This window comes from Mytilus californianus, unplaced genomic scaffold, assembly GCF_021869535.1.
Source record: "Mytilus californianus isolate M0D057914Y unplaced genomic scaffold, xbMytCali1.0.p SCAF_13, whole genome shotgun sequence".
Classification (NCBI taxonomy): Eukaryota; Metazoa; Mollusca; class Bivalvia; order Mytilida; family Mytilidae; genus Mytilus; species Mytilus californianus.
Genome location: NW_026262615.1, coordinates 25,769,078 through 25,890,973, shown reverse-complemented (window position 1 = coordinate 25,890,973; position 121,896 = coordinate 25,769,078). Strand labels below are relative to the sequence as shown.

General features: G+C 32.1%; 2 protein-coding genes across 3 annotated transcripts; both read right to left on the bottom strand.

Moving 5' to 3' along the window:
• Positions 1–2,648: 2,648 nt before the first annotated feature.
• LOC127723435 (zinc transporter 2-like) lies at positions 2,649–57,668 on the bottom strand. The gene is made up of 9 exons (XM_052230061.1): positions 57,526–57,668; positions 19,276–19,301; positions 17,118–17,225; positions 15,338–15,484; positions 12,843–12,996; positions 9,624–9,867; positions 8,167–8,272; positions 6,123–6,257; positions 2,649–4,660 (listed from the first exon to the last, which is right to left on the bottom strand). The coding sequence occupies exons 1-9, from the start codon at positions 57,639–57,641 to the stop codon at positions 4,515–4,517; spliced, it is 1,182 nt and encodes a 393-aa protein (XP_052086021.1). The 5' UTR covers positions 57,642–57,668; the 3' UTR covers positions 2,649–4,514.
• Positions 57,669–94,046: 36,378 nt separating this feature from the next.
• LOC127723426 (probable G-protein coupled receptor No9) lies at positions 94,047–102,038 on the bottom strand. Of its 2 annotated transcripts, none has more exons than XM_052230048.1 (2): positions 101,890–102,038; positions 94,047–95,605 (listed from the first exon to the last, which is right to left on the bottom strand). In XM_052230048.1, the coding sequence occupies exon 2, from the start codon at positions 95,577–95,579 to the stop codon at positions 94,140–94,142; it is 1,440 nt and encodes a 479-aa protein (XP_052086008.1). In that variant the 5' UTR covers positions 95,580–95,605; positions 101,890–102,038; the 3' UTR covers positions 94,047–94,139. The 2 variants fall into 2 exon arrangements, with proteins under 2 accessions (XP_052086008.1, XP_052086007.1); XM_052230047.1 differs by having other exon boundaries at positions 101,877–102,037.
• Between the last annotated feature and the right edge of the window lie 19,858 nt (positions 102,039–121,896).

The following is a 121,896-nucleotide window of genomic DNA, read 5'->3' as shown; positions in this document are numbered from 1 at the left end:
GAAAAAAAAAAGGAAAAAAAATATGGAACCTTGTAGTACAATTTCAGAAAGATCCATACACTTACACACATGTTATGGTCCTGAAACTAGAAAAATGCTTGTTTTTTGCCCCTTTTTTGGCCCCTAATACCTAAAATTTTGAGGCAATTACCCCCAAAATCAATCCCAGCATTCCTTTTGTGATATGGAACCTTGTGGTACAATGTCAGAGAGATCCATACACTAACACACAAGTTATGTCTGGAAGTTACAAAAATGCTTATTTTTGGCCCCTAATTCCTTTACTGTTGGTACCATAACCCCCAAAATCAATCCCAACCTTCCTTTTGTGGTATTGAACCTTGTGGTAAATTTCATAGAGATCCATTCACTTAAACTAAAGTTAGAGTGCGAAAACAAATGTGTCTTCGGACGACGCCGGACGACGCCAGACGACGACGACGACGCCAACGTCATACCAATATACGACCACAAAAATGTTTTTGCGGTCGTATAAAAACTGCAAAATTTCCTTACAACTACCAATTTAGTGGCAGCACCCAAACAATGAGTTGTTCGATTCGTCTGAAAATTTCAGGGCTGATAGATCTTGACCAATTGAACCATTTTACCCCATGTCAGATTTGTTCTAAAAGCTTAAGTTTTTGAGATATAAGCAAAAAAACTGCATTTGACCCCTATGTTCTATTTTTAGCCATGCATGGCAGCCATGTTTGTCGATGGATCAAAACTTCGGATACAATTTATAAACTAGATACCCTAAGGAACATTTAGTTAAAGTTTGAAGGTATTTGGCCCAGTAGTTTCAGAGGAGAAGATTTTTTAAATAGTTTACGACGATGGACGACGACGGACGCCAAGTGATGGCATAAGCTCACATGGGGCCCTTCGGGCCCCCGTGAGCTAACTAGATAGTGGTTGTCATTTGTTGCTGATTTTCATATTTATTTTTTGTTTATTATTTTGTACATAAATCAGGCCGTTAGTTTACTCGTTGAATTGTTTAAAATTTGTCATTTGGGGGCCTTTTATAGTTTGCCATTGTTGAAAACTGTACGCTGACCTATAGTTGTTAACTTCTACCATGTGTCTACGACATTTGGTCTCTGGTGGAGAGTTGTCTCATTGACAATCATACCACATATTCTTATTTTTGTATGAAGTCAATAAAACTAGAGATTCAAGTTCTACTTTTCAATCATATGGACTGGTGAACATTCACCGTAGGTCTATTTATTTCTATGGTCCAAACATGTATCACAATAGGTCTATTTATTTCTATGGTCCAAACATGAATCACAATAGGTCTATTTATTTCTATGGTTCCAACATGATTTGTAGTTGTAAAGAAAAAACACTCACAAGCCAAGTTGGGTAGTTAGTACAATTAACAAATATAATTTTAAAACAGCACAACTCAGAAAAGATTTTGGAAAAGTTTGGTCTAGCCTGACTCTTGGTTTATAGACACAGATGTTAAGTACGGGTAGGAGATTTTTGTCTGAAATTTTTTTTCTTGCTTATATCCCATGCATAAATTAATGGATAATAAAACCTTGTCAAAAGGTTTTATCAAAGAACCTGTGAAATTTAAACTCAGTGAAAATGAACCACTATACAGTAGACTTTTGAAACTAAGAAAAACATGAAATGTAAATACAAATGTATACACAAGGCAGTTTACCTTTGGCCATCTCAAAATGGAATGACTGTTTATGAAACAATAAATGATAATATATAAAAAAAACTAATAAAATGCTTCGCTGAGCGCAGCTGGATACGACCGCAGAGGTCCAACCCTGAACAGTTGGGGCAAAAATGGACACAATATTCGCGCGTGATACAGGTCTGAATTTGGATTGTAATTAAATATTTGACACATACTAGGTTTCTGACACAGAATAAGTGTAGTCAAAAACTTAAAATTGGTTATATGATTTGAATTTATATTCAATTTTTTGCTTTTGTGCAATACACTATGCTGTTGAATATCAACCTCCCCCCCCCAAAAAAAAAAAATGTTTTGAAGAAATTTCTGAAATCTGAAATGAGAAAAATTGTAACCCCCCCACAAATTCTTATTTACCCCCCCCCCCCCCCCCCCAAAAAAAAAAAAAAACTTTTTTCAACTCCCCCTTTCCCTTATTCCAAAAATAATCTCAATTCAAATTTTTAATGGAGTTTGCAACCATAACTACTCATTTAAATACATCATAAAATATTAAAATATAAAATGACATACAGTCATGGTTAAAATTAATATTAATTAATAGTAACTTCTAAAAATAAATTTACAGCTAATCACCTCAAGACAATCATCATTTCTTAATACATAATTAACAAGCAGTGTAAGGGAGGTAATCAAACATATATACAACAATATTCTTTAAATGGATTGGATTACCTCCCTTACACTGCTTTTAAATTGTCTAAATTGTCCTTTAACCATAAAAACCCTTGTTTTTCCCTCTTTTTGGCCCCTAATTGCTAAATGGTTTGAGCCATAACCCCCCATAACCATCCCTTTGTTGTATGGAAACTTGTGGTATAATTTCAGAGAGATTCATACACTTAAACACAAGTTATTGTCTGGAAACTGCAAAAATGCTTATTTGGGCCCCTTTTTTGGCCCCTAAACCTTTGAGACAATAACCCCCAAAATCAATCCCAACCTTCCTTTTGTGGTTATAAACCTTGTGTTATAATTTTATTGATTTCTATTTACTTATACTAAAGTTATTATCCGGAAACCATCTGTCTTCGGACGACGCTGACGACGACGACGACGACAACGTGATACCAATATACGACCAAAAAATTTTTAATTTTTGCGGTCGTATAAAAAGTCATATTTTTTACAGTTAAAAAAATATATATCTAACAAATAGGTATTCACAAGGCCAAACAAAAGTCAAATAAGAATAAAAATTTGTTTGATTATTAAAGATACTTTCGATATCTGATAACAATATAATCATCTACATATGATTTGGTTCCGTAGATAACCTTATGACCTTTGAACTCTAGAAAATTTTTTACATGAAATCTTTGATATTTTATCATTTATTTATTGAATTTTATCCCACATTCACTTTTGATTATTTGGAAAACACTACATAATTTATAGAAACTTAACAATGGCATTATTAACAAATAATAATTATAGAATAACTAATCAAAGAATTCAAATAGAGAAAAATATTCAACGAGTGACCGAACAACACATTAATTCATGAATGCGCGTAGCACATGAGTTAATTATCAGTGTTGTTCGGTCACGAGTTGAATATTTTTCGATATTTTAATTCTTTGATTAGTTATTCTTTTTATTACATTGGCAAATGGCTTTTTTTAATGAAATTAATGTAGAAAATGTAAGGAACTATATCTTTTTTCTACGCATTCACAATTTGTTTTGATCCGATGTTATCGACGTCTTGACAACGCCTATTGTTGCATGACGTCAGAGAGTGAAATAACCACGTTTATTTCACATGTGAAATTATCGGTTTTTATTTGACTGGGAAATCAATGTAATTCAATGCTACCAATGTAATAAAATAAAATAAATCACAGCTTATTTTTAAAGAGAAAGACTCCCATAATGCATATTAATAGAGTACTGTAAATTCACAAATAATTGCAAGGTTTTTATTTATGGGAATAATGCGACTGGGTGATTATCACAATAATAACTCAAATTCTGATATCTGATACATATAGCTGCATGCACATTTTCCTAAAATTGCAATAATTAATCTCTCATTTTTTCCCATCCTTCAAAAATCACAATGAATTTAGAGTATCATTATCATTGGTACATTTGAGCACTGTTACATACAGCTGTAATTTAGCATGTCATCTAACATGGGCTGACATCTTATTTCAAGCTTTGTCTCCCTTGCAGCACAGGTAAATATATGTAAATAATTCTTATATGATTTGCATAATTAGGAAGATTTGCATAATTAAGTACCCTTTAGTATTATTGGTTACACACACTTCTGTTTGAGGCAGTATATTTTTCTATAGACTGTGTTCATTGGACTACTTTTGTTACCAATATAAACAACATGGCAGCTTGAATTGAGGTAACACATATAAGACATGTTAACATTATTTACATTTGATGGTTGATGAAAAAAGTACAAATTTAAAGAATTACATGATTGAACCCATTTATTCTAGGGTTTAGCCATGTAAAAACTTGACCACTTCAATTCTAAACTTGACCTTCCTTTTATCAAAAACAAGATATAAAATTTGAATAAAATTGGTACAAATGTTCTCAAGTTATACACTTAAAAATGGGAAATAACTAATTTCAAAACTTTAGAATAATGGGAGACAATTAATTTTACAACTCTTGAAAATGGGAGATAACTCATTTCACAACTCTTGACAATGGAAGACAACCCATTTAACAACTCTTGAAAATGGGAGATAACCTATGTTAAATGACATGCCAGAATCTCCCAGAAGAACATTATATAATGCTGTATACAAAATGTATCTTAATCTGGCAAGTCTTTACAATGTGTACAGTTCTCCATCTCATTAATGTATTCTTCAACTTGAATTGTTGTCTCTGCTATACCATACTTTTTTTGTACCATGGCTGATGCTAATTTTAATACTTTTAATGGGTCAGCATCTTCATCTATAAAATACAAATCATTCTTAGAGCATTACTCAAAAAAAATCGTAAGGGTTCCGCGGAACCCAGTGTCTCGCCTACTTTTGCTGTTAATCGCAGGCTCAATAAAAATGAGATGAGGAAAAAATTTAATAAAAATATTCCTCTCGATACAATTTTTTTATTGTAAGAAGCTTCTGTCCAAGTTTGGTAAAAATCCAGGATAGTTTATGAATCTAATAAATGTTTTAAAAAATTTAACTGCAGACTTTATCTAATGTTAACTGGAAGAAAAATTAAGTCCATTTATAAGTAAAATATGGATAAACAAGTACAAAATTTTAATAAAAATTTCCTTCTAGATACTAGCTTTTGATCATAAACAAACTTCTGTCCATGTTTGGTACAAATCTAGGATAGTTTAAGAAAGTTATTAAAATTTTAAAAACTTTAACCACAGAGTGAATGTAATGTTTCCTGGCAGAAAAACTAAGTCCATTTATAAGTAAAATACGGAAAAACAGGAATTTTTTTTTTTACAAAATTTATTTCTGGATACTATCTTATGATCATAAACAAGCTTCTGTCCAAGTTTGGTAGAAATCCAGGATAGTTTGAGAAAGTTATTAAAATTTTAAAAACTTTAACCACAGAGTGAATGTAATGTTTCCTGGCAGAAAAACTAAGTCCATTTATAAGTAAAATACGGAAAAACAGGAATTTTTTTTTTTTACAAAATTTATTTCTGGATACTATCTTATGATCATAAACAAGCTTCTGTCCAAGTTTGGTAGAAATCCAGGATAGTTTAAGAAAGTTATTAAAATTTCAAAAACTTTAACCACAGAGTGAATATTTGTGGACGCCGCCGCCGACGACGACGGAATGTAGGATCGCTATGGCTCGCTTTTTCGACAAAAGTCGAAGGCTCGACAATGTTAATTACGATTAGTTCTCAGTTCTGCTAGCCCCTAAAAAAAATGTGGCTCACACTTTCTTAACAAGAACAATACATCTTATTACATGTATTTAAAATTAGTATCATATACCCGTAAAGGAGTAGGTTCAGGAAGGGGTAATATTGACCCTTAGATTTTAATGGTTTTTTTTAAATCAGGCAAAATATTACTAATTTGTCATAGAAATATTTGTGCTAAAAAATAACTTCTTTTTGGCAACTCATATTGTAAATTATGAAGTTACGACCATTTGATTATGCATTATTTATGTTGACAAGTCAATATGGATCCATTTTTCCATTTTTTTTTAGGCCGCCATCCCTGATCTAGAAAACCTTTGTGTCTAGGGATTCAATATTAGCCTTAGAACCTTTTTCTTAAAGGAGGTTTTGGATTGTGGGTTGCAGCCATAGTTTTCCTAAAGCATTAATATACATTCTCACAGCTATATAAACAGATTACCATATCTTATTGAGTGACAGGGACCACATCCATAAATTTGATATCCTCAACATTAACATACATACCAACAGCTATATGAACAGATAATGCTATTTTATTGAGTGACAGGGACCACATCCTTAAATCATGTAGATCCTTTACACCTGGAATGCTATAAAAACTTGTCTGAACTTCAGCAAAGTCTAAACCTCTTGGTGTACCTAAAACAAAAATGTGTATTATCGTGACTTTTAAAATGAGACTGTTGCAAGGCAAAATTTCTGTCCCCATCCAATATACCCTCATTTTCCAGTGGCAGTTCATATTTCTTCAACCTTAACCTGCAATCCTCTATTACAGGACCTACCTATTGCATTTATTGTTAATTTGTTCACGTCCTGAACATACATGAAACATTTGCCACTGGATGTTAATCAACTTACAATCCATCAATTTGAATTGAGGCTCTAAATTCATGGCTATGACTACAGTGAGACAAGAACAGGAAGACCTGGCATGACAAATTTTCGCTTCAGGATGTTCCCTACTCATAGTTTTGAATTTTTGCTAGATATTCGGAATCCTCTAGTTTTAACCATGTAGTGCAATTAAAAATTTTGCCTGCTAACTTCTACTTTTTTTTTCATAATTAAACTCTGTCTGGTGAACTTACACCTGTGAAATCCTTTTGGTAGAGTTCCTGAAGGGGATACCTTCATATGCCGGGTTGTCAAATCATGCAAACGAATGCAACACTTGAGAATAATAATCAAAATTGACAACAACACTTCAAATGGTCTGCAATTTTATTTACTTTGGTCTACATGTTTTGCATGCAAGGCAGGCGTCATCGGGACAATTTATATAAGAATTAATGCGCATGAAGTATGCAAAGTGGTCAATCTAAAGTGACGTAACAGTTAATAATGGTAGGTATAAGTAACGTACACATGTAAATATAGAATGATTAAAAATAGAATTGAAAACGAAAGTGTTTTAGTTATAAATAGATTAGTATAGAGTTCTATGTAATTAGCACATGGTGGTACCCTTACTGTTAATTGTTGGGTTGTGATTTTGAGAGTTCAAGTCTCAAAATCACGGCCTAACAATTGATTGGAATAAATACAGAATTAACAGTTATGGATATTAACAGAACAGAACAACCACAACAGGGATACATACCATCACTACGAAAGCTGGGAGCAATATATCACGAATAACTATAGCTGTCTACAGAAGACTACCAATAATACTTTAATAATAGACTTTACAAAGGAAGAAAGTATCATTGACTTGAGCAACAGTAATACCACCATGTGCTAATTACATATAACTCTATGAAAGGATGGAGAGCTATGCTCGATATGTCACAAATATATGTCTCTAGTTAAATTCATTAAAATATTTTGCCTCATATATTGTTTTAATTCTTTCAATAAAGATTATAAACAACAGTCGTTCTGTTTTTATGTATAGTTTACCGGCACTTCCTTTTGTCTCCACGTTCTGTTTTTATGTGTTGTTTACCGGCACTTCCTTTTGTCTCCATGACAAAAGAAATTATAAAAATAGAATGCTATCGATCTACAAATAAATTTTTCAATGACTCGTATGTAAAATATTTGTAGCTGTTTCTGTATATGCAAAGTAGTAAAGGGGCCATTTACAGGTTTTTTGTTGACACGAGTGTTGTACGTGAGAAAATGTAAGGATTTGAATTAATTATTTTTTCACCAATAACAACAAAAAAAAGTTGATGTAAAATATAACCAACCAAATACAATGCATACACGAAAAATGTCTCGTGACCAAAATCTTGAACTAAGAAGCCATTAAATCATTTGTCGTCCAACTATAACAACTTCATTTGACAAGGCCAGTTATGTAATAAAACGGAATAATATAACAGAAAGGAACGAAAGCGTTTAAAAAGTGATCAAAGCATGACTGCCAAAAGACTGCGACATGACTGCTATGTTTAAACGACATTGTAATAGATATGATTCATGTAAACAAAGTTGCAATATAGTATTCACAGCTAAATGTTTGTAATAAATCCATGATATCTACGTTTCATGAAAGAGTGATTTTTTCATAAATGTTTGCCTATATTTGTTGTTAACCTACCTTCCATTAGTACTACTAAAATGTCTCTGACAACAGTGATTGTAGTTACCATGACAATTACTGAGAAAAGGAATGTACATATTGGATCAGCCATCTTCCATTCAGGCTAAAAATAGAAAATAAGCAAATCATTATAAGAGCAGCCAATTAGAAAGCATTTACATATTGGATTTATTTAATTCTTTATTTATTTAACGAAGATTACCAACAGCCAGAGGCTATGCAAGGGTTTCCTCGTATATTGGATTAGCCATCTTCAATTGAAAAAAAAAAAAGGAGAATGTGTCCGATGCCCCCACTTGCATATAATGTTATAAAAGGACATAACTAGAGAACTGTAAAAGTGACGCCACCCAAATATGACTTGATCTGTGTTTTATGGTAAAAATCATTGTGTATAAGTATCATAACATTTGGTTGAAGTACACTAAAGTTTGAGAACAGAAACGAAAATTTCAACAACTTTTTCATTTATACAAGGGAATAACCAGCATTTAAGAGGGCAATACTGTGTTGAGTATTAATATGGTCATTTTATTAACTTTCTGGTTAAAATCGAAAATAAAAATTTAGACCATATACTACCACAATCATCCACCCTAAAGATTTCAGAATCACGCACAATTTAACAGAAGTGGAAGTTAAACAACCCTTCATAACAAGAATGTGTCCATAGTACACGGATGTCCCACTCACACTATCATTTTTTATGTTCAGTGGACTGTGAAATTGGGGTCAAAACTCTAATTTGGCATTAAAATTAGAAAGATCATATCATAGGGAACATGTGTACTAAGTTTAAAGTTGATTGGACTTCAACTTCATCAAAAACTACCTTGACCAAAAAATTTAACCTGACACGAGACAGACGGAGGAACGAACGAACTAACGGACAAACGGACGCACAGACCAGAAAACATAATGCCCCTACTACTATCGTAGACGGGGCATAAAAATAAGGAGATGAGGTATGGTTGCCAATGGGACAACTATCCACCAAAGTTCAAATAAATTGGATGTAAGCAATTATAGGCAACCGTACGCCCTCAACAAAAAGAAAAACCCATATCTTATAGTCGGCTTTAAAAGGCTCTGACATGAAAAATATGAAACAATTCAATTGAAAAAAATAACAGCTTAATTTATAACAAAACAATTAACGAAAAACAAATATGACAGACATGAGCCAACAACAACCACTGAACCACAGGCTCCTGACTTGGGGTAGGCACATAATGAATGTGGCGGGTCTAAACATGTTTGTGAGCTCTCAAATATATATTACAAATCTGAGCATCTTTACATTATTTTCACCTTAGTACAATATCCTATTTAAAAGATGGTATATTTATCAAGGGACTTCATTTGTTGGTACTGGACTTGTATTCTGGGATCCTATTCCAACTGGTGTGGCCTAAAATGTGACAGACAATAAAAGGATCACAATGAACCCTTACCTTAAAAAATATCATAATGGCGGCTATCAGTACACCAACACTTTGTATAAGATCTCCCATTACATGGATGAATGCTGCTCGTACATTTATATTACTTTTGTGAGAATGGTCACTGTGGTTGCTATGATCATCTTCTTCTTCATCTCGGTTATTTATAGTTTTGTAGTTCTGTTTTGTAGGGGAATCATGGGAATGGGAACTACCTCCATGACTATGGCTGTGCTGATGTAGGGTTAACCCCATGCTAAAAATACATAAAATCATCAATAATAGAGGATTTGTTTTTTATTCCTGAGGTAAATAATTTTGTGGTTATAAGGAACGACCAGTGATTTTGTTGGCTTTTTTCAAAACTACCTCCACCCTTTCTTTTTTTTGGGGTGGAGAATATGACTCATTTTTTGAAAATTGGGAAATTTCAAATAACCAATTAATTGTACTAAAACTTTTTAAATTGTTCAACATTTTTCAATCGTTTTGGGAATAATTTTAAGCCTTTTTTTGTTGTTGACAAATTAGGAAACTTTCTCTAAGGGAACCATCTTGTGTGTGTGTGTATGTGGGGAAAGGGGGTTAAGCATGTAAGCATGTCAACAAGGTAATGTGGACTAAAGTATATCAAAAGTCAGTGTGGTCTAAAGTATATCATAAGTTGGTGTAGACACAGTGCTTTGTTTGACTTGGAAATATGCTGTTTTTTTTTGTAAGTTTAATTCAACAAGTTCTTTCCACTACTGATTTCTGATTACTTCAAATGGATCAGTAACAATCTGTTAACAAGCTATAGAAAGTCTCTGATAAATTTAGAGCCAGATATATTCATATGGTTGAAGACTGTACTGACCTCTTCTGGTTTTACCTTCATGATGGGTTACTGTCTCATCATTATAAACCCCATATTTATATATATATCAATGTTCCAGCTTGGTCGTTTTCACAGGGAGGTCTGCCCACCCTTTCCCTAGTGCCGCCCTGTGCCCTTTGGTATATAGTTTTGCCATGACAAGTTATAGATCAAGTTTGAATTTTGTTCCGGTCTGAAGATTTAGTCCAGAGTTATGAACCATAACTCTGGACCATATCTAATGTTAGAGTACTATGTTAAACCATATTTCTGTACAAAGGGAGATAACTCATTTTTTAAAAGATATTCTTTGGTAAATTATTAGAAGAATTTTTTGGCAGGTTTGTTTGTTATTTTGTATAAACTAATTTTCTGAATGCTATATATAAATAAAAAAAATTATGAAGTGAAATCCTTTAATTAGATAATAATCTATTTTTATTAATGTATATATTACATTACATTGTGTAGATAAAAAATGTTGACATTTTATAGATAAGTTACAAATCTATATTAGTTTGTGACAAATAAAAGAAAAAATATTTGGAACTATTAATCATATTTGATTATAATATGAAAATAGATATACACTGTATTACATCATATCTAATTTTAGATAACTATTAATCATATCTAATGTTAAAGTGTTTTCCACACTTTTTTTGATCATGCTTGAAGTTATTGATTGATAATTGGTATATAGTTTTATCATGACAAGTTATACAGATCAAGTTCGAAATTTTGTTTCGGTCTGATAATTTTGTGCAGAGTTATGGTCCTTGGACTTGAAAAATTCACTCATTTAATCAGTTTTCCACACTGTTTTTAGTCATGCTTGAAGATATTTACTTGATATTTTCTTTTTTATTTACACCATGACAAGTTAGCTTTTTGTTCCAGTATAATGAATTTTTACCTGGTAGGGGACTATGTATTGCCATGCAATACTCTCAGAATGCTTGTTGTTGTAATATTTTGATGAAAATACTATCATTCTACCTGTCTTCATATTTATGACAAGTTTATGACCCTCAGCTAATCAACATTTACAACAGGTGTAATAAGTTGTGATTACAGATAATCCGCTTATCCCCATCTTGGTCATTAATCCATTAATTAAACCTCATAATTGACCATTGTAATTATTTTTCCCATCAAATTCGGTCAGTCAGCATTTCAATTTCAATATTTCTCAAAAGTCCACAATTTGCAGTTCGTTTATTAACCATAGACATTTTTGTAGTTTTGTCTGGACTGTTCATTTAATTTCAAAATTTCTCAAACGATTTATACTTATTCCAGCTCGGTTGGCGTAGTTTTGCCATTTGAACATATTTTCGTCACATTTTTATAAAACTTTCCATTGAAATCTTTTGACAATTTCGATTATAAAGATAAAACTTTTTTTCAAAACGATCAAAAATATTTTCATGATTCAAAAATGTGCTTTCTTAATCATGAACCGTGCATGCGTGAACGTTTCTGTATACATTTAATGGACACTTAAATGTAAAATAAGTATCAAATTAACTGGAGAGACAAATATATTTATTATTGAGCAACTGAATTTAAAAAAATGATTATTTCTTGCCTTTACATTAAACACAAACCAATCCGTAGATGAATCCGGATTCATTCTAAATTTATTAAACTCTAGTCACTTCCTGTTTTCAGTTCATTTGAAAATCAAAAGTAAACATGATCTTCTCTTTGATAAAAGACAGTCTTTTTAATCATTCCAAGCTCATACAAATGGATTCCAAATATCTATTTTAAATTTTTTTTTAAAGGGATATTGATTATGCAGTGAAATAGTCGTTACAATTTCATTTATGCTGTGATTCCAAGCTTTGGAAAAAAGGAACCTGACTTTGGTTGATCAGGATGTCCCCTCAAAATAACTGAAATTGTGAACTTAATTTCCAGATCCTTATAAGTTAAGCATCACACCAGTAAAATCATACCATGACTGCCTACATTTGTAGCATGCCTAAGGCCTTCAAAGATCATTGTCCTGGAAGGCCTTAGGCATATGTTTAGCTAGTAATATAAGTCCCTGGTCCCTTACTGTTACCCAAAATAAGGTTGTATTTGCCAATAGTCAGTTGATAGTAGATCAAATATGATGAAGTGATTTTCATCTAGCGTAAAAGTGACTAAACCCCCTCAAAACTCCTAGCTGAAATCCCTGCAGTTTACATCATGTACATATGATAATGTTTGACATGCCCTTTTTGAAATATCAATGATTGTGCTGAAGTGCCCTTTTCATGATTAGCTCCCTGCCCTTTTGAAATCCTAGCTGGAACACTGTATATATATTAAAATTTTTATTGAAACTAGTGACAAAACAGGTTTTTTTATAGAATACTTACAACAAATTAAATGCCACCCCACAGGCAGCTATAATTAACATCACTGTAGCATTAATATCATAAGAATTAGATATCAATCTTTTGATGGCCATATAAACTACAATACCAGTTAAAACCCACAATAGTAATATAGATGATAATGCACCTAAAATTTCTGAAAAAAATAAAATAAAATTTCAGAAAAATAATTAAACAAGAGTGCACATGCTGAAATGTATGTCTGTTTTAGTAACCATTGAATTTATGTTGAAAGTCTGTAACATGAAGGTATACTACAAGTAGCACATAAACTTTCCATTAACAATGTTCTATGATAATGAGGTCATGGTCAGATGAACCAGGCCAGACAAACATTTACACTTTACAATCATTCCATATACCAAATATAGTTGACCTGTTGCTTATAGTATCTGATAAACTGATAAAATTACAAAAACTTATCACTGACCAATGAACCATGAAAATGAGGTCAAGGTTAGATAATACCTGCCAGACAGACATGTTCAACTTACTATTGTTCCAAACACCAAACATAGCTGACCTAACAAAACATTGACCAATGCACCATGAAAATACAACAAGAGTGCACATCCTAAAATGTATCGCCTGCTTTACTGACCACTGATTTTATGTTGATAGTCCTAAATATAAAGCTTAACTACAAGTTTCACAAAAACTTTAACATGACCCAAGAAAATGAGGTCAAGGTCAGATAAAAACCAAACCAGAAATACATGTACACCTTACAATCATTCAATACACCAACTATAGTCAACCTATTGCTTATCAATTCTAAGAAACATACTTAACCAGGAAAAATTAACATTGACCAATGAAACATGAAAATCAAGGTCAGATTAACCATACCCAACAGACATGAACACCTTACAATCAATCTATGCATTAAGTATAGTTGACTTATTGCTTATAGTATCTAAGAAACCAACTTAACCATGAAAACTTAACATTGACCAATGAACCATGAAAATGAGGTCAAGGTCAGTTGATACCTGCCAGACAAACAAATACACCTTACAATCATTCCATACACCAAATATTGTTGACCTATTGTAGTTTAAGAAAAACAGACCAATACACAAAAACTAAAAAGTGAGCAATGAACCATGAAAATGAGGTCAAGGTCAAATATGAAAACAGTCTGACAGGCACGAGGAACTTGCAAGGTACGCACATACTAGATATAGTTATCCTATTACTCATAATAAGAGAGAAATTAACCTCTTAACTTTTTGTTCAAGTAGTCACTGAACCATGAAAATGAGGTCAAGGACAATGGACATATGACAGACAGAAACTTCATAATATAAGGCATCAATATACAAAGTATGAAGCATCCAGGTCTTCCACCTTCTAAAATATAAAGCTTTCAAGTAGTTAGTTAACGCTGCCGCTGCCAGATCACTATCCCTATGTAGAGCTTTCTGAGACAAAAGTTGCAGGCTTAGCAAAACATAACATTGACCAATGAACCATGAAAATGAGGTCAAGTTCAGATGAAACCTGCCAGACTGACATATACCCCTTACAACCATTCCATACACCACATATAGTTGACCCACTGCTTATAGTATCTGAGAAATGGACCTAATCATGTAACTTTTTAACCTTGATCACTGATCCATGTAATGAGGTAGAGGTCAGGTGATCTCTGTCTGAAGAACATGTAGACTTTGCAAGGAACCCATATACCAATTATAATTATCCTATTACTCATAATAAGTGAGAAATTCACAAGACAAATAAACTATATTTTTTTTTCAAGCAGTCACTGAACCATGAAAATGAGGTCAAGGACAATGGACAAATTACTGCCAGAAACTTCGTAACACAAGGTATCTGCATACAAGGTATGAAGCATCCAGGTCTTCTACCTTCTGAAATATAAAGCTTTAAACAAATAGTTTACTTCACTGTCATTGGATAGTAATCCCTAAGGCTCTTATACTGCAACTTTCTTCCTAGGAGAGACAAAAAAATGGCAATAAAACCTCTGAAAACAACAACAAAACAGAAAACAGAAATTTCTAATTCAAATTTAAAATGAAAACTTCTGAAAAAGATCAATAATATAGGCTTCAAACAGGTAACAAAGAGCCTTTATAACTCACCTGTTATCCCAATATCAACAATGACTTTTCTTCAACCTAATGGATATGAATACAGTAAGATGTGGGACAATGAGACAGTCGGCAAACAACAACAAAATCAATTATCATAAAAAATTTCAGGAATTTTTATTTTAAAGAACCTAGCTTTCATTCATCATTCCTGCCAAATTTTGTAGAGATAATCTCTGCAGGTTCAAAGGTTAACAGTGGATGATGGGTGCCAATAAATACCATGAGGTCCCTACTGCTCTTTGGCAAGTGTAATAAGTTGAATACTTTGCTTGTAGCATAAAATATAATACAATATCTATTGATAAGGATGTTAAAAATGTTTGAAGACACAAAATTTCTACAAAATTGAATTACCTGCTCTATACCAACCAAAGCTAAGTTTCTTAGTTGGTTGTCTTGAGGCAAGCAGCAAAGCTAATAAGCTGACCATAAAACTGGCAAAGTCTGTCAACAGGTGAGCTGCATCTGATACTATTGCTAAACTTCCAGCTATTATTCCACCTTATAAAACATGAAAAATTTAATCAGTGAAAAAAATATCAACCAATGGACAGTAGAGTAATCATTCATGTCTTTATACTACCGGTAGTCATGAGCAATAGGTGTGTATTTTCTTGAGCACCAATTTTCCGTGGATAAAGGTTAATTTTTGTGGATATTTGATTTTGTGGTTTTACAAAAGTCTGCAAATTATAGAATATTTGTATTTCACTGAACATTTAAATTTGTGGTACATCTGAACCAATGTAATTCCACGTAAATGGGTATCCCACAAATAATTACAAATCCACAGTACAATACACCTTATTGCTATTTGTCTTATCCCTTTTAAAAAATTGTATAATGTATAATCACGAAGAATGAAATGCTTATCCCTTTTGAAAAATTGTATGATGTGTAAACACCTGGTATATCTCATCAGTAGGAATAAATTGCTTCGCCGAGCGCAGCTGGATACGACCGCAGAAGTCCAACCCTGAACAGTTGGGACAAAAATGGACACAATTACTGTCAATGTTCGTGCTCGATACAGGTCTGAATTTGGATTGTAATTAAATATTTGACACACAAAAGGTTTCTGACACAGAATAACTGTAGTCAAATAACTTAGAATTGGTTATATGATTTGAATTTATATTCAATTTTTTGCTTTTGTGCAATACACTTTGCTGTTGCGAATTGACCATCCCCCCTCTCACCCACAAAAAAAAATAATTACCCCCCTTTTTTTTTTGGCTTTTGTGCAATACACTATGCTGTTGCTTATTAACCCCCCTCCCTTTCCCCACCCCACCCCACTTTTTTTTTGCAAAATAAATAATATTTGAAGAATTTTTCTTTTTAATTTCTGTCTGAAATCTGAAATGAGAAAAAATTGACTCCCCACAATTTCTTTTTACCCCCCCCCCCCCCCCTCTTTTTCCCCCCAAAAAAAATCTTTCCCTCAAGATATGGTCATAATCTCAATTCAAATTTCCAATGGAGTTTGCAACCATAATTACCCATTTAAATTTACCATAGTGCTAACTTAATCTATTTTATAATAGAATTTAAAATATGGTGTCAAAACTTACATATGGATTTTTTTGTTAAAAAAAAAAGATGCAACATTTGCAGATATTTTTACTGGTCTTGCTTTATAAATATGCATTTCTTTAAACATAATTTAAAAGCAGTGTAAGGGAGGTAATCAAAACGTTATGTTCGGATTACCTCCCTTACACTGGTTTTAAATTGTCTTTAGTTTAGTACAAATCCAGGATAGTTTAAGAAAGTTATTAAAATTTTTAAAACTTTAACTACAGAGTGAATGTAATGTTAACTGGCAGAAAAAACTAAGTCCATTTATAAGTAAAATACGGATAAACAGGATTTTTTTTTTTTACAAAATTTATTTCTAGTTACTATCTTATGATCATAAACAAGCTTCTGTCCAAGTTTGGTAGAAATCCAGGATAGTTTAAGAAAGTTATTAAAATTTCAAAAAACTTTAACCACAGAGTGAATATCTGTGGATGCCGCCGTTGACAACGGAATGTAGGATTTTTATGTCTCGCTTTTGCGACAAAAGTCTCAGGCTCGACAAAAATGATTTGTTTCTTGAATGCATCCGATACTTAAAACTATTTCTTACCTATTATTTCTGCCACCATAAATATGAGGCACAGCACACTGGCAAGGATCAATCTGTTTCTGGCTTTTTTGTCTACACCAGCTGTGCTTCTAAATGCATGACAATGTTCTGTAATAAAATTCAGAAACTTCAGAAAATTCAGAAATTCTTAAAATATAAAAATTCTGACATTCTGAAAATTTAATAATTCTAAAAATTCAGAACTTGTACATGTGTGTTTTTATCATTGTGATTGTCGATCAGTGTACCAAAACATTCATTTCAAATAAGCTGCTTACAAATAATGCTGTCAATATTCAAAATGTGACTTAATCTATGCTGTAATTATCCCTCAAGCTTAACCATTATACATGCAATTAACAGTTATTAAACAATGACTTAAAATACATTATAAATTGTCCAGTTTATACAACTCCGTGTGTCTGAGAACTGGTTGTCAATCCAGGTCTAATACAGAAAAACTGATTAATACCGAATTTTTATTGGTCTTAAAACAGGATTTTAACTTCTGGTTTTTGGTTCAAAAAGGTGTCAGAAAAATTAAGGATGTGTGTATTACGTGAAATATTAGATTTCGACAATTTTTATGTTAGAGTTGTTATTTTTCCTACGTGATAATATTTTTTTTTATTTGAGTATAGAGAACTATGATGAATATCCAGAATTGTCAATCCTAAAAGATTATTTTCTGAGAGAAACTTGTAGGGTTGACAATCTTTGATATGCACCACTTCGAATGGGCCACAGAGTATTTTACTAAATAAGAATATCATCAGGATTGATCTGATTGTCTGATTATGACATTACCAAGTGAGACTTTACAACCAAATTTGTATGTGCGGTGACTATAAAACGACAGGTGACACATGTGGAGCAGGATCTGCTTACACTTCTGAAGAATCTGAGATCCACCTATCCCAATTTTGGTGGGGTTTGTGTTGCTAGATTTTTGTCTCGCTGTTTCTGGCGGCGGTGTCAACAATGTATTAGTTTGTGATTTAGGTCTAGTTTATGGTGAACCACTAGTGGTAGGTCAATGATATTTGGTATGCAGTTGTATTAGCATTGGCACATCTCATTTCCATGGAGATTATTTGGCCCTGCCCCCTCAGTCATGGTATATTGACTTTGAAACGTTTGCTTAGTTTACATGTATTAGTTTGTGATTAGGTCAGTTTATGGGGAACCACTAATGGTAGGTCAATGATATTTGGTATGCAATTGTATAAGCATTGGCATATCTCATTTCCATGATGATTATTTGGCTCCGCCCCCTCAGTCATGGTCTATTGATTTTGAAACTTATGCTTAGTTTCCATGTATTAATAGTTTGTGATAAGTCAATTCAAGGGGAACCATTAGCAGTAGGCCAATGTTAATTTGTATGCAGTTGTATAAGCATTAGCACATCTCATTACCATAGAGAATATTTGGCCCCGCTCCCTCAGTCATGGTCTATTGACTTTGAACTTTTTGCTTAGTTTACATGTATTAGTTTGTGATTAGATCAGTTTAAGATGAACTGCTAATGATAAGTCAATGATATTTGGTATGCAAATTAATTGGCATTTGCAAGTCTCATTTCCATGGAGATTATATAGCCCCACCCCCTTATCATGGTTCGTTGACTTTTGAAACTTTTACATAGTTTACAAGTTAATGTTTGTGTTTAGGTTTGTCTAAAGGGAACTATGTATGATAAGTCAATGGTATTTGGTATGCAGTTGTATTAGCTTTGGCGCATCTCATTTCAATGGAGATTGTTTAGCCATGTACCTTCAGTCATGGTTCATTGACTTTGAATATTTGCATAACTTACATGTTACAGTATTGCTTATTTTAATTTCAACATTTGCATTATCAAAATTACAAAAAGGCGAGACATATCTCTGTGTTAACAGTGTTTGTAATTTCATTTCTTTCCATTTTTTTTTATTTGAATTTTGAAGAATGGACAAAATTGTGAGATTTATTATTTCTATTTCAGGAAAAGCTGCATATAAATATTTTAATCAGATATCAGAATGTTATTTTCATTATTGAGAAACTCACACAGTCCCATTATTCGCATTAATAAAGACCTCACAATAATTTCTAAATTTGCAGTATTAAAATATTTTTCTTGCACAAAATGAATAAGTATAAAGTTTATACTGACCTCCACTCTGTGATGGCGATGACAAACTGTGAATATGATAAAAAAAAAGTATTTATTAAAATCATACATATATAATAAACAAGTTGAACAGAAGTCGTAGGCTAGACAAAAAATCAATGTACACAGGAATATTAAAGGAGTACATGTAGATCAATTAATGGGAGATAACTTTTACAAATCGTTTACCATTTGTGCCAAAAAATTTATAACCTGAATAATTCGGTCATTTCCCATAATTATTCACACCTTGTGTATCTGCAAAATTATACTTTTTATTATCAGTTCTAATCACCTATTCTTGTTCATATCCATTGGTTGTAATAGATGATTTTTTGTTTTTGGATCCCTACGGGTTATACAAAAATTTAGATAAAATCTGTTTAATTCACATATATAACATTTGTATAATGTAAGCTATGAGTCAAGTATAAACAGTCTAACAAAATATGTTACAATATTTCTATATTAGCTGGATAACTGGTTATATACATATGTATTTATCCTTTTTCTGTCCAAAGGGAGATAATTATCAAATTCAATTGCGATATAGAAAACCATTATAGTGTTGATTATACAAGAATTTATCACACTTCTATCAGCATATATATATATATCTAGTTTTGAGAGTAGTTTTAGGACAATCAAGTCTTTAATGTTGACCCTTAGAAACATTATCCTCCTACAATGTAGTTACCATACACACCATGTTAAATTCCTTTAGATAAATTATGATTCAAGTATATATCAACCTCTTACAACAGACAAATTTTTGGGGCCCTTTATAGCTTGCTGTTCGGTGTGAGCCAAGGCTCCGTGTTGAAGACTGTACTTTGACCTATAATGGTTTACTTTTATAAATTTTGACTTGGATGGAGAGTTGTCTCATTGGCACTCATACCACATCTTCTTATATCTATATATCAATATTTCACTAGTCACTGGATAAATAGAGATATATTTGTCTATTATTCTAGTCTCAGGGCAACTATCGAAATTTCTAAACCTTTGGCACAGACAACTATTATCATTTTTAATTCCGGACCAATCAAATGGTGTAAGAGGAGTTCAAGGACAAATTATTTTTTTTTGCTTTTTGACCAACTTAGAATAATTCTCCAACATGTCCAAGGGGTCAATAACATTGTGGTCAAGACTTCATTCATAATGTGACTTACTGATTTAAATTCTAACTTATAATCCTTAGTTATTCAAAATTTTCACAAGTTACTACAATAACAGGTACAACACCTTTAGTGTTGATAATATATAGAGTCTACCATTGCATCTAGTCTGATATGATATTTCTCCACTGGAAACAGTTTTAAAAGGGGCATTAGTTACGAAATTTACAAACTAGAGGCTCTAAAGAGCCTGTGTCGCTCACCTTGGTATATGTGCATATTAAACAAAGGACAAAGATGGATTCATGACAAAATTGTGTTTTGGTGATGGTGATGTGTTTGTAGATCTTACTTTACTCAACATTCTTGCTGCTTACAATTATCTCTATCTATAATGAACTTGGCCCAGTAGTTACAGTGGAAAATATTTTGTAAAAATTTACAAAAATTTACAAAATTTATGAAAAAATTGTAAAAAATTGACTATAAAGGGCAATAACTCCTTAAGGGGTCAATTAACAATTTTGGTCATGTTGACTTATTTGTAGATCTTACTTTGCTGTACATTATTGCTGTTACAGTTTATCTCTATCTATAATAATATTCAAGATAATAACCAAAAGCTGCAAAATTTTCTTAAAATTACCAATTCAGGGGCAGCAACCCAACAACGTGTTGCCTGATTGGTCTGAAAATTTCAGGGCAGATAGATCTTGACCTGATAATCAGTTTTACCCTTTGTCAGATTTACTCTAAATGCTTTGGTTTCAGAGATATAAGCCAAAATCTACATTTTACCCCTATGTTCTAATTTTAGCCATGTTGGCCATCTTGGTTCGCGGGCAGGGTCATCGGACACATTTTTTAAACTATATACCCTAATGATGATTGTGTAAAAGTTTGGTTAAATTTGTCTTAGTAGTTTCAGAGGGGAAGATTTTTGTAAAAGATTACAAAAATTTACGAAAAATGGTTAAAAATTGGCTATAAAGGGCAATAACTCCTTAAGGGGTCAACTGACCATTTTGGTCAAGTTGACTTAATTGTAGATCTTACTTTGCTGAACATTATTGCTGTTTACAGTTTATCTCTATCTATAATAATATTCAAGATAATAACAAAAAACGACAAAATTTCATTAAAATTACCAATTCAGGGGCAGCAACCAAACAACGATTTGCCTGATTGGTCTGAAAATTTCAGGGCAGATAGATCTTGACCTGATAAACAATTTTACCCCATGTCAGATTTGCTCTAAATGCTTTGGTTTCAGAGATATGAGCCAAAAACTGCATTTTACCCTATGTACTATTTTTTAGCCATGTCGGCCATCTTGGTTCGCGGGCAGGGTCATCTGACACATTTTTTAAACTATATACCCTAATGATGTTTGTGGACAAGTTTGGTTAAATTTGTCTTGGTAGTTTCAGAGGAGAAAATTTTTGTAAAAGATTACAAAAATTTACGAAAAATGGTTAAAAATTGATTATAAAGGGCAATAACTCCTTAAGGGGTCAACTGACCATTTTGGTCAAGTTGACTTAATTGTAGATCTTACTCTGCTGAACATTATTGCTGTTTACAATTTATCTCTATCTATAATAATATTCAAGATAATAACCAACTAGAGGCTCTAAAGAGCCTGTGTCGCTCACCTTGGTCTATGTGCATATTAAACAAAGGACACAGATGGATTCATGACAAAATTGTGTTTTGGTGATGGTGATGTGTTTGTAGATCTTACTTTACTGAACATTCTTGCTCCTTACTATTATCTCTACCTATAATGAACTTGGCCCGGTAGTTACAGTGGAAAATATTTTGTAAAAATTTACAAAAACTTACAAAATTTATGAAAATTGTAAAAAATTGACTATAAAGGGCAATAACTCCTTAAGGGGTCAATTGACAATTTTGGTCATGTTGACTTATTTGTAGATCTAACTTTGCTGTACATTATTGCTGTTTACAGTTTATCTCTATCTATAATAATATTCAAGATAATAACCAAAAGCTGCAAAATTTTCTTAAAATTACCAGTTCAGGGGCAGCAACCCAACAACAGGTTGCCTGATTGGTCTGAAAATTTCAGGGCAGATAGATCTTGACCTAATGAACAATTTTATCCCATGTCAGATTTGCTCTAAATGCTTTGGTTTCAGAGATATAAGCCAAAAACTGCATTTTACCCTATGCACTATTTTTTAGCCATGTCGGCCATCTTGGTTCGCGGGCGGGGTCATCGGACAAATTTTTTTAACTAGATACCCTAATGATGATTGTGGACAAGTTTGGTTAAATTTGTCTTAGTAGTTTCAGAGGAGAAGATTTTTGTAAAAGATTACAAAAATTTACGAAAAATGGTTAAAAATTGACTATAAAGGGCAATAACTCTTTAAGGGGTCAACTGACCATTTTGGTCAAGTTGACTTATTTGTAGATCTTACTTTGCTGAACATTATTGCTGTTTACAGTTTATCTCTATCTATAATAATATTCAAGATAATAACCAAAAACGGCAAAATTTCTTTAAAATTACCAATTCAGGGGGAGCAACCCAACAATGGGTTGTCTGATTCATCTGAAAATTTCAGGGCAGATAGATCTTGACCTGATAAATTATTTTATCCCATGTCAGATTTGCTCTAAATGCTTTGGTTTCAGAGATATAAGCCAAAATCTACATTTTACCCCTATGTTCTATTTTTAGCCATGGCGGCCATCTTGGTTGGTTGGCCGGGTCACCGGACAAATTTTTTAAACTAGATACTTGAATGATGATTGTGTTTAAGTTTGGGTGCATTTGGCCCAGTAGTTTCAGAGGAGAAGATTTTTGTAAAAGTTTACGGACGACGGACGACGGACGCAGGACGACGGACGCAAAGTGATGAGAAAAGCTCACTTGACCTTTCAGGTCAGGTGAGCTAAAAACGGCAAAATTTCCTTAAAATTACCAATTCAGGGGCAGCAACCCAACAACAGGTTGTCAGATTCATCTGAAAATTTCAGGGCAGATAGATCTTGACCTGATAAACAATTTCACCTATTGTCAGATTTGCTCTAAATGCTTTGGTTTCAGAGATATAAGCCAAAATCTACATTTTACCCCTATGTTTTATTTTTAGCCATGGTGGCCATCTTGGTTGGTTGACCGGATCACCGGACACATTTTTTAAACTAGATACCCCAATGATGATTGTGACCAAGTTTGGTTAAATTTGACCCAGTAGTTTCAGAGGAGAAGATTTTTGTAAAAGTTAACAGACGATGCCGGACGACGACGACGGACGACGGACGCAAAGTGATGAGAAAAGCTCACCAGGTGAGCTAAAAAATGAAATATGATTTTTTTTTTGTTCAATCATTAATAAAAGTGATATATAGTGAAATACTAATTTGCTTTTTGTCAAAATAAGATAAATAACATCACTGATGAAATATTCACTTGCAAGTGAATAATTCGACCTCTTTGAATCCGTATTCATGCGACCTTTAATCTAACCCTTAGCTGGAAATGGGTTACACATGAACTAGGCGTGTTCTTATATTATAAGGAAAAGAATGTCAACATTGAAAGCGAAACAAGGATGAATCCTTTAGTTGACTGATTCGATCTACAAAAAAATAATTCTAACACAGGTAAAAACAATGATAAACATACTTTTAACCTATAATATAAAATCAAACAGACCTAGAACAATTCAATTGCACGTGGTCGCTATCAGTTTATGTTTATATTTATTTTTATATCGGGTTATATGACCGTTGGCAGTCTTCGGAGGTCATCTTGATGGTTAATTAGATGATGTCTAGACAAAAATACACACGAAACGTTGATACATTTTATCGAGTCCATGCATTGCTAATTGTTTATTTTAGACTTTTTGTAATTTTTATATACGTTTTAGTATGTTATAAATGAAATATGAGAATTTAAGTCAAATCGGTGAACATGAATTTGACAGCTAGTGCCTCTTTAATTTTTTTAATATAAATTGTGAGGCTCACAGATCAATTTAAATATTTAAAATTAAACTGTAGAGAGTGGAAAATTATCTTATTGAACAAGATTTGGTAGTAGAATCTTGTTTCTCTAATGATTAATAGACGATATGCAGACAAACTTAATTCTTCTTTTCCAATGATCTGCAAAAAGATGTGTTCTTTTTTATTATGTAACGTCATCAGGCATGGTGGCCTTTTTTCGTGATGTCACAATAGGAAATTCAGAGGAAATCAAGAAAATCTCACATCATAATTGAATTTCCACCAATGAAGAATCAAGATCGAAACAAACCACATAATGAGTAAAACAAGTTGCTTTCTTCAAAAAAGAAAAGCAATACGTGAACCAGAGACCGCTGACTGGTAACCAAAATAAATGTTGCTGAATTTTGGTTTGCTTTTGATTTGAAATAATTGACTGTGAATAGAATAAGATAGTGATGAGGATAAAAACTTTATTCTGTTTATTTTTCTACTTTATCTTTTTTTTTTTGGGGGGGGGGGGGATATAGTTTTGGAAAAAGTTATTCTGAAAAAGCCTAGATGGGAAGATTTTATTCTGTGATTTCAGAATTCAGGGGCCGTTGAAAAGCGAAAAATTCACATTCGCGAGTGAAATTAATATTTATGCATGCACTTGGTTTCTTTTGTGCCAGAAATAATAAATAGAAAGCATTATATGCACTGATACCCTAGATAAGATACGCATTTGCATCATCACATATACCAATCTTGGCTCAAATCTAATGTTTAATAGTTAAATTCGGATGTCAAACTTACCTACCTCAAGTGGTTCGACTCCAGATTCATTGCCATTTAATCCGGAATTTGTGTGAACACAAACCGATAGTGTGTCGTGTGAACAGGGTGATATATAATGTAAATGAACCAAGACGTGTAGGATACATGTGTAGCTGGTCAACACAATAAATACAATTTTCAAGATCGTACCATATTGCGAAGATTAAGATGCTATGAGGCTGAACTATTAAAGACAAAAACAAAAACAGAATCGAAATTTAATTATTAAGATACATTCCTGTTAATGAATCTTTTTTGAAAATTTAGAATATAATATCAATAAACACAAACGTCAAGTATTTACTAATGGATGTTTTATCTATCAAATCAATCTCTTCTTAAACTCTAACTTTCCACTATATGAATATATTGCTATGCAAAATATAAGCAGAGATTTATAAATCCATACTAAAACAGTATAAAATAAATAACGTAGTAATTTAATTTTTTATGATTGTTGTAAAATATTAATTACATTTTTGTGAGATGCAAGGATTTAAAATCCTTGTGAATTGAAACCATGAAAGTATTTTTTTATTCAGCATCCTTTAAAATTTAGATACTAACTTATGTATACACATCCCTGCTCATTGGTGCTCATATTTTGCATATAATTTTCATAAATGTATTCACTGTTCAAACCTGTGGGACATAATACACCCATATATAATATTTTCTATTATTTTCTATCAAGGATAAATTTAGTGTCAGTTTGAATTTAAGGTGGCTGGGGTGTCTTCCTCCATCTTGGATTTTGAAGTAGCAGATGACAATTGGTCTAGATCTTTAATGAAATGTGCAAATTTTGAGAGTAGTATGTAATTCATGTGTAAGACTTTTCGTGTTGATATAGAAAATAATGTGTTTTGTCATATTTACGGCTGTATTTTCTAAAATACACAATATTTTTGTTTGATTCATTTTTTTTCAACTTTGCCACACAAGGGGAGATAACTCAGATAAAGCAATTTTTATAATAGAAAATGTTGTGAATTTACCTATTTTAATATATATGGAGCAAGAAAACAAGTCCGGTGACCCCATGTTTTCTTTTTCTTATCTGAAAGCATGTTATAAGAGCTATCTTCTCACATCTTAAAATTCTATGGTGTAGTTTTTTTTATCACACAAAATTGTATTTTCCATGCATAATCTATACAAAATCTGACAATTTTGCACAACCTGTAGCATGAAAAAAAGTCAGGTGACCCATACTTTTTATTATATTTTGGAAAAAAGCATGATAAAAACTACATTTTCACAAATTATTAAAAAATTCTATGGATTTAAATTAAGACCCCTATCCACCTTAATAATTTTAATGAATATTCTCTTGGTCTGGTAGTATCTATCAGTCTATATTGAGTTAAATACTTATGACAGAGAAATACTTTTGTTAAATTTTCTTTCTGCTTTCTGACAACTGTGTTTCCAACCTAAGATAAATATTGATAACAGAAATATCGTTTTGTTAAATTTCTTCATGCTTTCTGACATCTTTCCAGGCTATGATTGAAATACAAAATATCACGTGATAAACGTCCAAAAATAATCAGTTTATTCTGGGACATTATATAGTAATAAACGATTCCAAAGTTTATTGTCACAATGCACAACCGTAAGCACGCTGTATTAAAACTACCCACACAACATGTACAGGGACCGTCTCAAAGCATGAATTATATAATTGCATTTGTCATATACTTGATATTTAATAAACATTTGCATCATTAAAAACACATATGTTTTGTCAAAAGGCAAATAGGTTCTAACATATAAATGATTTTTTGACTGCAACCTAGTCTTTATTTCTTTACTATCCAATCTTCAAATGAACTTTGATTGTTGAAATATCAAATGTCACATAGTAGAGGGACCAATTTATCAAAGACATAGATAACTACCTGTATAAATGAGCGAACATTTTCGAGAAGTTCCAAGAATCTTGTTTCCGGAAATATCCGAATGGCCCATAGAAGCCTCCAAAACTCACCAATATGTAGGCGTGAACCCCTTAGGGGGTTCACGCCAAACTTAGGGGTTTACGCCAAAAAATAATTAACAGGTCAGAAAAAGGATAAATCTGTGAAGAATTAGAGAACTATATATATGCACACACAAATTTTCATGATCCTAGATATATGGTTTACCAGAGGAAAAACGAATTTTTGATCCCTATAATTATACTTCCAGGTGTTGCATTAGAATTTCAACACTATATTAACTTATCAGTTGGGGGTAATTATACCTATAGGAGTGTTATTTGTATACTTCTATACGGTAGATTATTTATCTTGAAGGTTCAGTCATTCATATTTTTAACTTAATTATACAAGTAAACAAGTCATCATTTTTTTCTTTTCTTGAACTTCTCTTGACTACATTGCTTTAATTGAGTGTTTCCTATTCATGAAAGTACAAGTTCATGGACAATGAAATTCTGATTTGTTTGTTAGCTTCAAAATATACTGCTCATTTACAAACCCCCAGGGGGAGGGTTGTTACTTAACATCTGTGTGCAGTAGATTTCTTTGTTTAGTTTTTGAGATATAGGTTGCACTGTATTTATAAAAAAAAAAATATTACTATATACCTGAGCGTCATACCAAATCTTGAGAAATTAAAGTCTATATATTATTATTCTTCTGATGCAAAAACTGTCAACTTAAAACTATAGAAACTATTATGTAATATAAGCATACTTGTATTCAAATTATAATTCAATATAGATCTAGAAATTGTAATGTTCACATGGATCTTTATTATATCTATTGGTCCTGTTTAATTATCCCCAATTTGTTTTGGTCTCCAGAGGATATAAGTTTGACATATGGCTGTAAAGACACTTGCTATGAGGGTCCTTCACTTCAGTATTCTTTAATTTTTAATCCCATTTATAAATTTTCTCTATTCTTTTTGGGACCATTATTCCCTATTCTTTATATTTAAGCACCACATTATTTTCTATATTTTATATTTTTACCTAAATTTTTTCTATCATTAATTTTTTTTGCCCTATATTCTGCATTTTTTGCCCATTATTCTCTATTATGTTAAACCCCATCCACATCATCTGATATTATTGAAGACTGTAAAATAACCTCTTAATTACTTTTGGTTGGAAGTATTGTTGGATGACTATCTCATAGAGACATCTGTTTCCTCCACCAGTAAAAACTGGCAGCCACAATATAGCCAATTGTGCTGAAAGTAGCTTTAAACACTAAAAATCAATCAATCATAGAGACACCTTTATTCAGGTTTACAAATGTCATAAGTGATGGAAAGCAATATGGCAGGAATTTTTTTAAACAGTAACATTGAAAACTGTGTTTTAGAAGGTGAAGCATTATCATGTAAGGGATATTGATCATGTACATAATGGTAAGGGATATTGTGTCATGTACATAATGGTAAGGGATATTGTGTCATGTACATAATGGTAAGGGATATTGTGTCATGTGCATAATGGTAAGGGATATTGTGTCATGTACATAATGGTAAGGGATATTGTGTCATGTACATAATGGTAACGGATATTGTATCATGTATAAAATGGTAAGGGATATTGTGTCATGTACATAATGGTAAGAGATATTGTGTCATGTACATAATGGTAAGGGATATTGTATCATGTATAAAATGGTAAAGGATATTGTGTCATGTATAAAATGGTAAGGGATATTGTATCATGTATAAAATAGTAAGGGATATTTTGTCATGTACATAATGGTAAGGGATATTGTGTCATGTATATAATGGTAAGGGATACTGTGTCATGTTCAAAATGGTAACGGATATTGTGTCATGTACATAATGGTAAGGGAAATTGTGTCATGTATATAGTGGTAAGGGATATTGTGTCATGTACACAATGGTAAGGGATATTGTGTCATGTACATAATGGTAAGGGATATTGTGTCATGTATATAATGGTAAGGGATATTGTGTCATGCACATAATGGTAAGTGCTATTGTGTCATGTACATAATGTAAAAATTACTGTGTCATGTACAAAATGGTAAGGGATATTGTGTCATGTACAAAATGGTAAAAAATACTGTGTGTCATGTACAAAATGGTAAGGGATAATGTGTGTCATGTATATAATGTTAAGGGATACTGTGTGTCATGTACAAAATGGTAAGGGATACTGTGTATTATTTCAATAATAAGCAATCTGAAGATAGTATAGTGTCTGAGTATAGTTTAGTATAGTGACTTACTCATGTCACTAATTCCACATACATTTTTCAGGAAACAGGATATTTTTTTTAGTGTATTTACATCATAGAAATTAGGATTAATCACTTCAACTGAAGTACATATATATATATATACACTTCAGTTTACAGAATTGAGGGTCTGGATGGGTCCTTCATTTCTTTGTCCTTTATTTTTTAGACCATTTTTCTCTATTTCTAATTCATTTTGTCCATTATTTCCTATTCTTATTATATTTTAGCACCCCATTTATAATTCTTTTTTTTATTGAAATCTTTTCTGCTTTTTTTGCCATTATTCTCTATTCTGTAAATCCCATCCAGACCCTCATAATGAATTAATTATTTATAGAAAAAGGTTAATTGAGTTAACTGACTATTTTTATATCCTAGATTAAGTGCTTCCTGTGTATTTTACCATCTGATACCTGATACAATATACCATCTTATCAATGTAAAACAATCATGGTATACTAGTTAACATGGTTAAATTTACATTTGTCATTTTGGGGCCTTAGTATAGCTGACTATGCGGTATGGGCTTTGCTCATTGTTGTAGGCAGTACGGTGACCTATAGTTGTTGATTTCTGTGTCATTTGGTCTCTTGTGGAGAATTGTCTCATTGGCAATCATACCACATCTTTTTTATATTAAAAAGAATTAGCAGCAAACATTTTTATTTTTCAAAAATAAACTATACTTCTTTACAAAACAACCAATAAATTATTGTATCAGAGAAAATATAACACAAGTTGCAATTTTACTAGATATTATCTTGATTCTAACATGTCTATTTAAAAAAAAATATCAACAGTTTTCTAATTCAAATATATGTTCCTGCACTTTATTTACTCAGTAAAGTTATCCAGTAACATGACTTTTCCAATTTTCTATGTGATTAAAAAAAGCCTTTGGGAGCAGTTCTTTATTGGTGTGAAGAAGCTTAAGTACATTGTACCTGTACAGAACCTTTGAACTTTGACAGGAAAACTGACAATCTCAGTCAATAAAGATTAGAGTTGAACTTGCCACCAGACAATGCCAGAGGGGTTCAAACTGACAATCTCAGTCAATAAAGATTAGAGTTGAAATTGCCAACAGAGGGGTTCAAACTGACAATCTCAGTCAATAAAGATTAGAGTTGAACTTGCCACCAGAGGGGTTCAAACTGACAACCTCAGTCAATAAAGATTAGAGTTGAACTTGCCACCAGAGGGGTTCAAACTGACAACCTCAGTCAATAAAGATTAGAGTTTAACTTGGCACCAGAGGGGTTCAAACTGACAACTTCCGTCAATAAAGATTGGAGTTGAACTTGCCACCAGAGGGGTTCAAACTGACAACCTCAGTCAATAAAGATTGGAGTTGAACTTGCCAACAGAGAGGTTCAAACTGACAATCTCAGTCAATAAAGATTAGAGTTGAACTTGCCACCAGAGGGGTTCAAACTGACAACCTCAGCCATGACAGACTACTACAATGTAATTACTGTAGATAAACTAATTAGATAGACCACTCTGATGTCAAGACACACTTTTTTCCTTTTTAAACCCCCTACATGTGACCGAAATAGACATACATATGCATGAAAGAGGGAGTAGGGTGGGTTCAAAAGGAAGTATTGTCCTCTACATAAAATACTTATTTTTAAGACAGATTGATAGAATTAGAAACAGTAAATACAGTAGGAGAAATCATTTTCTAATTTTTAGAGGGTTAATACTGTCCTTGATCAGTTACTTATGTTTCTATAATCAGAGGGTTTATACTGTCCTTGATCAGTTATTCATGTTTCTATAATCAGAGGGTTTATACTTTCCTTGATCAGTTATTCATGTTTCTATAATCAGAGGGTTTATACTTTCCTTGATCAGTTATTTATGTTTCTATAATCAGAGGGTTTATACTGTCCTTGGTCAGTTATTTATGTTTCTATAATCAGAAGGTTTATACTTTCCTTGATCAGTTATTTATGTTTCTATAATCAGAGGGTTTATACTTTCCTTGATCAGTTATTTATGTTTCTATAATCAGAGGGTTTATACTTTCCTTGATCAGTTATTTATGTTTCTATAATCAGAGGGTTTATACTGTCCTTGATCAGTTATTTATGTTTCTATAATCAGAGGGTTTATACTTTCCTTGATCAGTTATTCATGTTTCTATAATCAGAAGGTTTATACTGTCCTTGATCAGTTACTTATGTTTCTATAATCAGAGGGGTTATACTGTCCTTGGTCAGTTATTTATGTTTCTATAATCAGAGGGTTTATACTGTCCTTGATCAGTTATTTATGTTTCTATAATCAGAGGGTTTATACTGTCCTTGATCAGTTATTTATGTTTCTATAATCAGAGGGTTTATACTTTCCTTGATCAGTTATTTATGTTTCTATAATCAGAGGGTTAATACTGTCCTTGATCTGTTATTTATGTTTCTATAATCAGAGGGTTTATACTGTCCTTGGTCAGTTATTTATGTTTCTATAATCAGAGGGTTTATACTTTCCTTGATCAGTTCTTCATGTTTCTATAATCAGAGGGTTTATACTGTCCTTGATCAGTTATTTATGTTTCTATAATCAGAGGATTTATACTGTCCTTGATCAGTTATTTATGTTTCTATAATCAGAAGGTTTATACTTTCCTTGATCAGTTATTTATGTTTCTATAATCAGAAGGTTATTACTGTCCTTGATCAGTTACTTATGTTTCTATAATCAGAGGGTTTATACTGTCCTTGATCAGTTATTTATGTTTCTATAATCAGAGGGTTATTACTGTCCTTGATCAGTTACTTATGTTTCTATAATCAGAGGGTTTATACTGTCCTTGATCAGTTATTTATGTTTCTATAATCAGAGGGTTTATACTTTCCTTGATAAGTTACTTATGTTTCTATAATCAGAGGGTTTATACTTTCCTTGATCAGTTATTCATGTTTCTATAATCAGAGGGTTTATACTTTCCTTGATCAGTTATTTATGTTTCTATAATCAGAAGGTTAATACTGTCCTTGATCAGTTATTTATGTTTCTATAATCAGAGGGTTTATACTTTCCTTGATCAGTTATTCATGTTTCTATAATCAGAGGGTTTATACTCTCCTTGATCAGTTATTTATGTTTCTATAATCAGAGGGTTTATACCATGTATACTGTCCTTGGTCAGTCATTTATGTTTCTATAATAAGAAGGTTTATACTGTCCTTGATCAGTTATTTATGTTTCAATAATCAGAGGGTTTATACTTTCCTTGATCAGTTATTAATGTTTCTATAATCAGAGGATTTATACTGTCCTTGATCAGTTATTCATGTTTCTATAATCAGAGGGTTTATACTGTCCTTGATCAGTTATTTATGTTTCTATAATCAGAGGATTTATACTGTCCTTGATCAGTTATTTATGTTTCTATAATCAGAAGGTTTATACTGTCCTTGATCAGTTACTTATGTTTCTATAATCAGAAGGTTTATACTGTCCTTGATCAGTTATTTATGTTTCTATAATCAGAGGGTTTATACTGTCCTTGATCAGTTACTTATGTTTCTATAATCAGAGGGTTTATACTGTCCTTGATCAGTTACTTATGTTTCTATAATCAGAGGGTTTATACTGTCCTTGATCAGTTACTTATTATTCTATAATCAGAGGGTTTATACTTTCCTTGATCAGTTATTCATGTTTCTATAATCAGAGGGTTTATACTTTCCTTGATCAGTTATTTATGTTTCTATAATCAGAAGGTTAATACTGTCCTTGATCAGTTATTTATGTTTCTATAATCAGAGGGTTTATACTTTCCTTGATCAGTTATTCATGTTTCTATAATCAGAGGGTTTATATTCTCCTTGATCAGTTATTTATGTTTCTATAATCAGAGGGTTTATACTTTCCTTGATCAGTTATTCATGTTTCTATAATCAGAGGGTTTATACTCTCCTTGATCAGTTATTTATGTTTCTATAATCAGATGGTTTATACCATGTATACTGTCCTTGGTCAGTCATTTATGTTTCTATAATAAGAAGGTTTATACTGTCCTTGATCAGTTATTTATGTTTCAATAATCAGAGGGTTTATACTTTCCTTGATCAGTTATTAATGTTTCTATAATCAGAGGATTTATACTGTCCTTGATCAGTTATTCATGTTTCTATAATCAGAGGGTTTATACTGTCCTTGATCAGTTATTTATGTTTCTATAATCAGAAGGTTTATACTGTCCTTGGTCAGTTATTTATGTTTCTATAATCAGAGGGTTTATACTGTCCTTGATCAGTTATTCATGTTTCTATAATCAGAAATTTATACTGTCCTTGATCAGTTATTCATGTTTCTATAATCAGAGGGTTAATACTGTCCTTGATCAGTTATTTATGTTTCTATAATCAGAGGGTTAATACTGTCCTTGATCAGTTATTTATGTTTCTATAATCAGAGGGTTTATACTGTCATTGGTCAGTTATTTATATTTCTATAATCAGAAGGTTAATACTGTCCTTGATCAGTTATTTATGTTTCTATAATCAGAGGGTTTATACTTTCCTTGATCAGTTATTTATGTTTCTATAATCAGAGGGTTTATACTGTCCTTGATCAGGTATTTATGTTTCTATAATCAGAGGGTTTATACTGTCCTTGATCAGTTATTTATGTTTCTATAATCAGAGGGTTTATACTGTCCTTGATCAGTTATTTATGTTTCTATAATCAGAGGGTTTATACTGTCCTTGATCAGTTATTTATGTTTCTATAATCAGAGGGTTTATACTGTCCTTGATAAGTTATTTATGTTTCTATAATCAGAGGGTTTATACTGTCCTAGATCAGTTATTTATGTTTCTATAATCAGAGGGTTTATACTATCCTTGATCAGTTATAAAATTTATGTTTCTATAATAAGAAGGTCTATACTGTCCTTCATCAGTTATTTATGTTTCTATAATCAGAGGGTTTATACTGTCCTTGATCAGTTATTTATGTTTCTATAATCAGAGGGTTTATACTTTCCTTGATCAGTTATTTATGTTTCTATAATCAGAGGGTTTATACTGTCCTAGATCAGTTATTTATGTTTCTATAATCAGAAGGTTTATACTTTCCTTGATCATTTATTCCTGTTTCTATAATCAGAGGGTTTATACTTTCCTTGATCAGTTATTTATGTTTCTATAATCAGAGGGTTTATACTGTCCTTGATCAGTTATTTATGTTTCTATAATCAGAGGGTTTATACTGTCCTTGATCAGTTATTTATGTTTCTATAATCAGAGGGTTTATACTGTCCTTGATCAGTTATTTATGTTTCTATAATCAGAGGGTTTATACTTTCCTTGATCAGTTATTCATGTTTCTATAATCAGAGGGTTTATACTGTCCTTGATCAGTTATTTATGTTTCTATAATCAGAGGGTTTATGCTGTCCTTGATCAGTTATTTATGTTTCTATAATCAGAAGGTTTATACTGTCCTTGATCTGTTATTTATGTTTCTATAATCAGAGGGTTTATACTTTCCTTCATCAGTTATTCATGTTTCTATAATCAGAGGGTTTATACTGTCCTTGATCAGTTACTTATGTTTCTATAATCAGAGGGTTTATACTTTCTTTGATCAGTTATTTATGTTTCTATAATCAGAAGGTTTATACTGTCCTTGATCTGTTATTTATGTTTCTATAATCAGAGGGTTTATACTGTCCTTGGTTAGTTATTCATGTTTCTATAATCAGAAGGTTTATACTGTCCTTGATCAGTTATTTATGTTTCTATAATCAGAGGGTTTATACTGTCCTAGATCAGTTATTTATGTTTCTATAATCAGAAGGTTTATACTTTCCTTGATCATTTATTCCTGTTTCTATAATCAGAGGGTTTATACTTTCCTTGATCAGTTGTTTATGTTTCTATAATCAGAGGGTTTATACTGTCCTTGATCAGTTATTTATGTTTCTATAATCAGAGGGTTTATACTGTCCTTGATCAGTTATTTATGTTTCTATAATCAGAGGGTTTATACTGTCCTTGATCAGTTATTTATGTTTCTATAATCAGAGGGTTTATACTGTCCTTGATCAGTTCTTTATGTTTCTATAATCAGAGGGTTTATACTTTCCTTGATCAGTTATTCATGTTTCTATAATCAGAGGGTTTATACTGTCCTTGATCAGTTATTTATGTTTCTATAATCAGAGGGTTTATGCTGTCCTTGATCAGTTATTTATGTTTCTATAATCAGAAGGTTTATACTGTCCTTGATCTGTTATTTATGTTTCTATAATCAGAGGGTTTATACTTTCCTTGATCAGTTATTCATGTTTCTATAATCAGAGGGTTTATACTGTCCTTGATCAGTTACTTATGTTTCTATAATCAGAGGGTTTATACTTTCTTTGATCAGTTATTTATGTTTCTATAATCAGAAGGTTTATACTGTCCTTGATCTGTTATTTATGTTTCTATAATCAGAGGGTTTATACTGTCCTTGGTCAGTTATTCATGTTTCTATAATCAGAAGGTTTATACTGTCTTTGATCTGTTATTTATGTTTCTATAATCAGAAGGTTTATACTTTCCTTGATCAGTTATTTATGTTTCTATAATCAGAAGGTTTATACTGTCCTTGATCTGTTATTTATGTTTCTATAATCAGAGGGTTTATACTTTCCTTGGTCAGTTACTTATGTTTCTATAATCAGAGGGTTTATACTGTCCTTGATCAGTTATTTATGTTTCTATAATCAGAGGGTTTATACTGTCCTTGATCAGTTACTTATGTTTCTATAATCAGAGGGTTTATACTTTCCTTGATCAGTTATTTATGTTTCTATAATCAGAGGGTTTATACTTTCCTTGATCAGTTATTCATGTTTCTATAATCAGAGGGTTTATACTTTCCTTGATCAGTTATTTATGTTTCTATAATCAGAGGGTTTATACTGTCCTTGATCAGTTATTCATGTTTCTATAATCAGAGGGTTTATACTGTCCTTGATCAGTTATTAATGTTTCTATAATCAGAGGGTTTATACTGTCCTTGATCAGTTATTTATGTTTCTATAATCAGAGGGGTTATACTTTCCTTGGTCAGTTATTTATGTTTCTATAATCAGAGGGTTTATAATGTCCTTGATCAGTTATTTATGTTTCTATAATCAGAGGGGTTATACTTTCCTTGATCAGTTATTCATGTTTCTATAATCAGAGGGTTTATACTGTCCTTGGTCAGTTATTTATGTTTCTATAATCAGAGGTTTTATACTTTCCTTGATCAGTTATTCATGTTTCTATAATCAGAGGGTTTATACTGTCCTTGGTCAGTTATTCATGTTTCTATAATCAGAGGGTTAATACTGTCCTTGATCAGTTATTTATGTTTCTATAATCAGAAGGTTTATACTGTCCTTGGTCAGTTACTTATGTTTCTATAATCAGAGGGTTTATACTGTCCTTGATCAGTTATTTATGTTTCTATAATCAGAAGGTTTATACTGTCCTTGGTCAGTTATTTATGTTTCTATAATCAGAGGGTTTATACTTTCCTTGATCAGTTATTTATATTTCTATAATCAGAGGGTTAATACTGTCCTTGATCAGTTATTTATGTTTCTATAATCAGAGGGTTTATACTTTCCTTGATCAGTTATTTATGTTTCTATAATCAGAAGGTTTATACTGTCCTTGGTCAGTTATTTATGTTTCTATAATCAGAGGGTTTATACCATGTATACTGTCCTTGGTCAGTCATTTATGTTTCTATAATAAGAAGGTTTATACTTTCCTTGATCAGTTATTTATATTTCTATAATCAGAGGGTTAATACTGTCCTTGATCAGTTATTTATGTTTCTATAATCAGAGGGTTTATACTTTCCTTGATCAGTTATTTATGTTTCTATAATCAGTGGGTTTATACTGTCCTTGATCAGTTATTTATGTTTCAATAATCAGAGGGTTTATACTTTCCTTGATCAGTTATTTATGTTTCAATAATCAGAGGGTTGATACTTTCCTTGATCAGTTATTAATGTTTCTATAATCAGAGGATTTATACTGTCCTTGATCAGTTATTCATGTTTCTATAATCAGAGGGTTTATACTGTCCTTGATCAGTTATTTATGTTTCTATAATCAGAGGGTTTATACTGTCCTTGATCAGTTATTTATGTTTCTATAATCAGAGGGTTTATACTGTCCTTGATCAGTTATTTATGTTTCAATAATCAGAGGGTTTATACTTTCCTTGATCAGTTATTAATGTTTCTATAATCAGAGGATTTATACTGTCCTTGATCAGTTATTCATGTTTCTATAATCAGAGGGTTTATACTGTCCTTGATCAGTTATTTATGTTTCTATAATCAGAAGGTTTATACTGTCCTTGGTCAGTTATTTATGTTTCTATAATCAGAGGGTTTATACTGTCCTTGATCAGTTATTTATGTTTCTATAATCAGAGGGTTTATACTGTCCTTGATCAGTTATTTATGTTTCTATAATCAGAGGGTTTATATTGTCCTTGATCAGTTATTTATGTTTCTATAATCAGAGGGTTTATACTGTCCTAGATCAGTTATTTATGTTTCTATAATCAGAGGGTTTATACTGTCCTTGATCAGTTATAAAATTTATGTTTCTATAATAAGAAGGTCTATACTGTCCTTCATCAGTTATTTATGTTTCTATAATCAGATGGTTTATACTGTCCTTGATCAGTTATTTATGTTTCTATAATCAGAGGGTTTGTACTTTCCTTGATCAGTTATTTATGTTTCTATAATCAGAGGGTTTATACTGTCCTAGATCAGTTATTTATGTTTCTATAATCAGAAGGTTTATACTTTCCTTGATCATTTATTTCTGTTTCTATAATCAGAGGGTTTATACTTTCCTTGATCAGTTATTTATGTTTCTATAATCAGAGGGTTTATACTGTCCTTGATCAGTTATTTATGTTTCTATAATCAGAGGGTTTATACTGTCCTTGATCAGTTATTTATGTTTCTATAATCAGAGGTTTATACTGTCCTTGATCAGTTATTTATGTTTCTATAATCAGAGGGTTTATACTGTCCTTGATCAGTTATTTATGTTTCTATAATCAGAGGGTTTATACTTTCCTTGATCAGTTATTCATGTTTCTATAATCAGAGGGTTTATACTGTCCTTGATCAGTTATTTATGTTTCTATAATCAGAGGGTTTATACTGTCCTTGATCAGTTATTTATGTTTCTATAATCAGAAGGTTTATACTGTCCTTGATCTGTTATTTATGTTTCTATAATCAGAGGGTTTATACTTTCCTTGATCAGTTATTCATGTTTCTATAATCAGAGGGTTTATACTGTCCTTGATCAGTTACTTATGTTTCTATAATCAGAGGGTTTATACTGTCCTTGATCAGTTATTTATGTTTCTATAATCAGAGGGTTTATACTTTCCTTGGTCAGTTACTTATGTTTCTATAATCAGAGGGTTTATACTGTCCTTGATCAGTTATTTATGTTTCTATAATCAGAGGGTTTATACTGTCCTTGGTCAGTTACTTATGTTTCTATAATCAGAGGGTTTATACTGTCCTTGATCAGTTATTTATGTTTCTATAATCAGAGGGTTTATACTTTCCTTGATCAGTTATTTATGTTTCTATAATCAGAGGGTTTATACTGTCCTTGGTCAGTTATTTATGTTTCTATAATCAGAGGGTTTATACTTTCCTTGATCAGTTATTTATGTTTCTATAATCAGAGGGTTTATACTTTCCTTGATCAGTTATTCATGTTTCTATAATCAGAGGGTTTATACTGTCCTTGATCAGTTATTAATGTTTCTATAATCAGAGGGTTTATACTGTCCTTGATCAGTTATTTATGTTTCTATAATCAGAGGGGTTATACTTTCCTTGGTCAGTTATTTATGTTTCTATAATCAGAGGGTTTATACTGTCCTTGATCAGTTATTTATGTTTCTATAATCAGAGGGTTTATACTGTCCTAGATCAGTTATTCATGTTTCTATAATCAGAGGGTTTATACTGTCCTTGGTCAGTTATTTATGTTTCTATAATCAGAGGGTTTATACTTTCCTTGATCAGTTATTCATGTTTCTATAATCAGAGGGTTTATACTGTCCTTGGTCAGTTATTCATGTTTCTATAATCAGAGGGTTAATACTGTCCTTGATCAGTTATTTATGTTTCTATAATCAGAAGGTTTATACTGTCCTTGGTCAGTTACTTATGTTTCTATAATCAGAGGGTTTATACTGTCCTTGATCAGTTATTTATGTTTCTATAATCAGAAGGTTTATACTGTCCTTGGTCAGTTACTTATGTTTCTATAATCAGAGGGTTTATACTTTCCTTGATCAGTTATTTATATTTCTATAATCAGAGGGTTAATACTGTCCTTGATCAGTTATTTATGTTTCTATAATCAGAGGGTTTATACTTTCCTTGATCAGTTATTTATGTTTCTATAATCAGAAGGTTTATACTGTCCTTGGTCAGTTATTTATGTTTCTATAATCAGAGGTTTATACTGTCCTTGATCAGTTATTTATGTTTCTATAATCAGAGGGTTTATACTGTCCTTGGTCAGTTATATATGTTTCTATAATCAGAGGGTTTATACTGTCCTAGATCAGTTATTTATGTCTCTATAATCAGAGGGTTTATACTGTCCTAGATCAGTTATTTATGTTTCTATAATCAGAGGGTTTATACTGTCCTTGATCAGTTATTTATGTTTCTATAATCAGAGGGTTTATACTGTCCTAGATGAGTTATTTATGTTTCTATAATCAGAAGGTTTATACTGTCCTTGATCAGTTATTTATGTTTCTATAATCGGAGGGTTTATACTGTCCTTGATCAGTTATTTATGTTTCTATAATCAGAGGGGTTATACTTTCCGTGGTCAGTTATTTATGTTTCTATAATCAGAGGGTTTATACTGTCCTTGGTCAGTTATTCATGTTTCTATAATCAGAAGGTTTATACTGTCTTTGATCTGTTATTTATGTTTCTATAATCAGAAGGTTTATACTTTCCTTGATCAGTTATTTATGTTTCTATAATCAGAAGGTTTATACTGTCCTTGATCTGTTATTTATGTTTCTATAATCAGAGGGTTTATACTTTCCTCGGTCAGTTACTTATGTTTCTATAATCAGAGGGTTTATACTGTCCTTGATCAGTTATTTATGTTTCTATAATCAGAGGGTTTATACTTTCCTTGATCAGTTATTTATGTTTCTATAATCAGAGGGTTTATACTGTCCTTGATCAGTTACTTATGTTTCTATAATCAGAGGGTTTATACTGTCCTTGATCAGTTATTTATGTTTCTATAATCAGAGGGTTTATACTTTCCTTGATCAGTTACTTATGTTTCTATAATCAGAGGGTTAATACTTTCCTTGATCAGTTATTTATGTTTCTATAATCAGAGGGTTAATACTTTCCTTGGTCAGTTATTTATGTTTCTATAATCAGAGGGTTTATACTTTCCTTGATCAGTTATTCATGTTTCTATAATCAGAGGGTTTATACTTTCCTTGATCAGTTATTTATGTTTCTATAATCAGAGGGTTTATACTGTCCTTGATCAATTATTTATGTTTCTATAATCAGAGGGTTTATACTTTCCTTGATCAGTTATTTATGTTTCTATAATCAGAGGGTTTATACTTTCCTTGATCAGTTATTCATGTTTCTATAATCAGAGGGTTTATACTTTCCTTGATCAGTTATTTATGTTTCTATAATCAGAGGGTTTATACTGTCCTTGATCAGTTATTCATGTTTCTATAATCAGAGGGTTTATACTGTCCTTGATCAGTTATTAATGTTTCTATAATCAGAGGGTTTATACTGTCCTTGATCAGTTATTTATGTTTCTATAATCAGAGGGGTTATACTTTCCTTGGTCAGTTATTTATGTTTCTATAATCAGAGGGTTTATACTGTCCTTGGTCAGCTATTTATGTTTCTATAATCAGAGGGGTTATACTTTCCTTGATCAGTTATTCATGTTTCTATAATCAGAGGGTTTATACTGTCCTTGGTCAGTGATTCATGTTTCTATAATCAGAAGGTTAATACTGTCCTTGATCAGTTACTTATGTTTCTATAATCAGAGGGTTAATACTGTCCATGATCAGTTACTTATGTTTCTATAATCAGAGGGTTAATACTGTCCTTGATCAGTTATTTATGTTTCTATAATCAGAAGGTTTATACTGTCCTTGGTCAGTTACTAATGTTTCTATAATCAGAGGGTTTATACTTTCCTTGATCAGTTATTTATATTTCTATAATCAGAGGGTTAATACTGTCCTTGATCAGTTATTTATGTTTCTATAATCAGAGGGTTTATACTTTCCTTGATCAGTTATTTATGTTTCTATAATCAGAAGGTTTATACTGTCCTTGGTCAGTTATTTATGTTTCTATAATCAGAGGGTTTATACCATGTATACTGTCCTTGGTCAGTCATTTATGTTTCTATAATAAGAAGGTTTATACTGTCCTTGATCAGTTATTTATGTTTCTATAATCAGAGGGTTTATACTGTCCTTGATCAGTTATCTATGTTTCAATAATCAGAGGGTTTATACTTTCCTTGATCAGTTATTTATGTTTCAATAATCAGAGGGTTGATACTTTCCTTGATCAGTTATTAATGTTTCTATAATCAGAGGATTTATACTGTCCTTGATCAGTTATTCATGTTTCTATAATCAGAGGGTTTATACTGTCCTTGATCAGTTATTTATGTTTCTATAATCAGAAGGTTTATACTGTCCTTGATCTGTTATTTATGTTTCTATAATCAGAGGGTTTATACTTTCCTTGGTCTGTTACTTATGTTTCTATAATCAGAGGGTTTATACTGTCCTTGATCAGTTATTTATGTTTCTATAATCAGAGGGTTTATACTTTCCTTGATCAGTTATTTATGTTTCTATAATCAGAGGGTTTATACTGTCCTTGATCAGTTACTTATGTTTCTATAATCAGAGGGTTTATACTGTCCTTGATCAGTTATTTATGTTTCTATAATCAGAGGGTTTATACTTTCCTTGATCAGTTACTTATGTTTCTATAATCAGAGGGTTAATACTTTCCTTGATCAGTTATTTATGTTTCTATAATCAGAGGGTTAATACTTTCCTTGGTCAGTTATTTATGTTTCTATAATCAGAGGGTTTATACTTTCCTTGATCAGTTATTCATGTTTCTATAATCAGAGGGTTTATACTTTCCTTGATCAGTTATTTATGTTTCTATAATCAGAGGGTTTATACTGTCCTTGATCAGTTATTTATGTTTCTATAATCAGAGGGTTTATACTTTCCTTGATCAGTTATTTATGTTTCTATAATCAGAGGGTTTATACTTTCCTTGATCAGTTATTCATGTTTCTATAATCAGAGGGTTTATACTTTCCTTGATCAGTTATTTATGTTTCTATAATCAGAGGGTTTATACTGTCCTTGATCAGTTATTCATGTTTCTATAATCAGAGGGTTTATACTGTCCTTGATCAGTTATTAATGTTTCTATAATCAGAGGGTTTATACTGTCCTTGATCAGTTATTTATGTTTCTATAATCAGAGGGGTTATACTTTCCTTGGTCAGTTATTTATGTTTCTATAATCAGAGGGTTTATACTGTCCTTGGTCAGTTATTTATGTTTCTATAATCAGAGGGGTTATACTTTCCTTGATCAGTTATTCATGTTTCTATAATCAGAGGGTTTATACTTTCCTTGATCAGTTATTCATGTTTCCATAATCAGAGGGTTTATACTGTCCTTGGTCAGTGATTCATGTTTCTATAATCAGAAGGTTAATACTGTCCTTGATCAGTTACTTATGTTTCTATAATCAGAGGGTTAATACTGTCCTTGATCAGTTATTTATGTTTCTATAATCAGAAGGTTTATACTGTCCTTGGTCAGTTACTTATGTTTCTATAATCAGAGGGTTTATACTTTCCTTGATCAGTTATTTATATTTCTATAATCAGAGGGTTAATACTGTCCTTGATCAGTTATTTATGTTTCTATAATCAGAGGGTTTATACTTTCCTTGATCAGTTATTTATGTTTCTATAATCAGAAGGTTTATACTGTCCTTGGTCAGTTATTTATGTTTCTATAATCAGAGGGTTTATACCATGTATACTGTCCTTGGTCAGTCATTTATGTTTCTATAATAAGAAGGTTTATACTGTCCTTGATCAGTTATTTATGTTTCTATAATCAGAGGGTTTATACTGTCCTTGATCAGTTATCTATGTTTCAATAATCAGAGGGTTTATACTTTCCTTGATCAGTTATTTATGTTTCAATAATCAGAGGGTTGATACTTTCCTTGATCAGTTATTAATGTTTCTATAATCAGAGGATTTATACTGTCCTTGATCAGTTATTCATGTTTCTATAATCAGAGGGTTTATACTGTCCTTGATCAGTTATTTATGTTTCTATAATCAGAGGGTTTATACTGTCCTTGATCAGTTATTTATGTTTCTATAATCAGAGGGTTTATACTGTCCTTGATCAGTTATTTATGTTTCAATAATCAGAGGGTCTATACTTTCCTTGATCAGTTATTAATGTTTCTATAATCAGAGGATTTATACTGTCCTTGATCAGTTATTCATGTTTCTATAATCAGAGGGTTTTTATACTGTCCTTGATCAGTTATTTATGTTTCTATAATCAGAAGGTTTATACTGTCCTTGGTCAGTTATTTATGTTTCTATAATCAGAGGGTTTATACTGTCCTTGATCAGTTATTCATGTTTCTATAATCAGAAATTTATACTGTCCTTGATCAGTTATTCATGTTTCTATAATCAGAGGGTTAATACTGTCCTTGATCAGTTATTTATGTTTCTATAATCAGAGGGTTAATACTGTCCTTGATCAGTTATTTATGTTTCTATAATCAGAGGGTTTATACTGTCCTTGGTCAGTTATTTATATTTCTATAATCAGAAGGTTAATACTGTCCTTGATCAGTTATTTATGTTTCTATAATCAGAGGGTTTATACTTTCCTTGATCAGTTATTTATGTTTCTATAATCAGAGGGTTTATACTGTCCTTGATCAGTTATTTATGTTTCTATAATCAGAGGGTTTATACTGTCCTTGATCAGTTATTTATGTTTCTATAATCAGAGGGTTTATACTGTCCTTGATCAGTTATTTATGTTTCTATAATCAGAGGGTTTATACTGTCCTTGATCAGTTATTTATGTTTCTATAATCAGAGGGTTTATACTGTCCTTGATCAGTTATTTATGTTTCTATAATCAGAGGGTTTATACTGTCCTAGATCAGTTATTTATGTTTCTATAATCAGAGGGTTTATACTGTCCTTGATCAGTTATAAAATTTATGTTTCTATAATAAGAAGGTCTATACTGTCCTTCATCAGTTATTTATGTTTCTATAATCAGATGGTTTATACTGTCCTTGATCAGTTATTTATGTTTCTATAATCAGAGGGTTTATACTTTCCTTGATCAGTTATTTATGTTTCTATAATCAGAGGGTTTATACTGTCCTAGATCAGTTATTTATGTTTCTATAATCAGAAGGTTTATACTTTCCTTGATCATTTATTTCTGTTTCTATAATCAGAGGGTTTATACTTTCCTTGATCAGTTATTTATGTTTCTATAATCAGAGGGTTTATACTGTCCTTGATCAGTTATTTATGTTTCTATAATCAGAGGGTTTATACTGTCCTTGATCAGTTTTTTATGTTTCTATAATCAGAGGTTTATACTGTCCTTGATCAGTTATTTATGTTTCTATAATCAGAGGGTTTATACTGTCCTTGATCAGTTATTTATGTTTCTATAATCAGAGGGTTTATACTTTCCTTGATCAGTTATTCATGTTTCTATAATCAGAGGGTTTATACTGTCCTTGATCAGTTATTTATGTTTCTATAATCAGAGGGTTTATACTGTCCTTGATCAGTTATTTATGTTTCTATAATCAGAGGGTTTATACTGTCCTTGATCAGTTACTTATGTTTCTATAATCAGAGGGTTTATACTGTCCTTGATCAGTTATTCATGTTTCTATAATCAGAGGGTTTATACTTTCCTTGATCAGTTATTTATGTTTCTATAATCAGAAGGTTTATACTGTCCTTGATCAGTTATTTATGTTTCTATAATCAGAGGGTTTATACTTTCCTTGGTCAGTTACTTATGTTTCTATAATCAGAGGGTTTATACTGTCCTTGATCAGTTATTTATGTTTCTATAATCAGAGGGTTTATACTGTCCTAGGTCAGTTACTCGTGTTTCTATAATCAGAGGGTTTATACTGTCCTTGATCAGTTATTTATGTTTCTATAATCAGAGGGTTTATACTTTCCTTGATCAGTTATTTATGTTTCTATAATCAGAGGGTTTATACTGTCCTTGGTCAGTTATTTATGTTTCTATAATCAGAGGGTTTATACTGTCCTTGATCAGTTATTTATGTTTCTATAATCAGAGGGTTTATACTTTCCTTGATCAGTTATTTATGTTTCTATAATCAGAGGGTTTATACTGTCCTTGATCAGTTATTCATGTTTCTATAATCAGAGGGTTTATACTGTCCTTGATCAGTTATTAATGTTTCTATAATCAGAGGGTTTATACTGTCCTTGATCAGTTATTTATGTTTCTATAATCAGAGGGGTTATACTTTCCTTGGTCAGTTATTTATGTTTCTATAATCAGAGGGTTTATACTGTCCTTGGTCAGTTATTTATGTTTCTATAATCAGAGGGGTTATACTTTCCTTGATCAGTTATTCATGTTTCTATAATCAGAGGGTTTATACTGTCCTTGGTCAGTTATTTATGTTTCTATAATCAGAGGGTTTATACTTTCCTTGATCAGTTATTCATGTTTCCATAATCAGAGGGTTTATACTGTCCTTGGTCAGTTATTCATGTTTCTATAATCAGAGGGTTAATACTGTCCTTGATCAGTTACTTATGTTTCTATAATCAGAGGGTTTATACTGTCCTTGATCAGTTATTTATGTTTCTATAATCAGAAGGTTTATACTGTCCTTGGTCAGTTACTTATGTTTCTATAATCAGAGGGTTTATACTTTCCTTGATCAGTTATTTATATTTCTATAATCAGAGGGTTAATACTGTCCTTGATCAGTTATTTATGTTTCTATAATCAGAGGGTTTATACTTTCCTTGATCAGTTATTTATGTTTCTATAATCAGAAGGTTTATACTGTCCTTGGTCAGTTATTTATGTTTCTATAATCAGAGGGTTTATACCATGTATACTGTCCTTGGTCAGTCATTTATGTTTCTATAATAAGAAGGTTTATACTGTCCTTGATCAGTTATTTATGTTTCTATAATCAGAGGGTTTATACTGTCCTTGATCAGTTATCTATGTTTCAATAATCAGAGGGTTTATACTTTCCTTGATCAGTTATTTATGTTTCAATAATCAGAGGGTTGATACTTTCCTTGATCAGTTATTAATGTTTCTATAATCAGAGGATTTATACTGTCCTTGATCAGTTATTTATGTTTCTATAATCCGAGGGTTTATACTGTCCTTGATCAGTTATTTATGTTTCTATAATCAGAGGGTTTATACTGTCCTTGATCAGTTATTTATGTTTCTATAATCAGAGGGTTTATACTGTCCTTGATCAGTTATTTATGTTTCAATAATCAGAGAGTCTATACTTTCCTTGATCAGTTATTAATGTTTCTATAATCAGAGGATTTATACTGTCCTTGATCAGTTATTCATGTTTCTATAATCAGAGGGTTTATACTGTCCTTGATCAGTTATTTATGTTTCTATAATCAGAAGGTTTATACTGTCCTTGGTCAGTTATTTATGTTTCTATAATCAGAGGGTTTATACTGTCCTTGATCAGTTATTCATGTTTCTATAATCAGAAATTTATACTGTCCTTGATCAGTTATTCATGTTTCTATAATCAGAGGGTTAATACTGTCCTTGATCAGTTATTTATGTTTCTATAATCAGAGGGTTAATACTGTCCTTGATCAGTTATTTATGTTTCTATAATCAGAGGGTTTATACTGTCCTTGGTCAGTTATTTATATTTCTATAATCAGAAGGTTAATACTGTCCTTGATCAGTTATTTATGTTTCTATAATCAGAGGGTTTATACTTTCCTTGATCAGTTATTTATGTTTCTATAATCAGAGGGTTTATACTGTCCTTGATCAGTTATTTATGTTTCTATAATCAGAGGGTTTATACTGTCCTTGATCAGTTATTTATGTTTCTATAATCAGAGGGTTTATACTGTCCTTGATCAGTTATTTATGTTTCTATAATCAGAGGGTTTATACTGTCCTTGATCAGTTATTTATGTTTCTATAATCAGAGGGTTTATACTGTCCTTGATCAGTTATTTATGTTTCTATAATCAGAGGGTTTATACTGTCCTAGATCAGTTATTTATGTTTCTATAATCAGAGGGTTTATACTGTCCTTGATCAGTTATAAAATTTATGTTTCTATAATAAGAAGGTCTATACTGTCCTTCATCAGTTATTTATGTTTCTATAATCAGATGGTTTATACTGTCCTTGATCAGTTATTTATGTTTCTATAATCAGAGGGTTTATACTTTCCTTGATCAGTTATTTATGTTTCTATAATCAGAGGGTTTATACTGTCCTAGATCAGTTATTTATGTTTCTATAATCAGAAGGTTTATACTTTCCTTGATCATTTATTTCTGTTTCTATAATCAGAGGGTTTATACTTTCCTTGATCAGTTATTTATGTTTCTATAATCAGAGGGTTTATACTGTCCTTGATCAGTTATTTATGTTTCTATAATCAGAGGGTTTATACTGTCCTTGATCAGTTATTTATGTTTCTATAATCAGAGGTTTATACTGTCCTTGATCAGTTATTTATGTTTCTATAATCAGAGGGTTTATACTGTCCTTGATCAGTTATTTATGTTTCTATAATCAGAGGGTTTATACTTTCCTTGATCAGTTATTCATGTTTCTATAATCAGAGGGTTTATACTGTCCTTGATCAGTTATTTATGTTTCTATAATCAGAGGGTTTATACTGTCCTTGATCAGTTATTTATGTTTCTATAATCAGAGGGTTTATACTGTCCTTGATCAGTTACTTATGTTTCTATAATCAGAGGGTTTATACTGTCCTTGATCAGTTATTTATGTTTCTATAATCAGAGGGTTTATACTTTCCTTGGTCAGTTACTTATGTTTCTATAATCAGAGGGTTTATACTGTCCTTGATCAGTTATTTATGTTTCTATAATCAGAGGGTTTATACTGTCCTTGGTCAGTTACTCGTGTTTCTATAATCAGAGGGTTTATACTGTCCTTGATCAGTTATTTATGTTTCTATAATCAGAGGGTTTATACTTTCCTTGATCAGTTATTTATGTTTCTATAATCAGAGGGTTTATACTGTCCTTGGTCAGTTATTTATGTTTCTATAATCAGAGGGTTTATACTTTCCTTGATCAGTTATTTATGTTTCTATAATCAGAGGGTTTATACTTTCCTTGATCAGTTATTCATGTTTCTATAATCAGAGGGTTTATACTTTCCTTGATCAGTTATTTATGTTTCTATAATCAGAGGGTTTATACTGTCCTTGATCAGTTATTCATGTTTCTATAATCAGAGGGTTTATACTGTCCTTGATCAGTTATTAATGTTTCTATAATCAGAGGGTTTATACTGTCCTTGATCAGTTATTTATGTTTCTATAATCAGAAGGGTTATACTTTCCTTGGTCAGTTATTTATGTTTCTATAATCAGAGGGTTTATACTGTCCTTGATCAGTTATTTATGTTTCTATAATCAGAGGGGTTATACTTTCCTTGACCAGTTATTCATGTTTCTATAATCAGAGGGTTTATACTGTCCTTGGTCAGTTATTTATGTTTCTATAATCAGAGGGTTAATACTGTCCTTGATCAGTTATTTATGTTTCTATAATCAGAAGGTTTATACTGTCCTTGGTCAGTTACTTATGTTTCTATAATCAGAGGGTTTATACTGTCCTTGATCAGTTATTTATGTTTCTATAATCAGAAGGTTTATACTGTCCTTGGTCAGTTACTTATGTTTCTATAATCAGAGGGTTTATACTTTCCTTGATCAGTTATTTATATTTCTATAATCAGAGGGTTAATACTGTCCTTGATCAGTTATTTATGTTTCTATAATCAGAGGGTTTATACTTTTCTTGATCAGTTATTTATGTTTCTATAATCAGAAGGTTTATACTGTCCTTGGTCAGTTATTTATGTTTCTATAATCAGAGGGTTTATACTGTCCTTGATCAGTTATTTATGTTTCTATAATCAGAGGGTTTATACTGTCCTTGGTCAGTTATATATGTTTCTATAATCAGAGGGTTTATACTGTCCTAGATCAGTTATTTGTGTCTCTATAATCAGAGGGTTTATACTGTCCTAGATCAGTTATTTATGTTTCTATAATCAGAGGGTTTATACTGTCCTTGATCAGTTATTTATGTTTCTCTAATCAGAGGGTTTATACTGTCCTAGATGAGTTATTTATGTTTCTATAATCAGAGGGTTTATACTGTCCTTGATCAGTTATTTATGTTTCTATAATCAGAAGGTTTATACTGTCCTTGGTCAGTTACTTATGTTTCTATAATCAGAGGGTTTATACTTTCCTTGATCAGTTATTTATATTTCTATAATCAGAGGGTTAATACTGTCCTTGATCAGTTATTTATGTTTCTATAATCAGAGGGTTTATACTTTCCTTGATCAGTTATTTATGTTTCTATAATCAGAAGGTTTATACTGTCCTTGGTCAGTTATTTATGTTTCTATAATCAGAGGGTTTATACCATGTATACTGTCCTTGGTCAGTCATTTATGTTTCTATAATAAGAAGGTTTATACTGTCCTTGATCAGTTATTTATGTTTCTATAATCAGAGGGTTTATACTGTCCTTGATCAGTTATCTATGTTTCAATAATCAGAGGGTTTATACTTTCCTTGATCAGTTATTTATGTTTCAATAATCAGAGGGTTGATACTTTCCTTGATCAGTTATTAATGTTTCTATAATCAGAGGATTTATACTGTCCTTGATCAGTTATTTATGTTTCTATAATCCGAGGGTTTATACTGTCCTTGATCAGTTATTTATGTTTCTATAATCAGAGGGTTTATACTGTCCTTGATCAGTTATTTATGTTTCTATAATCAGAGGGTTTATACTGTCCTTGATCAGTTATTTATGTTTCAATAATCAGAGAGTCTATACTTTCCTTGATCAGTTATTAATGTTTCTATAATCAGAGGATTTATACTGTCCTTGATCAGTTATTCATGTTTCTATAATCAGAGGGTTTATACTGTCCTTGATCAGTTATTTATGTTTCTATAATCAGAAGGTTTATACTGTCCTTGGTCAGTTATTTATGTTTCTATAATCAGAGGGTTTATACTGTCCTTGATCAGTTATTCATGTTTCTATAATCAGAAATTTATACTGTCCTTGATCAGTTATTCATGTTTCTATAATCAGAGGGTTAATACTGTCCTTGATCAGTTATTTATGTTTCTATAATCAGAGGGTTAATACTGTCCTTGATCAGTTATTTATGTTTCTATAATCAGAGGGTTTATACTGTCCTTGGTCAGTTATTTATATTTCTATAATCAGAAGGTTAATACTGTCCTTGATCAGTTATTTATGTTTCTATAATCAGAGGGTTTATACTTTCCTTGATCAGTTATTTATGTTTCTATAATCAGAGGGTTTATACTGTCCTTGATCAGTTATTTATGTTTCTATAATCAGAGGGTTTATACTGTCCTTGATCAGTTATTTATGTTTCTATAATCAGAGGGTTTATACTGTCCTTGATCAGTTATTTATGTTTCTATAATCAGAGGGTTTATACTGTCCTTGATCAGTTATTTATGTTTCTATAATCAGAGGGTTTATACTGTCCTTGATCAGTTATTTATGTTTCTATAATCAGAGGGTTTATACTGTCCTAGATCAGTTATTTATGTTTCTATAATCAGAGGGTTTATACTGTCCTTGATCAGTTATAAAATTTATGTTTCTATAATAAGAAGGTCTATACTGTCCTTCATCAGTTATTTATGTTTCTATAATCAGATGGTTTATACTGTCCTTGATCAGTTATTTATGTTTCTATAATCAGAGGGTTTATACTTTCCTTGATCAGTTATTTATGTTTCTATAATCAGAGGGTTTATACTGTCCTAGATCAGTTATTTATGTTTCTATAATCAGAAGGTTTATACTTTCCTTGATCATTTATTTCTGTTTCTATAATCAGAGGGTTTATACTTTCCTTGATCAGTTATTTATGTTTCTATAATCAGAGGGTTTATACTGTCCTTGATCAGTTATTTATGTTTCTATAATCAGAGGGTTTATACTGTCCTTGATCAGTTATTTATGTTTCTATAATCAGAGGTTTATACTGTCCTTGATCAGTTATTTATGTTTCTATAATCAGAGGGTTTATACTGTCCTTGATCAGTTATTTATGTTTCTATAATCAGAGGGTTTATACTTTCCTTGATCAGTTATTCATGTTTCTATAATCAGAGGGTTTATACTGTCCTTGATCAGTTATTTATGTTTCTATAATCAGAGGGTTTATACTGTCCTTGATCAGTTATTTATGTTTCTATAATCAGAGGGTTTATACTGTCCTTGATCAGTTACTTATGTTTCTATAATCAGAGGGTTTATACTGTCCTTGATCAGTTATTTATGTTTCTATAATCAGAGGGTTTATACTTTCCTTGGTCAGTTACTTATGTTTCTATAATCAGAGGGTTTATACTGTCCTTGATCAGTTATTTATGTTTCTATAATCAGAGGGTTTATACTGTCCTTGGTCAGTTACTCGTGTTTCTATAATCAGAGGGTTTATACTGTCCTTGATCAGTTATTTATGTTTCTATAATCAGAGGGTTTATACTTTCCTTGATCAGTTATTTATGTTTCTATAATCAGAGGGTTTATACTGTCCTTGGTCAGTTATTTATGTTTCTATAATCAGAGGGTTTATACTTTCCTTGATCAGTTATTTATGTTTCTATAATCAGAGGGTTTATACTTTCCTTGATCAGTTATTCATGTTTCTATAATCAGAGGGTTTATACTTTCCTTGATCAGTTATTTATGTTTCTATAATCAGAGGGTTTATACTGTCCTTGATCAGTTATTCATGTTTCTATAATCAGAGGGTTTATACTGTCCTTGATCAGTTATTAATGTTTCTATAATCAGAGGGTTTATACTGTCCTTGATCAGTTATTTATGTTTCTATAATCAGAAGGGTTATACTTTCCTTGGTCAGTTATTTATGTTTCTATAATCAGAGGGTTTATACTGTCCTTGATCAGTTATTTATGTTTCTATAATCAGAGGGGTTATACTTTCCTTGACCAGTTATTCATGTTTCTATAATCAGAGGGTTTATACTGTCCTTGGTCAGTTATTTATGTTTCTATAATCAGAGGGTTTATACTTTCCTTGATCAGTTATTCATGTTTCTATAATCAGAGGGTTTATACTGTCCTTGGTCAGTTATTCATGTTTCTATAATCAGAGGGTTAATACTGTCCTTGATCAGTTATTTATGTTTCTATAATCAGAAGGTTTATACTGTCCTTGGTCAGTTACTTATGTTTCTATAATCAGAGGGTTTATACTGTCCTTGATCAGTTATTTATGTTTCTATAATCAGAAGGTTTATACTGTCCTTGGTCAGTTACTTATGTTTCTACAATCAGAGGGTTTATACTTTCCTTGATCAGTTATTTATATTTCTATAATCAGAGGGTTAATACTGTCCTTGATCAGTTATTTATGTTTCTATAATCAGAGGGTTTATACTTTCCTTGATCAGTTATTTATGTTTCTATAATCAGAAGGTTTATACTGTCCTTGGTCAGTTATTTATGTTTCTATAATCAGAGGGTTTATACTGTCCTTGATCAGTTATTTATGTTTCTATAATCAGAGGGTTTATACTGTCCTTGGTCAGTTATATATGTTTCTATAATCAGAGGGTTTATACTGTCCTAGATCAGTTATTTATGTCTCTATAATCAGAGGGTTTATACTGTCCTAGATCAGTTATTTATGTTTCTATAATCAGAGGGTTTATACTGTCCTTGATCAGTTATTTATGTTTCTATAATCAGAGGGTTTATACTGTCCTAGATGAGTTATTTATGTTTCTATAATCAGAAGGTTTATACTGTCCTTGATCAGTTATTTATGTTTCTATAATCGGATGGTTTATACTGTCCTTGATCAGTTATTTATGTTTCTATAATTAGAGAGGTTATACTTTCCTTGATCAGTTATTTATGTTTCTATAATCGGAGGGTTTATACTTTCCTTGATCAGTTATTTATGTTTCTATAATCAGAGGGTTTATACTTTCCTTGATCAGTTATTCATGTTTCTATAATCAGAGGGTTTATACTGTCCTTGGTCAGTTATTTATGTTTCTATAATCAGTGGTTTTATACTTTCCTTGATCAGTTATTCATGTTTCTATAATCAGAGGGTTAATACTTTCCTTGATCAGTTATTTATGTTTCTATAATCAGAGGGTTAATACTTTCCTTGGTCAGTTATTTATGTTTCTATAATCAGAGGGTTTATACTGTCCTAGATCAGTTACTTATGTTTCTATAATCAGAGGGTTTATACTTTCCTTGATCAGTTATTTATGTTTCTATAATCAGAGGGTTTATACTGTCCTTGGTCAGTTATTTATGTTTCTATAATCAGAGGGTTTATACTTTCCTTGGTCAGTTATTTATGTTTCTATAATCAGAGGGTTTATACTGTCCTTGATCAGTTATTTATGTTTCTATAATCAGAGGGTTTATACTTTCCTTGATCAGTTATTTATGTTTCTATAATCAGAGGGGTTATACTTTCCTTGGTCAGTTATTTATGTTTCTATAATCAGAGGGTTTATACTGTCCTTGATCAGTTATTTATGTTTGTATAATCAGAGGGTTTATACTTTCCTTGGTCAGTTACTTATGTTTCTATAATCAGAGGGTTTATACTGTCCTTGATCAGTTATTTATGTTTGTATAATCAGAGGGTTTATACTTTCCTTGGTCAGTTACTTATGTTTCTATAATCAGAGGGTTTATACTGTCCTAGATGAGTTATTTATGTTTCTATAATCAGAGGGTTTATACTTTACTTGGTCAGTTATTTATGTTTCTATAATCAGAGGGTTTATACTGTCCTTGATCAGTTATTTATGTTTCTATAATCAGAGGGTTTATACTGTCCTTGATCAGTTATTTATGTTTCTATAATCAATGTGTGGCTTGTTTGATCTGAGTTTTGTATTGTTCAAAATTCTTTAATCATATCATGCCAAATTTTCTTGATTTCCTCTAAATTTACTATTGTCATGATTGTGATGTCATCAAATAGGCAAACGTAACCTAATGATGTCACATAAAAACATGAAAAGAAACAAATTTTTGCAGACAATTAGAAATGAAAGATACAGTTGGTCTACTATAATATCGTCTAAAAAATCAAAAGAAAAACAAAATTCACCATTGTTCCCATGCAATACAATAATTATCCACTTTCAACTGTTTTCAAATTCTTTATTTAAAACACTCAACAAGCATAATGTTTTAAGTTAAAAAATTAACTGTATACAACTGTAAAAATATGGTATTACACTCTACAATGCTCATGATGCTCTATGCAGTGGTAGAATCTATACGAACCACCAGGCAAGTAATGTACATGTTTTTCAAATTCAATTATTATATTTTAGGATTAAAGACAAGTCTGATTGTAAAATCATGCTACGGTGCTGGGGTATCTTAATTGCTCAGGCTAGGAATACAAAGGGATATTCAATATATTACCTCAGTTGTACTTGAAGTTCCTGTTCATTCCTTTATTTATATATGTAGACAATATGTTAATACAAGACAATTACTGTAAACTAACTTTAATACTTTTGTGGATACTTTATTTCACTTTTAGTTCTTTCTAGCCGACTTCCCAGCTATTCATTTTCATGATGAATTGTATGGAAGGGAATATCCACCAAAATTATACATTTCTTAATTTGTAAAATGCAATTTCTTAATTTGTAACATGCAATTTCTTAATTTTTACAATGTAATTTATTAATTTGTAACCTGTATTTTTTCCATCCGTTACATGAATTTCTTAATGTGTAAATGCAATTTCTTAATTTGTTGACGTATTTTCTTCTTTGTTCCATGAAATTCTACATTTCTTAATTTGTGAAATGTAATTTGTTTGTTTGAGTCATGTTTTGGGAGAATGTCTCAGTGTAATTGTTACTGCTGCAAGCCAATGAGAAGTTCAGTTTCTCAAAAAAAACTATAAGTTACAAATCATGTACAATGATGTAGGATGAGTTGCATCTAAAAAGTGTATACTAAATAGTATCCCATTTTCAAAGTTTAGGAGTGCTGAAGCAGTGTTAAACACTCATCAATCAATCAATCAGTCAATTCAAGTTCAGGGGCATAATTCTAGAATTTTTCAAAGAAACAAAAAACCTTCTCACTTCAAAGTTGACACATCATCATATGCACAGTAGTATAAAACAATTAGTTTTCCAAAATTGGGGATGCCATGATTAAGTGATCATACCATATGACTCATGTCCCCACACATGTTTCTTCCCACTATTTGTTCAATTATTAAACAGAAAAATTAATACATGTAACGTGACGGTACCCAAATTGCACCTATTTTGGCAGTTTTTTTCATCTACGTTTATATATGATCCAGACAAAAGTTTCCATTCTGTGTTTATTTTGTAGATGTATCCATTTTTTCTACATAGTTACACCAATTTAATTCTGAATCCATATTGAATCATAGAAAAATGGGTTTGAACCGACCTCCAAACGATCCATGATGATGATTCTGTAATGAGGAGTACCCAAATTGCATCCCTGCTTAAATTCACATCCTTAAAAATTGAATAACAGATGTTTTGTTTTATTTCTTCAAATATTTAGAACAATTTGACATTAGTCCATGCTTAGTATTCATTTTTTAAGAAATGGATGCTTGTAACATTTTTTTGGCTCATTTTTAAAAAATGACTTTTTGTGGACGTCCCATGGCGACCTTTCGGTAGATTTTACTTTTTTCAGTGAATGCTTCATCTGTTGATATATACTGTGAAAGTTTGGTGTAAATTTAAATATATTTACCTATGTTGAACATGTTGAAAGACGTGTATAATGTCAAATCATAAACATACAAATTGTTTAGTCCCAAAGAAAACTTATAAGATTTCCGCTGATATTTTTGCTCAATAGGTGCAATTTGGGTACTCAGTGCAATTTGGGTATTGTGACGTTAGCTTACAATCTAAATCAGATCTAACAAAGCAGAATTTTTGCAAATAAAGCAAAAATATTTGTCTGAAGATGGTAAACAGCATTTTGTATTTTTGGAAAGCTTTAGTACTTTGTATTTGACCAGATTATATTCTTTCCTATGTTGATATCACCAGTTAATAAAAAAATAATTGGTATTATTCTCTTTTAAAATTTATTCAACTCTGTAGCCATTTTCACAAGCAATATTATGAGGGAAAACTAGCGAGTAATGAACAATTTAGAATAGCTTATGATCAAAGATATTTGAATAAATAGTGAACAACAAAATCCTTGAGACGTTGTCAGTCATATAACAGTATAATATTAAGTGACACAATTAAATTATGTGTCACCACGACATGGGACATCAGGTCATATGATTAAATTTCAGATTTTTTTAAATTATGGGTTCAATATATTTATTGCATTAACAAACATATTTTACATGTATACATTTTACCACTTTAAACATTAAAGACCCAGGCGAGCGGTGGTTACAACTTACAGTCACTTGAAACATGACCATGTTAGCTTGTTGACGTTGTTCATCGTTCAGAAACGTGAAATAAAAATACTTTATATTTTACCTGGACTGTTCAATGAATTTACGTTCACTTTCTGAGAGGCTGTCAATTCCTGCAGAGCTACATCGGTGTGATGTCCGAACTGTAACTCTTGGCAGGAGACTGTCGGCTTCACTCATCTTTTTCGACTGTCAACAAACTGGTTCTTAATCAAATGACTTCGAAGTCATAAGTACCAGTTTCGCGCGGAAATTAAAATTGTTACGAAGTTGTGAATATAAGCTCCGACCCAGGTATCTTATTTTAAGTAGATTGACTTGTGGGCATTTCCCAACACATTTTTTTACACATTAGAAATACATGTCAAAAGAAGATCGGGACCATCCCTTTAGTTATTCGTGACATTTGAACAAACTGAATGGGGATAAAAGAGGGGAGTGTAAAAACTTAGTTTTTGCTTTATTAAAACAAATTGTGGCTTTTTGTTAAAAATCTAATTGATTCCAAATGTTAAAAGAAGATGTAATAACTTTGGAAAACAAATGGCTGTTAAAACCTACTTAAATTTCGTTAAAAAATCACAAATTTATTTTCATTCAGTTTGAGAAACATCTCAGTTTTTCTTCTAGGATTTAAGAAAAAAACTATCAAAATTGTTTTGTTCTAGGATTTAAGAAAAAAAAAACTATCAAAATTGTTTGCCGTTATCAGAAATGGATTTTTTTGCCATAAAAACATAGTTTGGTTAACAGTTCACATTTATTTTTAGAAACAAAATAATTCTTTTGGTACTATGCAGTTCAAACGTGCAGCTGGGACTATTATACTATAGGAATGCCTTTACTATAATATAGTATAATAGTCCCAGAACGCAGTGCTATTTTTTTGGCGAGATATTTTTGATAAAATGTCTGCTTTGAATGCGAATAAAACAGATGAAAATGATATTCTTAGAGATGTTTTATGTTAAGACAGGACATTTTATGTTTTCTTTAATTTTCTCTATTTTCTATTTGTTTTCCCATTCGTGATTCTATATACTGTAAATCCCATCCGGTCCTTGTATATGAAGCATCGCCGTTTAGCAGATGTCTAGCCTGGAATTCTGCCCAAACATCCTCTTCGAGTCTACTGTTGAGCAGTGAGCCAGGATCCAATGCTAATCAGGGGTGACGTCGATCTTCATTGTGTGCAATCTGTTGTAGCCGGTCACCTGATCGGCCAAGATTTTGTTCAATGTTTTTCTTTGTATCGATCTGATGAGTTGAGCCTTTTTCAACTGAATTTTATAGTTTGTTCTTATGTTGTGCTGTTACACGACTGTCCCAGGTTAGGGCGCTCACAAACATGTTTAACCCCGTCACATTCTTTATGTGTCCCAAGTTAGGAGCCTATAGTTCAGTGCATGGTTGTCGTTGGTTCACGTCTCATATTTGTTTTTAGTAAATTGTTTTGTTATAAATAAGGCCGTTAGTTTTCTCAATTGAATTGTTTCATATTTTTCATGCCGCCGGGGCCTTATATAGCCGACTATACGGTATGGACTTTTCTCATTGTTGAAGGCCGTACGGTTGTCTATAATTGCTTACATCCACTTTATTTGAACTTTGGTGGATAATTGTCTCATTGGCAATCATATCACATCTCTTTATTTTTATGTTGTTGGTGTTTTTCAATCAAGGGAAATGGCAACAAATCAACGATTATAAGATAATTTAGTATTCCACTTATCGGGATAAAAGAGGGGGTTGAGATCTCTTAATGTCGTAATTATAACGAGTTCATGAACTAAAGGTGCTTATAAAGTGCGAAACGAAATAGAAACGAAACTTGACAAAAAGAAAAGAAATAAATAAAATAAACGAAAAAACAAAACGAGACGAAAAAGGAATCAAAGAAACGAAAAGTAATAAAATATTTTTTTTTTAAAATAGGCTGAACGACATGAAATGAATCAAAATACTATATTATGAAAACGAAACAAACATGTTCACCCCTTTCCGTTTAGTGTTTAGAATGGGATGTAAAAGAAATAAAACAAAATTGTTAGTATGAAACTGATGAATTATGTTTAACGTTCATGGGCAAATACTACATACACATCGGGACGCCGATACGTTTATAAAGAAATAAGGAGATGTGGTATGGTTGCCAGTGAGACAACTATCTATACCAAAGTTCAAATGAAGTGGATGTAATCAATTATAAACAACAGTACGGCCTTCAACAATGAGAAAAAAAACCATACCATATAGTTGGCTATAAAAGGGACAGACATGGAAAATATGAAACAATTCTATTGAGAAAACTAACGTTAATGCGATTTGAATAAGAATAATAATGTTTATTGTTTCAATTAAGATCCCTTAATGGACAGCATGACGACATTCACATACAAAACATTACACTATGATTTCTTGCAAAACCTCACGTTTTAATGAAATATTATTAAATGATATGAGCAATATTGATGACGTCGCACTGTTGCTATAAATAAATAGTCAATATTGTTTTTCGGCCCGGTCCGAAAAATCGTATTAGCCCATTACATAAACAGTGATTTGCATTGTAGAATATGAGGCTTATCTAGTTTTTTTTCTGTCACAATTTGCTATAGCTTATAATTTCAACTTCTAAATGTTAAAACAGTATTCGAATTAAGAAATACAAACCAAGTAGCACATGTATTATAGATTGAGCACATTTTAGTATTATATCTATTTCTCTTTTCCCTCTTACAACTGTAAATTTATCTTTTTAAACGAAATGTTTATGTCAAATATAATTGAGTACTTACAGGGCTATCTCCGACATTTATGCTAAAATTCCCTCCTTATGAGAATATAGAATAATTCTTCAGTTGCTCCCTACAAATACAGTAAACGAAGTGTGATGTGGGGAGTTAAAAGCTGGTCGTTTATTGAATTATAGAGAGAAAAAAATGAATTATCAGATTTTGTAATTAATTTAAAGTTTCACTGCAAATCTTTTTTTATCGAAAAACAAGAATTATCAAAGAGGATACACAAGGTCGGAAAATAATTATAATTTGTACACCTGGAAATGTGCCATTCAATAATATAACACAATGTTTTATTTAGTCTGAGGTTTATGGGTTGGTGGTAGTTAATAAATCCTACTTTATCTCAGATAATTAGCTCAGATAATCAGCTCAGATAAACCGGATTTATCTTAGATTAATCCTGAATTATCTCACTATCTTGCATTATCTTCTTTTATTTGGCTGTGCGATAAAATATATATATATTACCAGAAGTCCATTACTAGGGGAAGTGTGCAAGCTGTACTATATTGCTGGGCGATCACATAAACTGGTCCGCCATTCCATCTAAATCTCCACACCGAAGGAACGGGTTGGAGCCATTGTCACATTGGCATTAATTGGACGAGTCTTACAAATTCAACGATTCGCTACGAAATTGACCATTTATATTGACAGGAACTTGACCTCAAATGTTAATACTGCGATGCCGCAAAATAAATGAGTTAGTTAATTAGTTAATTTACCCCATGGTGGCAGCGCAGATAAATGCCCTACGAGCGTGTTATCATATTCTTGACAAACTTTTATAGCTGACTGTGCGGTATGGGCTTTGCTCATTGTTGAAGGTCGTACGGTGACCTATAGTTGTTAATTTCTGTGTCATTTGGTCTCTTGTAGAGAGTTGTCTCATTGGCAATCATACCACATCTTCATTTTTTTATATGAGTCGGTATCTTTCATTTCCTTAAGAACTCAGTAGGGATATAAATGTGCTAGTTTCTCGTTTGATTTCCTATCAATATAATACATAATAAACACTAAACTGGTCCGCCATTCCATCTAAATCTCCGCACCGTACCTGTTGTTATAGTAGCGATAAGTGAACACAACAGGGGTCCAGTTTAGGCGATCACACTGTCCCCGTTATCAATGGAAAGCGCTATATATATGTGGTCCTCCCAAATCTCGTTTTTCAACTATGGAATCATGAGTAGAAATGTTATCATCAAACGGATGGCTGTTAATAAGTCTCCTTTAGAGTTTGATTAATTATCAGTTTGTTGAAAATAAAATGAGCTTACTTAGTGCGGTAGTTTCTTATTGCCAATTATTTAAAACTTTATTTTCAACATTTAGAAAATGATATGAAATTTTATAAAAGAATACATTGGTACCATTTATCATTAAATTGCGCATGAGGCAAATCAAATCTGCCATAACTAAACATGCATCGTCTATTTAAAAGATATAGTTGTTTTTGTCAAAATATAGTCATAATTGCTTCCATTTTTAAATAGAACTGTGTGTTGATAAATTATGTATCGGTTTTAATATTTAAAGCACTAAGGAAGCTATATACCGTGATGTATAAGCGGAAGACAGCTAGGTTTCTTTTTTGTTAGTACAGACATACATTTGTCAAAAATAACCAAATATTTGTTGCTGCAGATGGCTTCAAAACAATTTCGAATTTCGAAAGTCTCTTGTTTTTAATCTTTTTTTGAAGTAAAAGGCACACTTTAGTAGTAATTTACTCCGGTCTTTTCGTCTGATTACGCTCTCCCTCAAGAGATGTGCGCAAGTCATCAACGCAACGTCCATATAGTCCTTTTTTATGTCGTTTTATAAACACAAGACTGTCCCCCTCAAGACTGAAGACACCTCAGGCTTGAATATCATTCGAATTTACGTTTTGATTTATTGCGTGTTGCTTGCTAACTTTCAGTGGCAAATATTTCATGCATATCCCATCAAAAGAGTTGTCGCAAGTGTTATTTAACATGCAGAGAGCAGAGCATTCATCTTGTATATATGCGAGGCTCTGGATTTACGACGTACTTCTTCCGACCTGACGTGGCTGCTAATTTATACATCCCACGCTTGTAATAATTAAAGGATTTTACTGTAGGAACTGGACAATTCCATGGATTACCATATTTCTATACCCAACTCAACCCTTAAGATTGGTTTAGTACTTGAACAAATTAAATCAAATTGTCCTACAGTAAGACTTTATCATAATTAAGTATGAGGAATACTTACATATAGATTATATATTCCTTACTTATTTGTTTACAAAGATCGTGATTGCAACTTTTCCTACAATCTTAACCTATAACATTTATATTCAAACACACGGGTTGTGTTTGACATGTATTTTAACGGATAAATAATACAATATCCGACCTAAATGACAACCCTTATACGCCAACACCTTTATCCGAAGTAGTATTACCGTCAAGATCTTGCGCAAGATTGAAGAAAGGGCATAAAATTAATGTTTTCTCTTTTATTTTCAAAATTGAGGGTTGAATTTTAATTTGACTAAAAATGGATATATCTGCGAAATTCCCGTTCAACTTTAAAACAAAAACTCTTTATTTCTTAAAATTTGTAAAACGTAAAATACTTACTTAGAATGAATATGGGTCATTTTCAAAAAATGTCGAATTTTCAGTACACCCATGCTAAAATTTGTATTTCTAATGGAAATTTCAGTTGTAATGGTTTAAATGAAAGCTTGTCGGATTTATGATTTAGAAAATCGATAATAAACACGATTTACATCTATTTTGATAAGATTAAAATGTATTTAAGTCCGATTTTGGGGGTATTTGTGTGCGTACAGTGTCAGGTAAACACATTGCAAATGATTTTTTCCCGATTTTCTGATCGCCTTGATATCTCCAAAAGGGACTTTTTAAGAACGTTAATAATTACTCTAACGAAAAATCGTAGCTTCTTAATCATTATATGTAACATATTATCTACAAACTAAATTTAATTAGCGTACGGGAGGTTCATGTCCATCCTGTTACCGCTACTTAAATCAGCCGTGATATTGTTCTCCCTATGAATATCGAATCAGTCAATGTTGATTTCAAAAGTTCAAAGTTACCTTTACATTTAAAACACCACGTTTCTTGTGGACAGTGTAGAGAAAAGAAATTTTAAGACATTTAGTGAAAAAAAATAGAGGGTACTTTTTTCATGTCTATGCTGTTACCAACAATTTTGATTAATTACACCAACAGTATACTTGTAAAAAGTGCAATATCGTGTTGGAAATCAAATTCACAACAGAAAACCATAATCACTTCACCAAAGGGAGTAGTCATTTCACAACAGCATTCAAAAATGAAGAAATTTGTCTATCCTGTTATGTCTATCCTGTTACTATGGTTGCTATGGTTACAGTAACAGAATAGACAATTGTAGACAGAAACGTCGTTAAAAAAATTATCTTAACATATAGTTGCAAAACGAATGAAATATTTCGTTGTTTGAACTCATCTTAAAGTTATAACGTCTTATTCTTCCCAATTAAGCATTTGCAGGTGCAATACTGATATCGGTAACAGGATAGACAAAAAGGTAACAGGATAGACTTTTATATAGTGACATATCATAAACGTACGTTCCTGTTACCAATGAAATAAAGAGAAAAGTAAACTAACTTATGAGGGATTTACTTGATGTTGGGTTTATTTGAAAGAGAGAAAAAAATGCCGAACAATATGAATTGCTATCTTAGACTTGCATTACTGGTGGTAATTTTTACAACCTTTGAAAACCAATTTTTAGAGGCATTTTTCAGTACAACCTGGAAAATTGGCAAATAATCTATTATTTTACAGAATGAATATATATAGAAGTTTATTCTCTTGAAAACCATCTAATTGGCTACGTAAAACAAGCTTAAAATTTTATCTAAACCTTTTCTTAATAACCCAAAATTTCTTTTGAAAATGGTAACAGGAGAGACAAAATATTGTACCACCTATCAAAAAATGTTTCAAGATATTCTTGTATGACATTATTAAGATTGCATCTTTTAACATGTTGTTCTTTAAGTACTGTTTGTTTTGATTCGCTTATGTAGAGGGTTGTTTGAATAAGTAACTTTTAATAAATTTTTCAATTTCAAAATTCGACATTTTTTGAAAATGACCCATATAATGTATTGTTTTTTTCCTTTTAAACACATTCCTAATTAAGTGTTACTTGTACTGTGTGTGGATGCATAATTTTCCGACCTAACTTTTTAATGGCAAATTTTCAAACAAAAACATGATGAATTGTATTCAGAAGCAAGCTTTTTTTTTATTCCGACAATAATAATTGTAGTTTTTAAATTCATAAATAATACCAAGGAATTGTATATTTAAAAGGAATGGAAACGCGCGGCCGACTTCAAAGAAAATTGTATGATGCATCTCTGACTTGAGTGGTGTGTTAATTACATCGCTCTAACTGGCTCATTACTTATCTGGCAGTAGTTATCGAACTTGGTCATTTAATCATGAAATGAAACAAGGAATTGTCTAATTAGAAATACAATTCCTTAAATGAAATAAACAAAAAATACAACCTTAAACAAAGTTACTTCTGGAAAAAAAAATTTTTCTTGTACCTCCTCTTGATATTTCACGAAGGTATGCAACAATTAAGATCAATTAATAGATGAAATCTGACATTATACGAGTTTTTAAAAAGATTTAAGGTAATGCAAAAAGTTAAAAAATAACTTTTCAATTTTGGAATATGACTGGTATAGAACGTATAAAGGAAGAAGTACGTGAACAGATGTAGTATTTTGTCTAGATAAAAGAACTTATAGATAATAGGTGTTATAATAAACACCGGTATGGGATATCCAATTTGCAGGTTTAATCTATCATGTATCATTGTTAAGCTAATATTTGTAGTATATATATTTCAGCAGGAACAGTGTATACTAACTATAGGCTGTCCCTGATTTAAGGTGCCAAAAAGAAATCACGCCGAGCTCACCCGTTAATAAATGCTAAATTATGCCGTGGTGCAATAATTTTTTTTAATTAGAAACAGTTCAAACTTTCCGACATTCGCATATTATTTATTTTAACACCGAAGGAATATTTTGCGACCTCTAGACGACTGCTCTTCTAGAAAAAAGGAAGGAACTGTTTTGCTTTTAAGCTTGTGGTAATTTGCTGCAAAGCTTAATAATGGCAAACTGCAATACCAAACAACGATTAAGTATAAAAATAGTATTTGACAAGAAAATAAATGATTAAAATCGTGTATAAAACGGCGCAATCAATCCCAATCGGAAGTCTTATATACATTTCTTGCCTGTAATTTCCGACTTCGTCGGTGTGGAACTTGACTGAACAAAATGGCGTCAATGTGAACTATAAACATGGGATTTTGAAAAATCATAGAAAATTCGTTTTTATCACCATTTTCATAAAACCAACACTATGTGATAGAAAAAAGACCAAGCTTTTAAATTGTATGTCAATGTCACATCTATTTCAAGTAGTTATTTAACCCTGACCAGAATACGGCGTATTGGTGTATTTATTGACGCACTACTTAAAATTTTCAACACGTTTCGAAATAAAATCATTTACATTGTACCAATATCATTTAGCATTCGTAATTTATACCAAACTGTAGGAAAATATTCCTTCTTTAAAATGATATCTCATTTTCTCACTTTATTCTTTCTACTTTCCAATATTTAGAAGAAATCGTATTACACTCCCAGATCGAAAGACGTATTTTGACAGAATAATGAAATTCAAAACTGAAATTTCGAAAAATCGTAGAAAATTCAGAAATGTTACCAGAAACTTAAAAAAATGGCAAAATGCTAGAATAAGGTTTCAGCTTCATAATGATATCAACTATTTTGTTTTGCACTTCGTGGTTGCCGAGCTTTTAGAAAAAAATCAAAACACTGTATTTTTTGTTTTGTAATCCGGATGAAACTCACTCAAGTTTCAAGACCGAGGTCTATTTCAATAAGAATTTTCATAATAAAATATTACAAACGTATGTTCGATGAGGCATTAAAATGATACATAAGGCCTTAACTATTCACGGAATGGAAGTTTATTCTTGATTTTGGGTTTCTCTCTCCTTTATATCTTCTCAAGCAAGATGACCCCGTAAATTTAAAAGACCGATCTATATGACAGGAAATGGACCACCGTCATGATTCTTTATATTATTCATCATACTTCCGACCGAGTCAGCCACATGGATTATAGCTCTGCGGGTGCTCTGCGGGTATCCCGATTGATCTCGAGCCACGTTTCCATTCCTTTTAAATATTACTTCCTTGATAATACCAACATTTTTATAATTTAACATTAAAACCATCACCATGACTCATGTTATATATTATGGTATCTATAGGATCTGCTATTCATTACATGTAACACGTTGATGGTCAAACATTATTTTCAACTGTTTGCTAATTGAGTTATAGGGTGTCTTGCATTAATTATCTCTACCCAGAATGCATCGCAAAATATTTGGCCATAGATTTTTGTTACTATTAACATAACAATCTCACTCATTTCGAGTCCCGTTTGAATCACAGTTGGAAGTACGGGGACTTCGTGACTCGCCTAACTATATAGCGGGTTCCACACTTCTCTCTAGTAATGGACTTCTGATATTAAGTATATATATTTGGCGCTAGTTTTCAACAGTAACCTTACCTGAACGAGTCGAATGTTATTGTTATAATTATTTTATTCCCAGATTGATAAAATGGATTCAATCATGAATGTATACGCCGCCAAGTTACAGAAAATAATATCAATGACAACAGGTTTTTCCTAATACTAATCTATGCTGTTTTTTTCTTTATCCACTTCTCCCTTTTTCAGTATAGTTTAGTAATATTTATGTTGTTTATATTATATAATTATATAATGCATGCTCACATTCAATTTGTTTTGTTATGTATATTGTATTGTGTAGACTACTTCATAAGTATGTTTTATTTGTGTCTAATCCTTTTTACTTCGAGCGTACTTCGAATAAAATATGTTTAAACTAAACAGGTGTTCCGTTCATTTTGGATTAAGAAAAAAGATATGACACGCAGTGACGACTTCAATTAGTTAAATCTACTCTATTTCTGATAGTTATAGCTCATATAAACCGGGATTATCTCACTATCTCACTATCTTGCATTATTTTGAGATAAACCGGAATTTTCTCGGATATTTGCCGATAATCCGGGATTTTCTCGGAAATAGTAGATAACCTGGGATATTCTCCAGTTAATTATCATTTCCTTACATTTGAGAAAATCCCGGATTATCTCAAATTTGCATTAAGCTGAGAAAATGTTTGATTAAGCTCCAAAAATGAGAAAAATCTAAATGTTCTTAAAACAAATCTAGAAAGATAAAAAAAAATACAACCCATCACAAGGATTTGTATAGTGAGAGGCCACAACGTGAAAAATGTTAAACAAATTATGAGTAGGGTGTATGATACAATAAGCAGATAACCCATCAAAGTTATTTGTAAAATTCTGTTAGTTGCTTGTGTTGCTAATGTTTTTCACAAGGGAAATTTACTTGTACTTGCCATGGGTACAACCATTGATTTTAGGGTATGAATGATACGTTCATTGTTAAGACCCTACATCAACTGTCAAGCTGATGAACAGGAATAAAAGCCATGTTCATTGATAAGTTTCTATGTATTGTATGCCATTTAGTCCCATGTACATGTACATTTACTCCATATCTTTTCAGTTTCTATTTTACTGTTGTTTATAATCATGAACTTATTTTTAACTTCCTGCCAGTCCTTCAATGAACTCAAACCTCTATAGTTCCAGTTTACACTCATGTATTTGCAGTTTGAACAGACGAGAATTCTTGAAAATCAATGAATTCATTTAATTTCTCATTTGTTGCGGACCTTACATTTGTACATGTATATTGATTCTGTTAAATTTATTCATAACTTAACTATGATAAAAAAATCAACATACAGATATTGTATGGAGACTGACTATTCTGGAAGACTGTATGATTTCCTCTAACTGTCAATGCTCTTGTGGTAGTTGGGTCAGTTTCATATACTAGAAGAAAGGACAAAGACAAGCTGCGAAAATAAATAATTGTTTTGACCTTCTCTTTGGGGTTATCTTAAACAGATATTACTAGTATCATAAAGATGTGTTGGGCTACTCAAATTACGATCACAAGAAAAACAACAACATAATTACGATAATTTTCGGCAACTGCCAAATGTAAACGACTATCAAAGTTTATTTTCCAGCTTGAGAGAGGTCCTCAATATGACATACTCAGAAGGAATCGTGATATCTTTGCGAATTAAAACAAAATATTGACCAAAGATGCTAAAACAAACTAAACCTAACAACAAACAAGTCAGAAATGATTATCTTGCAATACATGCTGTTCAACCGGATATTTACTAACAGGCGCGTATAAATTTATAGTGGCGAGTACGCAACATCTCACGATACGCGAGAAGTGTCGATATACCGCGAGATTCCAATCCTTCTCACTATACAAATCCTTGCCCATCATAACATCATGTCGCAACCCGTCTTGTAAAACACTATACTACATGTCACATGATTAGCACGTGTCACAACATCGGATTCTTACAATCTATTGTTATTTTTATATACAAATTATATCTTGTCAAGGTCTTTTTGAAGTCTTACCTGTATCCATGTCTGATTATCTGTGTTTTAAAATCTATATTTGTAAGTCAATAACATGAAACAATTTTATTACTTAGGCTATAAACTTTTTAAAATATATATTTCAATAGAGTGGCATATTGTATAATTGATTTTGTTGATAAAATCTTTTGCATTTTGCAATTGTATTTTGTTGCGGAGTGCTATCTTTGCATTGACCTTTCAAAGCGGTTTGAAAGTATCTAGTTCCAGAAATCCAGATTGTGCCACTACAAAATATTTCGGCTAAAACGTTGGACGAAAGTATTTGTAGTATTAATGATGGCTTCAACTTTCTTCATACATTCCTGACATTGAATTTGTCAAACTTTACCGTACAAATGAAGTGTATATGCTATGATAGATAGCACACGTATTGGCTTACCGTTCATAAAAAGTGTACATGCTATGAAAGATAGCACACGTACAGCAAACTTTACCGTACAAATAAAGTGTATATATATGCTATGATCGATAGCACACGTACTGGCTTTCCGTAGGCCTAAAAGCATAATATATATATAACAGACTCTTTAGTGAGAGTTGCCATGATTTATCCTTTCGACAGAGGGCTCGTGCAAGGGTTGTGGGAACAAACGACGCCTGCATGATTTGCAAGTAATACTGAATACCCAGACTTCAATCTAATTAAAATATAGGTCTCTGATTTCGTTATCCTCATATGTGTACGAGCACGCGAATTAATATAGATATGAATTTGAATTAAATTGACCCATACTTTTAACAGTCACTCCGCTGCATGGTACGAAATACACCATATTTTGCAGTGTTACTTACCAGACTACAAAATTAATGCTGTGTATTTTCTACAGTGTAAATGCGGTAAACATTGTGTTGGTAAGTCAGAAAAGCTATTTCACAAAAATACAAGATACAAGATCATACAAAATATTTTATTAGGCAATTATGGCACCCATTGCTGAGCATAGCTAGTAATCATTCATAACACACAAAAAAAAAAATACATTAAACAAAATTGAAACATTTGATAAACAAGGATATTGGATAGAATGAAGTGACAAAATAATGATAAAAAGAAACAAAATTTAAGAATGTAAGAATGCACATTATTTAATTTAACACAAAGGCATATCAATGTGTATAATAACAAAGTTATTTACCTATCAGGAGTCACACTGCGATCATAATAAATCCTGATATTTATTAAAATTAGATGTGGTATGATTACTATAATGAGACAGTCATCCATTATTTACGACCAAAAGACAACTTTATATGTGTATATGATAATATTTTAACCAGCATGATATTGTTTCCAGTATTTCTGGTCTCTTTTTATCTAGTTTGAATAGAGTAAGGTATATATTTATGATTACATATTTATCCTCCGATGACATAAGCCAAATATAAATTTATGTTTTATCTGACAAATTTTTAAAATTCTTTTTGTATTATATATAGATATTTATCTCGCTCTACACTATAACCTTTGCATTTAATTAAGAAATGGAGCCCATCCTTTACATCTATTTAACATATTTTACGTATAAGGCTTTCAGCTTCTTGACTCAAGTATCTACCCTTCTCAATTTTCAAGTAGGTGATCACTGATTCTTAATTTTTCTTAATAATTGTCTTTGTTCCCTATCACCAATGAGGAGATAAGGTTCAAAAGCAAAGTTATTTTTAAAAGTCTTATATATTCTTAACTTGTTTCCAGAGTCCAAAGACTTTCCTTTATACTGTCAGTGATCGGGAAGGACGTGCGCCTTGCGCCAATTGCGCTTATTGACCAGAAAAGGCGCATAGAGTGACAAATGTAAGCGCCAGCGTGGCGCATGATATTTTTCACTTCGTTTTGAAATGTTGAGATATCGTCAAATGGATTTCCGATCGTATTTCGTGCCGCCATGTGTGAGTACACAACTGTGTAGTGTTTACTCCAATGATAGGAGCACCTATATATTTTTGGAATGTCTCGGGTGTTTTCCTATGGTAATAATAGCAACATGCGGTATGACTGATAACCCAAAAAATGTAATTACCATCATTCATGATATAATTTTTTTATAAACAACTTTAAATTTGTGAAAATTGGCTAGTACCTAATTGTAAACTTTTAAGTAAGCTTGCTATTATTTCGATTGAAAAATCCAAAAGCCTTTTTATGAATAGCATAGTATTTGTCTCAATAAAAGGGGCTTAACTGTCCTTGTCAATTGTTTTGGTCAGTGGCTCGTTTTGACATTTTGTAAATATGTCTTCAGCGAATTGTTGTTGTGTCTTATCAATTAACGTTGCTCTCTACTGTTATTCTTGTCATCGTGGTGAAGTAAAAATAATACAAGTGCAGAGGAAATGCCAGAAACGTCCTCTAATACGGAACGTCTGGAATAAGTATGGTATCGACGAAGACCCAAATTTAATGTAAAAAAAAACCATAAACATGAACAAGGGAACAGTACAAGTTTTAACATTGTAAATAAAGGTTATCGTAAATATTGCCCGGTTTGGAAGAAGTTATTGTATATTCATTGAAATTGAAATTACAAAATCACAGGAACAATATCCATGATATTAATTAGAATCATACTTGTAAGTACAGTGAAATATACCCTTTTTTTATTTTTTTTTTTTTTATTGTAAACGAATGGCCCACTCATTTGACAGCATGGCCCATTAATTCTAAAAATGGCTCATTGAATTTATTTTTGGGGGGCCCTGGGCCCATAGAGAAAAAATCCTTCCAGATCACTGATACTGAATCAATTATTTTTCCATATGTTAACAAATTTAGAACGTAGATTTATTTTTACTTTTTTGATAATATAATTGATTTTGAATTTTAAATGCTTCAAGTAGCAATGAGTTGGACCTGTCAACAGATTTAACTATATAACACCAATATTTCACTTTATCATATACTTGTATAAAATATTACTTAAATTTTACAGTTCAATAACATTTAAAAATAATCAAAAGGCTATGAAAGGGTTATTATGTTTATTAACCAGATTCCCTAAGAGTTTCTTCGGCGGGCTGAAAAACGAACCTTTATTGACTGCTTCCGGAATGTTATCACATGCTTTTCCGTTATTGTCCGTGTAACCCGAATAATTCAGTCCCTCCCCGTGATCGACTCTCCCACTCGCTATCCTGGCATCCTGGCCCGATCTAGGCTATATTTAATTGATATATATGATTTACATATCCGACAAAAAGTGTCAATCCGACCTTGACCTCAGTTATTAGTTCATTGGTCAATTCTAAGTTTTGTAGGTTGGGTCTGTTTCTCGGATAATAAAAATATTCATAAAAGATACCATGAAGACTTATAACTGTATTTTCCAAACTCGCGTTTCTCCTACAAAAGACTCATCAGTGGCGCTCGATTCAAAATAGTTTAGATATAGAACTAAGAAGAATTGGTAAGATTGCCAATGAGACAACTCTCTACAAGAGAACAAATTTCGTTGATGCTAGCAACGCGGAGCAAAAGTCTACACCTCATAGACAATTCAAAACGAGAATATCAACGGCATAATTTATGCATAAAAACTAAAAGGTTGCAAGTGTTAAATGTCTGATTGGATCTGTTTATTTTACCTTTTTATATTGTTAAGATTTAGAGGTATGGTCAGTTTTTCAGATATTATTACTAATCAGTCAATTATGTATGGTTTTATCATAAGGAGATATAGCATCTTTGAATTTCGTTCAGATTAAGCGATTTTGAAAATATGGAGATACACATATTGTTATTGAAGATTTGCATGCCGCTATGACAAACTAACGATTTCATGGTTGTTAGAAAATGCCATTAGTATTCCAGGGCTTGAACGAGCTTTTTATGCGGTATGGGGTTTACTCACGGTTAATAGCCGAGCGATAACCGATTTATAAAGATCACAATTTTCATCGTTTGCCTTTACTGAATAGTCATCTCATACACAAATACAATATGACCTTTTAATCAATCCATTAATATTGTTTTGGCAGGAAATTTGTGATGCTTCTGGTATTTTTAGTCAGTTAAGAATTCAAACTCTAGGCCATACTGTTACGGCCAGAATTCATCTTTAAATTGTAGCCAACAAATGACGCAAATCAATAATAACATTTTAACAAGATTTATTATACAATTTTACAAGAAATATTATACAAATAGAAATGTCAACTTAACTGTTTTAAAAAATATATGTCCGATCCTTTGTCTTTTCTATATCCGGAATTCTTCTCTTCACTGTTACGGGAATCCAAACAGAATAATATGTCCAATAAGTCACAATATAGTATGATGTTCGTAAATAAAAATGTCAATGTAACAACTCCAGAGAACTTCTGAGAATATTAATGTCTACTAATCTGAGAGTCTAACTTTAGTGTCAGTATATATATAGTTGTCACGGAAATCTCTAGAACACTTTCGAAGGGAAACTCCAAGAAAACTGTAGAACAAAAACTTCTAGAATACGGTAGAAGTTTAAAATACACATCGTAGATTATGATCATTCCAGAGTTATTATGTAAGTCAAATAGAAAGTTCTAATCATTCCATCAGTATCTATGATTTTTTCAGTGATTTCTAAACTGCACAGTTATAACATTATTTTGTAAACAACTATAAGTATTATGTAAACATATTATACATGTTATAAGGCCACACAAAACAAATTAGGCCAAGATAAATAAACATAATAATTACAATATCATATCACCTTCCCCCTTAACAAAAGTTTGAGTGTAACAAGAACTTTTCATGAACATGATATACAAAAATACATAGTATGTATACAGTGTTTTAATCAGATCTAGATAAAGCATCTGCTATTACATTATCTTTACCTTTAATATGTTTCACAATAACATCATATTCAACTGAAGCTAGTCAACCTCTGGTTCTTATTTCTCTTTTTATGTATGAAGGTGAGAGGATTATGATCAGTATAAACAAGAATAGGATGCATAGTGGGATTTAAATATATATCAAAATGTTGAAGTGCAGACAACAGTGCAAAACACTCTTTTCCAATAGTTGAATAACTTTTCTGATGTTTATCCAATTTCATGGAAAAATATGAAACCGGTTTCTCAACATTATCATCTGTTTCTTGAAATTAAACACCCCAACTCCTACATCACTTACGTCATCGGCAAGTTTGATTTGTTTTTCAAAGTCTGGAGTGATCAGAACAGGACTGTTACTTAAAAGTGATTTGCTATTTTCAAAAGCGTTTTGACAATTATTACTCCATATAAATTTAGAATCTTTCCGTAAAAGATGAGTCAATAGTTGAACAACAGTAGCAAAATTTGAATAAAATTTCTGTAAAATCCAATCATGCCTAAATATCTCATAAGTTGTTTTTTATTTGTAGGAGGAGGATATTTGGTAATTGCATCCACTTTAGCCATAATAGGTTTTACTTGACCTTGGCCAACTGTATACCCTAAATAATCAACAGTGGCATGTCAAAAGTCACTTTTACCAAGATTATCAGTCAAATTTGATTGTGACAATCTATCAAAACTATCATATAAATGTGTTAAATGCTCTCCCCAGCTATCACTACACACAGTAAGATCATCAATATAAGCATAACAACAGTCTAAATCTTTTATAACATTATTGATCATTCTTTAAAATGTAGCTGGAGCACTTTTCATGCAAAACGGTATTACAGTATACTGAAATAAGCCGTCTGGTGTGACAAAAAAGATATTTCACGAGCTCTCTGTGTCAAAGGAACCTGCCAGTAACCCTTCAATAAATCAAATTTGCTCACAAACTTTGCCTGCCCAATATTATTAATGCAATCGTCTATCCTTAGAATAGGACAGGAATCAGTTTTGAAACTGAATTAACTTTTCTGAAATCAGTTACGAAACGAAAGGTTTTATCTGGTCTGGACACAACGAGACAAGGAGAGCTCCATTAACTGTTACTCGGCTCAATCATATCATAAAAACGGGAGGTTTGGCTAGCCACAAAACCAGATTCAACCCACCTTTTTTCCTTTGTACCAAGTCAGGAAAATGGCCATTGTTATATTATAGTTCGTTTCTGTATGTGTTGCATTTTAGTGTTGTGTTTCTGTTGTGTCGTTGTTCTCCTCTTATATTTGATGTGTTTCCATCAGTTTTAGTTTGTAACACGGATTTTTTTTCTCAATCGGTTTATGAATTTCGAATAGCGGTATACTACTGTTGCCTTTATTTATCAAGCATATATTTATTTTTTTTGTCTCATAAATCCATGTTTGAGTGGATTGAGCCCGTAAGGATATTGCTTAATTAAAGAAGCACCACCTACATCGACATCATGACAAACAGCAGTGGTTTTGTTTGGCACATCTGGAAAAAGACTTTTTAAAAGAAAATTAGGGATGTTAAATCGGTGACCAATTAATAATCGAGTACTCGCTGGGTTTTTTCGACGAAAAACCATCTACATAAGTATCTGGGACAAGGAATTACACACCACAATTAATAACTCATTACCTACAAGTACTAAGTAAGTAAAAAATAACATGTGACGGAATGGCTAAGACATGTTTAGTTTAATGTGTTAGCCTAGGTATAGCCCACGTATTTTCGGAGGCATTTTAAATGACAATTTAGCACATGTTAGCACATGCATTCTAAACAAGATGTTTTTTATTTACTAGACTAAGTATGATTAATTAGTGATACCTATTTATTTTCCGCAAGAAGTTCTCCAGAAGATCAATTTTATATAGAGAAGACAGCAATATTCTAACAGGAACCCGATTAGTCGAGTATCGTTTTGGTATTCGATACTCTTTACTACCGATCGATACTCGAATACTCGAGTACTCGTTGACATTCCTTATCTGGATACATAGTCTAGAAGATTCAAGTCAGTGTGTTCAGTTAACCATTTTTCCTTAACCAATTTCAAAGGTCCCCTTACAGTATGACCAAATACCAACTCAAAGGGACTAAACCAAGGGGTTCTTGAACAGCATCTCGGACCGCAAAAAGTAGAAAGTGAACACCATCATCCCAGTCCCTGTCAAATTGAAGACAAAAAGTTTTAATCATGTTCTTCAATGTTTGATGAAAACGCTCTAAGGGACCTTGTGATTCTGGATGATAAGCACTTGACCTATACTGAGCAATCCCTAACTGGTAAACGACATGCTGAAATAAATCTGACATGAAATTTGAACCCTGGTCGGACTGTATAGACTTCGGAAGTCCTACTAGCGTGAAAAATTTGATAAGAGCTTTGACAATAGTTGGTGTCTTGGTATTCCTTAACGGAATAGCCTCAGCAAAGCGAGTGGATGTACACATGATAGTCAATAAATACGCATTTCCAGTCTTGGTCTTCGGTAAAGATCCAACGCAATCAATTAGTACACGACTGAAAGGTACTTCAAAGGTTGGAATTGGCAGGAGTGGTGCTGACGGTATTTTTTGGTTAGGCTTACCAACAACCTGGCATATATGGCATATATGGCCGGCATGATTTGCAGTATTCTGTGACATCATTTCTAAGTCTGGGCCAGAAATGTTGCAAGAATTTAAGGCAAGTCTGCCTTAAGTCTTCCTTATACCTAAACGTCCGGCCAAGGGGATGTCCTGGGCAAGATCAATAATTTCTTGACTATAGACTGTAGGCACCACCACTTGGCATGCCACTCTCCATTTCTTCTCTTGGATATCATCAGGGGGCCTCCACTTCCTCATTAAAATGCCGTCTTGATGGTAGTAGCATTCAGCCACTTTGTCTGCTACTTCCTGTGGTTGAGACCTCTTGCGGAGCTGAAGAACCCCAGGGTCTTTATTTTGTTCTTCCACAAATTTTCTTCTGTCTAATGAATGGCTGTTTACGTCTGGTCATGGCATAATTACATGCTTGTTAGAACTAGGTGGTTTTATTGTGGACTTTTCTGAGCTACAGGAACCTTTCAATGTCGACAAGGAAAGTGTAAGAAAGGTCCATGTAATCAAACTGGTCTTCTTGTAAATCCTCATTTTGTTGTTTTTCTTGCCATCGCCCTAGTAACAACACAAGCTGGATACAGTTCAGCATCATCATCAGGTGATTCAACATCCACCACCGGTTCATTGGTAACAATTGGTTCAGCAACCACTTTGTTCTTAGCTAGACCATTTCCTAGCAATAATGAAACACCCTCAACAGGGAGATTAGGACAAACACCCACAATAACTGGTCCAGGAATTAAATCTGACTTCAGATAAATACGATGGAGGGGAACATCTATACAACCTAACTCCACAACTTGTAATAAAACGGAGGCACCAACAGAAGTCTCCTCGGACAAAGGCAACACACCTTCTAACAATAAAGTCTGAGAAACTCCAGTGTCCCGTAAAATCTTAATAGGCTGAGGAGTAGTATTATTAACAATAGAAACAAACCCATCAGACATAAAAGGTTTATAACCCTCCATGTAATCACAAAAACTGGACTTACAAGCCTGACTCGCAGGAATTCCAACTTATTGGTAACAAGGGGTGTCGTACAAGCACTGGACTCTTTCTATTATCTCTTCTTCTGGAGTCTAAAACAATCAGCCTTCAGGTGACCATTTTTCACACAATAAGCACATGTTAATGCTTTCTTCTCAAAAGTATCAAATTTTGGACTAGACATATTATAACTAGACTGACTCTTATATAGTGCTTCTTTGAAACTTCTTTGATGTAAAATGGTATAATTATTAAAAACAACAGCTGCATCTTGTAATGTCTCAACAGTTTTGTCATCTAAACGTGTTTTTAAGTCTAAATGAACACACTGCTTGAACTCTTCTAATAACATCAATTGTCTTATGCTATCAAAATTGTTATCTATAATCTTTGACGTAAGCCATTTATCAAATAGATCTTCTTTTTCCATAGTAAATTCAACATAGGTTTGTGAATCAAACTTTTTATAAGACCTAAAGTTCTTTCTATATGCTTCTCGCACTAGCTCATAAGCTTTCAAAACTTCCTGTTTTACCGTGTCTCAATCAGAACTGTTTTCTGAAGAAAGTGTTGAGTAAATTTCAGCGGCCTTGCCCTTAAAAACACTTTGCAGCATTGTAGTCCAATAAGGCTTTGGCCATTTCAAATTTTGAGCAATTTTCTCAAACTGTGGAAACATTTATCAACTTCACAAAATCTGGGAACCAGACGTATATCTTTTGCTGCTTCAAAATATTATGATTTTGACACTACTTTAGTGTTGCTTTCTTCTTTGACCATTTCAATTTTTATTTTCTCCATCTCTCACCTGTCCCTCATTTCAAATTCTGCCTATTTCAATTTAAATTCTTCTCTTCCTTTTATCTTCTCCATCTCTAACCTTTCCTTCATTTCAAGTTCTGCCTGTCTTTCTTCTTTTTAAAATTGTTTTAACTAAACTTCGTTTTCCAATTGTTTTAATTTGAATCCATCTTCCTTTTCTAATTCAAGTTGTTTTAATTTAAGTTCATGTTCTAATTCAAGCTGTTTTAATTTGAAAGCATCAACATTTTCGACCTTGAGTTCAAGAGCCTCTTCACCAAACCTTTCTGAGTCAACTAAATTGTCTATTACCAAATTTTTTATAATTTGTTTTCTCGTTGATTCTCTAAAATCTATTTGTTTATGTTTAGCTAGCAACACTAATTCTTCATTCTTTAGTTTATCAAACCCTTTCAGGTCTGGTGTTTTCAAAAATATACCAGTATCAAATGCCATTTTGTTGAATTTTGTTGGCTTATTCTAATTCAATAAAAAAAACTGAAGAAAATTGTAATCTGATATTAACACTATATATTCCGGACGGGCCCCTAATTTCTGTTACGAAATAACGAAATCACCTTTAAATTATAGTCAACAAAAGACACAAATCAATAATAACATTTAACAAGATTTATTATACAATTTTACAAGAAACATTATACAAATAGAAATGTCAAATTAACTGTTAAAATATATGTCTGATCCTTTGTCTTTTCTGTATCCGGAATTCTTCTTTTCACTGTTACGGGAATCCAAACAGAATATTATGTCCAATAAGTCACAATCTCGTATGATGTTCATAAATGAAAATGTCAATGTAACAACTCCAGAGAACTTCTGAGAATATTAATGTCTACTAATCTGAGAGTCTAACTTTAGTGTCTGTATATATTTAGTTGTCACGGAAATCTCTAGAACACTTTAGAGGGGAAACCCCTAGAAAACTGTAGAACGGAAACTTCTAGAATACGGTAGAAGTTTAAAATACACATCGTAGATTATGATCATTTCAGAGTTATTATGTAAGTCAAATAGAAAGTTCTAATCATTTCATCAGTATCTATTATTGTTCCAGTGATTTCTAAACTGCACAGTTATAACATTATTTTGTAAACAACTATAAGTATTATGTAAACATATTATACATGTTATAAGGCCATACTAAACAAACTAGGCCAAGATAAATAAACATAATAATTACAATATCATAACAATACGGTATTTAGATATAAGAAGATGTGGTATGAGTGCCAATGAGACAACTCTCCATCCAAGTCAAAATTTATAAAAGTAAACCATTATAGGTCAAAGTACGGTCTTCAACACGGAGCCTAGGCTCACACCGAACAGTAAGCTATAAAGGGCCCCAAAAATTACTAGTGTAAAACCATTCAAACGGGAAAACCAACGGTCTAATCTATATAAAAAACGAGAAACGAGAAACACTTATGAACCACATCAACAAAAGACAACTACTGAACATCAGATTCCTGACTTAGAACAGGTGCAAACAAATGCAACGGGTTTAAACGTTTTAATGCTACCAAACCTTCACCCTTTTTCTGAAACAATAGTGTAACATCACAACAAAGAAAGACACACTATAAAATATCAACTGAAATAGCTTAACTCAATCAAAGGACATATTAACACCAGTGAACATACACTGAACAAATAAATTTAACCTATGATAAAATGAAAATACAAAGTAAATAAACTAAGGGAAGAATAATAAAAGTAACATGTTATATCAGTATGACATGTTAAACAATTTAAGAAAAACAATATGCTCGAACAAAAATATCAGCCATTTGCAATTACTTTAAACACAGTTAAATGAAAATAATTTTGTTGTTAGGTATACGTGTACAGTTCCAATAGAGAAATCTAACAATCTGAAAAAGTTTTAATAGAATAAAAATACATCTTTCTGATATGTAAAAACACAGTAAATACATTTAGAAAATTGTTTCGTGTACCACTTTAAGATGTTTATTACATTAAAAGTCAAAACGTACAGTTAAATTGGTAAGAAAAGAATAAGGAAAATTATATGACATTAGTATCTGTACTTAACATACAAATCTCATTCATTGTTTTAAATTTTGAAACAATCTTTTTTTTTACTTTAAAATTTATTCACTTAAACCTAACGGTATTGTCCTTATCGTTAAGCTGTATTCATGAATAAAGTACTAATTCGGTTAGTTAACATGTTTTACCTTGCAAAATATTTTAAGTCTTTACAAGTATTTAAGTTCCTTTTGCATACCGGGAGGTGTAATCTACAAGGTAGTAACATTTAGAGTTTCCCACTCTTATCTTCTTATGATAAGGGATTCCAAAAAATTCTGATAACCTCTACAAAAATCTGTATAAAAATAAAAAATCGTACAAAAAACCAAAACACGAAATAAAAAATGTTTAAATTTATATAAAAAAGCAACTCTGGCGAAAGGGAAAACTACTAGACTGTACCAACTAAGGGACAATAACATATGAATGGCATTGTTCATTACTGTTACAACCTTGGATATTAATTAAATGAAAATAACGATTTAAAACTCTATTTACAAAACATAAATACAAATGTAAAATAATTGCCTCAAAACAACCAGTCAAGCAAACCTTCAATATCTGGGTATATACTTATAGGTTACAAATAGCATATACTACATCCTCATAGGTGAAATGCATATAACATTTTGAAACAATTTTTTTATCATTATCTTGAAACAGTATTTCATCTATGTATTTTGAACCATTCATTGTATAACAACATTTAAACAGTTAGTACCTAGTAAAAAGTATCCAATATCAAGGTATATGGACCTAGTACGTTGGAAAAAAACATCAGATTGGTCGATAGAATGATCACGGAATTACAATGAGCATTTGCAGGACTGAGTATTTGAATGAAGTGATATAATAATACCATATACCCACGCTTGCAGTAAACTGTATTCTATATTTAAGAAAATAAAGGGTACATAACTCTTGAACGATAAAAGTAAAACCGAACTTGACAAATGTTTAAGAGCCCAAGACATTGCTTTCAAATGTGAAAATATTTAGTCGAAAGATATATAAATGTCATCCTTAAACCAAAGAAATACATTTTTAAAGATAGCTAAGGGAATAACTCTTGAACGGTACAAGTCGAAACAGTATTTTACCTGTATGTTATAGTCCAAACTAAATTTGAAAAGATTTGGTCAAACATTACTGTATATACAAATCCAGAACCAAAAGAAAATACTATTCAAAACATTACTTTGAGGCACTTTAGAATAATATAAGTGAAAATTTAATTTTCTTTTAATTTATTTACATTATTTACTATTTAATTTTTGTAAATATTTATTTCGGAAATTTTGATATGGAATATATAAAAAAAACAATTCTAACAAATAGCTGTAGTTCTTGTTTCAATCAATAATCAGGAGATTTAAGGCAAGTTTTATCAGTTTATCCAAGCTGTTAATAATTTCTCACTCGTTTGTGAGATGTTTGGCTGAAAACTCTGGAAGTCATCGATGAAGCTGACAACATACTCGCTAAAGCAACATTTACCAACTATGAGACAGAGTTTGGGGTTGAAGGATACCACTATCAGATCAAAGGACCCGGCACCACCAACAATCTAGAAGTATGGCACAACTAGGTTAAGATTAGTCTTCAACATGCCCTTCCAAAGATATACGTGATCATCGAACTGTTAAAAAAGACCAACGCATTTACAGAATGTACAATAATGCAGTATGCAGCAAAAAAAAAAAAGAAGCTTACACAGAGTAATAGACACTAGACTTCAGCTACTAGAAGAAGATACCATTATTGATTATTTAACTATTTAGAAACTAAGGTTTCACTCCCACTGGCAAAGTTGACCTTAGATGGATTTGCCTATTTTTTCGGTCCATATTATTGTGATTTGAATTGGAACTTAGCTTTATAAGGTAGGTCTTTTTACTTATTTATTTTACGTTGGTTTATTTGTATCATTATCACTGAAAAACTTTAATAATGAATTATTAAGATATTTTTATCGATAAATTCCATGTTTTTGTTATTAGGTGTATGTTTAATGAATGCATTGAATAGACATTACATTATCATTGAGGAAAAGTGCTTGATTATTTAATTATTTAGAAACTAAGGTTTCACTCCCACAGGCAAAGTTAACCTTAGATGGATTTGGCTATTTTTTCGGTCCATATTATTGTGATTTGAATTGGAATAGTAACTTAGTTTTATAAGGTATGCTTTTTTACTTATTTATATATATTTTAATTGTATACTGGAATAGTTTGCATACACACTTTGAAATTTTTTTTACACATGCATTAATTTATTTACATAAAAAACACTTTAGTTAGCATACACTGGTCGATTGATATATTGCATTGTTACACCAACACTTACTTACTACAGCAACACACATTGATTGATAGATATCATACATACATGTAGTGTTATTGGTATACCGCCGTTCAACTTGAACTTAGTTACACTTTAATCATTCTAAACGTCTGGGCAGATATTTCAAATGCTTACACAGAGTAATAGACACTAGACTTCAGCTACTGGAAGAAAGATACCAACAAGGACTCATTAATGTGATAGACTCAACATCACTTTGTGAAATTATTAAGATATTTTTATCGATAAATGCCATTTTTTGGTTATTAGTCGTATGTTTAGTGAATCCATTGAATAGACATTACATTATCATTGAGGAAAAGTGCTTGATTATTTATTTATTTTTACACCCCAGTTCTATTGTTATACTTCACAGTTTCTCTTTCTGAAACAAGTGTAAATTGAATGCATCTATTGTTACGAAAAACAATGGATTTTGACCACAGGGTGTGACGAGCGGGGTTTCTAGAAACCCCTGCTTCTACATCCAGTAAACACAGTCCATTGTTATTGATAACAATAGAAATTGATTATTTTTAAAATAGCATGAACATAAGAAATTACAAATAGTGTTCACTACAAGTTGTTTCAAGATATTAAAAAAACACATTTTAGGAAATTCCAATAGCGAAAAAATATTTAGCATCTATTTCGAATAAAAAAAAAGTTCTTTAAATACTCCTTTGCTTGAAGGTAGAATTTTTAAACTCAGTCATATGTCTCTTAAAAAAAACGGGGATTCTAACTCACGGACCCCCCCCCCCCCCCCTTCCCCAATTGATTGTCCCCAAACGGGGAGTTCCTAAATATTCAATTTGTATTTTTGTATGCTGTCGGGTTTCTAATCCAGCAGTATGTCCGAACATGAATGTTTGTTTTAATTATTCTTGGGAAAAGGGGGGGGTCTTTTTTTTCAAACCGTAACAAATGAAATTTTATGATTACCTTCATTAAACTGATACAGATAAGTACTTTGGGTTATAATATTGCCTTTATCTTTAGTCTCTTCTACCAAATCCAACGCTTGACTCAAAATGTCGTCCGTCTTATACACGTCCATATTGACAACTGCATACAAGGAGCATGATGTATTTTTGTTTTGTAATAAGAATCACGAAACGGTCAACCTTGACCTGCTGATCCATATTAGCACATGGAATTAACGGGAATATGCAAAACAGCAACTTTGACATTAGTAAAATCTACTCACTTGTCAGTTTGAACGATGATAGCCAAAGTAAGGTTACTAGTGGGGTTTCATGTAAAACAAAACAAAAATTCTTATAAATCATGATTTGATACTGTCAAAAATTATGCTATACGTTTTTTTTCCATTTAATAACTAATGTTAACAAATATAGGGTTTAGCACCGGGTGTAAGTTAGTTATACACCTCGGGATACGGCGTGTCTGGATAAGAAACACCTCCGGCCTCCGGCCGTCGGGGTTTCTTATCCAGACACACATATCCCTCGGTGTATAACTATTACAGAAACTAAGGTTTCACTCCCACAGGCAAAGTTGACCTTAGATGGATTTGGCTATTTCTCCGGTCCATATTATTGTGATTTGAATTGGAATAGTAACTTAGCTTTATAAGGTAGGCTTTTTTACTTATTTATATATATTATAATTGTATACTGGAATAGTTTGCTTACACACTTTGAAATTTTTTTTACACATGCATTTATTTATTTACATAAAGGACACTTTAGTTAGTATACACTGGTCGATTGATATATTGCATTGTTACACAAACACTTACTTACTACAGCAACACACATTGATTGATAGATATCATAAATACATGTAGTGTTATTGGTATACCGCCGTTCAACTTGAACTTAGTTACACTTTAATCGTTCTGAACGTCTGGGCAGATATTTCAAATGCTTACACAGAGTAATAGACACTAGACTTCAGCTACTGGAAGAAAGATACCAACAAGGACTCATTAATGTGATAGACTCAACATGACTTTGTGAAATATTGTAATTTGTGACTTTGTTAATATATTGTTTTCTGACTTTGTTAATTTATGGTTTTCTGACTTTTGAAATACATATAGATAAAAAATTATATTTTTCAACGTTATACAAATAGTGCTGTATATTACTTGCTTTAACATAGACATTAATTTATTTCATCTTTGCAATGAATAAAAATTTGCTTCATAAATTTTCGAAATTATGTGTGTGATAAAAGACAACTTTATTTTACGTTGGTTTATTTGTATCATTATCACTGAAAACTTTGATAATGAATTATTAAGATATTTTTATCGATAAATTCCATGGTTTTGTTATTAGTTGTATGTTTAATGAATGCATTGAATAGACATTACATTATCATTGAGGAATAGTGCTTGATTATTTAATTATTTAGAAACTATGGTTTCACTCCCACAGGCAAAGTTGACCTTAGATGGATTTGGCTATTTGTTCGGTCCATATTATTGTGATTTGAATTGGAATAGTAACTCAGCTTTATAAGGTATGCTTTTTTACTTATTTATATATATTATAATTGTATACTGGAATAGTTTGCAGACAATTTGAATTTTTACACATGCATTAATTTATTTACATAAAGGACACTTTAGTTAGCATACACTGGTCGATTGATATATTGCATTGTTACACAAACACTTACTTACTACAGCAACACACATTGATTGATAGATATCATAAATACATGTAGTGTTATTGGTATACCGCCGTTCAACTTGAACTTAGTTACACTTTACATTTTTACACATTGACATTGTACATTCATACATACACTTTTGGACTTTGAAAATTGTTTTGTTGGCGTCCTGCATATTGACCTTTTCACACGAACATTTTACATAAGAACATTGAGACTTTTTTTCTTATTGCACATTAACATCATTTTGGTGATCGATTGTTTAGATGAGAGTGCAGATGTACTTGTAGAATGTATTGATATTTGTCTTACACATCTGAAGTATATTCTTTTGTTATACACAAAGCAACACTATCGTATACAGTTATATTATATAGTACCTTTACTCTGTGTTGAACAAAAACACAGTTCGGAAAAATTCTATAGTTTGATTAAATAGATTTGAAACAAGTGACAGTTTAATGATTTGAATTTGTTTGATTACAAATAGAATGTGATTAAGGTGCACTCATTTGCATATGATGTACAATGATTTTAATATTTGGTAATATATATCAACGAATACACACCCATGTGCATTTGATATTTTTCCGTGTATGTTATTTATTGTAGAATTGAGTATTGATTAAAATTTTCCATTTTGATCTATTGTGATTATGATACTCTAGTGTGGTGGTAATGTATATAGTTAATAGTTGTATATAAGAGAATTATAACATTTTTGTTTTGCAAATCCTTTATTACACATAGGTTTTGAAAGTAACAGTATTTTTTTCGGTTTTGTCGTTCAAAAAGGGAAGGTTTTATACACATTTGGCAATAATTAAGTAAGTTGGGCTACTACATTCTTACAATCTATCATGGAACAGTATGGTCCAAAGAAATGTCATCGTCGTAGACGTAGACAACGACCCCACTGGGACAACGACTTTGACAACCAAGCCGATCAAAACTACTCACCTGCTCCGACTCCTATTCCATCACCAAGAGACTTAACCACTTTAGCCATTGGTTGCTGTATAAGACTAGACCATTCACGACAAGCTTACAACTTCCAGCAGATCATGGCTGAAGATAGAACATATGCATACCAACAGCAACAGTCAACACGAGATTTCACTGATCAACTTTTAGGTAATACGAATGAAGCCACTGTTAGGATAAATGGTATCCAAGCTACAGCACTCTTAGACACAGGTTCCACAGTTAGCACCGTCAGCGAATCCTTTCATCGAAAATACCTTTCTGATCATGCTATTCATACACTGAACCGTATTCTAAACATAGAATGTGCTGATGGAGAGAATTCACCATATCATGGATACATCACTGTTGACTAAGAGTTACCTGGAGCATCACCATCAGATATACCACAACATTGCCTACTACTGGTAGTGCCTGATAGCACCTACAACAAGAGTGTACCTTTGCTACTTGGTATCAACGTATTGCAAAGATCAATAGAAGATGTAAAACAACGCTTTGATCATCAATTTCTACAAAACGCCAACTTGATCAATCCATGGTATATGACGATTCGTTGTCTTTTACTCAGAGAGAAAAACTCAACAAGAGAAGCAACAGATTAGCACTAACTAAATGCACAGATGGAAAGACTGTCCGTATTCCATCGAATAGAGATGTCATGCTTCAAGGTTATATGGACCATGAGTTCCCGTACAACCCTGTATGTGGAATACTTCAACCAACACTTAAGGCAGCAGTACCTATAGGCTTAGACATAGCTCCAACACTTGTCAACTATGAATACAGAGACAACAGATTAGTACCTGTACACATCAGTAATGTAATAACGAGAACCATAACAGTTGCACCTAACGCTATCCTTTGTGAGCTGCAACCTGTCTCAATTGCTGATATAGATGATGCAGATTATGATATATTGAACGAAGTCAACTTACCAACAGACCTAATAAGCAACGAACAGTTAGAAAAAGCAAACAACTTCTTCGACTGTATAGAGATGTATTTAGTATGTCAGACACCGACATTTGTCACACAGATGTAGTTCGTCATAGAATTGATCTCACTGATGATACACCGTTCAAGCAGAGACATCGGCGTATACCACCAGCCATGTTTAATGAAGTTCGTACACATCAACTATTCACAGCTGGAATAATACGACGCTCACACTCACCTTGGTCATCTAATGTTGTGCTTTGTCGAAAGAAGGATGGGAAACTCAGATTGTGTATTGATTACAGACAACTGAACAACGGTCCGTGAAAGATTCCTACGCTTTGCCACGAAGCGAAGAGATACTAGACGCTCTAGGTTGCACTTTGTAAATACAGCTGTTTCTCAAACCACGCCTCTTTTGGGGAGATATATAATATTCATAGATATGTTAATTTGTTAATGTACTGGTTCCCATTTATGATCTCTGTGTTTCATCTCATAGAGACATCACTTGGGAATGTAACCAGTATAGAAAAACATGGTAGCGCCTAAATTTTAATTCTTAGGAGGTCCAAATATGAAGGTAAGGGTAGTATAGAGTTTTAGTATAAGTTTAAACTCTTAGAAGTTCAGGGCATATAAATGTTGAAAATATGCCGCACAGCCCTATATTTTGACCTTTGAATAAAATAGTAGTGCATATAAACTTTCCGTTCTGGGATATTATTTTTCACGAAACTTCATAGTAAAAGTGTCACAGTTTTAGCCGCAAAGGGAGTTCCTATGGGAAATTGCATTGTCTATATTTACAGAATTGCAACCTATATAGGGTTAAAAAATAGAACATACAGAATTTCACAAAACTGGTTTATCGCAGAGATTTTAAAGAATTTAACTCAAATATGAAGTTTTATAAATATTTCATGAAGATTGAGAAAATCCTGAGCCTATGATGACTCAGCATAAATTCACAGTTTACAGTATGCATGGTTTACTTAAATCCCTGAATTCAAAATAAATTCATGATATATGCCTATTTGTGATTTAAATTGTTTAGAAGTGCTTATATTTACTCTTCGCAGTCATTGCAACTCATTGATCCATCCTAAATAATTTTGTTGGGTTATTTTTGTCTTGTCGATAACCCAAAAGTAAGCCGCGGCATTAAAAAGTACAAGCTAGAATTACAAAAAGACCTCAATAAAACTTACAATAGTGTGTTTTATCCTAAATATATACTAAATATTCCACATTGCTAGAAACAGGTAAAATATTTAGGAAATGTGAGGCCCCAGGGGGCAAAAAACAGAAAAAAAATGCCTACCCTGGGTCATAAAACAGATAATTTAACTTGAAAATGCTATGATTTTATTTTTTTCAAGGTCTTTTGTAAACAAAACAATAACTGTGCTGGAAAGTTATGCAAAAATAGGATGTAAGCAGTCATTTCTATCAAACTTTTAGTGAATTTATGCACCAGACTGATATCTTCTTAAATACAATTTTGCAAATATGGCTTTGTTTAGACACTTCTAGTTCATACATTAACTAACTTATGTTAGTTATATGGTTAAACATGATACTGTTGTGACAAGAACTCTTAACTGACCATTTGAGACAGAAATTGTGAACTTTCATTGACAAATAGGCATACAGTAAGATGTGGACTGGAGACACAGGCAGGATTGGATACTTTGTATAATCTTGAATGTTGGAATGATTAACTACTAAACAATACATTTATAGTATTCTAAAATGCTTTCAATTTGTTATCAGAATAGTTTCAAACATGTTTTAGACATTTCATGTCAGAAAACATGCACATAGGGTAAGCTGGCAATGATTAAAGTCTTGTTTTCAAATTCTTTAAAAAATTGAAACAGGGGTAGGGGTATAAAATGTACTGTAAAAGGGAACTTAGAGTATATGCAGTGATTTCCTTAAGGCTATAATTCTGATAAATAAGTAATGTTGTGAGAAAAAGTGTTTTTAGAAGGTTTTCTATTTGAATAAATGTTTGTATAGGTTGCACTTTGTAAATACAGCTGTTTCTCAAACCACGCCTCTTTTGGGGAGATATATAATATTCATAGATATGTTAATTTGTTAATGTACTGGTTCCCATTTATGATCTCTGTGTTTCATCTCATAGAGACATCACTTGGGAATGTAACCAGTATAGAAAAACATGGTAGCGCCTAAATTTTAATTCTTAGGAGGTCCAAATATGAAGGTAAGGGTAGTATAGAATTTTAGTATAAGTTTAAACTCTTAGAAGTTCAGGGCATATAAGTGTTGAAAATATGCCGCACAGCCCTATATTTTGACCTTTGAATAAAATAGTAGTGCATATAAACTTTCCGTTCTGGGATATTATTTTTCACGAAACTTCATAGTAAAAGTGTCACAGTTTTAGCCGCAAAGGGAGTTCCTATGGGAAATTGCATTGTCTATATTTACAGAATTGCAACCTCTAGGAGGTAACACGCTGTAAACAGTACTTGATATGAAGAGCTGGTACCATCAGGTAGAGGTAGAAGAGTCCCACTAGCAGTTAACTGCTTTCACTGTCGGTCCACTGGGTTTTTACGAATTCAACATGCTACCGGAAATTCGTCAAAGATTTTTCGAAAATTGCCAGACCACTCACCGACTTAATGCCTTTACCGAAAAAGTTCAACAAAGAAAGGCAAGCCACGATTCCGAGATCCAAACAGTCATTCGTGGATATGGGGAGATCTTCAAGAAAATGCTTTCCAAACACTCAAAACAGCACTAGCTATACTTAGTTTTCCACGATACAATCAACAGTTTGAGTTACACACTGATGCATCCATGCAAGGCTTAGGAGCTGTATTATACCAAGAACAGGACAACAAGAAGCGTGTTATAGCTTACGCCAGGAGAGGACTCAGTTAGACCGAGCGAAACTACTCAGTACACAAGTTAGAATTTTTGGCATTAAAATGGGCTGTCAACGAGAAATTCCAAGACTACTTGTATGGAAATACCTTTACAATACTGACAGACAAAAATCCTCTAACATACGTGCTGACATCAGCCAAACTAGATGCAACTGGCCACCGTTGGATTGCAGCATTAGCATCATACAACTTTAAGATCGTCTACAGACCAGGTTCCAAAAATGCCGATGCTGTTTCTTTATCAAGATTGCATGAGTTACTTGGACGTACACCATCCAACTTAGCTGCTACTTCTGTAAAAGCCATCTGCAATCTACAGCATACTCAACCTTTCGTCGATAGTCTGTCACTGAATACTACTGCAATTGTGGATGATGTGTTGAAAATAACAATGAGACAGATAACACCATGACCAAAGCGGAAAAGTCGCACAAACAATCAGCAGTCCTCAAAAACACTACATCGAAGTGTACGGACAATTATTTGTCTACCTGAAACCGGCGGTGATCGCAGTTGCTCAGGAAGGGTAATCAATATTTAACAGTCCTGTATAAAGCTCACCAGAGCTCATGTTTGTATGTTTTATGCTATGCTGAATCACGTTTTCTGTTATAAAACAATATTAATATTTTCTCTTATTTGATAAAACAAATAATATAGTATGTAATAATGTACTAACATAAAAAATAGCCGAATTTGTGTTTTAAAAGCGCTAGGTGCAAACAGTTTTCTGTCGAATATTGAATGATACATAATTTTACTGTATATGCCTTGTATATTCCTTAAAGCATTTGTATTACCCCTTTTCAAATATGATAAAATATTCATTTCCTGATATTGACAACAATCGATGTGTTATCTAATCAAAGAAAACCAAAAATGATTCCTATTTGCAGATGGTGTTATTAGGCCAACTGCGAAAGCTTCATTAGAAGACTAACTATTCACCAGTATTATATTATTTGCAGTTTAAATAATGAGAAAAAAATCCTTTATTCTATAAACGATAAATTTATTTCTTGAGATTTAAATATTGATACCCTAAAAGATATGTTGCTTTCAGCGCAATTTAATCTTTTTTGGAGGATTTTTTAAGAATTGCAATTTTCTGTAAATATTGCGCAATCAAAATATTAATTTGCATTCTATTTGGAACTATGGAATTCTGTTCTATAAGGTTTGTATGATATTTAAAGCAAAAAAAATTCAAACAAGAACCAGAAAAGGGCATTTTGATTAATTCTTGCAAAATTTAGGAATGTTCATTCTTGACCTTTGACCTTGATTTCACGAGTATTGCACCGAACGAATTACTGACGACCGTGCAAAAATCAGAAGGTACAGATGATAAGCATTCGAATGATATATAATATTATAGAGTTAATGCTAACAGATCCACTTGTCCACTATAGGCTATCATCGTTATAATAAATGCAAGTAAAAATTCCATGACCCGAGTTCCATTTGGTGACGTCATAATCGTACTACATAAATCAATAAAATGCTCCGCGTGGTGCAGCTTAATACGACCGCAGAGGTTGAACCCTGAACAGTTGGAGCAAGTATGGACACCACGTTTAAGCTTGATAAAGCTCTGAATTTGAAATGGGATTAAGTATTTGACACAGCATAGGTTTCTGACACAGAATTAATGTGATCGAAGAACTGAAAATCATTTAAATAGAACAGTATATGAATCATTATCACTAAAATTAATATATCAGCGTAAATAAAACAAATATAAGCAATTCAGCATAGCAAAAACCCCTACCATTCAATTTTTGTTGAAATCAAACAAAGTTTAATGTTTGACCTTGTGGAACCTGATGTGGACCAATTTGAAATTTGAATTGGAATAATAACTTAGCATTTAGATTCAGAATATTGAAATCAAATCAAAGTTTACTTTAACACCATAATTTGGACCCACTTGAAAACACGGCCAAAAATCAAAGTTCTAAATACACGGTACGATTAAGCATATCAAAGAACCCAATTATTTCATGATTATTCAATATACATATGCACATTCACGGATCTGCAATCTGTCGATACCTGTATTTCGGCATTGCTCGAGATCGTGTTTTTCTCCGACTGTTAATGACGTCTTTACACTTAATCTATTGGATGTTGGATGTGTACTGATTGACATTTAAGTCTGAGATATTATGATTATTTGTATCAGTTGTTATTGGCTTTGAACTTCAACTAGCTGTCTTACTGCTAGTACTTTCAGATATGAACTTAAGTGTCTTTTTATTGTGAAGATGTATAAAAACCCTGCCACATCCGGTCTGTGTTTTTGTTTCTTGCTTTACAACTGATTTTTATAGTTTGTTCATATGTTGTGCTGTTAACCAACTATCCTAGATTAGGGGGATGGTTGGGGGCCCGCAAACATGTTTGACTCCGCCACATTCTGTATGCGCCTGTCCCAAGTCAGGAGCCTGTAATTCAGTGATTATCGTTTGTTGCTGCATATCATATTTGTGTTTCGTTCATTGTTTTGTACGTAAATATCGTCGTTAGTTTTCTCGTTTGAACTGTTTTACATTTGTTATTTCGGGACCTTTTATAGCTGAATATGCGGTATGGGTTTTGCTCATTGTTGAAAGTCGTACGGTGACCTATAGTTGTTGATTTCTATGTCATTTGGTCGCTCGTGGAGAGTTGGCAATTGAACCACATCATTTTATTTTTAGATTCAATCAAAGTTTAAAAATGCTTGTTTTTACCCCTCTTTGGCCCCTAATTACTCAACGGATACAGTCATTCTCAATTTTATAACCACCAATTTGAATCCAACTTTCCTTTTTTGGTATGGAACCTTGTAGTACAATTTCATACGTCTACATAATTGTTCATAAACCAGAAAAATGTTTGGGCCATAATCCCCAAAATCAATTCCAATCTTCCTTTTGTAGTATTCAACCTTGAGGTACAATTTCATATAGAACCATGCATACACTTATACTCACGTTATTGTCTGAAAATTAAATGTCTTCGGACGACGACGACGACGACATCGCATTAACATTATACGCACGCAAATGCTTGCGGTTGTAAAAAAAAGTAGAGAATTACATTATATTGGGACACTGTAAATGTCAGTGAGCGCAAAAACATCAGGCGTGGAACCTGAACTTAATGGGGATGAGGTTGGTGAGAATAAGATATTAGAAGAGTTTTATTTTGACTTATTGTAAATTGATCTTTATTACATTTTTTTATCCATACCTGTACATCCCAAAAGGGAGCGAGTCGAATGAGACGGCTATCCATAATATATATGTGTATGCGTCATTAAGAAACGAATGCTGTTAGAATAGGGTATACAAAAGTAAGACACATCTTCACAAAGACACACGTATTTCGCTTTTAATACAAGAAAAGATAGCTCCTAACACATGCCTCGTTTAAAAAAATGCATAAAGAAATGGCCTATGGTGATTATTTATATGACTTTGTCAGTTTGGATGTTCAAGTCAGAGTCTAGCTCACAGCACGGACGATGCTTTGAAATCAATATACGAACTGAGGTGGATTTGAACCCCAACCGGACGATGTACCTAAGTTTAGACCCCCTCCCGTGACAAAATTCTCTTAAATTCTGAAATGGATCAATGGCTACCGAGGATATTCGCTAAATTATACAGCTATGTTAACAACTGAAAGACGATAGCTTAAAGACATTGTCATTTTCGTAACTGAAAATACAGAGTTTTACAGTAAAATCTTATTTTAAAAAAATCTGAAAATCCTTCCAGCAGTAAGAGTTAACTGCTTGCAATATTTGAGAGAAAGGATACACATTGTCATCTTTTATATAGTCCTGATTGATCACCCTAACAACCACAAAATGATATACGTATGAAGAACCCTATTAAGATTCATTTACTACAAATAATACATGCACAATTTTATTTATTAATAATAATTAGTTTTTCTGCTCTTGTTCTATCGCAAAAATATGCACTAGTCTCCTTAAAAATTCATTTTATTGTTTTAGACATAACATACTGTTAAAAATCTTTTTAAGTATGGTTTTACTTCGACTCTTAAACGACTGATTGAGAAAGCTGTATATAATTGGATTGATTGCACTGCTAAGAAAATAAGATCTCAAGAAAAGTTGATACACAGTCTTTTGAATGTCTGTCAATTTAGAATAATATCCAACACCTTCCAAGTTCCTTAACAAAGCCACAATGCAATACGGCGCAAATGTCACCATAAAAGCCAGCGTTACTATGAATAGCATAAAAGTAGTCCGGCTTGCTTTATAAGTCCTTCCATGAACGTTTGTTTCATTGGAATATGAACTGCCTTTGCGCAATGATTTACAGCTACGCCTAGAGAACCCAGTGGATGTACTTGAGGATTTCTTTCTTTTGTTTATCTTTATTGGTTTAATCATTCTTTTGTTCAGAGCAGGGCACTGTTGACCATTTTCATTGCTATCTTCACCGATGTGATTTAAGAACACATCATCGCACTTGGTTTTGTCGGATGCAGTATTTGTAAGTGATACGTTTTCATTCTGGTTCCCTTCATTGGATAAAACTAGCGAATTCGTTTTCGATTCGATCGATTGTCCCTGTGAGCGGTTAGAACTGTTATTTCTGATTATTGTTGAAAATGTACGCTTATTGCGGACTACTTTTCCACTGATTAGTCCATAAAAAGTTATAAACAAAATATCAAAAAACAAGTGAAAAGCAGATAAGCAAACTATTGTTATAAATGGATAATCTGTTTCTGCATATTCGTTGGTAATCAAACAAGTACTCGCTGATACCCCAACGGTTAAAGGAAATGTATATGTCCCATAAAGGACCAATACGGGAGATGACAGTGCTACGGCGAAAAGAACGGAAACAATCACTATTATTTTAGCATGAAATGTTGTGATTTTAATGTTTATCGAGCGTAATCTTATTCCTACAAATCGGGACACCGCAATTGCTAGCAGAACAAATGACGTTGATATTGTACAAAACATAGAAACAGCTCTGGAAAGTTTACATAACAATGGATGATCAAAGGTCAAGAAATTTCGTAGCAAGGTCAATTCCATTGGCATAGCTATCAAACAGCTGATTAAATCAAAACATGCTAGAGAAATGATGAAGATGTCCGTTGTTTTCAATTTTGAAGATTTATTTCTCCCTTGGAAGCTTCTTGTCGTACTTTGGGATTTTTTCTGATAAAATATATATATATAACAAACGAGTAAGTTTCCCGAAATTCCAATAATCATTAATAGAAGAATATAAATAAACGATAACAGAAGATTGTTTTGAAAAACTAAATCGTTATATACATCCAAGGTCAGAAAAGACGCATTTTCTGTTGCATTTCTTATATATTCAGAAATATTTCGTCCAAGTATTCCAACGATGTTTGTACTCGTTTCCCACGTGACATTCAAATGCATTGTGCAATCCGCTTGAGTAATGAAATCTGTAAAAAAACAAAAATGTAATATTGACAAAATGACAAAATTAAAATATTTTATTATTTAGATTTTTTATACACATTTTTATCTGCAGCAGAAAAATGTCTGAATTTCATGTATGTTTTCTGTACAACTTTCCATGCCGCTACGCATTCGGCCGTCGTTGATATAAAAACAATTTTCTTCGTAAATTTATTCTGATTTTGTAATAATTCTGGTCTGTTTGAAAACATTTTGGAAAGAATAATTATTTTTTTTGGCCTTTTCAAATGCACGCCATCTTAATTGAAATTGTTACTTAACAACAGTCAGTTCTGATTGGTTGCTTATTAGTGTGGCTAAGATTCTATTGGTTTGAATAAGTTATAAAATTGGGAACACGTCAGGAGATGGAGAAGAAATTATATATAGATGGTCTGACAGTATGGAAATTTATCGGACAGAGTAAAACTATTATGTCAGAATTGTTGGTATTTAACGTGTCAGTCTAATCAAGGTGATCCGGATATAACCTCTTTCGTCTGATGAATAATGTGTTAGTTTGACTATTTTAATGTGTATTTACCTTTCTTAATCTCTTATTTATGACCCTCGGAACGGAGCCTATTCACTGTTAGGTCGCATTTGGTATCATATTGCCAATTCTATTCTTCACAAATTGAAATCCAAAATAAAAGTATAATCCGAATATTAATGAAAATAAATACTCTTGATAAAAAAATAGAAATAAAAAAAAATGGCGTTTTCTCTACCCCCCCCCCCCCCCCCCCCCCCCTTTCCACACAAAAACCAAAGCTGACGTTAATTTATGTTACTGAAAAGCACACCATACCTTTTTGGAAAGGTTAAACTTTTATAATCATTGCATTCGATGATTTACTCACAATGCCTAATTCCTAAAATAGATCCGACATATTATTTCGAAACATATACCTTAAACTTTTCCTAAAACTTAGTTTACAAACACTGACGTATGAGGGATCACATTCAGAAAACTGCCCCTCCAACTTTTAAGTCTACTCATAGGCCACTGACAAATTAAGAAAACAAATTGTAAATGCGGTCATCTTTTTTGCCAGGTTTATCCAATCAAATGTCAAAAGGGCAACTTTATATTTCCATTTAATTCACCAAACTATGTTTCTTGTAAGGGAGCTACCATTTGATTTTTATGGGGGGCTAGGATGAAATTTGAAAAAAGGCAGGACAGGAGTTTTGAGTAAAAAAAGGCAAAATGAGCAACTTGGCAAACAAAAAAAAATATGGCAGGATGACAATTTATGTATAAAAAGTCATGGTAAACTAATAATAAAAAAATTCGTAAGGGTTCCGCGGAACCCAGTGTATCGCCTACTTTTGCTGTTAATCGCAGGCTCAACAAAAATGAGGAAACAAATAAATAAAAATATTCCTTTAGATACTATCTTTTGATTGTGAGAAGCTTCTGTCAAAGTTTGGTATAAATCCAGGATAGTTTATGAATCTAATAAATGTTTTAAAAACTTTAACTGCAGACTGTATTTAATGTTAACTGGAAGAAAAACTAAGTCCATTTATAAGTAAAATACGGATAAATAGGTACAAAATTTTAACAAAATTTCCTTCTAGATACTAGCTTTTGATCATAAACAAGCTTCTGTCCAAGTTTGGTACAAATCCAGGATAGTTTAAGAAAGTTATTAAAATTTTAAAAACTTTAACCACAGGGTGAATGTATTGTTTCCTGGCGGAAAAACTAAGTCCATTTATAAGTAAAATACGGAAAAAATGAAAAAAAATTTTTTAACAAATTTACTTCTGAATACTATCTTATGATCATAAACAAGCTTCTGTCCAAGTTTGGTACAAATCCAGGATAGTTTAAGAAAGTTATTAAAATTTTAAAAACTTTAACCACAGAGTGAATGTAATGTTTCCCGGCAAAAAACTAAGTCCATTTACAAAGTAAAATACGAAAAAACAGGAATTTTATTTTTACAAAATTTACTTCTGCATACTATCTTATGATCATAAACAAGCTTCTGTCCAAGTTAGGTAGAAATCCAGGATAGTTTAAGAAAGTTATTAAAATTTCAAATACTTTAACCACAGAGTGAATATTTGTGGACGCCGCCGCCGACGACGACGACGACGAAGACGCCGACGGAATGTAGGATCACTATGTCTCGCTTTTTCGACTAAAGTCGAAGGCTCGACAAAAATTGAAAAATAAAAAGGCAGGACAGAGATTACAACTAAAATAAAAATGAAGGACAAAATTTTTCATGCCCCACCCCCATTAAAATCAAATGGTAGCTCCCTAAGATGACGAAAAATTCAATGTTCATGTTCTAGGTTACTAAAAATAGAACAAAGTCATCCAACAATTTCATTAATTACTTTTTAGAATCTATTCAACGTTCGAGAATCGGTCCTAAAATGATCTTCTTTAGAAGTTGGATTCGAGGAACATTCAAACTCATTTTTGGAACAATCATTCCTAAAATAAATCCTTTTCTATTTCGTGAGAAATCACATAACATATCCGACACCTTTGTATACTTAGTATATTAAAAGAATAGTAAAGTTATTAAAGTAACTAGCGAACTTCCGTTTTCCTTTTTCTATTTCTTGGAAAATCACATTATCTATCTTTTTATATTCTAGAGTGACAATATACACTTATCGACATTCACTTAACGGAGGATTGTTTCCGATAGATCAATGAACACGATTATTACATATAAATTTTTTTTAATGTAAATGTTTCAGCCGTCTTGGACTTAAAGAAACTCATATACAGATGTATACAGATGTAAATCCATGATTCTCGAAAAAGAAGGGGTGGGGGTTGACAAAAAAAAAAAAATGAAAAAATGAAAGGAAAGGATTTGGAAAAAAAGTCTACACATTAACCATATATGAAGCTCCATACGGACAATCCCCCCCCCCCCCCCCCCCCAATAAATCCGCCTCTGATATAGGATGGAAAGTCTAGTTTATTAATACCAAAACTGGTACATATGGTGTGTTGTGATCTCATCCAGATTATTCCTCTGATCGATAAAAAAATAAAGAGATGTGGTATGATTGCCAATAAGACAGATTTCCATCGGAGACCAAGGACATTTAAATAAGATGTCATGATAGCTGGGAAATAAATATTTTTGCTATAAAATATATGAATGCATGGTTAGGGATTTTCGCACAAATCAATATGTGCATGGGGTGGTTTATTAAACCCCCAGTCGGATATCTGTACCCAAATGTGTATGTTGAGACCCCCTCTCCCGTGAGACAACCACTAAATTAGAGGATCCTAACTTTGGACAGGCACATACAGAATGTTGCAGGGTAAAACATGTTTGTGAGCACATCCTTTTTAGGTCAGGCGTAGATCATAAATCGCAGCAGCTGCAGGTGACCATCGTGACCGATACCGGCTGTTTGTGGATTCTCTGGAAATTTTGATGAGTCTTGATTTGCTTCGCATTTCTTCTCGATCTTTAAAGTTGCGCATGCGTCTTGAACACATAACAACACTACTAATAAACCGGAAAACTTCTAAGGGTTCGTTGAAAAAAAATATCAAAATAAAAATAAAAATACACTAAACCACACGTCTCTTCCCGGTCATACTAATTTATTGAAAAGGAAGTAAACACTCTAATAACGGGGGTTTGAAGCATAGGAACTTGATTACATGTCAGATAAATACTGAGCTCGTTAATAGTTAAAAAAAACGTATACACTTGCTGGATATCCCTTATTTGAATACATGTAGACGATTAACGGGCTATATATCTGACCTGTAGTCAATTCTCTATGATTTTAAGAGCAAACATAATGCTTAACCTTCTACATCGATCTCTACATCTATTTGAACATTTTGAAATGGTCAGCGGCCCATCATTCACACTGTCTTGACATCGTCCAGCATGGCTGCATTTTTTAAATTTCACTAATTACTGGTGCATATAAACAGTATGTTTTAAAAATAAATTATTCACATTGTTAAAACAATGTTGCTGATATTAACTGGGTCGTGTTTTAAACTCCTTACTGCACTCAATATATAACAGCTTAACTGGTAGTTCCATTGCATGATTGTTCGCTGTTTTGTATAGACATCTTCATGTGTCTGCAGTTAAATGCAACTGTCTGGATAGTAATGTCTTGATATTATGGTAGGTTTGAGGAGATGGTAAAAAGAACCTAGGTATAGGGATACAGTTTGTCCTTATTTTGCTGCTGTTTCACATTTTGTCATGTCGGGACTTTTTATATCATACATATAGTATGGGTTTCGTTGAAGGCCATGCGGTGGCCTATAATTGCTTACATCAACGTCACTTGAACTCTGGTGGATATAGTTGTATCCTTGGCAATCATTCCGCATTTGATTATTTTTGTATAGCTATATGTTACAGTGAATTTGTAAAATAAGTGATTTTGTAAAATCCCTGAAAATTCAGGCAATTTATATAATCTCTAAATTGATAAAGGAATTTATAAAATTCCTGATTTTGATTAGGGATTTTTCAAAATCACTGAACTTATTGAATTCTTTTTTTACAAATTCACTAATTTAATTCAGGGGATTGAGAAATAAAATAAAAGAGTTGAGTCTTTTTTATAACACTTTGACTGCTAATTATCTGGACTTGCTATTTAAAGATTTTCAAAGTGTTCAACGCTATAGCTCTCACTAGGATTACGGTAAACCTTATATATGAAAATGGATTTAAAAAAACTAAAACTTTGTAAGATGCAGTCTTCTTCGGCTTGAACTAAATAGATAAAGTAATTTCTACCCAAACAAAAGTAATAATGATAAAGACAAAGGAGGGGAAATAGAGAATATACTAGGACCAATATACTTTCTACTGGACGTGCATTTTAATAGACAGGTCATCATAAAAAATATAGTTGACCATTTTTCCTAGAATCACTTATACTTTGGTTAAAGTCAAGTAATTGATACTGTAATATCAGAGACTATTTGAATTGCATGGAAGCACATATTACAAGACTTAATCAAAAGTCAAAGTAGGTTAAAATTAAAAAATTTCTGAATGAACTTGTATGAATGTAGATGTCGTCCAATCTTATGTTCTCTGGTGGAGTGTTTTCTTGTCGTCAATTATGCCACATCTTCTTATTTTTATATTATGAAAAAAATTAAAGTACTGTAATTTGAACTTTTTGTAACTGTAAACATGACTTTAAGGTGGTACCTAACACTACAGGGAGATAACTCTGTAAAAATCAACTAAACGTTTTAATCACGTTGTATTGTTAAGGAAATATTAAGCTTCTCAATGATCAAAATTAGTGTTTGTCAAACTGCTATATAACCAGTGAAATTTTTCTGATAAAGTGGTTGGTTCAAATTATTCGAAATTTTTATATTTTTGTCAAAGGGTCAAAGTAAACTTTTTTTCAAAATTTTAGGAAAATTAAACGAGCCAAATTAATATTAGTCAAGGTGTTGGGTACCACCTTAATTTATAATCACTGTTACCGTATTCAAAAAAGTTTCAACCGTAATATCTGTTAAAAAGATAATTCACACATGTTATTCTACATGAGAAAAAAAAAACTTACTATGTATCGAGTGGCAGGAAGGAAACCTGGGAAAAGGTCATAATTTCAATCTTCATTATATATGATAAAGTATAGAAATATTGATTAAACATAAGACAAGGTTGAGGTCATTAATTTGTTTATAGCTAAATGTTGTTTTTGTCAAAACATATATGATAAGATTTATACTTTTAATATACCAAATATATAAATTAAGTGGGATACTGGATATATCAGATACTCACCCTTACCACAAAAAGATTGAGCCCCCCCCCTCCCCCCTCCCCAGGAAACCTTGACCTGTTTGCGGCAAATACCATACCATATAATGGCGTTTCCTGTAAAACTTATTGCTTATTCGTTGTTACTAAAATGTAACCAATTCAGTCTGATCCTGAATAAATTCGTTGTTATTCAGTATGTTATATCAATATTTAAGGTCTAATGAATTTTAAATATGATTCGTTTGAGATATTTCGAATTAACATTTCGTCACTTAATTGTTTAAACAAGTCTTATATATATCTCTATAATGTTTCAACTTTCCGGCATTTATATTTCAATATTTTTTTTATTTTTCTAGTCGTTTTAATTTAATACTGATAGAGACATAACATTATGTTTGAAAGACAGGAAATCTGATTCAAATGTGTTTTTGTCAATATGTGATCATCCAAACCACAAAAAAAAATTAATATAGAAAAAACTTACCAAACTTGCTTACCACGCTTATGTGAATGCCATTTTCACTAGAAATGATAGTTACATGTATAAAAGTCCTTTTGATAAAGTAGTATAATCATATTGGTTTTCCCGTGGTTAAAAATTGTGCAACTGATACATGTGATACACACTGAATATATAATTATATTGTGTGATACTAAGTACTTGAGACTTTAAGTATAATATATCATCATAAATGTATTGTCAATGTGTGTAAACGTGTGTGTAAATAAAATAAACAAAAATCTAAGGTGTTCTTCTACCTGAGCATGTAATATTTCAATTATAAAGAAGAAACGTTTTATTATGAATCATTGTGAAATTTCACTTTTCCACTCCTTCTATTTATTCATAATGTTTATTGCCGGTTTAAACAATATTTTAGTCGATAAAAAACAACAATAAATGCTATATACGTAAGAAAATACTTTATAATACTAAAATATTTATTACATGCACGATATTACAAAAGATTGATCTAACATGATTATGATATATTTTATCCGAAGAAGACATTTAATTTTGAATCCCTTGGCATCCCCTGTTTTTAGAGAAGGGAATGGATGCGGGTCTTCATTTCCGCATTCTTTACTCAATATTTAGACTATTTTTCTGAATTCTTTATTCATTTTGCCCATTATGCTTTATTCTTTATTTTAAGCCTCCCTTTTTTTCACTATAATTTTTCTCTATTTTTTCGCCCATTTTTCCTTATTCTTGATTGTTTGGCTCAATTTTCTCTTTTCTTGACCCTTTATTTATTCTCTATTCTGTAAACCCCGTCCAAACCCTCATGCAAGACCTCGTAACCAATAATTAACTGAACAATTAGAGGTGTAGGATTTTTCTAGTTTAGGTTAAGTTTTATTTAAAATGATTATACATAAAGCGGCCAGATTAAATAATGAGTTCCGTATTTGGTCCAAATGTTGTGCACATTTTAATTAAAAAATTTCCAAGAATGACCTTAAATTTCCTCAATGCCACATATGAGGGTCTGAATGGGGGTCATTGAATTCTGTATTCTTTCAATTTTTAGGGGATTTTTCTTTATCTTTAAAAATAACGTTTATCATTTAAAATTGTCATGAAAAAGGTTTTACTATTAAAACTTTCTGTAGTTCAATGATTTCTTTATTTTGTACATCGTTCTTTTGTTTATTCTCTACATCGTTCATTTCTGTAGTAAGTATACTGTATTATATTACCGAATTCTTTTTTTTCTGTTATTTTTTATACTTTTGCACCCCATTATTCTCAAACGATATATTGGGACATTTTCCTCTATGAATCATTATATTTTGGGAGCATTCTTCTCTATTCTGTAAACTCGATTCAGACCCTCACATATGTGGATTAGGATCGGCATCATACGGGGACAGCAAATTTTGTCAGCCTTCGGCCAAGGCCAGTCAATAAATATCGCCAAATAAATTACTATTGCGTACCTTTTAGTAAACAAAATAAATAGTCCAGGCAATCTATGAAAAACGTTAAACAAATTGCAACAGAAAGTATTTTTGCTTTTATAGTATCATATCATTGTCATATTCAACATATAAAAAGTCTTTCAAAATCAAAATTGTCCAAAATGATTTTTTCAGGGGTTTAATATTGTGTCTGTTTGACTTGCCGATATTATCCTGAATGGGCCGCCGTAAACGTTAAGGGAGATAACTACAACAATAGAATAGCTTGTGATTTATGTTTTCACTTATAGTTATGCTTTTATATGTAATAATACTAAATTGATTTGTCAATAAGACATATATGAGAAACTAATCAGTTTCTAGAACAACAGCTAATTCACAAAAACCAGAAATGTAAATTCTAGTGTGACGTCATTTAAACACTTGCCAAATTCTTTTGCGCCGCCTTATTTCAGGAAATAACTAGAACTTTTAACAACACAATTTTATATTTAAAACAAATTATTTCACATGCAAAATGTGAAAATGTGTACACCCTTTAACTGTATTGAAAAGAGTTAGCGATATTGTCTATCGAAAGTCACGGCCTTGTCAAAAAAAATATGGAACGCCATTCTAGACGTGAAAGGTGTTGTTTTCTGAAGTATTTAATAAATGGCTTTCGCAAAAGTATACGGACACTAAAGTAGCAAAAGTATGCAGTGATAAAAAATGCAAAAGTCAGTAGTGCTTTGAACAATATTTGAAAGTCAAGAACTTAAAGATAAAAAAAGCTATAATAGATACAGATGGTAAAAAAGGGAACAACGAAGAAGATGATTTGATGAATATTATTTTTCGCCTTTAAAATGGAAATATTTTTTTCCAAAACAGTATGAAGTTAGAACTGGTTTAAAAAGGCTTAATTATTCTGACTTGTAAGAAAATAATGAACTCCTTGTCCAATGCAAATTTGAAAGTTATTTCTTCATAGGTATTTGATAACAAATTATAGAGTTATATGGCACAAATGATTGGCATTAGTTTAGAAATTAACCTCATCTCTAAAAACCAAATGCCAGTCTCTGTGGTATTCCTACTGCCTGGTTGCCTTGTGATTTTGAAATAGTAAATTCGATCCAGTACCAAGTCAAACCAAGTTAAGATTTTTGTTTGATACTTGTCTGCTGAGTATTAAGTATTTACCAGTAGTAGCACAAGCGTATTCTTATAAGGTAGCGGAAAGATAAAATAATAATCCAGATTAGACTGACTTCTTTCTGCAGACTTTTTTACAAGTACATTTTAGCTAGCATATTAAATTCTGCCTCAGTTAATGGGTCATGTGCAAAGCAAAGTATAATTTATGTAGATTCGATTTATAATAATTAAAAAGTTCCCTCTGCCGGTTCTAGGCATGAAGTACCAATTATTTTATTTCCAATAAGTACAAATGAAATAATATAGATTTGCAATTGCTAGCAATAGCTGATGTCACTCTCGTCCCCAATTGCAATGGTAATGGCAGCCATTTTCAAAATTCCAAAGTCGAACAGCGCATCTACACATGTAAAGTTTCATTAGGTTTGGAGCATTTTGAAATTTTTGAAATTTTTACTGTTTCCATAGTAAAAGTGACCATTTCCAAAATTCCAAGGACAGATGCCACATTGGCACATGCCATGTTAAATATCCATATAGTTATTTTGTGTTTGATGAAATATTCTTTAAGACAATGCTACTCTAATGTATTTTCCCATAGGTTTAATGTTAAACTTTCTCCCTGTTTCCATGACAATGGTGGCCATTTCGGAAAATTTAAATACTGTCTGCACATCTAGGGATACCAGGTGACATTTCCATAAAGTTTCATTCAGTTAGGTCTTATATTAAAAGATTTAAATTTTTTTCTTCTCATTTTTCGGTTTCCATAGCAAGGGTAGCCATCTTGAAAATGCAATATCCGATTGCAAATTTTCACAAGCTGGTTAACATTTTTGTATAGTTCCATTAAAATTTGTTCATTCAATTCCAAGATATAAGTTGGACAAAAAAGTGGAATAAAAATAAAAATAAGAAAATTGAAACGTCTAATAACTATATGTTACCCCAACTCTGTTGAGGGTGCCATAATAAAAGTAGATTTTGGGTATACATCAGTGAGACTGCAACCCAGTGTCAAAAGTAACAAAAAGGCCTAAGCAATATACAGTCTTCAACAAGAGACAGGAATCTATATAAGATGTTACGCTCTATACGCTCTATTATCCATTCGTTTGATGTGTTTGAGCTTTTGATTTTGCCATTTGATTAGGGACTTTCCTTTTTGAATTTCCCTCGGAGTTCAGTATTTTTGTGATTTTACTTTTTTCTAATTCGTTCATAGTCTATTACAATTGTTAATCAATTAAACAGAAATAGTCAAACATCTGTAATAAACACTCGATTCCCAAATAACAGAAGATGACATTATAACATAAGAGAACAATTGACGAGGTTTCTGACTTGGGACATGCGAATGAATATATGGCATGGCTCTTCTACCCGTCCTCCTTTAATCTATCAGTAAACTAATAAAACAAACATAACAGGCAAGTAATCAGGTTTCAGCGACTTCAAATAGCTAAGGGCTTCTTTGCTGTTTTCATTTTATCCCCTTTTGTAAATGCACATTACACAGTCTGGAACTATGATAAAAAATATTTTTAAAAGCCCTTTAGATTTTAAAGACAAAATAACGTATAATTCATAAATATCTTCTAACCAACGAAGTAATGTATTTACTATATATATAATAAAATATTAATTTTCGCGAACCATTTAGGTCACAGAAATTCCAAAAAATGGCATCAGTAAGAAGAGTTGTACAAATGATGTGAATACACAGAACCCGGATCCAAATTATCTTTTACTAAAAGTATTCATCTTTTTCTGTTTTGTATGTACTAACAACATTTCATTTTTCTACAATTTCGATTAAAATATTATAAAACCTGCAGTTCAATAGGTCACATGCCCCAAATAAACATTCCCCGATTGGTCGAACTACTGTGGCCTCGGTGTAAAGCAACGCAAGCCTCGATGTAAAGATCACGCTTCCAAAAATAGAGGTATGTCCCAACTTAACATTCCCCGATTGGTTGAATTGCTGCTCGATGTAAAGCAACGGAAGCCTTGATGCAATGAAGAAAAGGGGTTGACAGGGTAAACGTAATCGTTATAAATTTTAACTTCATGGTTCTTATGCAAGCAAATTTAATAAACAATGATTTTATACAGTTGTGTTATTGTTTTCACCTTACATAGGGCTTTATTTCTGATCTCATTTCTGTGTACACAATTCTGAATCTACATATTTCACCTATATCAATATTAGGTAATCCGTTTGGACGATTCCATATACTATTATGTTTTAGGGTTTTTTAGCTTCAGTGTCGAGTTGGTGTATAGTATTGAGGGCTATCTGCGAGAAATAAATCCTTTTTCTGATAGATTAACTAAATTCAAAACCAATATAAAAATAGTTAACACATATATTTTATTTAACTGAGTAAATTGATCGGAATGTGAATGATACATAAACCTAAAATTCGTTTTGGTCTATCCCAGTGATGACATTTGCGCGGGAATTTAGTCCATTGACATCGTAATATAATTTACTTTGGATTATAACTATATTTAGATGTAATGTTACAGAATTTAATGTGAAATTATTTGTCTCTTCTTTTATAGTACACGAGTTTGACGTCAGGTTTGTACACATGAAGTCTCTAGTCTAAAAAAAAGCCAGTGACAGAACGATAAACAGATAAGCAACTGTCTAGGGCCAAGTAAGGGAGGTGAAAAAGCCAGTATTAGTACTATTACGCAGAACGATAAACAGTTACATAGACGGATCCAGGGGGTGGGGAAAATTTGGTTGATTTTATAGGGAAGCAGGGGCGGATCCAGCCATTTTATAAAAGGGGGGTTCCCAACTCGGGACAAAGGGTGGGTGGGGGGTGTTCCAACTATGTGTCCCCATTCAAATGCATTGATCGTCCAAAAAAGGGGGGGGGTTCCAACCATCGGAAACCCTCCCCCGGATCCGCCACTGGGGAAGCATGACGGGAGTGGGCAACCCTTAGGTCAGTCAGCGGACACCCCCTTTTTATGAAAAGTTGTGGATCCGCCACTGAGATTTATATAAGCAGGTTTTCTTTGTGTAGATACCTTAAAATATCACCAACTGTGACTGAGTACACAATTTGATTCATTTGAGCTCATTAGCTGGGCTCACTCGCTAAAAAGGTTCATTGCGGGCCTGCTCACTAGCTAACATTTTACGATATTCATACTCGTGTAGGAAAGCCGATAATCTATATGTCATGTGTGTGAGGAGTAGTTATCAAGCTTGATTTCGTCTGTAAAAACTGTCTTAGGCCAAGTTAGGGAGGTGAAAAAGCCAGTAATAGAACGATAAACAGATGATCAGGTTTTCTTCATATAGATCCCTTAAAATATCCCCCACTGAGGACACAATTTGATTCATTTTAGCTCATTAGCTGCGCTCACTCGCCATAATAGGTTCATTGCGGCTTACTGGCTAATATGTGAAGAAAAGCTGATAACCTATACATACATGTACATGTATATGGTCAGATCATATGTTTTCGTACGTCATATGAATTTGTACTATGCATGCCTTTTCAATGGAAATTGTGATGACAGTATGCATTCTTAATAGCATGAAAAACGATGAGAAGAGGATACATATGTCAACCAAAAGTTTTCAGCAACGTCAAAATATGTGAGGACACCCTATCAAGATCTATTAAGCTTGCGTTCATGTTGCGTTAAAACTGTTTTAGGAAGGTGAAAAATACCAACAATATAACAATAAATAGATAATCGATATTGTAAAATATCAATGTGTTGAAAAGCCAATGATCTACATATATACTTAAATATGTCAACCATAAATATAACTGATTTAATTTACACCACAACTGTTGAAAAAACCTTTATGTTTATATAACTTATCTCATTCTAGTCCATTCAACTGACAGAATCGGTGTACATTTCATGAACTCTTGAATAACAATAATCATCATGGACTATTCTTTATAGCAATATCTGTTATCCATTTAGGGGTCTTTTGCATTCAAAGTTTAGTTTTAGTGGGTTTATTTTGCGAAAAAGAACTCAATTTCCAGATCAAAGTTAACATTTTCTATATATTTTGCTGTGTCAAAATGACCTAATGAATATAAAGGACAGTACCCATATAGACCCAAAAATGGTATATCACATTCTACACATGACATTTTAGCAGGAAAGACTGCCATTGGAGTATATAACTTTTAACCTGTGTATATATAATTAAAATATGATAATAAAATTCATATCTTTTTCAGGACTTCTTATCGAACCATGTACATGTAGTATGGCATGTTTTTGAGATATAGTTTTGGTGGATAGGATGTTCATGAAGGACCTGTAGTACAAAGTATATCACTGGATTGAGCTCTTTGTCTAAGTGTATTATTAAAGTGCTTTGCTTTGAGCTCAGTTCATTGTTATGCAATTCATTCTTTGTGAAGACAACTCTCATGTACAAGGATTTGTCAGGGTAGTATCCATTCTATGTACAATTTCACTACACTGTAAGTAATAAGGAGATAAAAGCATTTTATTATGATTTGAACCAAACATTTTTTGTCCTTTAACCAAATTTTAAAAAAAGAACAAATTTACCCGACAATGCTACACTCGCTACTAGCAATATGATGCTAGGTTGTTTTAATACATCTGTACTGCCTACTGATGACTCGGTCCTGAGTGTAAATGGTCATTCAGTATGTTAAAAAAAATAAAAATTTATAAGGCCTATCTGGCCTAATTGATTTCTAAAACTATATTTCATTGTACATGTTCAACATTTTTCATTCATTTGTTTATTTCTTAATTTGTGTGAATTAACATTGTTACAGTAAATGTTAATTACTACACTTTCATACCACAACAAATACTGTATTGGTATCACTTATATTTGTATCCATATAACAAAAAAAATTGAAAAGAGAATAATTTTGCAATACCTTTTTCATATTGAATACTATAACTTTTTTGATATTTAGACATATTAAGTAGATTTTCATAATACCCACTTGACATGCCTGAAATTCTATCAGATTACTTTTGGAGCAGTTATGAGTCTTTGAAGCATGCTCACAAAGGTTTTTTTGTTGATATCGTTTTCATATTGGTCAAAACTTATTTTTTGCTTCGGCCAGCTTTGGAGGAGATGTTATCAAAGAATTGATAAAAAAACAACACAGAAGTTTACTTTCTAGCTCATCTTTCCCCAAGCATCATGTCAGGCATTTTCATTACTAAAAACCAATAAATGTCTTCTAATCTGAGAAACAATTTCGACATTTTAACAAAATATTTTACTAATGATACTGACAATCCACCACAAAGTAATATAAATAGAACCATACAAATAGTGAGCAAATACATATAAAAAAGATATGGTATGATTGCCAATGAGACAATTCTCCACAACAGACCAAAATGACACAGAAATTAACAACTACGGGTCACCGTACAGCTTTCAACAATGAGCAAAGCCCGTAACGCATAGTCATTTATGTTATTTATGTACACACAATAAACGAAAAACAAATATTATGTAACACATTAGACAAACGACAACCACTGAATTACAGCCTCCTGATATCATGTTCTCAGATATCATCTCCCATTTAAAAAAAAAATCACATGAAAAAATGAACCTATTATGTGTTGCTCTCCTAGCTACATAATGTACCCAAAATCAAAGATGTGGAAAATATTCTATCATAATCATTTGGTCATTAATGCAATTAGTATCTCTTCCATGCCCTCTTGAACATAAAATCTAAATATTAAATAAACAACACTCCTCATGCTCTGGTTGGTTGTCATCGTGCAACACAGTTAATAACACCATATAGGAAAAACATAGAACTCCTTTTGTCATATAAAACACTGTCAAACATCCAAACATACTATCCACATTCATCTGTGTCCACACTTGTTTAATAGGATAAAAATATTATTACACTTGAACATTAACAATCATTGTGTGCAAGTGCCAAATGTATTTTACGCAAGGACAAAACATGTTTTTATGCCCCACCTAGGGGCATTGTGTTTTTCTGTCTGTGCGTCCGTTCGTTCGTCCGTCTGTCTCGCTTCAGGTTTAAGTTTTTGGTCAAGGTAGTTTTTGATGAAGTTGAAGTCCAATCAACTTGAAACATAGTACACATGTTCCCTATGGTATGATCTTTCTAATTTTAATGCCAAATTAGAGTTTTGACCCCAATTTCACGGTCCATTGAACATAGAAAATGATAGTGCCGGCTTCAGATTAAAGTTTTTAGTCTAGGTAGTTTTTGATTAAGTTAATGTCCAATCAACTTGAAACTTAGTACACATGTTCCCTATTATATGATCTTTCTAATTTTAATGCCAAATTGGAGTTTTGACCCCAATTTCACGGTCCAATGAACATAGAAAATGATAGTGCGAGTGGGGCATCCGTGTACTATGGACACATTCTTGTTTATAAATCTTTATATATCAGAAGAAAGAAGTGCTGGATAATCCAAATATTTTTTACAGATGTCTTAGGGTCTGAAACTTCTGTTGGACATTTGTTCCTTGTCCTTGAACTCATTTCCTGGTTTAAAACCTATTTTTTTTATCATGTTATTTTTTTTCATTTATTAAGAATAAGTGTATTAAGTATACAAAATCAATGCAAGGTATTCATGTCAGCTGGACAGGGCTCACTTAATAGTTATCCCCACATCGTGTCCTTTGGTTTATGAATAGATGTCTCACTTGCATTCATAACACATCTGTTTATTTTTGTATTCAATTCATCATTTAGTATTTAACTCTATCTTTTCCTGATTATGTACATTTTTCAGGCCCTATAAGTAATAGCTCAACTCAATTTGATGTACATAATGCATTAAAGACGTACCTGTACGTATGCCAGGGTTCATCTGCCAGACCATGATCTTATTTTCACAGTTCATTGATCACCGTTAAGTTTTCTGACTTGGTCGGTTTAAAGATACTATAAATATTAAGTCAACCACATTCGGTGTATTTAAATTTGGATTTATTCAGCTTTATCACCGACAGAATTTAGGATTTGTATAAGAATGTTTTTCTTGTACATTTTGTTTTTAATAAATACTCCAAATTTGTCAAAACGGAGGTTTTGATGTCTTATAGCATTTGCAAATAAGCATAAGCCATAATATTGTTAGAACCTTAAAGTATATGTATGCATGGAGCTGTGATACTGAGCATTAAGGTAAAGATTCAAAGACATTTTGAAAATGATCATGGTGAGAAATAAATTCAGGGGAAACTCATTTTACTACTTTCACAAGAGATGTTCTCTAGTGTTTAACTAGCTATGACAAAATAGTAGAACAAAAGATCATTATAGATCAAAGTATTTGATAAAAAGAATATACAATTATTATGCATTTGTTAATCATAAGGGAGCTACCATTCGATTTTTATGGGGGGGGGGGGGGGGGGGGGGGGTGGCTAGGATGAAAAATGTTGTCCTGCTTTTTTTTTTAGTTGTAATCTCTGTCCTGCCTTTTTATTTTTTACTCTATTCGGTCCTGCCTTTTTTTTTACTTGTTTATCCTGAATTTCTTTACACAAATTGTCATCCTGCCTTTTTTTTTTACCAAGTTGCTCATCCTGCCTTTTCTTTTACTCAAAACTCCTGTCCTGCCTATTTTTTTCAAATTTCATCCTAGCCCCCCCTTAAAAATCAAATGGTAGCTCCCTAACTCCTAAAGATATTCCTAACTGTAACACTGTATAACTGGAAGTTGTTCAGATTGAATCTTTACAAATTAAACTCCAATTTTTCTAGATTTTTGGAAAATTGGTATTCTAGAGTACTGGAGGATGAGTTTGGATATGAATTTACCTTTCACATTACTGTTTGGCATACAACACATTAAAGAGCCCAAACATTACAAAGACAAGCACTTTTTTGAAATTGAGTTCTTAAGGGTTTACAAACACTGTACACATTATAGTAATGATTTTCATGGAGTTAAATGTTTCAAAGCATAATTCCAGTTTTTTATATATTTTTATTGAAAACTTGGATTTTAACCCCAAAATTATTGGTCTAGCATACTTTAACAATTACTGTATTTGAATTAAACATTTAAAAGATATCAATAAATATCGCAGATTAAACTGTTACATTGATTGATTTCCAAATTCGTTTTTAAACCGTATTTCGTTTTCTGTGATTTTTCAATAAAAAGTCACTTTTTTACCCCAAAATGACATGATTTACATAAAAATACACTTTGATGTATAGAATACATTTAAGGTAGCTAAAACAGAATATAATACAAACTGCATCCATGATATTATAATGAAAGAAAATTTTCAGGCTGATTTCCATTTTTTCTTCATTTTTGTACAAAAACTTATATTTTTGACCAAAAAATATAGAATTTGGAACTTCAGATTTTGAAGACTTTTGAAATGTTATAGGGGGATGATAACCCTTCAAAATGAGACCAAATTTATTTCTGTTGCAGTTTGTTTAAGGTTTGGCTATTTTTTTGATAGATTGACTTGACTAAAAATAAGGAGGTGCCGTATGATTACTATTCAGACAACTATGCACAGGTCTATCAAACTCCGAAACAGCTATGACGTTGCTTCGCTAAACTTTAAATTCAACGTAGCGTATCAAGGAGGTCGTTACCACTGTTTCGGAGTTTGCAGGACTATAGGTCTTTAACGAGCAAACTGAATTATCCATGTTATATTGTCGGGTATAAGATGCACCGACCAGACACAATGAAATATTTATAATCAATAAATCCAAACAATAACTAAAGTGATACGGCTTCCGTTATATTTGAGGATAAAAGAATATAATCAATTGCTGATCTTTGATTATTTAGTATTCTTGTGTAGTGTCCACTACAAGAAGTAAGAGTTTTTGCAATAATTAGCTGAGAGGCTTCAACAAATTGACTTAAACGACGGCCATTGTATGAAGTGGACAGTTTCATTATATTTTGCCCGGTAAATTCACATATGTCAATGCATCGCCCATTGTTCTCAAGAAATCGCCAGTGATGACAACTTCATAGCCTAATGAATATAGGTTTGAAACATCTTCAAGAAGTTGAAACATTATTTCGTCTGTTTTTGGTTTATTTATACCATCATTTGGCAAATAAACTACCCCTACAGCCGTTTTCAGTCCATTGATTTGTGTAAGAACCCATAATCTTTCACAACTATCATTTTTACTATTTAATAAATTATCATCTAGAATCGGGTAATTTTCATGTAAGCATATTCCTATACCCCCTTTGTCTTTGGCATTTTTCCTACACTTTCCAACCCAATTATTAGACTTATCTAATTTTGAGGGGCGTTCATCATTTTTCAGAAAGGTCTCAACCAAACTAAAAATTGAAACATAATCATTTAGTAAATGTTTGTTAAACATATGTATCTTTGATGTCATACCGCGAATATTAAGATAATCTATAACGATTTCGGGTTTTGTCCCTATCGACTTTTTCTTACTTCGTTTATGTTTTTTACAACGTTTAAGTTTATTCCGCGTACACGAAGTTGCGTCAGGAAAACCCGTTTTCTCAGAGTTGCCTATCCTTACGGCACTCTCTTCATGGCCTACAACCTAATGTTGACAATGTTTGGCCTTGTGGCCATATTCATAACAATTATTACATTGAACATATTTTCCATGTCTACATACAGGGGCGGTATGATTAAATTCACCGCAGTACCAACATGAATTTTGATAGTCATTTTCTGTTTGCATTGTCTCATAGCGGGACGAAGTGTCATTACTCCTGTGGAAGTCGTCTCATATACGCTTTGTTATATGTACGATTTCTGTCATCCCTTCTGTTTGAAGAATTGTATGAGCTGTTGTTCGTTCTGTATTGTTCTCTAGATTTTCGATAATCTATTTGTTTCCTGTACGGTACGTGCTTTCTGGTGCTAGACGTATTTTGCACATGTCTTTTGTTAGAGGACTTCGGATTTTGAGACTTAATTTGGTCCACCCCTTGACTTATCAATACCTGTCGTTCTTCTGATGTTATCTTTGCCTTCTGGGAATTAATTTTAAGATTATTAGCCACTGTATAGGTACCATGAATAGACAGGTGTATACCGTCCGGTTCGTAGAGACTTGTATTTACTGAACCGTTCTGCAAACGGAGGACACTCTCATTATCAATATAATACAAATGTTCATCATTGGCTATTTTTCGGAGTATGTCATTTGCCTTGTGAATGTTACCTAATCTGTCATCGAGACGAGGACAAAGACCAGAGACAACAACATTTTCCGATAAGGATTTGGCTTTCATTACAAGAGTCATATATTCTTGTATCATTAGTCTTGTGTCATTTTTAATTTTAGTTTCTTGTGTATAATTTGGAGTTTAGTATGACGTCCATTATCACTGAACTAGTATACATATTTGTTTAGGGGCCAGCTGAAGGACGCCTCCGGGTGCGGGAGTTTCTCGCTGCATTGAAGACCCATTGGTGGCCTTCGGCTGTTGTCTGCTCTATGGTCGGGTTGTTGTCTCTTTGACACATTCCCCATTTCCATTCTCAATTTTATTCATTGAACGATTCAACTTGGAAACCTTTGTCATGACAGTCGTTACTTCCTACTTGCAGGATGATGTTTTCGAGATAGGAATCCTCTGGCAGATTTAGTAGTTTTGCCGTTATATCGAAAATGTTGCCTCCTCTGACACAAATCGGAGCGATATCCAACTGAAATCTAGTCTGATTGAAATCTCGGATAATCGAACTGCCTATTAATAAAGTCCCCTTTGGCTTGCGGCTCTGTGTATTTTGTTCGAATGCCGAGACATTAAGAGATGCTGTGGAATTGCCATCTGTATCAGATTCATCGTCGCTATCATCATCGGACTGCTCCTCAACTTGTGTTCCGACACGTTGTTGAATAAGAGATCGTAATCGATCATTTTCACTTTGAAGTATCTGTATTTGATCGTTTTTATTTTGTAATTCCTGGACCAAGTTCGTATTGTTTTGTAAGACGAAACCGAGTTTTTTATCCATGGCTTTTATCAGTGTTGGAATCTTGCGACAATCAGGACATGTACAAAAGCCAATAGGGTCGTCTTTCTCGACACCTACGCAACTTTCGTGGAACCACTCTTGACAGAAATTACAACGAATCTGATTTTTATCTTTTATTGTTCCATTGCATACGCAAGGGTCGATTGGTGTTACTAAAGAAGTATCCTGGGAAATTTGCTGATCTTTCTTGCTTTTTGTTTTGTTTGCTGAAACAGTACTACTAGTATCACACGAGGCTGAAACTGAGTTTTTGTGTATTTCTTTTAGCAAAGGTATACTTTCATCAGCATCGTGTGCTGCTTTCTCCTGATCATCTGCTTTTATAATGGCAGTATCAGTGATGGAATCGTGAAAAATGTCGTAATCAGTTATAAGCATCTGACGGAACGCATCGATAACTCTGTCTCATCAATTTGATTTTCTTTTTCTTTTTCTTCCAAGTTACTAGTGTTGTTTCCATGACGAGCAGTTGTGTCGATCGTTGTTGTTTGCCGCGCTTGTTCGTTCTCGTTCGCTACCTCGTTAATCGTTTTAGGAATGCTAGCCTTTCGTTTTCTTAGCCGTAGTTCGCCATCTCGCTCGCTAGACAAAGCATTTGCTATAGCCTGGCATGCTGCGTCAATGTCATCACCACAGATGTTTGGTGCTTGTTGTTTCAATTGTGCCTTCAACAATTTTATTTAGTCGGATTTTGAAAATGACCTTAGCTCCTGCACAGACATACTTCTTATAATCAGTTTATGCTCTTCACATATGATTTTTTCTGCATTGATAAAGTTTTGTCTAGATTTCGGGGTAAGATTGTAAAATTCCATATTTTGGCGTCTTGTAGATAGAATACTATTGCAGTCAATTTAGTAAGGGGACGTTTTAACTGCCTTGCACTGTATGTATCATATCCTACAGCTATAAACCGGGTACAAAGTCCAATCTATTCAGATCGGTCAATAACGGAGTGATCCTATATATATCAACCTATCGAGTGAGTTGACTTCATATGTTGTGATTGCATATGTTTTTCATACTGTGTATATAAGTATAAGTCTTCGATATATATTTTAAAATGTCAAAATATTAAAAGACTCACATTAAGGTCTTCATGAAAGTTATTAATCCACACTCGGTATAAATTTCCTATATCAAATAAGTATATAAATCACAAATTTTCTCAGAGCTCCGAAAACACAACAACACAATACAAGTAAATGACCAGTACATTATTAGCAATAATTACAATACGTAGGTTCTGTATTTCAGTGGTCAACCGGTATGATGGATGATAATTCTGATAGCAACTGGGAAATGAGTTGAAGTACATTTTTTCTTATTGAAATATTGGAACACTAGGCGAGACATCACATCGAGATAACTCTGCCACAATGGATGACAGAAGACATCAAAGCTTGTCAAAACTGCATACAAAAGGTTGCGGGAAAAACAAACACTCGATCTCTGAAATGACCGGAGCGGCACTCGAAGGTATCTTAAGCGGATTATCGGTCATCGTTTTCTATGAAAACGGCTTGCTTGATTTGTTGTCCTTCACTTTTGGGTCTTATAGATTTTTCGATTCTTTAGCCCAACCATCAGCAACGTACCAAAGACGTTTTATGAATGTACTTGTTATCAACATAGCGCAGAACTGTTTTCTCCAGTTTTAAATACAAAACGGCGAGTTGGAACAGTATAGACCGTATTGCTCTTATTACGTATAAATTACATTCCGGGGATTCAAAATGGTGGATAATTTGTAAGACTTTTGATCAGAAGTCTTAAATATGGCAAGCCGTTTTACAATTTATTCAAACTTCAAGATAGCTCATATAATATATAAGATATCTTATATAATATATAAGATCTCTAATTTAATATATAAGATAACTTATATAATCTAGTTTTTATAAAATATTTTGTAAACTTTATGTGATATCTTATACACTTTATAAGATATCTTATAAACTTTATAAGATATCTCATATACTTTATAAGATATCTTCTAAAGTTTATGAGATATCTTATAAAGTATATAAGATGTCTTATAAATATTTTTTATATAAGATATCGTATATACTTTATAAGATATTTCATATAGTTTATAAGATATCTGATATACTTTATATCTCATATAGTTTATAAGATATCTCATATAATTAATAAGATATCTTATAAAGAAAATTATATAAGATATCTTATAAATTATATGAGATATCTTATAAATTATATGAGATATCTTATAAACTATATGAGATATCTAATAAACTATATAAGATATCTTATAAACTATATAAGATGTCTTATTAACTATATAAGATATCTTATAAACTTTGTAGTTTTTATAAGATATCTCCTAAAGTTTATAAGATATCTTATAGATTTTTTATATAAGATATCTTATATACTTTATAAGATAACTCATATATTGTATAAGATATCTTATATAATTTTTAAGATATCTCATATAGTTTATAAGATATCTTATATAATTTACAAGATATATTATGAAGAAAATTATTTGAGATATCTCATAAACTATGTAAGATATCTTATAAACCTTATAAGATATCGTATAAACTTTATGAGATATCTTATAAAGTTTATTAAATATCTTGAAGTTCGAATAAATAGTTAAACGGCTTGCCATACTTAAATGCAAATGATAGAAATCTCATGGCGATATGTGTATCCTGATTTTTAATTTCTCACATTGATGGAAAAACTTGAAACATGTTTTTGTTTCTTCTTTTTTCAACTTATGCACTAATATAATTTTTTTGAGAACCAACACAAAAGTATGGTTCCTTTGTTCTTTTGTCAGTCTTTTTATGAAAGAATACTGAGATGTGGTGTGAAGCTTTCTCTTCATCAAAATTTATTTCAATGCAGGATGAGCGTGAATAGAAGGATAGAAAAAAACGTGCGAAAATGAGCAAGTTGAATTTTGATTTTTGTTCACCGTAAATCATTATTCTCTCGCCATTGGATTTTGCTTTTTTTCATTAATATTCTGTTCTTTTCTTACGCCAGTATTTGGTTCATGCTTAAAAAATTGACGTTTTTATTTTTTATCTCGACACGAAATGCAAAGATTGATCGACAACCATTAACCTACTCAAATTTTCCCCACTTAATCAAATTATTTGGTATATTAAGTTTCGTCAGCGAAACGCAATATATCAAAAATACTTTTTTTCTTTTTTTTTATTGATTATAGAATATTAAATAATCTTATAATTCATATATAAATGCAGAAGAGAAAACTTTTGGATCCACCAGTTCCATACTTTAGAATCTGATGGGCTTAATGAAAAAGACGAGAAAAAAGATTCACAAAAGATGAAGAATAACGAATAATTAACATCGTCCTTTATATCTCTGTAATATTGGCCAATGGACGTATCAAACTTCAACCACAAATTTCGTAATTAAATAAATGATAACTACATGCATCCAAACTTTGAATTATTTACAAGGCAGCAACATTCATGTACAATGAGCTGCAAAAGTTTCTTATCTGCATCCGATTTCACCTGGATAGATACACCCCCGATGAAGCTAGTTTGTCTAGCGAAATATTGCGTTTATTTTTTATCGCATTGTAAATATTTTTACCATTTTAATATTTACATACTAAATAGTGTGTTAAAATTACATTGTTAGGCAATTTATATATATATATATATAAATCGAAAATACAAACAGAAACTTTATATATTTAAAATAAAGAGCTGCGCCATGAGCGCATGAGACGCTCGTCGCTTTTTCAAAGAATGAAATGCCATAACTCCTGAACGTCATATCAGAAATTTATAAAAAAAAAACTAAACGGAGGTTATTTAAATAGATATAAACCAGTCATCAAAGTTTCATGAAATCTGTTCAAAGCACTTTTAAGTCAATGTCCGAAAACTGGAAAATTCCCCTTTTTATGAATAAAATCCCATAACTCGGAAACGTGAAATCTAAAATTTATTGAAATAAAAAAGGGAGCTTACGTCAATAGATATAAACAATTGACCACAGTTTCACGTAAACTGCTCAAAGCATACTTGAGTAATTGTCCGAAAACTGGAAAATCCCCCTTTTTAATGGATAAAACCCCACAACTCGGAAACGTAAAATCGAAAATTTAGAAAAATGATCTCACGTTAAGAGATATAAACAATTCACCAAAGTCTCATGTAAATTGGTTGAAGCGTTTTTGAGTTATTGTCCGACATGTTGACGACGGACGGACGGACAGACAGACGGACGAAGGGACAGACGGACGGACAACGCTATACCATACTACGTCCCGTAAACGACCGTATAAAAAACTATAAAGATTATTTTTCACAGAATATTTCAAATTTATTTTTACTTTTTTTCCCCAAATTTGCATCGAATGATATCTTTAACCAGAAGTATATTGATTTGAATCCAAAGGATTATACATGTGTACAGGCAAAATTTGCTCCAATGAATAAAATTCTAAACTCGGATTTCTGTCTGACATTGGAATAAAATATGGTAAACAAGTTCTGGTACTCTGTCTCTCTTTGATAAAATCTAAATGTTATTCAGCGTTACATTTTTCCATCAAAGAACGTCTCTGACCAAAACGAATTAATTTGTATCTGAAAGACAACATTACCTTTATCAACATTACTTTTTCCCAGTGACAAAACAAATTCCCCCTCTCCACTTTACTGTACCTATACTTGGCCATTATACAATGTACCACATTTCCTCATTTTTATATATACTGTATTGTTTAATTCGTTATCATACTGGACATGCATTAAATATTTGCAACTGCACACCAAGCAATCACCCATCAATTAATAAGGTTCTGAAACTAGAAAAAATGCCATGGGATTGACGCGTTTATAATTTCATGTCGCGTACAAAATATAAAATGTTTTAGTCTAGGAAATACCAATAAACAAGAGGCATACATGTACCTGTATCGCTCACCGTGATGGTTAAAAAAATCGCCAGTTTGTTAATTAGAACTTTTGAGTTGCTGATTATTTTTTTACTTTTAAACTAGCTCCTGTAAAATTTCAAAACAACAACAAAAAAATGTGAATAATTAGAAAAATGTATATTTCAGGGGGCAATAACTCAAAAACAGGTTGACAGTTTTTTGTTTTGAAACTTTCAGGGTGATCTTATATATATTATCTATATTATTTACACTTTAAACCTAGTTCCTATATAAAAGTAAGATGTGGTATGATAGCCAATGAGATTACTCTCCACCAGAGACCAAATGACGTAGAAGTTAGCAGCTATAGGTCATCGTAAGGCCTTCTACATTGAGCGAAACCCGTACGACATAGCATGCAAGCTTTGAATAACTCATTAACACCAATTTCATTCAAAACGATACCTGTAGTTTTAATAACAATGGCAGGAGATGCAAAAAAAGTAATAAATCAGCATTTTAGGGGCAATTACTCCTGACAGATGTTTCTTCAATTTGCAGGGTAGATAGAACTTCTTGTGCTGAACATTTTTATTTTTAGTTTAGAGATATAGGCCAAAACTATGTTACCCCTACTTTCTAATTTTTGTCATGGGGGCCATGTTGGTAATTCAACTTGGACAAAAATTTCAAACTTACTAGTCGACATCCTATAGATGAAGCAGTCGAATTGTGGTTTCAATCCATTGAGCAGTTTCTGAAGAAAAGATTTTAAACGAAAAGTTTACGGACGACGGACACAAAGTGATGGAAAAATCTCACATGGACCTTAGTGTCAAGTGACCAAAAAAACTGTTTGTTATTCGGTCCTGTATATAAATGCAGCCGAAGGCAATGATGATACAAAATAGCAATATTACATGACGATGTTCCCCTAAAACTCACATAATTGCAAACTTAACATGTAAACTATGAATTGTTTCAGTCCGTTTCTATTTTTAAATATGGCGGCTATGCTTCTTGGACAAAAAAAAAACAAAAAAAACACAAACTTGATCCCTAAGGATCATTCAGCCTAAGTTTTTTTGAAATTGTTCCAGTGATCTCAGAGACTCAGAGAAGATCTTTGAAAAAGTTTACACCGAACGACGGATGACAGACGCAACGGAGTTTTAGTCCAGATGAGCTAAATAGGGTAAAAACCATCTTACAAGGACAATAACTCCTCTACTGGGTCGATTGATGATTTCAGCTCTGTTGACTTATCTACTGACCATGTTTTGTTGAAAATATAGCCGTTTACTGTTTCTCTGAATCTATGATAGTTTCTGCAAAAATGGGTAAAAATTGCTCTATCTGCATTATTTATTATTTTTAAATAAGCTAAAAATTGCAATTTACACCTATGCCATATTATGTAAGTGTTTGCCGTTGTCATAAACTTTTAAAAAAAGTTAGAAGTGGCTTCTTCTACAATTAAAATATAAAGCTA

Excerpts from the sequence above, each read along its gene's own strand:
- LOC127723435 (XM_052230061.1), bottom strand. The coding sequence starts at position 57,641 with ATGAGTGAAGCCGACAGTCTCCTGCCAAGAGTTACAGTTCGGACATCA. Across the intron at positions 15,485-17,117 it reads TATGGTGGCAGAAATAATAG|GTGGAATAATAGCTGGAAGT; the intron begins GTAAGAAATAGT and ends ATGTTTTATAAG. Across the intron at positions 9,868-12,842 it reads GGGGTGGCATTTAATTTGTT|CATGGGGTTAACCCTACATC; the intron begins GTAAGTATTCTA and ends ATGTATTTTTAG.
- LOC127723426 (XM_052230048.1), bottom strand. The coding sequence starts at position 95,579 with ATGCATTTGAATGTCACGTGGGAAACGAGTACAAACATCGTTGGAATA.